Genomic DNA, 144179 nt, shown 5'->3' on the forward strand with positions numbered 1-144179 from the left:
CTGGGACTTCTTATTTGTGACACAGCAAATTTGATCCAGAATTAAATGAAAGACAGTAAATAAGATAATTCTTCCATTTCTTGTACTACATTGTCTAGCAGCTGTTCAGAGTGCAAATTGATTCAAAATCTTCTTAAAGCTTTCACCATAGTGATGCTCTTATGAGACATTTATATTTTATTACATCTGGAAATTCTTACCAAGGACTAGATCGCATTTTCCTAGGTGTTTTAGACTGGTCTTATGTGAAAGACCTGACAGTGTAAATGCACAAAGGAAGACAAGCAATGTATTCACAAAACAGTCCCAAGGATCACAAAGGAGCAGAGGAAAAATACAGTAAGAGAAACGGGCAATCTCACACCATGCCACCTGCAAATAAAGCAAGCTCTTGTTTTATATGCTAAAGTAAGCGCAGCCATTTCAGCATTACTAAGAGGTTTTCTTCTGATACAAGCAAAGGTCAGTAGCGACTGCTGTTCTGTCCATCACACACTTTCTGTCCCTGGGACTCCAAACTTGACTTTCACATAGTCAAAGGACAACACTGAGGGACTTGGGACAATTTTTTTCTAAGTAACTACTACCTTTCAGTGCAGCTAAAAAAGAAGCAATGTATTATTTACCATCTGTAAGAGTGCCACAAGCTGGCCCAAAACACTCAATGTGCAAGTAACCTTTACTCAAGCCACTGAATTGGTCAACTGAAATGGAATTTAAAATGGTATATCTTTTACCAGCACAGGACCAGCCAGCACATTGTGAAGGCTCATGAGAAACACCTAGCATCATCCTCTCCTTAGAAGCTTAACGATAAAGACTTCACCTGAGCAAGAGCTTCCTGCAAGGCAGAGCGAAGACCACCCTAGAGGCAGAGAGCAGGAAAGAAACTCTGATGCAGGGGTCTCTCCGTCATGCAGACGAAGGTGAGAACTCCTGGGCACTCCTGGCCCCACGCAGACATCCTCAGCTCCCCTGGGGCTGGAAGCATCAGCTCAGTCTTCCATGCAACTCCTCCTGCTTCAGGTTAGGCAGCTGCTGGAGAGCAAAGGACTCTCCAAAAGCTATGGCCTGCACTGCCCAACAGCAGGGAGGGGAAGGTCATTTTCTGAGGGGAAGGATAATTTACACCATCTCCTCATTTTCTCCCACATAACGGCACAACTGAGCCTTTTGCTGCAGCACATGTAATGAGATCTGTCCCCTTTTGCAGTGCCATGATCATTCCTTTGGCAGACATATATATGAAAAGATACTGTTCTGATTGATGGGGAAAAGCTTAATTAAATAAAGTCCTTTGGACTTTCACTCTCTGATTAAGCACTGTTCTTCTGATAGATTTATGTTTCTTTCACATTTATTCTGTGTCTACTTTTTTTCAACATAGTCTTTCCCTGTGCTGCTTGGATATAAATCTTGCTGTTTTTCCTTCACTAGACTTTCAGTTCTCACTTTTGCTATAACTTTTGTTGTGGTCCCATTTTAATGGGACTGAAGATTTGCTGATAAACTGGTGTATCTTATAGCAGCCACTATTCCATCTACTTATACACAGTCTTTTATGGCACTTGCTATAGTCAGCAAGACAGCAGACTGCACTAACACATATGTCTTCCTGGAACCGCAAATTGAAGTTGGCCATTCTTAGATAATATTCCAACTGGAAATTCCACAGAAAAATACTTTGTCTGAAAAATGAGCATCAAAAGACTTTCTGGATTTTTTTTTAATTCTTCTTCTCTCAAAGTTAGGAAGAACATATTAGTCTCAATGACAAATATCAAAGCATTTAATTGATATTCATCTCTTTTCTCTGTCAGGTGGAAGTCACTAGGTAAAGCTTAAATCTCTCTATCCAGCAAAGCCTGAGTTATCATCAACAGCTTTTCCATCAGGACTGCCTACAGTTTGAGTCCTGCTGTGCTTAGCTGAAGCTCTGGCTTTTTCTTGTTGCAGGTCTTACATTAAAAAAAAATACTATCTTTTACTTTTCTTGCACCAGAAGTCTTTTAAGCATTCTTTCCTTCCTTTAGTTTCTCTATTTAGAAACTCCTCATATCTTGTAGTACGAAGACAAACACAGAAGCTGTCACACTTTCAGCTACCCTGAGTTCACTCCTCAGCTTGTAATTTCCCTCTGCAATACAAGTTATCTTCAAAGAAATGAAAGCTTGATAGATGACATAAAGCAATCCACGGAAAATCCCATGACTACACCCACTATGATGGGTATGATGGGATATTTATACACTATTTATTGGGAGTAAGACTTGATCTTTGGCTTTGTGGAAAACGTCTTTTCAGTTATTGGGGCTCAGTATGTGCTGAGAAAATGTAAAATTATTTGTTACTTCAGTGGATTTAGGATTAAGTCCTAAAAGGAAAGAGATGTCCCGCTCATCAATGGGGAGCCTAACAGAGAGCATCTTATAGTGAATAACTTGCTGGTTTCTTCAGGACTTTGCTGGGTGATATGTTGTATGGCTGGTGCTAAAGTCTTGCACAAAAACCATAACTTTGAAATAACAAAGTAATGTTTAAATTCCATTGACTAATAAGATCATGGAGAGTTACAACACAGAGATAAACACGGAGACGAAATGGAGGCACAAAAAGGTGTTATGTCTTTAAAAAGACCCCGTAAGAAGCCAGTAGCGAGACTAAGAATGGAAACCAGGTATTCAGACTCCCAACCTTGGCCTCTAGGTACAAGAAATATTGTCTCTCTTCTAATAGGGTTCATTATCTTAGCATAAGACTGAAGTAACCACTGAGGGGACTACGTAAATCCAAGCATTAGCTACTTGTTTTTTCCAATAACGAAATGCCTAGACATTTTGACCTGCCTCTACTGTGGTGGCAAATAATCTTCTTCCCCAGAAAGCAGCACCAACATATGGTCGTGACACACACAACATCATTGCAAGGTATCAATAATACCAGGCAGTGTGCTTTGAAAATTTCATTGTGGACCATCACAATATCCGGCACACTCAGATGCATAGAACTTAGAAAGTAATAATAACAAAAGTAACAGCTGCTGAGTCACCCCGATAGGCTGGTTAGGCGGATAGGCTGATTTCCTGCAGAACTATTTTATTTGCAGCAGGTGTTTTTCCTCCAATTTCTGTTTAAAGACTAAAGGACATCTCCCTCATTATTTTCGCATATTATACAAGGTATTCCAACAGCTGCTGGAAGTGGAATACTGTGTTAACAATACGTAATTTTGTAAATACGTCCACTATTGACACTGAAGGAAAACCTGAGATTGCACAACTGTAGTGTGTTTTTATCATACTGTAAGTACAGTTTCAAAGATAATGAGATTTATTCATAGAATATTTACTCCACTGAAGTGAGCATAAATATGTAAATGTCTAAAGCTTAGACTGGGAATTGCCTACTGCTGCTTTCAAGTCATACAGCCCTCTTTGCGCTCTAAATGCAGGTTGACAGCAGAAAAGGCAGAACTGCACTTCCAAGGAAAGTATTACAGAAGGATCAAGCTTGCATATCATTACCTTCCCCCGAATCCTAATACAGACTGACAGTGGACACACAGTTGTAGCTTTCACACTACTTTAATGGAACAACTACATAGAGAGAGAGAGAGCAAACATTTCTGATTGGGGCAGCTCTCACTGGAGTACGATTTGAAGGAAGAAAGCCCCCTTTTAATAGAATATAAATATGAAGCAAAATAATTTTGTGTTGAAATATATATAATTAAAGGGAGTTGATTTGGTTTGCTAGCTGTCAGGAATGAACAGGGCAGCCAAGTGTCTGGCACCAGCACTCAGATAAAGGAAACTTTGCATGGGAATACATAAAGGTGAGGGATCATCTTACAGCTTTCTCTGAGGCAGAAAGCTCCAAGTAGCAAATAAATAAATACGAAGATGGAATAGAAAAATTGCTCACGAGGCAATTCCTGAAGGGTAGTTGGAGCAAGAGAGAATAATCCTAGCTTCACAGCTGGGATTTCAGGTCTAAGCAAATGTCTGAGTAATCGTCTTTAGCTATGTACACATTTTAATTCACACCTTTCCACTCACTTATTGCTTCTCAGCTAGATACATTTAAAAAAAAGTGAATCAATTGCCCATAAAAGGTGTCAGATTGTCAACACCGAAACGAAATCCCTTGGTCAATGAACAAACAGACCCTGCAGAGCACTACAAACTCCCACTCTGCTTCCACCGCCTGGCCAGTTCGCCTCCCACGTAACCTGGAAGACATCTCTCATTATAATTGGTACTTGGTCCTGGCTAGAATTCCTCCCTCCACTTCTAATACAATATGATCCCTTTAGACCTTGTTTTAGTGCCCATGTTCAAGCATGAAGAATTCAAGCTGGAACAGGTGCAGAGTAGGATGATTAATACAATCTGGGGAACAGGGAGTCTTTCACAAGCAGAGCTGCCAACACTATCAATTTATGTGGTAGACAACTGCTTTGGGCAGTGACCTACTGGATTTCCAGCTAACTGGCAGCTTAGGTTCTTGGATGCCTGAAAATTCAAGAGAATTTCACAGAGCTCATACAAAGCCACTTGACATGGAACGAGCAGTGAGTCTGATGCATCCCAGGTCCCTAGAGTGGTGCAGAGTCAATTTGTGTTTGTCACTTTGGATCTGCAAGGGCAGAAGCATACAAGAGGAACACTGCTTATGTACCATTGTAAAGGTTGGCTGCTGTCTGTGCTTATAGCGGGATGGGAAGAAAAAATGCTGTGAAGAAAGAAATGCCACTTATGTTAAAAGATAATGTCAGCACATAACAACAAACACGAGTGGATTGGCCAGGAATACATTTACACTGTGACCTGGAAGATCCCATCTAGATACTAGTATAAGGTTGTTGCAGAATAACCTTCCAGTGAGGGAGGTGAAAGTAACAACCCAGATACTTTTTAAAAGTTTGAACTTTTATGTAAGGATTGGATAAAAAACTGGCTGCAATATTAGGGATTAAATCTGGCAAGCCCAAAGACCACATCCTATTTTCAACCTTATGTTCCTCTCTCATATAAAGCATATTGTCTTCTCTCCTGTCCCCTCTGCCTTTCTCTGGAATACCCTCAATATTCTTTCCCCTAAACATTAGCAGTTGTATCACAAAACCGGTAAGGTTGGAAGGGACTTCTGGAGATCATCTAGTCCAACCCCCTGATGATTGATTCTGTGTTTCCCATTTTCTGTTATTACACTGTCAGCTCTTTGTATCAGCATTTTTAAAAAATGTTTTCTGCATATATGTCTTAAAATCACATAGTTAAAGGATCAGAGATCTTCAAATGGCATCTTTTAGCTTAGCTGACAATCTGATCCAATCATTGAAAGAACTGCCTTGAAATCAAAATATTGTATCCTCATTTTCTTGCATTGTGTAAGTATCCCCCCATCTTTTTAAACTTAGAACATAATCATAATCGTTGCACTCTGAAATCGTTAACAAATGAAACTCCTTTAAGGTCCTGGCATCTTGAAGTCACTGGAAATCTCTTGCAGATCAAACTCTAAATTTCCACCTGAGCTGAGAGCTGGTACTCTGCAAATAAAAACTATACAAATCTTATGAATTTCACCCAGTGACAGCCACTGGTAACAACTTTGTTGTTACAACCTCCCTTATAAAAGTCCATGAGAATCTTCAATACTAAGCTATGAAGTGCCAAAGGAAAAGACAACAACCTAGAACTTAAAAAATAAAGTCTTTTTAATTAACGATTTAAAAATAGAGGAAGGCACCTTATGTACCTTTTTCTTATCTCGCAGATAAAGACCTCTTGGGTAAGCTTGGTAAATCCTTATCTGCTAGATAAAGGACCCGCTATGATGGGTCTTATCGCTTAATTAAATCCTAGTACAGTGTACAATGAAGTCAATAATTTGTTATACAAGATAGCATTACAAACTGTGTCTGCTTTGGCTAACGCACCTCTATTGGTTCTCTGTACCTCAGCATGCTGCAACGGGTCATGTTCCATAACCCATTCCTGGGCAGGAAGGGACTCATTATAGAAAAGGTGCCCATCTTATGTGGCTAGCCTCTGATAAATACATCTGTTGGCTCGACTAGATAAACTAAGGTCCCAGAAAGAAACTGATTTGATATGTAGAGCCTTATTCTGTCAGCTTTCCTTGCAAGGAAATTAGTGGAATGCGAAAGATTTGTGCATTTTGGCCCAAATAACATACTGATGCTGTTGATCAGTGCAATGGAAAAATTCAGATAACCAAAACTAATGTTGAAAGATATTGTGAAATCAGTGGAAAAACACATGATGAGGTCTAAATCCAGACCATCCTTTTACTCATTAAGGTTCACATCACTCAATACCTGCACGTATCAGGGTAAAAAGACAGACTGGTCAATAGTAGCTATAGCACCAAATATAATACTAGGTCTCCTTGAATACTAAACCCAATCCAAATGATTCTCTTTTCCACACTGACAAATATATTTGCATAAAGAAGTCTAATACTTGCAATGCCTCATTCCACTAATTGGCTTATTGGTAATATGTTAGGGTGATCTATTCCTGAAATTCTACTGGCTGCAACAATTTTGTACATATGGATAATCCATAAAATCACGTGCATTGCATCTCTAAATCGCTGAAGGACTTCATTATAGCCTCAAACCATTTCCCATTAGGTCTAAAACTTGCTTCTTCCTTACTCAATACAGCAAGGATAAAAATGGCTTGATTTTGCAATATTCATGTCAGGAGTCTTTTCCTGCTAAATGAAGAAAAATTCAGAGCTGAGATTTGCTACTGCCTGTAGTTCTGTTCTGCCCTGTAAAAATATACTCTTCGGCTGGGATTTGTTTCCTTTCACTTTTATCAGTACAGATCTCCCATAGCTAAAATTCACCATTTTGCACACCTAAAGGGTGTAAACAGTGGAAGTTCAGACAGCTAGCTTAGATTAGGCACCTAACTTTTAGATAACTAGAGCTAGAGAATGTTTATCATTCCCTTAGAAGCTTCAGCAGTGCTACAACACAGATGCCTATCCATGAAGGATCGGACATCAAAATTCTTGGGTGCTCAGTATGACAAAAGATCTAGATATGGATCTTGTTTATACGATGATGATGACTGCTTTGTGTTATCTTTACTTACTTATGTCAATGATAAGTTCAGCTGCACATTGTTAATATTGAGCAGAGAAAACTCCTGTCTAGAAGTGACCTCAGTAGAGAAAGAATCAGATCCTACGCAGACATTTCATGGACCAGTGCAAAAATTGTGCAAACTAAACCACTTTCCGTCTTTCTGGATTGTGAGGCCCAAACTGGCCACTGAGACAGCTGACTACGGGGATAAGCTGCACTAGCCATAAAACTACTCTAGGTTATGCCAGCCAAACCCATCACTGTTGGTGCTGTTTTGTAAACTGAGTATCTCTGGACGTCTATATCCAGAGAGTCTGCTGCCATTACATCCTTTCTATCTCTCCACCATACTTTCTGCCAGGAACCACTGATATTGAGGCCAGCCTAGGCACACTCTGAGCTGCTAGAGTGGTATGTAATAGTTTTTGTATTTCACAGCTGGATACTTCCAGCAAATCATATTCCTTAAGGATATCCCTCTAAATGCATAGACCTAGTTCTTGCTTGCCTGGCAAAGCTTTTCTTGTATGCTTGCCAGGTTTTAAAGGGCAAAGAATCAACAGTTGATAATTTACGCCAGGAACGTACAATGATCCAAATTCATCCCCCGTGTAATTCCTGGTAAAGACAGTAGAGCTCCAGAGGAGAAGAAGTTGGCTTAGCAAAGTAAATTTTCACTGGCATTTGAGGAATACATAGTATCAATTAAAACAGAGCTAATTATTGCTACTATTATTTGCATTGCAGTAGTTCCCAGAGGCCTTTAACAGGATTACAGCCTTCTGGTACAAGGAGTTGTTAGGAACTTAAGTTCTGATCTGGAAGTTCATGTATGATAGCTAATATTTTGTTCCTGTGCAGAATGGGACTAAGTTCGACAGGGCTCCACAGAGCAGAAGGTTCTCTTCTCCTACATGGGCCACAAGAATCTGGGCCACAGAAGCTGCTTGTGATGCTCTGGGCTTTGCCTACAATTATCATATGTCTTCCAGCTTTTTACAGAGTGGAAGAGGTAAGATTGGCCAATGTCCAGAGAAAGAAAGCCCTTCCCAAAAATCAGCATTTGGGCCAATATTGCCTTACACTGGCTCCTCATTAGGAAATCTCTTCTCAGGAAACACTTCCAATATTTGCTTTTTCTGATATGTTCATCATGGGGCACATCTCCCTTTGTCTTAGAATACGGTATCTTACTTGGACACTTTCTTTAAGTTGTTCTTGAAAAGAGGGACTGCCTTATGTCTGCCAGCTTCACTCTGATTCACCTGCTGCCGCAGTCACCAGGTGGGTTTCCTGATGAAACAAAACAAAGACTTGTTCAGTAAGACTTCCAGCATCCAGACTGAAAAAAAAAAATCCCACAAAATTACAGATAAAATGCTGTTACATGTTTAACACCTGGATTCCTCTGTCATTTCTGTTTCTTCTCTAGATCCTTAAAACATACTGCAAACACTAGGGTAGAACACAATGTGCAATGTGTGTGCTGCCCTCCATTCACAACCCAAAACTATGGCTTAAATCTCCTTCCTGCAGCCACAGTTGCGCAGCTCCATCTTCCTCCTGGGCTCACAATGCATCAACCAAAGGATGCATATTACACAAATGCCAAGCTGGGCTAAGCCTACAGCTGCACTCTTTGGATATCTGGAGGCCAGTATTGCTCCAATCACCTTCAGCTTGCTTGCTGATTACTGCTATTCAAGATAAACTCCAATTTATATCCTGTAGCCTGGGTTGGGGCTGCTAATAATTTAAGTGATATTTTATACTAAACTTCCATAATTTATTCTGTTGAGATTCCATAATTCATTCTGTTGAGATTTTCATCTTTCTAGGGACGCCACATCTGAAGCATTAATAACACACTTGGCAGACACATTGCTTGCTTAGACCCCCTCTCAGGATACAAGGCTTCCTATTCTCCCACCCAAGCAGCTGTTACAGGGGTCCTTAGGTTACACTGATCTGAAGAAATTACAACTGAAATAAGATGCATCAAATGGATTGCAGACAAGAAGCTAGATACGCTGCAACAAGTGGATAAACAACTAACAAGAATAAGGGAGAAAAAATGCAAAGACGCATGCTCAGACTGAGTGGAATTAGAAAGACAGCTCATGAAGAAGTAACTGTAGTAAAAAGTAAGTCAGAAGCATATTTATTTAGTAAATTTGTTGACAACACTGTTCTTATTTCCTCCACATTAATTTTGACGTGTTCAATGGAAGTAAATTCAGAAGTTTGCTTAACCGTATTTCTGATTGCCAGCTTTTTAACCACTTGGAAGTGTGTGCAAAAAATAAATAATAATTTGAACAACAACAACAACGTAAGATTAAAAATGAGTCTGTTTCTTCCAAAACAAGCTACTAATTATTTTGGAAAACAATGTTAAAATCTAGAGCTAGAATAAATAAAACTGAGAATGAGTGTTGCAGTGGAAACTTATAGAATTTAGGACACAACAATTTTTATTGATATATATCAAATCTTTAGAAAAAAAAGATGTTAGTATTATGAGAATGCTAACTTCTGTTTACAAAGGGGAATCTGAAGCAGCCGATGCAAAGTAACCTGTTCAAGTAATGCAGTAAGCCAGTGCACAGCCAAATTTACATCACAGCTGTCTTGACTCCTGGCCCAGTTATTTAGTTAATCCCCTCGCAAGCTGTTGGATTCCCAATCACAGTTGACCTTGCATTGGAAGACACACTGACAAATACATTATTTATGCAGAATGTTCAGAAATAGTTAATAAATTGAACATGAGTTTATATAAAGTCATAATGTTCTTATATTTTTTTTTTCTGTAGAATCCAGAGTGACTATAGCCCCTGGAATCTGAACACTCACTGAAAGTCCTGATCAAAGGTGAGTAGAGTCACTATACTTGTATCTGTCATTGCAATTTAAATCTCTATCCCACACTTGCTAAGTTCAGAAAATTGGAAATGGACATTTGTTTACCAGAGCTGTGCAAAATGATTGAAGGTCCTGTATATTACCAAATGCAGTAATAGTGAACCTGTTATCCTGTTATTCCTTTTTAATAGTGAGTCAGTGTGTTAAGTAAATGCAAGGAAAAACACAGTTAACTTGATTTGCATTTGGATTGTCAGGCACCGAAAAGCCAATTCCCTATTAAAATGCATATAGAATATAAAATACCTATAAAATATACTCTTTTTCATATCTGTATGCCACTAAGATGCTCGCTGCAAATGCTCCTTAACACTTCATTTCTCATCCTCAAACAGAAAGGATATAAAGAATTATGAAAAGTAAGGAGAGCTGTGAATTGTACCAATTTGCTGCTAAGACTGGCTCATTCTCACCTCACACACTTCTCCATTCGCCATCCAGACTAGAGTCCAGCAAGCTCCCTCCCATGCCTGGAAACCCTTTTGTGGCGCTGGACAGCTACCCAAAAGAAAAGACTGCTACCCAGGTGTGATGGTTGAAATCCTGGGCCCACAGAAACCATGTTTTGTATCATTTTGTATCACCAGTCAATCCCCACTGATTTCAGTAGCATTCCCAGTTCACTTGCTACCTCCATGCCAGGCAATTAAAGCTGGACAGAGGGACTACTTACTGAATTACCAGCAAAGATAATTTGGACTGTCTTCTAAATTAAAAGTAAGAATTTTCCTGTGAGTTTGCAGAATATATACAGAGCAAATCTCAAGCTGTACAGTTGTGAATAAAAGCTAAAAAAAGAGACCAAATGCAATGCAGAGCTGCGTCTGCAGGGAGCCAGAAACAAAGTGACATGAGAACTTCCCTATTCTCCCAGTGAGGGTTTAATCAGATAACACTGATAATTTAAATACTAACATTGTTAATTATTTCCATGAGGACTTGTCCGCCTGGGAAAGTTTTGGCAGTTACTTGAACTACTCTTGTTACTCTAATGTGAAGCTCCGTTATTTCGTTTTAGCTCAGATTAGGCTTCTTCTCAAGTTGTGTAAACTAAGCGTGTTTTATATCAAGGCAGAGCTGTATGTTGTATTCAACCTGCTCTGGCGGCATGGAGCACCACAAGCCCTGCTCCCACCTTAACTTAAACAGAAAACTAACCATGCATTTCAGTGGATTAGGTTTTTGTGGGATCAGGGAGCTGAACCAATCTATGCCGCAGCCACGGCTGGTAGATTAGGATGGAGATTTCCAGCACTGGCCTCTAATGAAACTGGACTAAGGACAGTAAAAATCCATAAAATAAAATAAAATAAAATAAAATAAAATAAAATAAAACTTTAAAAATATACACACCAATGAGGTGTTAGCTGAGGGGAAGGAACAAACTACATGGACCGAGTTGCTTTAATTTAGCTTATCTAAGCATACATACACAGGTGGTAAAAGATGGAGGGCCACACATCGATGCAACATATTCCAACCTCTGTTTTGGGTCATTTTAATCCCATTACTCAGGCTTTTTTCACCCGAGAGAGAGCTGGACACCAGGATTCAGCTGCTTCCTCCATGCCCTGTCCCCCAGGCACTCGCCCCAGACGCTCCCCACGTCCCCGCGCTCCCCACGGCCTCGCCGAGCCGGGGCCGCACCACCCCCGCGCCGCCATGTCACGGCCCTAACGCCTCGCCCAGCGCGGGCTTCCCGCCCCTCCCGCCTTCTGCCCCTTGCGCGCATGCGCGTCCCCTCCCGCCGCGCACGCGTCCGGAGGGAACTCAGCCACACCCTCCGGCACATGCGCACTGCAACCGAGCCCGCCGGAGCGGCTCGGCCGGGAGCTGGCAGCTTTGCGCATGCGCAAGAGGCCCGGTTGCTGCCCGGCGCGGGTAGCGTCTCGGCTGCGACTAACCAACCAGCGGCGCGTGGTGTCCCCCCTCCCCGCGAGGGAGGGACCAGTCCTCCAGCGTCCCATGATGCAGCGCGGGGGCGGCGGCAGCGGCGACAGCGACGGTGGCGGCCGCCATGTTGTGGTAGTTTGTTGTTCTCCTGCGGTTGCTGCGCGCGGAGAGGCCGCGGGAGGGGACGCGGCCGCGCCGTGAATCCGGGCCCTTCCCCCGGCCCCGTCTGCCCGCCGGCCCAGAGGAGGACGCGGGGGCGCCGCCGGGAGCCTCCGCCGCCGGGGCAGGACGAAGAGCCATGGCTGCCGCCCTGGGAGGAGGAGCAGGTGGGTTCCTGCGGCGCGGCGCGGCGCTGGGCGCGGCGGGGCCGGTCGGCGCCCGGCGGCGGGCCGGGGCGCCGAGCGCCTGAAACTGACGCGGCCCTGGTCAGTTTCGGCGCCGGGCCGCGGCCGCCAGCTCTGCCCCCCGGGCAGCCGTGCGCGGCCCTTCGCCGGGGCCCCGCCGCCGAGGCGCAGCGCTTCTCGCCCGGCCGCAGGGCGCCGCACCGCGGGGTAGTCCGCTTCCAGCTCGGGGTTTATTTGGAGGCCTTCGTTCCCCTAGTTCTGATAGCCGTGGTGCGTGGCCTGTTTTAATAGCTTCTCTGTAGTCGAAGGAGTAATTGTAACTTATTTTGCAGGGTGCCCGGAAGCAGAGGGTTACACCTGGCAAGTGTAAAATGAAGATAGTGTCTGACCTCAGGACTCTCAGGCACACTACTGCTCTTCCTCTTGACTAGGGACCCTTTTACTGCAGCATGGAGTGTGACAAGTTGAATCTCCGTGCTGTTCTGATTGATATATTGAGCAAGCTTTAAAATGAAAGCTTTTGATTAGGTGATTAAAAAAAACAGACTTGTGGGGGATCACGTTGGGGCATTCAACAGAGACACAGTTAAGAGAACACAACTAGTTCTGGTGCCATGGGCCTCGCTTTCACTAGGAATAAAAGTTTTGTTTCAGTGTTGTTCCAAATTGTTAGCTAACTCACCTTTGTACAAAAGTGGTGGTGATTTTTGTCAGTGTTTCTCTTAACTAGCTGTCAGAGTGAAGAGTGTGGCTTGTCCTTGTGGTAACTCACCAGAATGATCAAGCTGTTCAGCATAGCTAGTTTAATTGGTAACAGAGCACATAAACACAATTAAATTTGCTGCTGAGGATAAACATTATAAAGAGATTCTCAAAAACAGGGTTTTAGGGGGAGGCTGGGAACAACAGCATGATAAAATAGTAAATAGTTGAATATTTTGGGTCTTGATTTAATGGTCTTAAATATATCGCAGTAAATAAGATGCATTACAAAAACATTTGTGCTAGTTGCTATGGTTCAGATAAGTTATATGTAATGCGGAAGAAAATTTTCAGGCATGTGTTTTGTGTCTGAAAGTGGTTTTATTTTTCCTAGTATTATGAGGACAGTACTTTAAAGAAGATTTCACTTTCTAAGCATTTTGATTCTTGGATTTAAAACTCTGCTGCATTCTTTCACGTACAGATGTGTGTGCAACAGACAGCCTCCGGAACTAAGTGATGAAATGCAATTTCCAGACTAGTTTTTGTTGTTGTGAGTACTGTTTAGGTCTAACCATGAATTAGAATCCTTTTGTACTAAGTGGGCGCATGCAGTTTTTTGTTCACAGTTAACACTGTGTTCATCAATAAACAATGGTTCATTAAATATGATCAATGCCCTGTATGAACAGCAGTTGTAGTTTTAATTTAAATGATCTCAATGCAATGCTTACCTAAATGTGAAAGCCTAGAGATGTCGCACATGCTTTTTATCTCAGTTTAGCTAGACAAGGAAAAGTCCTGGTTGAAACTGTTGAGCATACTTTCAAATGCTCTTAGTGGGTTTTACACAAATGAAATTACAACTCTTTTTGGAAACCAGCTGCTAGTAAAAGCCAGTAGTAGTAACAAATAGGGGGAAAAAAACATAAAAGGTGAGAAGACCAGGGCCTTTTGTTTTCTCAGCTTAGACATAGGACATTTTCGCTTAGATGAAGTTTTAGCTGTAGAAAGTAATGTTTTAGACTCAGTTCTTGAGTACTTTGGGGAAAGAAAGAAAAAGAAAAAGACTGCTTTAAAATATGGAGATAATAGCAACCAGATATTTTGGTTCAAATAGAAAAGGCCAATTAATGATTGTTAAAGAAACACAGAAGTTCTTGGAAAAATAATTGGAATTTTGAGTTGATATCATTGCAAGATGACAGTGGACAAGGTGAGAGCTTTGGCTTTGAAGATGCAGATTAAAGTTTAAACTTGGTGTGAGGGTGTGATGCAGAGCTTAAGTGAAATGTGGAGTGACTGTATGCTGAACATCTTAAGTACGTTGAATGGGATGGAAAGAAGATGATTTGTCTGGAGGCTCTACAGAAGAGCAGTGTTTATAGACTGATTGGTTATTTATAATCTTTTAGGCTCTTGAGAAATACCAGTTTGATCCATAAGATAACGTAGATACTGTTTCTGTGACCAGATCTTTGTGTAGGTGCAGCTGAACTTGTTAAGAAAGGGGATAAGACTCTTTCGGTAGCAGGATTCCCAAGCATGCACTGAAAGCTTTTCAATCTGAGGTCGTAGGAACTGGTTCACAACTTCATATGAATTCACAAACTCCTTTGCCATGCAGCTTGATTCAACTTGCTGCTTATCCTAAAATGGCTGTATTGAAATATGTACCTTCGGGATGCATGTGCTAGTGAGGATGAGGGACTTGGAGGGCTGATAGTCACTCATTAGTTTATTGATATGGTTAAGTAAAAAGTTCCCGAATTTTGAATCAAACTTGCATATAAAACCAGGACCAACATGTTCGATGTTGAAGTTAACATCAACTACTTGTAATGTAACATTGTATAATTGCTGAAATTTCTTCTTGGCATTCAAATTTTAGCTGTAAATTGACTGTAGTAATTTCATTCAAGGAGAGATGGATACGGAGAGGGCCAAACAACAAATGATCATTAAAATGTAGCAAGGAGCACTTCTTACTATGGTTGTCGGTGATTTAATACCAACTGTAACTGCTGAAGCATAAACTTCAGTAAGTGAAGGCTGCTGTAATTTTTCTTCCTTCCTGATTAATTCAGTTTTGATGAGCTTCAGTAGTTTAGATCTTGAATGCAGATATCCCTGGAGTGGGATTCATGAGCTTTGCCAGATCATGATATGGAATGAGGGGGAAGGAAGAGCTGAAGATATTCCCATCTAGACATTTACCCCATCTTCCTGCCTGAGTCCTGTACTGAGGGTAGCTGAATGAGTGTATCTTGACCCCTGAGGCTGTTGTGTTATTTCTCCATTTTGAATTTAAGATGAAATTAAACTGATGATGGCTTATGTGACGTGAGGGCTGCCGTAATACTCTCAGGAAATTTGATGATGTTGGGTGAAGTCGCTTCCATTCAGTTGCGGTCTTACATACTTACATCTTTCTAAACTGCTTCTGTCCTTGTGAACAGGGTAGGTCTGTTCCGAATCTGTTTAATATTATGTGCAAATTAAGTAGATTTTCACCTCCCAAAGCATTCTATGTTTTGAAAGGAAGATAATCTGGATTCACTGTGCTCCTCACCAGCATTGTTCCTCTGGTTTGAACTCAAGAAATAGCAAGAAGAGATGAACCCTCTGAGTATCATCCATGCAGAGCCTCTTTTTAAGACTGCTGCATTGTAGGACTTTAAAAGCCTGTTGTGTTGCTGTTCATAAACTGTGGTGGTGGTGGTGGGGAGTGCAGTGCTAGCTAGCAATGCAAGCACCTTTCTCTGTATTGCCAGTCACAGTCCAATTCAAAGATGTAATGGAGATTCTCCAGTCTGACGTAAGTGCATTTTGTCTTGCTTCAGCTTACTACACAGCAGCTTGCAGGATCTGGAAATCTGTTTTTATGCCTGGACTGAAATGGGTAGAGTGCTGGCCATGTTTTGGTCTCTATGGGCATTGCAGCCTGGTGCAGCTGGCCGCTGTAGCTTCTAGTTGCATCAGAGGGTGCATATGCTGAAACTTCTAAATGCCAAAGGCCTGTAGAGTTTATAGTTCACGAAATACAAATATGTGCTCATGGGCTATTGTACCAGCTATGGACTAGAGCCAAGAAGTGTTACAGAGTGAGCTTGTGGCAGGCAGATTTGCTTTTAAACATGACAGTTTAAAGTATTTTTTGCTTGTTTGAAAACTTCTTGCTAGAAATTGTATTCTTCTGAATACTGTTTTACTTCTGGTCATCAAAATTAACATGATCTTCATAGCAGTTTTTTACAGAAGATAAACTGTGCTTTATTCCATCAGATACTAAATCTCTGAGTTTAGATCTTGTAGGACTTCTTGTCCACAATCAGAAGTTCAGGGACAGCACCGACTCAACAAAAAAAAAAACCCTCTGAGCAACAAATGCTATTGGAACTGAGTTATGTTTTGCTGCAGTGCCAACTTTAGTTTTAACTACAGTCTGTGGTCGCAGTGAACGATACTGGAGAGTTGAAGTTTCTGATCAATGTCCAAAGCTGTTTGGGAACTGAGCTCATGTGGATTTCATTTAAACTCTTGGGATTTCACTGTTCACTGTGAGACATTGAGTTTAAAATGTTTTTTGAAAGCAAATGTATTTGCAAATCCAAAGCAGGCTTTGAGAACCTTTGGGGGTTCATTCATTCTCCTACGCTCCCTCCCTCCAAAAAAAAGAGGGAGAAGGAGATTCCTTGCCAGCAGTGATCAGAAGGAGAACTTCTCGGTGGCATACTGTATTTCATTCTGCTCCTGTATGTGGTTAGTGACTTGGTTTGCATCATGACAGACTCTCCAAAAAAGACAAAAAGAACTCATCTGCTCCAGAAGTTAATTTTTGTGCCTTTCTTGTAGAAAGCAAAATGCTATCCTGTGCAAGTAGTTCAGAACAAAAACTTGAAACACACTAGTGGAGCGACATGTTATGCAATCCTTACCTTGTTCTAAATACTTAGTCACTGGATTCTTGAGGATTGTATGAGTAATTGTTTACCAATATAAAGACTATATGTTATCTATCCCTGAAGAGATAAGCTATGCAGTTAATGTTTGTGTATAGAGTACTTTTGCACATTTTTTGTGTGCATAATAGAGTAGGAATGAAGATGATTTTCGTCATATGGATAGGGAGTTGGTTGTCTGTAATAAATGAGACAGTTCATAGTGTGCTTCATAACATGTTAAGTTTAAATCACAGTTTCAGGTTCTGGAGTTGTTTTCGACCTTTTGCTTTTTTGACTAAAAAACCCAAACAAAATACCCAAATCCCAACAACGCCCACCAGCAGGGAAGTTTTTATTCAACTAGCATTAATAGCACAGGTTTATTGCTGTCTTGTGTTTCAGGCTTGGCTGTTTCTCTTGAAACCTATTAGTCCTCCTCTGTATCCTATAGTAAGAGCTATGAAACTTCAGTTCAAAACTGAATAGGTCTGTTGTTTGTATACTCAGTTCTTGGAAACCCAGACTTTGATACCTATGTTTTGTGTAACTCTTTGCAATGAAATATGAGAATGTATTCTGTGCAGATGAACGAGTACATACAGATAAGTTAGTAGAAAGATGTTTTTAATCTGGAAATTTGTGTTTCAACATGATGACAGCATTTCAGAGTGTTTTGAATGTGATGCTGGGGAATGGGACGGATCATGATGGAATTGCTTATGTTCAGTGTTAAATCTAAGCAAAGATAAGTGCCATTTTTTCATGTGGTAGTTGACTTTTCTGGTTTTTTGTCTCTATACCCCTCCTTACCTGTTCTTCCCAGAAGCAGTGCAGCTTAGTTACTTTGTTAAAAGACCTGCTGGGTGCCCATTGAATTATACTTTTTTTAACCCATTGAACTCTTAGGTCCCTGTTGCGGGAAATGACTTTTCTCCACCTTGTTATGAATAAGGAAAAATCCTCATTTTTTTTGAGACCTAAAAATAACGGTATGTCTGCTATTCACAATGGTGCGATGTTGGAAGGAATTAAAACACAAAATTTTGAACTGTTAAGGATGTTTATGGGACAGCTTGGAACCAATGTTACAGAAAGTGTTCTGGTGTATTTGTAGGAAGAAGAATGATGCAGTTGTCAAATGTGTGTTTTTTGTTTTTGTTTTTTTTCCTTTATTTGGGAAGTCTTGGGCATTTCCCTGCAGGAAAATACTGTCTTAGCAACAGTTGCTATGTAGAACTCCCTTTTTAGGCTACATTGGTATTGTTGTAAGGCATATAAAAGCTCTGCTCTGCAGTTATCCAGCTGATTCACCTCCTACGCTTGTGAGACTTTAGTGAGAAGGATTGCTGTAGCGTAGGACTTCCATTTTATGCAGAAAAAGATTAGGGAAGATTTTATTGAAAAGATGCCTGGAGAATTGGAAGCTGCTATCAGTACAGCCAGAGAGGAAACATAGTTTGTGGTCTCTGGATTTCTAGCCTGGATGATCTGTTCTTAAACAGGAAAAAATGTAACAGTTCCTGGCATGTAACTTAAAAAAAAAAAAAAAAAAAAAAAAAAAAAAAAAAAAAAAAAAGCTGTAGAGCAGCTTACAGCACTGCAGTGCAAGGCTAGGATAAGCATAAAGCAAATAGAAATGTTGTTAGTGTAGGGAGCCAAGGATATTTGGCAGTCCTTAGGGTTTGCCTAGTTTGCAACTGCTCAGACCCTTGGGAAGCAGACACATCTAAGAAAACAGCCAGCCTTAGTCTGTGCATGTGCTGCGAATTTCTTAGCTCTGCAGTGATGAAGAGCCAAATTATGGATTACTTATTTTGTTTCTCCTACATAACTAGTCTTTCCTGCTGTCCAAATCAGTCAGTGCTGGTTTTAGTAGGTCTTTGGCTGTTGCTGTCATTATTTTTTGCTCTACTTGATGCTGAGTGTTTCCTTTTCTCTACAAGGTATGTTTTTTGGACACTTAACCGTGCCTGAGACAAGTGTTGGACTAGTACAAGTTTCTCAGTGAGAAGCACCCATACATACTACATCAAATGTTGTTTATTTCTGATATTTTCCGATATTATTGACCAGAACAGTAGATGAAAAATGAAAATATATATATATATATATTCAGAGATGAAAAATAAACTATACTTGGTTGAAGCTTGCTAGGCATCCTGAAGCTGGAAGTGCCTAGGATTCCTAGATACATGTCTGGTAACTTCCTTTCTTGAAGGAGAACTGCAGCCTCTTTTCGGGCTCTGACAATTAACATTAAAACCAGTTTTGATAGCACTGGTATAATTTGTAACAGTTGTTGTCAGTCTTGGCTGTCCCGGAGAAAACAAATGCAAAGCACAAAAATGAAAAACTTGCTTCCTCTGACTTGAAGGGTCTTACAGTATGTGATGAGAGAGGGCAAGCACAGAGTAGGAAAGTGGTGGGAACATGGGTAGTGGAGTAGTTCTTAAATGCTCTAGACACAGCCATTTTTGAGGCTTTTGTAGGCATCATGGCCGAGGGGCCTTGTGGAAGGCATTTTAAAGAAATCTGTTGCAATTTTGGATATTTATAGAAGATCCTCATAAATTTCCCCTATCCTCTTCCTTACTTATGAGGAGATTGGAAGAGATGGAGGGTAGAGGTTGGCGTTGCTGGTAGAGTGGCAGTCCAGTCCTACACTAGAAACTTCCCAGGAGTGGGACCCCCTCCTTTTGGTATTGTTTCTTTGCTAGCAGTAATACTAAGCTGAAACACTTTTATGGCAGTGAAAAGTATGTGTCTGGCCTGGGAAAGTACTCTGAATTATATTGAGGAGTGCTTTATACTGAAGAGAATTGTGTACAGATCAAGAGGGTTTAGCATGTAGCTGTTTTTTAGATTTAAACCTGGCCAAAGTAAAGATTCATCTGTGTAATAAATGTGTGCTAAATTCAAGTAATACAGAATCAAGATCTTCAAGCTGTATTGCTTTATAATCATACAGCTCTCTGTAGTCATTGTGGTAGTGCCCAGAATGCAAAAATATGATTTCTCGTAGGTGAGCAGGCACAGCTAAAAGGTCACTGCTTCCCTAACAGTGCTTACTGCCTGGAGTTATCTTAGTGTATATGAGAACACTCCTAATTTGGGTTGGTGCAAAACCAGTCCCATCACCTGAAACTACCTTTGGAGATGATTGCATCAAGTCAGTGGATTAATGTACTTCAGCTGCGAGAATAATGACACTGCAGGATATTTGTGCCCATTTGTTGCCAAATGGCTGTGTGGGAAAAGCATCCCTGCAGCACAGTTCTGAATGGCTGGAGGGACAGCAAGGTGGGGTTTGTTGTTGTTGTATGGGGTTTCTTCTATTAATTAATTTATTTATTTAAAGAGACCAGAAAAATGAATAAAGTTCAAGTTTCAAGTTACAATATAGTAAATACTTGGACATCCATCTGTCTATTCTCTCTTGGTGAAGCAAGGATTAGAATGGGGAGATTGCAATATATAGATGATATTTGAATGGAGAACTGCAAGATAACCATTGTTTCCATGGTGTTAGTATATATAAATTGATTAAAATGTGGATTGTTAGTATGTGGTCCCCTCTGATTAAAGGGAATGGCTATGTGCTGTTACCAAAGAGAAGAATTGCCATGCTTGACTTTTATTGCACCAAAATTCATAGTGAGCCATTTTTATTTTCATAGCTCTGTATGATCATATTTTCTAGTTTGAAATCTTTTGGTTTAGTGATGTTGCCAAAGCTGAATTTTCACTTTTTAATGCCTTCACCTGCTTTTGAATTTCTATCGGTCACTAAAAATGTGCATTTCAATTTTATGAAGGAAGAAGTGAATAGATTTGTCATCACACGTGGGAAATACTCACAAAGGGAAGTTAGACTGAGCTTGAACTGAAGACTTTTTTTTTCCCCAAGGCTTATAAAAACAAAACAAAACAAACAGTCAATTCTTAGCTTTGTACTCAAAGAATTAAGTGCAAATATGGTCAGGAGAATGTGTGTGTGTGTGTATATATATATATATATATATAAATATAAAAAATCTAATGTATGTATGGTATCTTCTTTGAAATGTCCCAGCTGAAAAAATCAGTGGTGTCTTATGCTTGACTTCCATGCCCCGATTTGGGCTGTTGCCACCTTTCCTGCCTTGCCCTGGAGTCAAGGTTGTGGTTTCAATGTGGGCTTGTGGGACTTCGGGGCAGGCAAATGAGCTGGTTCCACCCAGGCAGGCAGAGCTCTGGCTGCCTCCATCCCTTTGCCTCCCATGTACTTGAGCCTCACAGATTGCTTGGGATCACCTGCCTCTAGGAAAATTTTGCCAGTGGAGATCATCCAGTAACTTTTTTCCAGTGATTGTTTTCCTCATGTCTCACCTCAATAGTGCAAAGATAGAAAACTGTGCGCTTCATGACTTGTTTTTATTATTGAAGCAAATAATGGTAGGGACTGGTATTTATCTGCTTTTTTTCCTCATGTAAATTGGAAAGTGAAAAAAGGTATTTTAGCATCTGCTAAAAAAATCCCCCAAGCCACTGCTTCAGAAGCTTTCTTGAATTTCAATGAGAATTATTTAATATAGTCTTCTTCTTTACAGATGATGACTTTGATCAGTTTGATAAGCCTGGTGCGGAAAGGTCTTGGAGAAGAAGAGCTGGAGATGACGACTGGGACAGGTAGGTAGAATTTTTTCATGTTCAAGATCTGTATGCTGAATTGCATTGCTGTGTTTTCCAGTTCTGGTATTTTGTATTCTAACATTTTGGATGGCACACATATAGCTACTAATGAAGCTGTTGGTTGTTATGTATGTGTCAGCAGCTGCTGGATTGTGCCAGAGGTGTAGGCTTGCCTTGAGGAATTTAGACAGAGCTATGGAAAAAGTACCACTTAAAACTGGATGAATAAAAAGCATTTGTGGTATGTAATTAAGTTTGCATTTAATATCCTATTTTTTCCTGTAAATACTTAGATCTTTGTTTGGCTTTAATAGTCTTACTAGTACTTGAGTTTGCCTAACTTGAGACTTTTTTTTTAAATGGCTTTTTAAATTTTTATCCTAAAAATCCTCACTCAGTTGTACACTAGGGTGGGGAATGGAGTGGGTTTCTACTGAAAAATTTGACAGTTTTGTAATTTGATACACTCATCTACCTCCCCAAAATAAAGATTCGGAATTATGTATGTCCTTTTATACTAAGGCCCTGTAACTGGGATAGAATTGAGTCAAGCTGCAGGCTAGATTGGCTCATTCTTTTTGGTAGCATAGAGGCTTTTCCAAACCTTGCTTGTATTAAAAAAAAAAAAAAAAAAAAAAAAAAAAATTTCAAATCATCATTCACTTGAATGTAGTAAACACACTTCACTATAAGCAGTTTTCTGCTGAGCTAAGCCTCTAGAAGTGAATCAGCTACTCTAAGCTTACCCTCGTTCCAGAGGGATTAGTCTCCTCTGCTGTTCTTGCCTGCTAGGGCAAATGAGGAGTTGTCATTGCTGGAGTTGCTGCGTGAGCCTGAGCAGGGACCTTGGCCACCAACTCTGTGTAGAGCGTGCTCTGCTGCAGCGCTGGCCTGCCGCCCTGTTGTTGTGTTTGGGCTGCTCCGGGAACCGGATCAGGGAAGTGATCTGGTTTGTGAAGGCAATTAGTTAAAGTTATGTCACTTAATGGTGCAGCTGCCCGAGCCCTGGGCACTGTTGTCACGCGTAACGTAATGCAGCCCGGAAGTCCTGAAGCTGAGGTTACAGGCAAGCACTCTGTATTCCAGTGCGGTTATTGCCTTGGAAAACCTGGATGAGTTAAACACTGGTTGTAACGTGAGTCGTTATGAAGTGACTGCTGCTGGTAAACTCCACCTGGCAAAGCTATTTCTTCAGGACTTGGAAAAGTTATAAAGTATTTTACTTAGCTGGGACTTTGGAGTGGACAAAGGTTTGATTTGAGAAGAAAGATACGCTGTTTGTTTACGGTTAGCTACGTAGGACTTAAGGTGACTTTTGGTCATCTATCTTCGGTTCATTCCGTAGTGAAATTGTAAGGGAAGTGGCTTTAGGTGCAGGAGTGGAGACAACAGTGTTTCATCTTGTTGATCGGTTGTTTGATAAAGGGCTTTTCGCAGCTGTACATAATAGATTTTTTTTTATTTGCAGAGGTATGTTTTTTTTAAAGTATTTTTATTTTTAAGCTGTCTTTGAAAGTTTAAGTTCTGTGGTTGCCTGTACATCTAGATACTTTGCATGGGTGCATTGTTCCCCAGTGTAATTAACTGAATTCTTTGCAACTGCTGGCCTAATTCAGTACAGAATACAATTTTGTAAAGATAGAGGAAGAACCAAATGAACTCAGTGGATAGGTTTTTATCATGCTTGTTTTGCAACCTAAATCTCTGAATCTCTTTCCTTTGTCCTGTGTGGGGAGCTGCTAACTGTGAGCTGGAAGGCCCCTGTTCTAGAGTTCTGTCTGGAGTAGTGTTGTGCTGGGATAATTTTTCCTATTAGCTTTTTTTTTTTCTTTTTTTAACAAATGCTTTTCTGAAATGCTAATGCAAGGACAAGTGAAATTGGAGGCCAGAAGGGGCCCACTTAGCCTGACAGGTATATTGCAAGCTGTTAATTTATACATTTATTTCTATAAGTACTCCAGAGCTTGGATGTGAGGGAAGAAAAGAATGCCATTCTGGAGCTGTCCAGTGAGATAGCAGGGCTGATTTAATGGTGTGTTTTTTCTGAAATTCACTTGTTCTGACCCTTCTTCAGATGTTTTTTTTTTCTCTATACTGGCAGAAAACTTCTCACTTTCTGTTGTATTTTGGGGTACTTATTTATTTATTTCCTTTCCTGATTTGATGAGCTGAAGTTATCCAGTGAGGGGACTTCTGTGTATCAGGAGTTGAGGAAGGGGATGGAATTGGGCCCCTCTCCTCTGGCAAGAGTGAACTATTAGATTAGTTTAGTCCCAATTTCATAGAAAGGCAAGCTTGGAAAGACCTGTGTATCTTGATTTGAAGATGCAGAGCTATGCGGTCCACTGTTGGGACAGTCGGGAGGTTATTTTCCCTCAATATAGCCACAGATATGTGCTTGGATTTCAGTTCAATCTATGCACTGTGGTGGTGTGTAGTTACAGCTTCAAGCCATTAGTTTTTGGTCATGCTTTTCTCTGCCAATCTAAATTTGTCTAGGACCTGGGTCTTTTTTCTTTTCAAAAATAGTCAGATCTTGTGATTTTGATCACTCTTCTTCCTAATATATAACTCTGACTGCATTAAAAAAAGCTGGAGATGTGCCCAGCTACTCATTTCAAATAAATCTATTAACCTTTTTACTGTTACTTTGGTCATTCAAAAATTTATCAGCAGTGATTTTTTTTTCTTTTACATTATCAGTGAGAACGTTGAGTAGAATTGAGTGTAATAACAGTTTGAGGAACAGTCTGTGAAACGCTTTTGTTTCTACTAACAAAATGCCTGTTAGCTTAGTTCTTCGTTTCTGTGCTAATTTTTGGGCTGGCATATAATAAGTCAAAGCTTTTTAAAAATCTAGAATGTGTATACAATTACTTCTGTTGCCCAACTGTATAATCTCTTAAAAAAGGAAATTGGATAATTGGGTATCAGACACATTTTTAATACTATTAACACCTTTTAATAATGAATTCAATCTTTTTGCCTTTTTTTTCCTTTTTTTTTTTTTTTTTGGTCTCAGATTGTTAGACTGTCTCGCCAGCTTAACTTGTTTTCTGAATGCCAGTACAGCACACATACTCTTGCAGGCTTTTGGGATTTCTCTAACAGTTTTATTGAAAGTAGTCAGTAGTGGGCCACAGTGCTGGGAAATATTTTCAAAATTTATGGTGTATTTATCTAGTTACTGGCAGTCGGTCCTACGCTGAAGAGATTAGTGACTCTCTTCTGTTTTGGCTCCAAGTTCTTCCGAAACCATTTCTGTTACACAGCATTTTCTGCCTCTGAAATAAAGGGCATATACTGCAATAATGTCACTCTTTGGGATGTGTGACATGTCTTGTGTGTCCCAATTCTTTGTTTAATATTACAGTGAATGCAAAGCAATTACTGTTTGTTAATGTTCAGTCATTCCTGGAACTGTTTGAGTTTGGCAAGTACGAACAAATACTGTGTGCTGATGATAACAGCCTAGTCACTGCTGACTTGGAATATCTTCTGCTGCCTTCCAGAAGTGCTCAAGATCCCCCCCCCACCCCCAAGCATTATCTGTACATTAACCAGCTCTGAAAGAGATTTATCCATTTGCACAATTTTTAGCATCGATCTCTGTCTTGGAATTGGCTTCCGTATTTGCAAGCATTTCCTTTGTAGTCCTAAGTCCTAACTCCAACGTCCAGTAACTGCAAGGAGAATTTGGGCTTTTTAGCCGCTTTAGAAAAACAGTAGGTATGCGTTTTCCCGTGGGATGGTGAAACTTGGCTTCAATTCCCAAAGTGACTTTGCGCTATATGAATAGCAAGACTTATTTAACTTTGTGTACATTATCTAAGGCCTGGCACTCTTGAATTCTTGAATTATAGTTCATATTTCTAATCATTGTCATCTTATGTTAGGACGTACAGTTTCTAATGTAAATATTCATCAGTACCAAGTGTTTTCTGAAGAAGGGGCTCGGTTTATTCCTGTCATTACAGTCCTTTTGCTGAAGGAAGAATGACATTAAGCAGTTGTCCGAAAGCTTAGATAACTCAAAACGCACTTTGTTGAGTTACTTACTATTTCTGGGGGAGATCCGACGTGATGGAGGGAGTGTTGTGAGCAGGATATTTTTTGTTTCCTGAGCTCTTAACTGCTCTCAGAAAAAGTGTTGAGACATGCACTTGATTCCCTTGCTCGTACAGGTGCAGGTTTGACTCGTACTTTCTTTCCTCGTCCTCATGCTGGGGAGGGTTGCAAGAGCCCCGGGCCTGCACGGCTACCAAGGCAGCTGGCCACCGAGAGCTGCCTTGGCGCGGCGCGGCGGCCCGCGGGCTTGGCCTCGCCAGGGGACGCGGCCGGCCGATGTGCTCTGTCCTCGGGGCGGTGGGCGAGAGCTTTGTGGGCAACACACGCAAGCGGCCCCGAAGGGAGGCTCTAGGGCGGCCCTCTGCGAACCGCGTTTCCGCGGCCTGGGCGGTGTCCGGGGCCGTGCGCCGCGTCGTGCCTGGAAGGCCGTGCCAAGGAGAGTGTGGAGCAATGAAACGGCTGCGCAGCAGCAGTCGTACTTTATGGGCTATAATTGCATTTAAAATGCAAATCTGTTTTTTGAACTTGCTAAAGAGTTTTGCTAAAAGAAAAGCCTTGTGGGGAGTCAGCGACAGTTCTCAAGTTAATTTTCCAAGGAGAAATACCCTTAGGCTACCCAGTGTTTTGTTTCTGTTTTTCTAAGGTTCAGGTTTTAAAATCTCTTTAATATTTTCCAGCGAGCTTGATGACGACTTGCTCGGAGAGGATCTGCTACCCGGCAAAAAGGTGAGAAAGATGCGCCCTGAAGCCGAAGTGAGTTGTTGTAAATCCAGCGCGAGGATGCCGTCCGTCTCGCGCGCGGCGGTGGTTGGCCCTGACCCGCTCCGCGCGTGGGACGAGGGCGGCCGAGCCCGGCGCTCGGGAGGCTCCCGGCATCTGCGGTCAGCCCCGCTGAGCTGTGCTTTGCGCCCAGACCTCGGCTGCCTTCTGTGAGGCTTTTTTTTGAGGGGGGGGGGTGGGGTTTGTTTTCAGTGAAGTGTAAAAGATGATCTTTCCTGAGATAGAATTTCGTGCTGTAACGCCTGGTTCCAAGAGGAGATGGTTTTCTGAACCACTTTCTCTGTGGCTCATATTGACTTGAAGTGTCTAAAATAAATATATAAATAATAATTGTGCTTCCTCAAGGCTGGCCACCATGCCTGGGCATTCGTTTCAGCTGCCTGTTCCCTGGCTATTCAAAGCTTCTCCTCAAAATACCAGAAGGTATACCAGGCAGAGGGTTTCCTTCCCTGCCCTAAGGAAGGGATGTGGCAGCAGCAGGTGATGGAGAACCCCCTCGTGCCTGACGTAGACCCTCGCTCCAAAATACCTATTGCCAAAACTGTTCTGCAAGAGAGAACTAAACGGGATTTTGGATTTGCCTGGGATCTGCAGGAGAAGATAGGGCTTCTGGTTGGGGAATCAAAACTGGGCGGTCGCTTTTTTTCTCCACTTTATCGGCTAAATAAATTCTTTTAGAGATAGTTTGTAAAATGTGGTCATGGTTGGAGGTGGATAGGCTTACGCTGGAGAAACCCCGGTCTGGTAAAAGTGGGTTTTAATTGACGTGGCTTTGCATAGTCCCACTCTGAATATTAGAAGTTGACTTCTGGAGATTATTCTGTAGGTACTCTCAGTAATGTTAGGAAACCCCTTCTTCCAGTGCACTGGGAGAAAAAACGTTTTCCAGAAGGGTAGGAACTGCAGTTTTGTGTGTCAAGCAATTATCTAAAATGTAAGCAGTTAACAACAGATATGCCTTTGTAATTGAAACGTGAGATTCTTCCTTGTTTTATATATAAATTATAAATATATATAATATATAATTATATATTTTGTTTTATATATAAAGATATTATATATTTTATTTCTGCTGTATGTAATAGATCTACAAAATGGTATATTATATAAAATACATCCTTATTTTGTAATGATTATTGTTCATACAGATAATCAGTATCAAGATTTGTCTGCTATGTAACATGTTTTTGTGCTTTCTCTATTCTTATTTCAAGTTTTCCATGTTACAGGGCTCTTGCCAGTATTTGTGGGTATAGACTCCTATGAGTAATAATAGTAATAATAGATTTATCAGGAAGTTTTCCCTGAGCTATTAGGCCTAAACTTGTTCTACTTAATCTCATCCCAGTACTTCTAGATAAATCTACCCTTGTGTCTACCCTTTCTGCCCCTATTACTTTAGGGGATGGAAATAATGCTGCTGAGCAGAACTGTGCAGTTATCTCTTCCTAGTGGGTAATTATTAAAGGGGAGGAGGGGAAGAAAGTAAAGATAAATGAAACAACTGAAGCTATGGTTGACAAATTAGGAGGAGTTTGTCAATGTTTTTACTTTCATGATACCCTTTCCTCCAATCTCCTAAGTATCTCTGCCCTCTAGAAACTGCAGTAATGTGGTGTTTTGTCTTGACCGTCATCTAATGCCTCAAGGTCACAAGACAGTTAAATAAAATAGCGCTAATGCTAACCTTTCTCATATCCTTGTATTTCTTCTAAGCAAGTCACCAGTTTTTGTTGTATCTGGGAATGGGACAGTGAGATGGTTGAAAACTAGGCAAATTTGAATTTTGCTGACTTCCATCAGACTATCAAATATTTCTTTTCAGATTTCTTGTCATATGTAGTGTATCTTTTACCATCCAATTAGGTAATTTCACTGAAAATGTGGTTTTAGTTTGAGATTTGTTCATAAGAAAAAATACTACTGTTTACAGCTTTTAGTAGTTTAGTAGTTAGTTAATAGCTTGTATCTTTTTATGTTCATGATTGACTTCTATTAAAACCTAGAATCAGTCAGACTTATCTGATGAAGAACTGAATGATGATCTTCTGCAAAGTGACAACGAAGAGGAACCAGATTTTGGGTATCTCTTTTATAAATCTTATATTTTGGATAATTTCTAAAAACTGTTTACTACTACAATTACTTTTACTACAAACTACTAAAATGTAATGATTTATTTATTTTTTTTACTGTGGTTGTTTTTCTAGATTACTGGGTTTTGTGAACACTGTACATTTATTAAAACTTTCTATGCAAAACAGGACCAAAACCAGTTTTCCAAACTGAAGTTGTTGATAGATACTTAAAACTGTTTTGCTTTTAACCTAGCCAGCTATATAATGATGTGTGCTATATAATGTGTTCAGTAGCATAGTTAATGTTTCAGTAAAATGATTTTTCGTTTATTTGACTCTAATAAAGTGAACGTAACTAGAAGCTATAAAATGCATATAAAGAAGAAATTACAGCATCTCCTGTGCTTATTAGAATGATTTATAAATACTTGCAGAGCTCTTGCTGTGTTCATGCTTCACATTATTGTAGGCTTTATTTGCTTCTAGAGTCCTTTTGCTGCTGTCTTGCCCTAGAAGATGTATCTTATCCTCTGAGACTTTGAACTCCATGATTTATAAAGTCTGAGTTGTGACTTCAGTATTTGTGTGCACTGCACAACAGCACAGCTCCTCCAGAGCCTGTAGGGTTGAGTGGATATTTCCACTGCAATTTGGAAATCGAGCCTTGTGAGTGCTCTGGGGTGATATGAATGCTGAATTATGGGCCTCATAAGCAGAAATAAGTGTCTTGACATTTTTTTAGGTTTCAGGCTGGACTGAAGGGGGAAAACGGTTGTGACACAGGAGCAATGCAGTGCTGCCTCTGCTTTTAACTAATTGTCCACGTGTTTTGCCTGCCTTTCCTTGACTTTTTACATGTTACCCAAGAGTTTGGTCCAAAGAGATGTATTTGTGGTGCTTTAAGGCTTTCTCGTCATCTTTAGTCCAGATTTAGAAGTGGAAATGCCTTCCTGTGTTGAAGAGCTTAGAGTGGGGTGAAATTACCAGTAAGAATGAGGGCAGGACTGATCCCTTCAAAATGGGGAATCCTAGTTCCAGTCTTTGCCATGATAATGTTACTCAGTGGAAACCAATCCTTGCATTTTTTAGCAGCTTTGTTCCTAGGGCTTGAGAGCCTTGCTCCTTTCCCTTTCCATGTCCCCTGTTCCCTCTTCCCATTGAGTCTGTTTGTGCTTTGTGTATCCTGCATGATATCTTCTTTTTCCTGTTAATTCTTTCTATGTGGTAGATGCAAATTGTTCAGAGCTGCCTGGATCAACAAATTCTGAATTTTACTTTGCCTGGAAATGGTTGTCTTTCAAGTTTTTAAACTTGTTTGCCTTTTTAAGGTCTATGCTTGCTTGTTATAAGTCTTACACATTTAAATAATAGTTCTTGCCTATCTACGTTTTACATTATTTTAAGTAGGATGTTAAATCTTAAAAACGTAAGCTTGAATTCAAGGTAATCAAGAAGAGTAATTATTAACGTATTTATTTTAAAAAAGCTTATTTTGAGAGATTGGGGAAACAGATGCAGTTATAGTAATTTTGTGTATTTTTGTTAGTCTTGGAATCAAAATTTACTGTGGTTTGCTTTGGTTACCAAGCAGGACCTTTGCCAGTCTGGCCTGTTAGACCATCTGGTTGGTTAGTTTGATCCTCCTGGTCAAATAGCCTGCAGCTGGTGATAAGCTGTGGTACAGTATCCATTATGAGTATATGGCATGGAGTCAGATATCATGCAAGGTATAATTTTGTCCACCAACTTAGGGAATATGCATTTGACTCTGTTTTGTTCAATCTTTTTAAGTACTCTTGATCATTATGCTTCAACCTTTGAATCTTTTTCCCCTGTGCTATAGTTCTCAAGGTGTCACAGTCAGCCTCAACGCCACGTCTGGCATGCTTACATCCTACGAACTTTCTGAGACCATCAATGATCAATCCATCGAACATGAGTCTGAATATGACCAAGGGGAAGATGAAATAGTTTATGGCAAATCAGAAGCACCTGAAGTCTATGGTTCAGAATATGCAGAGGAGGGACATTATGAAGGCAACGATCCTGAACTGACAGAAGACCAAATAGAATATGGGGAAGAGCCTGGAGAAGAAGATGAAGTGCTAGACCTTGAAATCAATGAACCTCTAGATGAATTTCCAGTGAGCTTCCTTCTATTGTATCTTCAAAGATAACATTGCTTCACATGCATAGGGTTTTAGACTGATTTGAAGTCTGTTTACCTCCCTAGGGAGGAGGGGAAATTAGACCTATTATCACTGTCTGCCAGTTTCTTTATCTAGGCTGTGACAAAGTTTGTGTTGACAGCTTGTTTGGCGGTAGGTAATGCTCCTTTGTCATGCTGGGAGGCAGTTGAGAATCATGACCTTGAGGATTGTATCCTTAAGGAAGAAAACAGCTTTGTGTGGTGGAGATACACTGCCAATTGTTAGAAGTACTTAATGCAAAAGCTTTTATCCAGGCTTTAGACAAGATCTGATAAAGTCCTTCGAAGGTGAAAAGATTATTGACCTGCTAAAGACATCTTTAAGGTGCTAATATTCCAAAGTGATTGATGTCCTGCTCATTCATCCTTTTTGTAACTGAGAACTGTCTAAACCTGAATAAAGAGATTGGAGGTTAGTTCAGAAAATGTCACATGCATAATTTGATATAATTTAAGCAATGTATTAAAGAACATATACTGGCTTTAATTGCTAGCTAAGTGATTTAATCTCAGTTGAAACTGTATGTATTCAGTGAGTTGTTTGCAAAATAAGTTTGCTGATATTTTAAAAGTTTTTGCTCTACATGTTTATTCAGTTGTATGGAATCTAACTTATTCATATATAACTAACTGCAGAATGTGTTAGAATATTTATATTTTTTAAGAGGTAAAACTTGATGTTAATATGTAATGTTCTGTATGCACATGCTCCTTTCAGTGAGCAGTTACTGCAGTCTCTGATTCAATGAATCTGTGATCAAAGGATGCAGAGCTGCAGAAATAGGTGGGACTTTTATGATTGCGTTGCTGGAGCCTAGATGAAAACTGTTTTGGTTATGTTTTTAATAACAATGAAATTACTGTGAGTAGGTGAAAACTCTGTTAATTAAATCTTGTGTGATCTGTCACTTATAATTGACAGTTCTGATGGATACAGTACTTTCTGGTAAGGACAGCAATGGTGTGAATGCATGCGGAGCCTCACTCTTAGCAAGTGTATGTTTTCTCTAAAGCTTGCGTATGTCTTTTTACCTTCTTGTGTCCTTATTTTAGGATGAAGATTACATGCAGTCATATAATGAGCAAACAATGGAAGAACAAGAAGAATATCCAGCTGATGAGGAACTGGAAGATTCCCAGCCAATAACAAATGAATCGGAAGAGGTATGTTGTGAGTTTAATGGAAACTTCAAATCCTGAAAAAAAATGATTATTTTAAGTTATGGAGTTATCCGTGTTGCTAGGTAAGAACTGATGCTGCTTTATAACTTTACCAATTGAGTTATTGGTGGTGTTACTCTTTGTATTAGATGAATGAGTTAGTATCTATATTTGTCAGTTATAACTGTAGAAACTTCAGAATCTCTTTTGGGTAGAAGAATGATAGTAATCCTGTATGATGTCTGGGTTGTCATGTTGAATCTCTAATAGCTGGAATCTGACACTTTCCAGATAGGTAATTTGTTGGTGTTAATATTGTAGATACAGTTCTCAAGTGGGTCAGAATCACGTTTTGTTAAACAGTGTGAACACTAAAGCTTTGGTGTGTCAGAAAGATGAAGATCAGGTGGTTTTGAAAGAAATTGTGTTGGAATGGACATTTCTGTGAAGTTTATTTCCATCCTTTGGTTAGGAAGGAAGATGAGTTCCTTCATTCACAAGCAGAAAGCTCGTGCTAAAAACTAACGAGGATGTGTTCCCTAGTTGTAGCATGGAACAATGCTCTTGTGTATTCTTAATTTGCAACAAATTCTTGATGTGAAAGGTAAAGGGATTTTTTTTGTGTGTGTGTCCCCACCAGGAATCTACTTTAATATCACTTTTATTCCATTTCTTAATTAAATAGGATTGAGTAGAATACCTGCTGAGAAGCGTAGGCAGATTCAGTTCTTTGGAGCCTTAACTCATCAGGAAATTAATTCCCCAAAGACACAGCAGCATTCTTCTATAAAGTTCCAACAAATGGGTGTGCTATGATACTCTTCAATTGTGTCAAGCGTTATAGTAAAACAATGTTCTTCGGTAGATTAACAGGAACACATCAAAGAGGGCCACCCGCACTGTCCAGTCCTTTGCTGTTGCAAGCATGCAATCCTGTACCACATATATCTTAAATTTCCTACTTCCTAAGTGTTAAATCTACGTTTCAAAAAAAAAAAAAAAAAAAAAAAAGAAAAAAGAAAAAAATGAAACACTTAAATGAAAGAAATACATAAATGCTTCTTAGTCATTCACTAAATTATAAGCATTTACCTTCTGGTGTTTTAAAAGCAGTTTGAAGCAGCTGGGCTATCTACAACCATAGTCTCTAGAAGATGATGAAAGCAAGGACAGCATCTGAATTGTACAAAGCTAGGTATCATTTCCAATTTACTGCTTCAAAAAAAGCTAATTTAATTTTTAGAGAATAACCTAATCTGAATTCTGTAACCAACATTCTAAATTTGTCTTGCAGTTCAGAATTAAATTCCTTTCATTCAAAAGACTACATGAATGCAATTTTTTATTTTTAATTTGACTTTAAGAAAACTGTTAGAGGAGCTGCTCGTCATGTAATGTGAATGCTTGACCACATATTTATTCAGTTATTCTATATTCTGGCTTTGTTCTGATGACTTGGAGATTGCTGCAGGTTTCTTGCTTCTGAAATAGCAGCATCCTTTGACTCCAAGTGCATGCTTCATTTGTTTCAGATATATCCTATTTAAATTTGTTTGCAGACTCTCAATTTGTCTCACCCAAAGAGGCTTCCACTAGGAGAGATACTCTTTGTAGAGTATGCACTTGTGTATATTGTGTAGGTGCATGCCTCCAATTCCAAATATAGTTTTTATTCAAATGGTAGCAGGCCTTCCTCGGTTGAATTTCATTACCCTTGTTCACATACACTGAATGTTATTGTTGGTGTTGCAGCATTCAAATTACGACGCACGAATGGAGCTGCAATAGATTTGGTACAAAAATAGTATTATCTATTGGTTGAAATCAAGCAATTTCTACATTAAACAAACAAAGCAACACAACCTCTTACATTATTGCATGAAGAAATTCTCTAAACCCAGAGAAAAGGTTCTCTGGAAGCTTGAAGAAAAGCTGTAGTAGTGCTTTTGTCTTCATAATGTACAAAATTCAGTAGGCAGAAGCTTCAACAGCAGATAGGTGTGGTAGAACTACCAGTTACATGAATATGCAATGTCCTAAATAGTTTTAAAATGAAAATATCACTAATTATTTCTTCGAAGTGCTCCTAAGAATGAGACCTCCTAAAATTAGAATTCATGCTTTCTTTGTTAGTTTAATATCAGAACTATTTTTCTGTGAAGTCTCTAGTTTCTTTTCTTGAACAATGGGAGTTTCTCATTGCATTAATTTCTACCCTGCCTTGGGTTAAGCTGATAAGGAACAGAGAACTGTAATCAAGAAAATACTTTCATGTGCTACATACATAATGGCTTTTTTTCTAAGTCTGTATTCTCTCAAAGAAAACAAGTATGCTTGTTGTGAGATTGTTCCAGCTGTGCTTACCTAAAACATGAAGTTTAGTTTTCTTCAATACTGAAGAACCTTTCCTGTAAGCTGGAAGAAAATGATGAAAAGAATATGAATCAGAACAGTTAGGTTTTAAGTATATTTAGAAAAATACTTGGAAACTTTAAGTTTGATCTTTACCCTTATTTTTCATCCATTAAGTGCAGATGCCTTTGGAATAGATGTAACATCCTTTTATCAGCTCTCTGCTATTTCTTGATCCCTTGGGATTGAGCAGTTGCTGCTGCCTTGATGTTAACTGAAGGTAGAAGCCTCCATTGCTTATTCCCTAGACAGTTAATAAAATGTCTTTGTGTCTCCTTCTTGATGTCTTACGTGGAAGGGATCTGTTTAGCCTTTGCAAAACTTACCTGCCTAGTACATCTTAGCACACTCTGCCAAAAAGCCCTCCAGAACACTTGAAACACTTGAAAATACCATGTTTAGGATCCTATGCTGGGATCACCATTTTCTGTGCTGGCTAGTATTTCCTCATGATGTCCTTGTTCTTTTTCTGGCTGTTACCCATCTTAAAATTGTGTGGGAAGGTCTTTGGGGCAGGAACACTCACTCATGCTCTGCAGCAGACTGTAACCCCATGTGGGGCGTTCTGGTCCATGACTGGGATTAAACTGTGGTCAGTATTTTTCTTCATAATGAAAAATCGGCCAAGCTCCTCAGAAGCTTTGTACAAGGTGTCGTAATGAGAAACGTTAAGCTTTGTTTAAGGAGAGCTGGTAAGAAGCCTTGCCCGATGAGTCGAGTGACCTCAAGTGACTGTTCGAGGGTTGTTTATGTGTATGCAGTTATTCATGATTAGCAGGTATTAAACAGAATCCTCTAAGTACTATTATCTATTAATTTTCTGTCTTTACTCGTGTCCTTTCCTGTGTAATTTTCTTACCTTCTGAAAAGTGGAACCCATTCATATGCTGTAATCTTGGCCAAGCAGTTCATCCTGTTGTAGTGCAAGTTTGCAAGACTTCTTTAGATCATCTTTACAAAAAGTTTTAAACAAATTGGGGGGAAGAGTGTGTGCTCCTTCCCAGCTCAGATAACCTTTCCTGGAGCTATATGCAGAGAACATATAGTTGACTGTAAGATGTGTTTGCATTTCCATTGCAACTGATACAAATTCCTCAATCATACATATAGTCAGAGTCGGACATGGGTCAGTTAGTGTTCTGGAGCATTACCTTGCCTTGGTGACTGCTTTTTCATTAGCTCCTTTCAGTTTTTTCTTCATCTTTGATATTTAGTGTTTGTACAGCTGCTTTTTAATAGGTGACATGAGCATTATGTTGATGAATAATGTGAATTAGATACCAAAAACAACAGAATTAATATAAGTGGCTAAGAAGGATAGAACAGATTGTGTGTAGAAAAGCTTTTTATTGGTAGTTGTCTTGTAGCCCATCCTAATTTTTATAACTTGCATTTTCTTCTTTTCTGGAAGAAGCATTTAGTTTGTTTAATAATTGAAAGACCTCAATTTTTCCACAGATATTTTCTGTTACGTTTTCATTAAAACATTGCAATGTTTTTCAGGACAATTCAGACCACATTAATTATTCTACTCCTAATTCTGTAGTCTGCCATATTTTCACATGCAGGGCCTTGAACAAGGTTTTTCCCTCAGAGATGAGATTGTGTGACCTAAATATGGCTTTGATGAATAAAAATGGGAATCTCAGCATAGCTTGGGAGAGATAGGGAAAGGTTGTGTCGAGTGTTTGTGCACTAAAGAAAAGCAGAAGGCTTAATGCAGTGAGAGAGCATCTCTTGCAAGGCAGCCACTCCAGTTGGGACTTACAAATCCTGATCCTGAGCACTGGAACAGCAGAACTGTGGGTTTTATTGTGGGTGTTCAAAAACGTGGATTTGATAGAGATATTGCTATTCCTTTGGGAGTCCCTCTTTTGGAAGTAGGGGTTTTTTTTTTGTTTGTTTGTTTGTTTTTAACACAGGTTAGCACTTCTTCCCTTGCTAACATCCCTTCTCTACTCCACAAGTTCCAACTGCCTTTCCTCTGAGCTACTTTGACTTTACATGAATGTTAACCAGACCAGTTGTTCTCAATTTGGATTTGGTTTTGAAATTTGCATTTCTTTCAGACTTGATAGCTTTTTTTGCCTACTATCCTGTGATTATTTTCTTTTGTTTGTGTTTTTTTTTAAGCTGTATTGTTTGATATGGTAAAGCCTGTGCATAGAAACGAACACCTTAAAAATACAAGCCTTAAAGCTTTTTAAAAAAACTTCAGCTATGTTGTTAGCTATAGCTTAAAGCATTTTTAACAGGTGTGGTTGTACAGTGCTTAAATGAATGCTTGCATTGGATAAAATGCATCCTGAGATAAGGAGGAGATATTAAATTGAAAATGACCTGGGATCAGCAGCCCATTGAAGCATGATAGCTAAGTAGAGAGCACTTTTTTCACAGACCAAAGCTATCTGTTGTTATCCTTTTGTTTTTAAGGGACCAACTTGAGCTTCACTTCTTATGCTGCTCTTGAAGTAGAAGTTATCTTGCCAGATCCTGTTTCTAATCTTGGTTCCTATATTTCTTTTTGGTTTTGGATGAAGTTGGCATCTTAGATGAAATTTGCAGTCTCTAGCACCATCCTGCCATTAAATCGTCTTCATGTTTGACTTTAGTATCTGTCCATCTGATTGACACACTTTGCAGTGCCTTTTTTTGTATAAATTACTGCATCAATCTGGTTAATTAGAAGATGAAACCATTTTTTTGCGTGTTATATTTCTCTCATGTTTTTTTCTTTCTGTCAAGCAGCATTTAAGTATTTAATGACTTTGCAAAGAATTAAAATGCATGTGTAGTCTCTAAGAGATCAGCAGATAGACTTCCTGTACATCTTAAAGTGGAGTGAAAGAAAATCTAAATCTACAGTAACCAAATATTTCATGGAAAATTGTACTACCTTAGAAATTTTCTAATTTTCAACTCCAGCAATCAAATATAACCTGTGTAACATTCTGAACATTAATTTTATCATGCCAGTGCAGGAAAATGAAATTAATTTTTTTTTGTTTAATTTGAAGAAGAGGAATCCATTTTCATTTGGGACATTTTCATCTAAATAATTTGTCTCTGCCGTAGAGGGAACTGGAATGTAAATGAGGATAAGGGAGCAGCATTCCAATATACACATTTAGTATATTCATATTTTATGCAATCCAGTTCCACAATCTCTTCATCAAGTGCTGAATTAAAACCAGGAAATATTTAAGCAGCAGAAAAAGAGAAGTACACTTACGCATACCTAAGGGAATATAATTGAGAAACATGAGGTTATCTGTATTTTTTCACAACATGGTGCTGACAATTGTTATCAAATCATTAATTTATTTTTAAGTATTTGGTTACTTGAATCTGCTAATATTCAATAGCCTAATATCTTAGTCAACCCTGAAATGTTGATATGTGTCCAAAAGTAGTTGCTAATTAGATAGTGACTTTAACAAAAGATTCCATATCCCCTTAAATATTGCAGCAAAACATGTTTTCCTGGTAGATATTCAAAATTTATTCTATATATGTTTAAAACATCCCTAAACCCCTAACATTCATTGGCCTTTGCTTTCAAAGGTGTGCAGGAGAATGACAGGTAGTGCTAGAAAAACTTGTGCAAGGGGACCTTAAAAGAAAGCTTCATCTTTTAAGGGTTACTGTTGATTAAAAAAAAAAGTAGACTTTTCAGTATGCATGTTTGCTTTATTTTGTGTTCCAGGCAGCTATTGAATCTCTGGAGCTTCAGGAAGAAACAAAAGAAGAATCTGATGAAGAGGAGGATGAAGATGAAGAGTCTGGACGACTACGTTTCAAAACTGAGCGGAAAGAAGGAACGATAATTAGGCTATCGGATGTGACAAGAGAAAGGAGAAACATTCCAGAAACTTTGGGTGAGATTCTGTGGCAGTGGACTGTTTTGAAGAGCTGTAATAAAAGGAAACGAAAGGCACGCTTGCCAAAACTTTTTGCTGTTAAACATTTTTCTAAAGCTACTATAGCTGTCTTTTGATTTAAACTGACCTGTGCCCGATGCCATCTTTAATCTGGTCTAGTATCTGTAGTATCCATCTACTTGGATGACATTTAATTATATAATGTTTTGAAAACCAGGGCAATGTTTGTTCATTGAAACTTTTCTGCTCTTCTGCAAATGTATCTGATGGGGTTTTAGAAAAGTATGGAAAAATCTCTCTTCTGGATTCAGCTTTTTGAACATGGAACAGTCTAGATATCCCAAACTGATTCTTTTGGACAGTATCTAAGAGGATAAATTTTCATCATGTCTTAGTGGCAGAGTGTGGGTGTGCTTGATTTCTAGGGACACTGCTCCATTAAAGACACTGCATTAAAGATGTTGTTAGTTCCAGCAGAAGCAGTAGGTTTGCAACTTTCTTACATCTGCCTTGGTTTAGTTTGTAAATAAAAATCATCTTGCCTGTTGTTTTTGAGAGTTAATTTCAAGACTACCCCTTCTGTGTCCTGCATACTCAACTATCTAATACAGGATTCTTTTAAATTCTTTGGAGTGTACCAACCCCAGTGTGGATAGCTGTATTGCCTATGTTACATATATTGTGCATGTTGAGTTTACAGTGGTGGTAATGCTTATGGTACCACAAGCAATAGCAGCCTGTGATGCTGTGATGAGGATAGTTGTGCTGACTGAGAGTAATACAGAGCATTAAAAAAAAAAAAAAGGTATGATATTGGAAAAAATTAAGATACTGGTGAGGATATTAAAGTTTACTTTCAGAAAGGCATACTATTCTCCTAGTTTTTTACTTAACTGAAATAACAAGTCAAACCATGGAGAAAAAGGTCAGATTTTTTTGAAGACTCAAGATATGCAAGAGGTAGGTGAATTGGTAGTGAAGGCAACTTTTCAGATACTGTTAGCTAATTGCTGGATGCCACCGGGAGAAGGAAATATCTTTTGATGATATTGATAGGTTTTGCCATGCTGTAGGAATGTGAATTCTTGATGCAGGATTGCTGCAAGATAGAAGCCTCTCTTCAAGCAGGAAATGCTCCGAGGTGGAAATTTAAGTGTCTGTGTAGCCTGAACTTGGTAGCTGGGTGCTTCTGCCTTCTTTCCAGAAAATAGTGTCTTTTGGACAGCAGGACATTTTGAAATTACATTCCCAGAGCAGCTTGCTTGGTTGCCAGAACTCATCCTGATGAAATTTTCTTCTTACCTTAAATGCTTTGCCTTGCCGTGCTAAAGATGTTACTTCTGAGGAATCTTCTCTGAGTTGCATATCCAAATAATTCTTTAGGATTTAACTTCAAGGAGTTTGAGGTTTTATTATGCATGAAAAACCGAGAAGCCTCAGTTCTAGAGTAAAGGTGCTGTGGCTATGAGGACCTGCTGGTAAGCAGCAGGGATCAGCTGCTGAGACTGGGCTGATCTTTTCCGATAGTATTTATGTCAAATAGCCCCCGTCATGCTGTGAGTGAGACAACCTCAGTGCCTGATTTTTGGGTCAAGAGCTTTCTCATCCGTTGTCTGTATTTAGCAAATAGCTTTTCTTGCAGTTTCAGGCGAAGTGTATGTTAAAGGCCTTTTATAACGTTGTTTTCAATAATTAGGAATTGATCCTGGTTTGAATGAAACTGGAGGAACCCTCTGGAGGCCTCAGACAAAGTAATCTATATGGGCTAGGAATATTTTGGCTGAGAATGTGAAAACACATTCTGAAAGTGTTTTCCACCATAAAACCATATTGGTACGCATCCCTGACTTACATATACAAAAAGATACTAATGGCTTTACAGAACAATATCCTTTAAAAATCAGAGTGCACTGGAATAAATAAATCCTTGCATGTAACTGCAAGGTAAATGGCATTTGCATGCATTTTCATATATCTAGATTTACACTGTAGTTTTATGTAAAACAAGGTCATCCAATGAAGAGAGAACCTGTGGTGGAGCTTGACTGTTAAGGCAGTAATGATTAGAATTAGACTTACTTTTATGGGTGACTTGTGATGTAGCTGTGAGATGTAAGTAAAGTGAGATGTAAATATGGGTGAATTTATAGACTAACAGCTTTTTTTTTTTTTTTAACCTTTGGCAAAAGAACAAACTTGCTCTTGTGAAATGCTTTCTGTTCCTGCTGCTTCTGTGTGTTAATTTGTTGATAAAGAGACCAAATAACTGATTACCTGGTGGGAAGTTAAACAGCGAAAAGATATGAATAACTCGCCTGTAAGTGTCTGCTTGCTTTTGAGCTTATAGAGCAAATTTTAAAACCGAATGGAACTGGTTTAAAAATGAAAGTTCATTGCAGAGCTACATCTCCTGACTTTAAAATCTGAACATAGTTGCAAAAACACTTAAAGAGGAATTAACATTTCAGTTGAAGTTACAAACGTAATTTCTATCCTGTCACATTTTGGTGACCTTTTGTGACAGCTTGTCTCTATTGGAGGAGTGCAGTCTTTCTTGCTGATTAAAGATGTCATTTGAAACCATTTTATTACCAGGGGTAGTGAAATTAGTCTTGACACTTAGAGACACTAGAAAAATAATTGCTGATTCACTGTATTAACTCTGCGTGTGTGTGTGTGTGTGTGTGTGCACACGCGCAGTGCAGTTGAGATTAGGATGAATGTATGCTCCTAAAAATGTGGAGTATTCTCGTGACTATAGCTGAGACCTTTGCTAAGCATTTACTTATCCAAGATGACATAGTAGCTCTGAAATTTAAAGGAGAGGTATTGTGGGAAGACTGTGCAGTTGATTTCTAGAGATAGGAAATTATCATCTTTGTGAAATATGTAATCTTTTTCATTATACTTCATTGAACTCTTCGTTGAGTTTGAATTGTGGATGTGTTTACCTGTTAAGGAGCCTAAAGAAGAAAAATGACTTTGCTTGACATACTTACAGAGAGAATATTTTAGTTTGAATGATCAAAGAAAAATGCACTTACAAAAAGCTGCTTGCAAAGTGATGAGTGATTATTACATGCAGTAGTACTTTTGGAACATTACTATTTGCTGTGATAACTAGCAGCTGAGACTTTAGGCAAAACTAGAAAATTAAAATGAATGTTTTGCTGCTACCCTGTTGTACTTCGTGCAGAAGTGCGTAGTACAATCAGATTACAAGTCTGGGAGAGAGAAAAAAAAACCCATCATTTGCTGTCGCATTCAATTAGGCTGCATACATATGTGTTCATATATATAATTCTGTAATTTTTTTTTTAATATGACAGTTCTGGAATGTGGACTGTTTAAACTGCAAATCTGTGCGTTTTCCAGGATAATAAGGCCTCCAGGATTCTCAAACCTGGGAGCTGAGGTGCCCATGCCCTGGGGGAGCCTCCTGAGGCAGAGGCAGCCGCACAGACCTGCGCTGGGGCTGGGGTAGGTCTGCGGTGGCCCAGCACTGCCTCCCAGCGCGCCTCGGCCAGGAGGGCACGGCCACATCCAGCCTGGCTCAGCCGGCTTCTGGCATAGGGCACCCAAGCTCGTAACCAGGGAGAAGTGGTGGGATTTACCACGTGAATCTCCTGAGTTACTCATAGTTTTTATGTATACAGAGGAAGCAATGTTAAGTGTTTTTGGTATTCATAGGGAATGAGTTTGGTTTACCGTGTGAGTCTTTATTTTTCACCCTGTCTCTAAGGGTCTGAACTTGCAGTTTTCTGTTTAAGTATAATTCTTCACAGGTAGGACCTCATTGCCTTCGGTGATGGGGAAGTAGGCTTGATGTGTTAACATAATATTGCATTCCTTATTTTCTTTTTGAAAATAATCTGATATTTTTAATGTACTTCTGTGGTCACAGGCACTCTATGTCTGTAATGATGCTTGCTATAATGAATACACGAGGAATTTCTTTTGGATGTTTTTTCGAAAACCAAAGTTGGGTACTACTTTACTGTTTTGGCTGAAAATCTGAATCTGTGTGCTGTACCTATAACACAGCCTTTAAAGGTTTGAGAATTTTTGTGAGGAGCAGGAAAGCAATTTATTACCTTTCATTTAAAGGGAGTGAAATGTGCCTAACATTTCAAAGATCCTTAGAAAGGACTTCAACCAGGATGTTTTTATCCCTTTGCCAAGCTTAATCAGTGTAGCTCTATGAAATCATTTCGTTTGGTGCAGCCCCTTCTTCTAGAGTCACTTCTACTTGATGTCCTTCAAATGCACTAAAGACGTTGAGACTTAGACATCATCATGCCTTGTAGGAGGCCTAGCTCTATTCCCAGATTATTAACAATTGCTTTCTTCCCCCATGACTTCTAATCCATTTAGAAGGAGGTAGCATCTTACCCTCTTGAATCTGTGGTAGGTACTTGATGCCATGAGTGAACTTTACTTTCCAACATTCCTTGCTGAGTTCAGGATTGTAGTGTGGAAGATGGCAGAGAATATGCCCTGTCTGTCCTATTCTGGAAAAAACTTTCCAACTAGCATTAGGCTCAGAATTAGATTTTGAAAGAATTTGGAAACCCTCTGGTTAAATGTGGTTTCTAGTTTGCAACATAATGATAAGTGTGCAAGGCAGGGAGAGACCCTGCTCCCTCAGTGAGTGGGAGCTAGTAGTCGTTCCCTTTCTGAAAGACCGACTAAAAGCCTGCAGTAGCCTCTTCACGCTTACGAGCTTGTGATGAAGAAGCTGAAGTTGCTTGAGGTGAGGACAGGATTGAAGTCAGAGCTTTAAATTAAACCAGCTTTTTACCCTGAGAGATAAAGGTGGGAAAAGGTAGTTGTTTTAGTGACCTTTCTTTCTTTTGATTACTTTGCATGTGAGAACATTTATCTTAATTTTCCTCGGAAATCCAGGGCGTGCACTTGTAGTAGTGCTCTAAGACTTTGGGGAGTGCAATTCCTTGCTGTTTCTTGACCTTTCCTTGTGTAGCCTGACTGTCTTGGGCTCTGCAGATCTCCCCAGGCACGTGCTCAGGCAAAGGTAGTGTTTCATAAGAATATCTGACGTGATCGTAAATTAAAGTTTGATGCCACTAAATTCCAGTGTTGGAGAGGAGAGAGAAAAGGAGGTAGGGAAACCTGGGTTTTTATCACTAGCCTACAGAAATATGGCAAGTCATTAGGTTTTAGGCCATCTAGGGTAGTCGAGAGGTTCTAAACTTTTTTCACTCAAAAAGCCTCTGACTTCTGCAGGCATTGATAACATCTGATAACTGGCACACGCAAATCTGCCATCTTTGCAGCCCAAGCCCATCATGCAGACAGCACCTACAGCCAAGCAAGAGCAGCTGCTGGCATGGGAATCTGCTCTTCTCACCCTTGTGGGTACTTCAGGCAGCTCTCAACTTCAAAAATTAATTGAGTTTACCGAAAAAGATATTTAAAGTGATGGTTTAAATATTTGGCTATTATGCTCCCAGCGAAGTCTTACGATTTTCTGATTGCTTCAGATGGGTATTCTTGATGGAGGACATGTAGCTAGGTGGAGACATTGTATCAATGTCTCAAGCTGCCTGAAGAATGTGGTGAGATACAAAGTACTTTTAGCCATTACTTGTATTATTAGCAGTAAAACTGATTTGTCCTGAGAAGTGGTCTGTGCATCCAGTATCCTTTCACACTAACACTTTTCTTAATGAACACATGAAATTCTTGTGCCAAATACCATTTATGTGCATTCAGAGTGTATGTATATGTTTTTTTTTTTGTAGACGAATTTTGTCTACAGTTAACGCAACGTTTGGTTTCAGAAATAACAGCGGCTATGTCTTTGTGCACAGCCAGGTGCTTGGTTGCGTGTGTGGATTAAAGTTTATCCCCTTTAAATAGTTGAAACCTGGTCAGTGTCACTGCTGGTACTGCCACTTTTTATTTCCTGTAGGTTTTTTTGTAGGCTTTATCTCTATTCACAGGTAATTTGATTACCTGGATCACCTACTGTATAATTATTTTTTTATATGTTATCAGAACTGTCGCAGTTTTTAACCAAATTGGGCAGTTGTTGTTGAGGATTGTGAAAGGAGCCTCAGTCTCACCCACAGCAAGTGTAAGGGAACTTTCGATAGCAGAAATAGCCCTTTTTGTTCACGTTTGTTTCATTCAGCTGCCACCTTTTGCCCGTGCAACAGACACAAATATCAGTATGTTTTTCCCTTTTGTAGGTGTCTAATGAAATGGTAACATGCCACCTAAAGGAGGTCAAAGCGCATGCAAATATTTATGTTAGTTGCAGTGATGCTTCTGTAGTTCTAGTGATGCCTTTCGTGGTCTTTTTTTGTGTCTTTGAACGTGAAGCTAAAATATCTCCTCCTTCTCTCTGTTTTTACCAGAACTCTCTGCAGAAGCCAAAGCAGCATTACTTGAATTTGAAGAAAGAGAAAGGCAACTTAAGCAGGGGCGATACGGCTCGAGGAGAGGAGGGCGAAGAGGGGGCTCGGTGATGTGCCATGGGATGGGCGAACAAAGGCGAGACAACAACGAGAGGGGACGAATGAAGGATCACAGGCCTGCGCTGCTGCCCAGCCAGCCGGCCTCCATGGTACCTTTTCATCCTCTTCTTTGTTTGAGGGTACTTTCAGGAAATCGGGGAAAAATGCTTTCCGAGTTGTGAATCTTTAAGAATCTTCTCCCTTGCCTCTGTTAAGAATTGAAATCAGTTGTGGGGGGGAACCTCTCAACTGTGAAGATTGGAAGAAATTCCAGTATAAATTTCTTGTGCTTTCAGGGCAAGGGGGGGGGGCTCTGTGGAACATGGTGATTGAAAAAAAAACTGTGATTAGTCTTGTTAGCGACCTCGACTTGAGGAATCTCAAAGTATACAGATGAAAAGTGGATTTTGATTCGTATGCATAATCAGGCATATTGCTGCTTTGCATCAGCATGGAGCAGTAGGTTAATTCCTCTGTTGAAGTCCTCTACGTGTGACATGTAGACATGTTTGTCCCCCGTTACTAATAGTAATTTAGTTGAAAGAAATGTGATTCTGCAGAACGATTTTTTTTATCAAACTAAAATTTTTGCCAATACTGTTTTTCTAGCGTACTACTCTGGAGGCAGATAAAAACGGAGGGAAATAACCACCACTAGATAAATCAGTTTCTGCTCTAGCCATGCTAGATTTCAGATGAAATGCATCTTTGCTCCTTCTCCCATGCCAAATCCCTCATTTGTGTCACAAACTTTAAGTTATTTTTTTCTGAAAAATAAACCCAGTAGGTGTTTGATCAAGAGGTAGCCCACTTTTTGTTTGTTTGGTTTACTATCTATCTTAATGTAGCACAGCTGGAACGGTAGCACAAAGCTCATGTATGTCTTTGCAGGACAAGGTCATTGGTGTTAAACAAAAGGGATTTTTTCAACAGCAGTAACTTTAGGTGCCAGTTGATAGCAGGAATCAATGGACTGCTCCCTGCTTGAGAGCTGTGCAGCAGATTATTTCCTGCTTTTAAAGGTGAAGGTGGAATCACATTTTTTTTCCTTGTATCCATACAATCTTTGCTATTTATTTTGGTTTAAAGTGCTGTTGAAACCATGTCTGTGCTCATCACAGTGTTGTCTTGTTCATACTTTGTAGCTGCCTAGCTTTCATGCACTTGGCTGCTGAAAAAACAGGCCGCATCTTAGTTGCTAAAAGGTTGCCTGCTTCGGACTCTTCTTGCATTAACATTGGAGAGTAGCAGGACTAGGGTTCAAGACTGATCTTTAGTATCAGTGAGTGCAGAAGCAGAGGAGTGTCTCTGAAGAGAAATCTGAGGCCTCTTTTATTTCTAGTGGGTTTTGGCTAGTTATGTTTAGGAAAGTTATTTAAGAAGAGACTTCCTTTTGTGTTTTGAAAAATAGCTTTGAAAGTATCTTTTAAGTAGCTTAATGCTCCTCCCTCCCTTCCAGCAGTATGGCTAAGTGGGCTGCACAAATCTCATCTGAAGAATCTAGATTCATCTGTGAATATATGTGTATACGACTTTTCATGCTACTGTTGCCTCAGAGAGGCTCCTCTATACATGAGGGAAAAGCTAGCGGACTTTTGCTGGTATTGAGGGCTGATCTTCCTCGTGTTCAGCGTGAATGCCTTATTGCAGTTGATGGCAGTCTGCAGTGACACGTACTGAGGGCTTTGGAGATGTTCAGTTCAGGCATCCTACGTGCTGCTGCTGGCTGGTAGCAGGTTCTGCCTCTTCCTTGCTCTTTGCCTCCCTCTCCCTCACATTAATGCCTTCAATTACTCCTTTGCTGCTTGTGCTGATTGTTCTTAACAATTCTAATGGATTTGATGATAGGGAAAAGACATTTTTCTGTTAAAATTTGGTCCTAATTGTTTTTCAAAGGTGGCTTGTTTTTGTGCCACTTTATTTATTGGTACATTTGAACTGTAAAGCATATTGACTTTATTCTTTTGTCTGACTTTAGACTCATTCACAGAGGTTAATTCCACCACACCAGCAACCTGTTAGGAGTCTGTTCCAGCAGCAGCAGCCGCAACAACAGCAACAACAACAACAGCAGCAGCAGCAGCAGCAGCAACAGCAGCAACAGTTACAATCTCTGCTTCCTTTACAGCATCAGCATCATTCTTCCCCTCCTCCAGGGCTACATATGCCCCCTCAGATAGAAACCCCTAGAATAATGATGACTCCACCGCCAGTGACACCTCAGCAACCGAAGAACATACACATAAACCCACATTTCAAGGGGACAGTAGTGACGCCTGTACAAGGTGAGCTTTCTGAATGCCTTCCCAGTCATTGGAGTGTGACTCATCTCTTTCTGTGCCAAGGATGCAGCAATTTTTATTTATCACTTAATGGGCTTGCGATTCAGGCTGATATTCTTTTCCTTAAAACAAATATTTTGCTCCAAGTAAGACATGATGTAGTTAGACTGTGGCCAGCAGAAATAGGATAAGCCTTTTCCACTTTATCATCTTGATTACTCTAATGTAAAACCTGCAAAAAGCAATAGAAGAGGAAATTGAAAAAAGGAATGTATTTTAAAAGCAGCAGATGTCAGTTTTCAAAACTGGGTAAGAACTGCAGTTAATTATTTCCCACATCGTTCTAGATTCTGCCAAGTATTCACAGAATGATCACCCACATATTTGTGTGAATATGCTAAAACAGTCTTTGAACTGCAATAGCTGTGTGCAAGGTACAAGCTGCTATCCTTGTTTGACAAGATACATGCCTTCAACTCTCCTTTCAACACCACAGTTACGATTATTTGATTCAGAAACTGAGAAGTATGCGCTTTTTCTGTGACTTACTTAATGAACCGCCCTTTGAGGTACACTTTTTAGGATAGCTGCCAGCAGAGCTGTTAACATTACTACTTACTTGTGAAGTGTGCGCTTCCTAAGAGGATAAAAAAAAAAAGATGTCTGTATAGGTCTGATTTGTGATTTTGTTTGGGACTAGATAAAGCAAAAAAAAGTATATGTATATATGTGTGGGAGGGGGTGTATAGAGGTACACATATATAGATAAATATTTACATGTGGGTGTTACATATTTTTTTCCCCTCAGATTAGCAGAACTCTAAGCCAGTGCTGTCTTTGCTTCGTTTATTTGCCCAATGAAAGGTGGGAATTTGGCAGAGTAGTCGATTGCCAGTTGAGACAGATCTGTTAGGCTTCTCACAGATGGCTTCACAGTAGCTGTTTCCTGGAGATTATTTCCCTTTTTCCTGTCTAATAAAATCAGTGCTTCCCACCAAATTATGCATCAGGACAGATTATCTGGAAGCACTCCAGAAGCTCCTTTACTCTTGGATATATGCCTTCTGTGCATTTTTCTAACACTTTCAAAGCAACAGTTCTGGGTACTTGTGAAAAACAAAAATTAATTTTAAAATTTTTTAGATGCCTCTCCTCCTGTTGATGTAGTCAACAAATCTCCTGCATCTAGGTGAACAAGTTGTCTCCTAATACTAGTAATGGTTGCTGGAGACTTCTGCTTTTGCCCAGTTTCGGAAATATACTAGTGTATCTTTTCTCTTTTGTATCACTGTTGTTTCTTCATCATGTCATCAAGTGTCTGCATACTTGTCTTGGTCTTGCCACAGCATCTCTGCTATGTTGAGCATGCCAAGGGCTTCTCTATTCCCAGCATAATCTTTTTACTGTCTTGATTCGCTGATGCTCCTTTTAACAGGGTTATTTACCTCTACATGGTAGAATATCTTCAGTAAAGATTTGTAATCTGTTTTTCAAAACCTCTATCTGCTGAGTTTGTGACCATTCACAGAAAATCACAGAATGGGTGGATTGGCAGGGATCTCTGCAGATCATCTAGTTCAGCTCCCCTGGTTACCTACAGCAGGCTGCCCTGGACTGTGCCCGGATGGCCTTTGAATATATCTCCAAGGATGGGGACTCCACAACCTCTCTGGGCAACCTCTGCCAGTGTTCAGTCACCTTCACAGTAAATTTTTTTCTATAGATTTGGACAGCACTTCCTGTGTTTCAGTTTGTGTTTCAGTTTGTGCTTGTTGCCTCTTGTCCTGGTACTGCGCATCACGGAAGAGAGTCTGAATCCATCTGCTTTCCACCCTCCTTTGAGATATTTGTGCACATTGATAAGATCTCCCCTCAGGCTTCTCTTCCCCAGGCTAAACAATCCCAGCTTTCTCAGCCTTTTCTCTTATGTGAGAGATGCTCTAGTCCCTTAATTACCTTAATGGCCATTCACTGGACTTGTTCTAGTAGCTCCATGTCTCTCTCATACAGGGAGCTGAAAATTAGATACAGCACTCCAGGTGTAGCCTCACTAGGTCTGAGTAGAGGGGAAGGATCATTCCTCTTGACCTGCAGGCGATGCTCTTCCTAATGCAGCCGAGGAGATCGTTGGTTGCCTTGGCCACAAGGACACGTTGGTGGCTCATGGTCAGCTTGGCTGCATTGCTACATCGGAGATAAACCTCCTGCTCAGTTTAATGCCTCTGCTTGAGGCAGAAACTGGCAGTTGACAACTATGTTTGACTTGCAGCAGCAGTTATTTCAGGGTAAGAGGAAGTATGAAAAAGGTTGGACAGACCTCGTGTTTTTGATGATGTTCTACTCCTTGGATGAGTCTATTTCCAGGCATATAAGGTGAATACAGACAGATAAGCGCCAAGTTCAGTGGGATTCTGTTGTTTGAAATGTGATGCCTAGAAGCTAAAATGCCATGTCTGGAAATGCACGATGTGCACACTTAGCTTCTGTTAATTTTAATGAAGTGCTGTCGTGTTTCCATGTAGGCTGACTGGGGCTTACTCCCCCCCCTATAATTCTATGGTAGATTGAACCCACATATTTTTTATTGTCTACATCAAGAACACTTGTTCTGACTCCAAATCCTGGAAATTTACTTTCTTAACATCCTTTGATTTGAGTTCACTTTTGATTGGATATCAATATCTCCTAAAATAATCTCGAATCTCCTGTAAATTGTCATGAAACTATCATTTGAATAAAGTAGTATGTTTAAGACTGCTGGCAACAATCTATTTTAGCCTCAAAGTGAGTTTGAAGTAGTCTTGAACGAGCTAATAATAGGATTGTTCATTTCTATCAGACGGATCTCTTCTCTTGGCCACTATCTCTTGTTTAGCCTTGAATTTTGGTTAAATAAAATTGGAGAGTTGCTTTCTGTCAAGTTGTCTTTATTTCAAATTTCCACACAAGTTTTTTTCAGTTTTCTGAAGTTTCTTAAATGAATAATAGACTCAATCCATCAAAGCCTCAGAAGTGGTTTTGTGAGCCTCTGTTCATTCCTCCTTCAGATAGTAGTTGGTGTTCAGTTGTTAGCCTCTTGCAGCATTTGAATCCCATGTCTTTTAAATTCTTGTTTGTCATACGGTTTTCTTTTGTGTTCCTTTCTGTGAATTAATTTTGAATTATAAATAATTTGGGGCTCAACACATGTCCAAATTGGAGTATGATGAATTTACAAATACAGTAGGACTGTACATAGGTGTACTATGATATACTAATTCACCAATTGTTTTAGGTATTGAGGGTTTTTCCCCCCCCCCTTAATATTTGTACCACAGATGACTATTTCAAGAATGTTTTAGATGCTGCCAGAATCGACATGAATTACCAGTGAACAGTTTGTGGCAGCTCAGTAGATTAGTGCACTATTTACCTTTTAAAAACTATTGAGTGTCTTGGGAAAAATTACATTACAGTTCTTCTAAATCATCAGTATGGGAATTGCTGCTTCATCTCTTCAAAGCCATGGTATTTACAGCCCAAAGCAATTTAATCCTCCTAAAATAGTGTCTATCAACATGCTGTGTATTATTTTTGAAACATACCTTTCAAAACTGGGGAAGATTTGACATCAGGAAGGTGAATGCCTCTCTGAGGCTTTTTTGCTGCTTTAGTAAGAGAGCCCAAGAATTGGAGGGAGGTTGAGTTTGCACTACCATCTTTCATGAGTATTAAATTCATTTGTCTAAAATATATATACATATATATATATAATATAAAAAATACGTGTGGATATATAGGCCACTGCCAGAGGCAGGATTCCAAAATAGACACACATGGGTTCTGTTCAGCTGACATTTCTCCACTTTCCACCTCATGCGATTTTTCTCAGTGCCTCTCTGACCTGCAATATCTGAACTATTTTAGTCCTAGCTATGTCAAGAGCACACTGTCAATTTTTCCAAGTGGTCATGGCTGTATGGTACTGGCAGACGTTTGTCAGAGGCTAAAATGAGGCCATTTGACTATTTTTTTTCATGTAAGCTGATGCAGAGTTTGTGTGCAGTCCTTGCAAGGCACAAGGTTGGTGCACTTTAGTTTACCACGTCAATCCATGAACCAGTAAACCACAAGCACTTTAAAAAAAGTGAATAGAAGCCACTTTGAAAATAAGTACTAATACATTAGTTCTTGTGCCTTAGTTGTCAAGGAAAAAAGGGATGTTTGAGAAATCTTAAACTCTGTGTTGGGGAGTGCGGCTCAGTAGATTAGATTGAAGGGAGTTCTTGGGCACATTTCTTAACGCCTTCCTGCTGTGAAATGTAATGCAGTAGCTGTTATATGAAAACTTAATATTAGACCCTGTGCAGGAAACAGGTTTCCTGTCACTTTCAGAAATACTCAAAATAAATTGGAGAAAAATATCCTAAGTAAAAGTGTTTTAGATAATGAAGAAACACATTTGATCCTGTTTAATTGAAATGCTTCACTTCATCTTTTCCAGCCCTTTCTTTTATGTTTTAACATTAAAGCATTTGTTAGAGTGTATCTTACACTTTTAATTATTTAGACAAAGAGAAGGAAAAAGCTTGCACTAAAGAATAGGAGCTCTGTCTTTACGCTTTGTCATATTGGGACTTCAAAAAAAGAAACTTTTGTCTCCAAGGAGATCCACCAGTGGCTACTTTGGGGAGGAGGGGGATGTTTTTCGTTTTTTGTAACGAGCCTCCTGGTATACAGTTATATTCATAAGTCGTCCATTCTGTTCCCTCTGAAATCTCAATTTTGGACAAGCTATTTTCACAAAGACCTGCTATCTCTAACTTTTCATGCTGTCTCTTTATGAAATAGCCATCTTTTATCTGAGACCAGCAGCTCTGTGATTACCTGCGGGGGTTGCAGTTACACATATCGTTGCAGTGGCATGGCCAGATTAAGAAGTTTATTTTCTTTTATTTGCCACTGCCTGCCTCATTTTGCCTTCCTATGGACCGTAATTTATACCAGATAGATCCTTTGGTGCCTGTGCCTGCCATGGAAAGTTAGTGGTGAGACTGGGGGATGCCTGGGAGAAGTTGAGGCACGAAGGTGAGAGGGCTCGTTAATCATGCACCTTTCAATGTGAGTGTGAGATTATCATTAGAATCTCTGCCAGCTTTGCCTAAGAGAAGTCTGTGGCCGAATGCATATTCGGCTTAGCCTTCCTGAAACAAGAAGCAATCTAATTCTGGAAAATGCAGAATTCAATTGTGGAAATGGCCTTAGAGAATCCAGACTGCCCTGTTGCATGCTGGAGGTGGTGGTGGGGAAATAGCTGCTTGCATTGTAGGAACTGTGCCATGTGAGAGTAAACGTAGCAGATTTTAATCACAGCTTCATATGCAACTTCTTTTGGAAATAACAGCAATGACCATTAGGTAAAACAAATGGTGTTAAAAGGTGCTTCTTGTTTCAGTGCCCTTGCTGCCAGTTCCAGCCCAGCCAAGACCTGCCGTAGGACCCCAGAGATTTCCCGTGAGTAGCAGCTGTTTCTTCTTCTCTGATATGGATAAGCATACATTTGCAAAGAAATATTAATACAGCAAATAAAAGCCGTTCTAGTGAAATATAATTTTAAGGATTTGTAAATATTGACAATACACTCTGCAGTTGAAAATGTTTGTTAAAAGCTTAAGGTCAATGGATTTTTGAGGGTAGAATTAATTCTGTTTAACTGTAAAATTGTTGAACCAATCTCTCCGGTGGGAGAAGTAGGAATGCATTTTGTCTTAAAGAATATGGGCTTCATTTTATTACTAGAATCTTTCTGTATAAATAGAATCTTTATTTTATTTGATATAATAAAAGGCTATTTGAAAAAATCCCTCAGCTTAAAAAGCAGTATGTGTCTTTTATTGTAAAAATCAGTAGAATTTCATATTCCATTACTTCAGGTGTTTAAATGCCTTCATGTTTTTAATATCAAAAATGGGAATGGCATTGTATGACCTTGCTTTCTCGTACATCTCTAACTTCCAAAACAAACAAAGCACGTAGCTGTTTCACGAGGCTGCTTTCACTTAATGTTTGCAGTGTTGAAAGGGGAAAGTAGATGTTTGTGAACATCTGTGTGGAATCACACAATAAATTACTTGTATAGAGATCAGATGTATTGGAAAGAAGCAGATTTTGGAAACCTGCTGTGACTTTTGATTGCCATGTGCATATCTGATTGTTTTTGATGCACACTGTTTTTCTCACAAGCCATCTAGCTAAGGAATTGTGATGTCCATAATTCATACAGTAGCTGAGTTTTTAAATTGCCACCGTATTTCTTCTATGAAGTATAAAAAAGTTAATAAAAGTGCAGTTCCATTAAGTAACTTCGTGTTATCCAATTTCATCTATGTTTTTAACTGGATGTTTTTGTACTAAACTTTATTGTAATTTTTAGAGGAAATAATTTTCTGCACTAGTCTTTAGTATTAAGTAGAAACAAAATTTTTTTAATGAAAACATACATCTTTCATCTGTTTGACACTGAGTTCCATTGCCAGTAAACACAGTTTACGGATTTGAAAAGAAATTGGAGGACAAGGAATTATCTGTAAATCTGTTGTAATTGACATCTTTGAAGTGTGTTTACATCAGTGTAGAAAAATTAGAAAATAATTTCTTTAAGTGGACTGTGAAATTAGATTTTAATTCCGTTCACTTTTGTTTTTGCAACTGTTGAAGTACTTCAGACATAACTAAAAATTAAATCTTGTATGAAGCAATTTTTTAAACAGAGTAAAACATAAAACATTCAATATTTTTGGTAAGAATCTTACTCCTCTTGCCTAGAGAAAAATGTTGACTATTTGCTGCCTTTTTCTGTAACCAAGGTTCTGGCAAAGAGCCAATGCAATTCTCCTTTTATTATTTTTTTTTCCCTCTTCCCATAAAGGGAAGGAAGGATATCTTAAAATGAGAGGCTCCAGTACTAAGATTTGACTGTCCTGGGAGGTTTTTCTTTTCCCCACTTCAGCTAGTAACCTACAGTCTGGCCCTGAGAATGTTACTTAATCTTTCTATAACTGAATGATTTGTAAAATGAGTATAATAGGGACTTGCCTTATGAAGTTCTTTATCAATTTAATGTAGGTTATCAGTCATACTAGGATTAGGAATTAAGTGTCACTGTGTACATATCTCATGTTTGTTTTATTAGATGTAGTATACTTAGCTCTTGAGCTGAAGTCAAATTTACTTTTTAACTTGAAGGTTTGATCTTGCAGAACTACCTTTTTACTCTATTACACATCAGATATCTATGTGCAGTTATAATTCATTTGTTTATGTGTAAATATTGACTTACAGGAATAAAACAATGACTAGACACCTTTGCTGACAAGCCATTTGAAAAAGATCAAAGTGTTGCAGATTTTGTTCATTCATCCCCTTTCTCATTACAAAGGGATCTCTGGATAAATAATAATAACTTGGATTTACTCTTGTTTTTAGGATCACCTAGTGAAAGAGTAGAAGTCTAGTAATTTTCTAGTTGCTTTTGTTTCTAGATTGTGGAGTTAGATCCTTTTAGTCTGCTTTCCCATTTAATACATAAACCCAAGGGTTTATTTTGACTGACTATCACAGAGGTGGAAACATAAAAGACCTGCATGTGCCTGGTGCTCCAACTCAAGGAAAAATTGCTTCTGAGTTCGTACCTTACCTGACAGAGAAACCTCTCAGCATGGAGAGCCCTTATGTACTCCAATCATAGGAAAAGCTTCAATCAGAGCTATTCAATTGCAAGTCATAAATCCATTGGAAACCAGATTTTATTTATTTATGATTAATGAAGTGACTTGTAACCATGTAATGGTTAATTCTTATGACCTTTTGCAGAAGGATGTAATAGAAGAGTTGAGCAAAGTTGTAATGAGCATGTGAGCATGTTGGTTTGAATTCTAAATTATGAGAAATGTCGGACTAAATCAGTGCGGTGTTGATCAGGACTGAATCTGTTTGGAGCTGGGATTGATTAAATGCACTTAACACCCTTGAATCTAAATTTTGATGTTTCAAGGAGGGGCTTATTGTTGAATTACCTGTCATTTTAAAGCTTAATCTCTTAAATGTGCAGAAAGGAAGTATTAGGACATAATGGAATTAATCTATTTGTGTTCCCTACTTAAAGTTATTTTAATATGTAGGGTAATTTTGAATCAAGCAATAAAGTCATCTATCTCTTACTGCGTAAGCACTCAAGGTGACTTAGTGCAAATGCTATTTGAGAGTCATATTCAACTAACTAGGACTGAAGAAAAGGTGGTGCTGAGGCATAGTATGAGAAATGTGGTGAACTTGCACTGAGTTGGAAGGCTTCTGTGCTCCGCTGAATTGCGAAGAGCTGTAACTGGTAGTAACCCAAATCTTTAACCAGAGTGGCTGCTGATATTTTGTAGGTTTTTTGAATTAACCTGACACTGTGCAAGAGCCACCTGAGCGTTTCCTTTAAGCTGTTCAAAGGACAGATTAGGGTAACGTTTTCCACCGAGCCTTATGGAAGGTCTTGTTCTGTGTCTCGTCCGCCTTTGATTTACAGAGGCGAATATTCCCTCCTCTGAGTTGCTGTCTCAGTGTCACAACTGGCATTTCACAAATAAACATCAGCCTTGGGGATGGATCCATTTCCAGGAACGTGCTTGAAGGCTCTACTCACAGAGCAGTTGGCCGGCATTTCTGAATTTGTCACGCCTCTTCTGAGCACGTTGTTGGCTCTTGCAGGCGCCTCGGTCCACGTTTGTAAGCTGCAGCCTCAGGAACCATGGTCCGTGCCTCGCGGTTCCTGCTCTCTGGGCTAATCTCGCCTTCAATCGCTCCGTTTTTGTGAAGAAGGGTGGGATAAAATGAGAGAAATGGAGGAGATGTTTCTAAACGCATCCTTTGTATCTAAGCTACTATTAACTGACTATTATACAGCCCAGGCTAGATCCTTTCTTAATATGCAACTGGCAAAATTACTGGCGTTCAGCTGGTAATTTTCATAAGTGAAGCTGATGATCCTGATTTTTGTCTTTTTAATCTCATATTTGATTCCTGCAGCACGTTCTGTGTCCTAAATGTTTTGGTGTTTGCCTAAGGAAAAACTTATAATGATTTTTTTGCTTTAAAAATTATTCCAATTTAATGAATGATGCATTAATTTTCAGATGTGGCACATTCACATGCAGTTTTTTAAGGATGAATGAAAGTAGAGCAAGTGTTGCACACATCTGGGGATAGAATATGGCAGATTTTTGTTGTCAGAATTCCTCCCACAGAAATTGTTGGGGATCCTCAGCATCCAATTTGGGGGACGGAATGGGAAATTTGGAGCTAGGGGGAAGCTGTGGAGAACCTGCCTTATCTTGCTAAAGGCAGCTGGGCAGTTGTCCATCACACAACTGAATTTTACTATATTCTATGCCATATGTCTTTTCAGTTTCTAGGGGTTTTGTGTGATTTGTTTCTGGAGCTTGCTTCTCTCTCCCATTTCCTTGCAGTATGATCTTTCTCTCAAAAGGATACTTGTTCTGAAGTTGTTACCTGTGCCCCTTAGAAGCATGTTGTAAGAGAATATAAAATACTTACTATTTGATCCTCAGGACATCAGCTGTTGCCTTAAACTGTTGCTGGGAAAGGGGTTTGAGATTTAATTCTAGTTTTGAACCATTTCTGAAAGTTTGAATTTGACAAATTTGACCTTTCAAGTATCACTTGAAGTGTTTTGTAACATTCGTGTGTGTTTTCATCCATGAGAGGTTTCTAAGTAGCTGCCCAATTGTTGCTGTGAATTCCTGGGTAAGCAGTCACTCGTGAACCATTAACCTTCCTTCCTTCCTTCTCTGCCATCCTTCATTTGTCACTTCCTTGAAAGAGATTTTTAGGCAAACACTGTAATCATGCTACAGAAATTATAAAATGCATATTGGAAGGCTATCCCACCCCCAATTTGTCTCGAATGTGGTGCTTGGGCTGACTTGGCTCAGTTTAAAACAAAGTTTTAGCAAACTTGATCAAGACTGTATTTTAAAGTGAACCTGTGGGTATGTGTAGAACACTGCAGTGCTTTTGGGAACAAAACTTCTTGGAAGAGGGTTTTGTTTTCATTGTGGAAAATGCAAACGGGGAGTTTGAAGTTTTCCATCACTTCCAATTTGGCCATGAGTTGCCCTAGCTAAAGAAGGGTTTTAGCAACTACTGCTCGGGTCTGACATTTATTCTCCATTGCTTACAGTAAGGACAATTTTAAACAGTCCTGCATCTACATACAGTCACTCATTTTAAACTGCTCTTTAGTAAGTAACAATCATTAACTATTACAAGTTTGCAACAGTATGTGTATAGAAAACAAACTGTTACTTTAGATGAAAAGCTGTTTGTGAAAATGATTCTCCTGCTTCCTCACAATTATTCTGTTTTAGCCATGGCTTTACTATAATGAGTAACAGTAAATGAAATTTTCATCTATTACTGTGTAGCAGTAGCAGATCACAGGTAGTGTAGAAAGCATTTTGTTTTCGTTTAACAAGATACATGGTATCAGGTGGTGTTGATTGACATTTCTTGGATAGTGCCTTTTACAGCATTTCATGCAAATCATGTTCGAATGAGACTGCTGCATCCAATTACACTTCTTTCAGATTATAGTCCTTGCAGATGTGAGAGCGGGCTTGTTTGGCAGCTCCAAAAAGCTTTCGTTGTGAACACTTCCTGTTTGCACAACTTGTCTGCAAAGCTCTGTAATTACAGCACTTAAGATAGTGTAGGAGTGACGGGCACTTTCTCTTATCAGATCTATAAGTAGTAGCAAGCAGATGCAGCATGAGATCTCTCCAGCTGTCAAATATTGTCAGGCTGGCATAGAGGGAATGCAGTTTAAAATGCAGGTGACATAATACCCAACATCCTCCATTTGCTAGTGGGCTTCTGATTAATCACGATTACCATACATTATCATACCATCAAATTTAATCATATCAATGAATTCCCATCTGCAAGAGCAGCAGCAGCAGCAGCTAAACATGATGGTAACAGCTATTAAAGAAAAGAGAAATAGATGGTTTCTAAATGCAGTAGTAACCCTTTAGTTTGTCGTGCTAGTTCCACTTTGCATGTGCTCTGTAGATTCTAAAATCAAACAGAAAACTTGTGTGTTTACATTTCACAGTTTTTTGACATTTACCTTTATGTTTAGTAATTTCTGTTTAGGACTGCCAAAGAAATTTGAGTTGCAGAATAAAAAAAAAAAAAAAATCTGCATTAATGACATCAGATTTTCTCAAATTCAGTCTCGCCTTTATTACCTGCTAATTGATTTTGATGAATTTAGATGAATGTAGTTAAAATGATTTTTTTTTCAAAGCATTATGAGCAAAGCATAAATTTTCATCAAGACTCATAGGAAAATATATTAATCATGCAGCTATATAGCCATTAATTGGACGCCATTAGAAGATTTCTAGCAAAAGTCAGGACTCCTCTTCTAAAAAATCCATTAAAATATTATACAATTGATTTTTCACTACAATGCAGTAAGACTAAACTAGTGCTTAAATACTGAATGTAGAACTGAAATGTGTGTTATAACATAGAGTTCTAGATGATAGTATAATTGTCTTAAGTGGTTTTTAACTGAGCCGAAAAACATCATTTAAAAGACAATTCAGTCCATTTGTACTATCACAGGGAAAATCAGATTTTCCGTTATCTATCAACTGATACATATTAATCTTCTGCACCCTCAGTTCTTGCCATTTACCTTTAAATGTAGAGTGAAAAATGTTTGGCTCACTATTGACTACTAGAGTTTACTCTAAACTGAGCTAATTTAGAGGAATACTATAGCTTAATTGTAGGATACCCAAAAAAAGAAAAGTTTAGGCCTTAATACTTGACACAGAAGTAGTCATTGGGAGCCCTGGGGGTGTAATGTGCTTGCATTCGAGTGACCTTGCAAACAAGGGCAGGGATATGTACAACATCTGCAAAATGAAATTTCCTTTCAGAATTATGAATTAGGAATGATATAATTTAACTACTAAATAGGTCTGAAATAGCATTTTCTAATACAAATCGAGGTCCAGATTAGCCGCGGTTTTAATAGTCTTCTATAAAGTTGATTTTTTTGCTTGACATTTTTTTTTGTGGCAATCTGAGCATTTTTAATCGGAGGGAGAAGCATCATCACCAAGTCACATGTTTTTATTTTGGGGTTTTCTGGTTGCTTTTAAACTAACTGTAACTGAGCTATCAAGCTTGGAGTATAATAGAGAAATCCTGAATTTGATATTCATGATCCAGATTAGTTGTGGCCTCTCTGAAATCTCTTTCTAGTCAACAGTGATTTGCAGATCACTGAGATGCACAAGATCAATATATATTGTCTTAATATTTCCATGCAGTAGTCTCAGCTCTAAGCATAAGGTATAGCTTTTATAGGAGTTTTATCTCAATAGTTCTGAAAGCAGAAGATGTCTCTCTCTCTCTCTTTTTTTTTTTTTTTTTTTTAAGGGGGGGGGACCCTAATTATTTATACATTGCTAATTAGGCTGTCATTTTTCAGTACAAACATGCTCAGAAAGATTTTATTGTCTTTCAAATGATTATGAAATTCTCTGCTCTTGAGAAGAGAGCTCATGCATCTGGCTCTCTGATGTCTGCTCTGCCAGTTCTCCAGTTTCTGTTCTGTGGTATTTCTTGGTCTTTCTGTATTGTATTAACCTTAAAAAGTGAGGGTGGAGGGAAGAGAGAGGGAGAATACCAGACAGGAATGATCCCCCTCTCTTCCACGTCAGGTCCCCAAAGACCACCACAGCCCTAGCGAGGTTTACAAACCAGGGTCAAACCGAAGCTGCCCAGCATATGAGTGTGAAACACCTGCTTAAGAAATTGCTTAGGTTTGTACTCTCATGTAAGAAGTTTGGGTTTATTCTTTCTTCAAATAGTGGAGGCACCTGTGACATTTTTGTAATGGGCCGTCGCTTCTCGCTGTAGATGGCTCTTCCTCCAGCAGCACCAGGCAGGCTGGCGAGAGCTGTTGTGCTCAGTCGTACCGCTGTGATTCAGAGCTGCGGTTGGGATTTAATGTTCCTTTCCTATATTGATGTGTCATGTAGGAGCCTTTTCGGAGCGTTGCTCTTGAGTGGAACCGTTTGCCCTGCGGATTTCTCCTCTCTACCTTCTGTACTTCAATGATGGAGCAAAGGCCCAGGAAATCTATCTGTCGAGAGATGTTTTTGTGTAGCAGCGGTTGCTTCTGGGCTGTTTTGCCTTGTTGCTTCTCCTGGGCTTTCTAAGGTTCCTTTAGAAATGCACTGAAGTTGTGAGAATTTTTGTCTGTTTTTGCAACATCACTATGGCTGTGCTTCATGTACCAGAGGGATGCGCTGAAACTTTGGGGAAAAGGACACTGCCTTACAGACAGTGAATCTATTTTTTTTTTTTTATCTTCAGTCTCCTGAACTGCTTGGTATGGTCTTAGTATGGCTAAAAGCCAGTTAGTTATCTTCCTTTTTCAGTATTGGCCATATCCATTTTTTAGGATGGATATTTTATATTACCATGTTCTTATTGGTTTTCCATGATGACTGAATTATATTTTGGGGCTTAAAAAGAAATCGGACATCAGTGTTTTTTCTTACAGGTACTCTGGTTTTGTACCTAAACATCCCAGCATGCTTTATTTACTAGAATTGCATAGTGTCAAAGAGAAGCTGGTCCTGGTTATGTGGTACATCTTTAGTGTTAAAAATTACTTTAGACTTGGTTTAGGGAAATATCAATGTGTTCTCCCAAACTGAATCTGTCTGTAATGCTAGGATCTGTGCTGTCCACTTACTTGAACCAGCAGTTGCTCTCTCCTTGTATTTTCATCTCAGCAACTGTATCCCAGGAACTTTGAAAAGACACATTTGGATGGCATGTATTCATTGTCTTGAGTTTTATGATACTGATGATGTCTTACTCTAATTTTTGTTCTTGATAAAAAATATTTAAAGAGTAGTGTATATATATATATATATATATATATATATATATATATATATATATAGGATCTCCTTAAAATCCTAATTCTTTCAGGAAAATCATCAGTTTTCTTTCACCTCGTTGAAATAATGTGGCTTGTTGTAGATACCACAGGGAGACTACTGGGCCATTGAGACCTCATACTCATATCAGAATATGTTATGCTGTAAAATTTCAGGGAATCATTATCTTTCTATATGCTGCGTGCAGTAAATGAGAACACTACAAAATTCGTGTGAAATGAACTTCAGTATGTCCAGCAGGTTGCATACATTTGTACTTGAAACTTTTTTGAACCATATTCACCATATGTGAAAGCAGGCAGCTTACGCAAGAGGATGACGAGTCAGTTCTTTGCTCTGGAAGGTGGGCATTTTAGGGAAGCTTTTCAAAAAGTCTGGTGGCTGCTGAAATAAGAGGATTAACATCTTGTGACAGATGGCTATAGTTTTAATTGTCATAGGTTACAGTGGTCATTATTCTTTGCATTTAAACCATATAAGAAGAATTAACTGAGTGGCCCTGCTTAACTGTCAATGGGGTTCTCCTAGCTCTTTGCATTTTAAGTGAGATTAATAAATGAAAACATGTTGTAGAGGCAGGGTGTAATTTATTGAAAGATTCATGAAGTTTCAATGACATTGTTAAGGTATTTAATTAGTCTCATGGAAAAAAAAAAGTAGAGTGACCCTTTCAGAGAAGCTGATAAGTCATATAATAGCTGTTAGATCCTCTTTATTCCTTGCTTTATAAGATTAACTTTGTGCTAAGCAATTTATGCTAAGTTTTCCCTTTTATTGGTAACCAAAGTTATCTGTGCTTCATGAATAGATTATTGGAGATAACATCATGTAATTAACAAGAGATGCAGAAAAGTAAAAGTACAATTTCTGTAAGAATTGTATGAGCGAGAATGTTAATTTCTTAACTAGGAGGATATTTGAAGGGATAAAAGGAAGGCAAAATAGTGCAGTCCTTTGAAAGGATTAAAGTAACCTTATCTCATGTTCTTTCAGAAGGTGGGATTGCTTGAGTGTGTGAAAGTCATGTTCAATGAGCTATTCACAACTCTAATGAATTGTAGACACAAGTTTGCATTGCATGTTTTTCTTTTTCTCCAAAGTGATTGATAACATGTAAGTTTATGCCTTATTGAATAATGAACATTAGTAAAAAGGGAAATTGCATAAGTGGCAGGCATGTGGAACTGTATAACAGTGTCAGTCCGAGAGGCTATAATTTGTAGTGTGTGGAAGAGTAGGAGGGGGTGCTTTTTTTTGAGGGGGGGGGGGGGGGGAAGAGGTCAGAGTACACTTTGCAAAATTAAAGGTTTGAGACAATAAAATACTTGTCAGCAGCACTTCAGTGTGCAGGTATGTTTAACTTCTAAGTAGTTGTAAAAAGTTCATGACTGTGATCTCTTATCCCCTCATAACCCTATTTCCAAAGCACCTTCTTTCTAGACCTAAGTCCCTGCATTTGAAAAGATGAAACAAATGTTAAACATTTCAAAGTAAAGTTATGCTAGGATAAATTAAGTGGTAGAGTTAAGCAGTTACATTTCTTAAAATCATGTGGATTTTTAATGATTTAAGAAAAATCTTAAATGTTCGGTAGCTTGCTTTCAGTGTACAGGGAGTGAAATAGCGTTTGATTTTGACAAAAGGCACGAATGGGACCGGCCAGAGCTGGGTCCCCTCTCAGCCCACCCATCCGTAGCGAGAGGCACTGAGCCCTGGTTGAGGTGTACATGACCCCTCAAGCTTTCAAAAATCTTTCTTGGGCCCTTTGAAATACTTTTCAACACCAGGGCTTCACCTGCTGGTGTCAAGAGAATTATACAGTGCTGAAGTAGTTGCAGAATGCTTTAATTTTTGAGAACAGAGATGTGTAGATTATTTTAAGAATTTTTTTATTATTGTATATGTATTTTTTTTCTCAGCCCTGTCTGAGATGTGGTGAGTAAGTTTGATTCAGGACTTGTTTTCTGTTTCTCTATGATCTTTTTGCAACTAGCTCTAAATATAGCTAGAAGTTCCATTTTGGACTTCTTTCCTTCCTTGCTATTTGCTGTGCTCTTACTAAATAATCAGTGCGATAACAGGGAGGCAGAGAACACTGTCTACTCTCTACTGTGTTTGTCCCATATGGAAGTCTGGCAACTCCAGAATCTCTGGAAACATCTGCATTAATCTGATCCAGATTTATAAGGTCTCACTGCAAAGTTGCAGCAGTATATTTGTCCTTTTCTCCAGTGTTAAAGTTGGCCCCAATCTTGGGTGGAAAGTTTAGAACTTGACTAATTACATGAACTTGCAAGAGTCCCATTCATTTAGCTGGAATTTCTTAACTTAAATGTATTTTGAAGTCCATAAGATTTATTAAGTATTACTAGAATTCCTACAAGGAGTAGTAATGGCAAAGTGATAGTTAAATTATTTTTTGTTAGGAGCCTTACTTAGTGTGTATTGAATAGTTGGTTGTAACTTGAAACTGTCTGGATAGCGAAACCATGAAAAATGGAAGTAACTACTGTGCACATAGAGATTTATTATGGAGCTGTGTTACAGTATGCTTATTCTATCAAAAATAGACCATTATGAAAACTGTCTTTTGCACCTGCTCTTCATTAGTTTTTGAAGTTAAATAACTGTGAGTAGTCTTTCCTACAAAACACCAGAATGCAGTTGGGGGTTATTAGAAGCAAAGACTTGCTGAATGTGGAGTGTGACACCTAATGATAAAAATAATCCACTCCTAGAAGTTTAGCTTAACTGCAGTTAAAGGTTTTGAATTCTTTTTAAATTTATGGGGTTTTTTTGCTATCTTTGAGACAATTACAATGTTTTAATTAGAAGCTGAAGTTGTGATATTAGTGTTGTCCTAGAAATTGGAAAAAACTAACAACATAAATGTAGTGGTATTTCAGGTAATAAACAAGTGCCTCATAACTTAAATTCAGCAAATTTTGCGTATTTCCTGAAAAACTAAATTCATTTATATCTGGAAGTGATAGCTCTGGTTGAAACGTATAGAATTAAGTTTTATATATAGTGTGTGGAATATGTCCATCACACACATTTCTGTTGGAACTGTCTTGAAATTTAATTTGAAAGGAGGACCTTGACACTGTAAAATTTTGAAAGTACAAGCCCTTTCCCACCCATATTACTGTGATTTAGGGACAAAATTTTATTTCATGTTTTAGGACTAGCAGAAGCAATGCTAGTTTAAAAAAATATTGGAGGTCAGTCTTTTTCACTGATGTTAGAAGGAAAAGAATCAGACTCCTGATTTCTTTTTAGGAGCAAATATTTGTAATTCATTTTTTCTGCAAATGACAGATGTCTCTGTAATTGACTTTGCCTGATTGTCCTTTAGTTACCAGCCAAGAAATGTGATTATTCATAATATTTTATTAGTTTTTCAGAATGCCATATACATAAAGTTAAATTTCGTAAGTGACAAAACATAAGTGGACATTTCTCAATGGCATTTAACTGCATGTGGACTGTGCTGTTTTACTGTGGTATGATTTTATATCAGCCAAATTTTATGTAGTTTTCCCCCTTTTGAAACTTTTAGAATAAAAGAAAAAAAAATTCTATTGTGCATAGAGTAGCTCTGCTGATGGGGAAGGGGCATTGCTTTAGTAACCGGATTTGACACTTTGGTATTAATGAATCCTGACAGTGAGAGACAACTCATGATCATGTAGGATGTAAAAAGGATCTTTGTGTTATTTTACCTGCAAAATGGAAAAGTAGGGTTGGCTTTAAGACTGGAAAATGTTTGCAATCTCTAAAAACTTAATACCTTTGAAGGTTAACTGTATCTCAAAGCATTAACCAAAAAGCAGAGCTCATAATTATAAGGAGTTGAAAAAAGAAGTGAATAAGAAGAGCTATGGATTTAAAATACTTTATTCTCCCTCTGGTGTTCTGTTGGACTGTTGTGGAGTTATTTTGACTCAAGCTTGTATTGTAGGACATACTTGTATAAAATATAACACTAACAAAACTAGAGTAGAAAACTCTTAATGCATCTTGGGGAGAATTTGTTATTTTTGCAATTTTAATGCATTTTAAACCATTTTGAATGCAGCTTTAGGAGATGAGAGAAGAAAAAAACAAAAATGTAAAATTAAGTATCAAAGAAAACTGCATTTATACTCAAAGAAATGCAAAATTAAGTATCCAGCATTATAGTTTGCAAAATCTGGCTGATTTCAGGTGCACTTTGTTTGTAATTTAAGAATAACAACTAGCTTATACTTTAAAAAATGCTTTCCAATCATGTAATTGTTATTTTTGCTCAAAATATGTTAGGTGGTTGAGGGGATAGTCAAAATTGCATCTTAAATTAAGCCAGATGGCCACCTTTGGTACTGAAGGGATCTCCAAATCAATATTGCTTATTTTTTTCATACAGTAAAGTATCTTACTGATTGTTAGTTTCTATGATATTTTTATAAATAATCAATCTCATTTTAGTAAGAGTGACCTTTCTTAGATCTAAACTAACTGCATGTTATTCACTTTTAAAACATAGCAAAGCTGCTTTCATAAAGGTTTAAAGCTTCCTTACGATGGGAAGTGTAAGGCTGCTCTTGGGGTGTGTAATATTACCATACTGGGGTGGTTTGAGGCAAAATGGTCTGTGCTGCTCATCTGCCTCTATTTAAATTGTTTTGGATGAATTTTTCCAAATAGTTTTCTTCTGAGACTAAAGCTGCAGGAAAAAAAAATACTGTTTTGCCCAAGTGAGTTATTTAGAAATCGTGTTTTGCATATTTTATAGCTATTCAATTTTTCAAGGAAAAAAACTGTTTGACTGCACTGAGGATGTTTCAGTATATAAGATCTCAAACTGCGTGAAACTCAGCAGGACTTTCCGTTCATTTGCAATTCAGGGCTGCTTTGGGAAGAGGTAGATCCTGGGCATAATAATAAGGGGATAGGGTGGCAAGGAGAGAGGGGAAGCTGTTATGAGAAACAGTGTATTTTTTTTCTTTTTCTTTTTTTAAGTAGAGAATCTTTTTTTTATTTTTTTTCTTTTTCTTTTTTTAAGTAGAGAATCTTTTTTTTTTTTTTTTTTTTTTTTTTTTTTTTTTTTCTTTTTTCCATTAGCTCCTCCTTTGCTCACGAGAAAAAGAGGAAATTGCCTGCACTAACTATTCAGGCAAGAGAGGCTGGATACAAGTTAGAACTTGATTGTGGCTAAAAAAATTGGAGATAAGAGAATGCAAGTGTAAAACAGTCTCTAACCTGAGCCAAGGCATGAGGCAAGTGGGAGTTTACAACTGGTGGCCACAAGACAGGATGGCCAGTTGGGAAACTGGATCCACGCTGGGATTGGGGACCAGTGGGCAGAGCGGAGGAAGTGGTAGGGATGAGAGGATATCACTGAAGAGCAAGCGGGATCGAAAGAGAACTAACATTAATTGAGCAAGGAACTGATAGTAGAGTAGTGAGGGGAGAGACTGGTGAGGTTTTGACTGGGGCAGAATATGTTGACTTTGAAAAAAGCAAGTAGAGGGGATTATTGGTCACTATAATGCCATTTGCTTGAAATCAAGCATAGACGGATTACTGCTGCTCTTCAGCCTAGGTGGTAAACTTGTGGTTCTCATGCTTTCTTCACCCAGCTTTTCATTAGGTTTCCAGGCAATTTGTTTTTCCACTTGCTGCTTTAGAAATAACTAAGACATCTTATATGTAGGCATATGTTGTGACAAGAGAGACCTACTATAAGAACTTCAGAGTTTCAAAGTGAAGCACTCTGAAAATAGGAAACACCAGGCTGCCCGTCCAGGCGTCTTTCTCTCGCCATGTGTGATACGCTCATGTGGCTAAGGGCTGCAAATGAGCTGTAAGATTAAAAAAAAAAAAAAAAAAGTCTCATATGAAAACTGCCCTAGTGAATGAGTCTCTCTCCCTGCCTCAGCTGCAATGACCTTTTGCATTATATAGTGATAAAGTTAGAGCTGAGTATGAGTTGCTTTTGTGGGTACTTCACTGGAGATTAGGTGACTTGCAGAAGTGCTGTGTGTTCCCTGATGTGACCGAAGGCTGAGCGCACTATGCTTTGATAAATCTGCTTTTATCACCAAGGTTTCCAGGATGAGGGGATGCATTTAACCTTAGTTTGAAAGCAGCTCTGGCAGCTCCTCCGTGCGGTGATGGTCCTGTTGCATCGTGGCAGCGAAGGGTCAGGATCCTCAAGGTTTGTGTGCATTGCTGTTTTGGCAGGCGGCCAAGGCTGTCCTGTTCAACGCAAGAGAAGGGCAATGCAGCTGAACAGCCGAGTTCAGCTAAACCGAAGTAGATTTTGATGGGACAAATAAATGTCACTTTCCTCCATCCCAAATGACTCCCTCTTCCTCCGGCTGCTATTGTTTGCAGACAGCTTTAGAAATTCAAAGGTTTTAGTCTTTTCTGAGGTGGCAAGAATATTTTGTGCAGGGGGGTGTTAGCCTACAGAAGCGTAGCAGATTCTCCTATAAATAGTATGTATGTTATGAGGACTGTCAGGCTTGACTGTAAAATGATGTCTTTCCACTAAATAGCTGTAGGAGATGGGATGGCTAGGGACACTGGTGAATATAGATCCTTGAATGTCTAGGAATGATAAAGTATTTACAGTTGATGGCTCTTTAGTGACACAGAATAAGTAGTCTTAGTTTTGCTTTGAAATCGGAGGTGTTAGTATCTCAAATTATCTCCATTCAGGCATTTTCAAGGAGGCCAGAGATTTAATAGATGTAGATCTTCAGCAGCACTGTCTTCTGTTTGCTTGGTCCTTGCAAACCGTGGCTGGAGCGTGCTGATAGAAGGATGTGGAGCAGCTTTGACTTCTGCTACTTTGGCAGTGAATAGAAGATTTCAGTTTCCCAGACAAATGCTGTTGCTGTGTGAGGAAGTTCTTTTGCTAAAATACTAATATCTTTGCATTAAAAATATTTATGGATCATAACATACAAGACTTACTTGGATATTGGAGGTCTTCCCTTCGTTATGTGGACATACAGTATAAGCTTCAGTGCTGGTGGTACTAATGATTTCAGTTTAAGATAGTTATGTTTTTTCATTTCAGGGTATTTCCTGTTCTTATTTTTCTTGTTTACTTGTTTATTTTTAATTAATAATCTCTTATGCCTAAGTTAAGTGCATTTAGTTTTGTGCATTAGCGTTGCATTGCTGCGTGGGGCAGGCGCTCATCAAGAACGAACATGCCCATGGAACAAACATCACCCTGAAATGTTCCACTTCCTAATTTTGTCATGCCGCTTCAGCCCTTTGTTAAGTGTCTGAAACACGGGTAAATGATCTGATGTCATCATTAAGTGACTGTAACTTACTGTTGAAATGCATCATATCTGGTGTATGCTTTTAGTTTGCTCAGTTGTGAGGGACACCTGCACGGAAGCTGTAAGCCCGGGCACTCTGCCTCGCGGTTGGGATAGGGTGAGACTATACACGCTCTTGGTTAGGGCAGCTCAATAAATAAATGTTAACTGTTAACTCAGTTTGATCCTTTGCCCAATGGCCATATTTCAGTAGAGCAAGGAGTGTTTGTTCTTAAATCTGTTTCAAAAAGCTTGTTTTTAGCAAGGGCAAGTTCTAAGCAGCAGGTGGGTGTTAGATGTAGACAGAACGGATGCCACCACTGATTTCAAAATTCACATAAGATAGGAAATGAGATATTCTTAGATTATGTTGATTATTTGTTTGATTTACTTGCACATCGTAGGGCAAAGTTTGTGAACGTAATGATTTGTGACGCATAGTTTCTTTCAGTTAGCAGACGGTGCTAAAATACATTATCAGCTTTTGATATAAAAGAAAAATGGTAATAGCATGAGTTACTGAATTAATCATGTCTTTTGCATACTTCTGCTTTTGAATTAAGATACTGCTGTCCTGCAATATATAAAGGGACATATTTATTTTAACTGAGAGGATGAAGATGATCTTTTAACCTTTCATCATTCTTGCAATGCTTCATATGCTTAAGTTATGAATTACGGAAGTGCTCTCCTGTACGATCTTGAAAGATTTTTTTTTTAGTTTTCTGGATGCCGTAATTTTTTGTTCTCCTTTTTAAGTAAAGCTGCTTCATTTCTGTAGCTTATGTTGTACTAAATGGATGAGAAAGAATAGCACTGTTTAAGAAGATAAATGTCAGGAATGTTTTCTAAAGTAGACATTCAGATTTTTTTGGATTAATGGGAAAGAAGGTCAATAATTGCACGGATTTCAGTAAGCTTGAGAAGAAATGGCATTCCTGTGGTGCCAGTGATTATTAAAACATTGAGAATTCATCTCAAAATACTGTTTTCCATACTTAATATCTCCTCCATTGCAAAAGAATGACTCGGTAAGGACTGCCAATTTGTATAGATTTTAGGGGGTAACTCATAAAAGCAACTGTACTTTTCAAATTATATATATGTATATGTATATATATGTTTATATATAATCTCAGATATCAAATTTCTAGTGGTCCTAGTCTCAATTTTGTCCTATTAAACAGGGCCCTCCAGACTTCCAGCAGCATACTCCTGGACCTGTTCCTACCAACTTCTCCCAAGCCCCGAGGCTGCCCATGCAGGACCAGTGGAGAGGCCCGCCGCCCCCTCCGCCACCACTCCCTCCGCCACCGCCTCAGGAAAGAGACTCTTTCTTCTTAGGAGGTAAGGATTTTTATTGCACTTAACATATAAAATGTACTTTCTGTACAGTGAACATGTAGTTTATGTATAATGTGAAGCATCCCCAGGAACTTGAAGACAAGGTACTATAAGTGGTGTTAAAGAGTACTATGTGGACTCCATTAAAGTTAGCTAAAACGGTACAGCATAAGAAACAAAATGGATAGTAAGTGTGTGTGTGTACATGAGTCTGTATGCATACACATAACCCCTCTCTCTATATACATATATATAAAGGGATGTGTGTATATACATACATACATATATATATATGCATGTATACACATATATACATATATATATGTATGTATAAAATGTAAAAAGCTGCTGAACCTCCATGGCAGCAAAGTTTTAGGAGTTCCTGTATGTCTTGAACTCTAATCCCTGTAATCTTTCATTGGTTTCATTCGAGTTTTTAAGTTATTCCTAATTCCCATTTATTAACAGTTGTGCTTTCAAGCAGCAGTTCCTTTTATACACAGGAGGTACAAGCGACAGAAATGTAAGGTTGGGGATAGCTGTAAATGACTCATGTATTTTTCAAATGTCAAGTTTACTCCCCTGAAGGAAGGGGAAGCCGCGTGTTTGGAGAGGGTGCCTGTTTCCCAAGGCGGCCGCCACCGAGTTACCTCTCTGCTTCGCAGATCCCCGGTTTCCCGGCCATCCCCTGTTCGAGCAGCGGAGCCCCCCGCCGCCGCCGCCCCCGCCGCTCCTTAACAGCGCGCACCCCGTCCCCACGCAAAACCCGATGCCCTTCAGCCAGCCGGGGCCGGCGTTCAACCAGCAGGGGCAGCAGCCCGTCTTCCCCCGGGAGAGGCCCGTGCGGCCCAACATGCAGCCGCAGGGTCCCGTGGGGATGCTGCACTTCAACCAGCCGGGCTCCGCCAGCCCGCGCCCTTTCATGCCGCCGCGGCAGCAGTTCCTGCAGGCGCCGGCGCAGCCCTTCCTGGCCACGCACACGCAGCCCAGCATGCAGGTACCGCGTGGGCGGGGCGGGCGCGCGTGGGCGGGCGGGCGCGCGCGGGCGGCGCTGCAGCGCCCTCTGCCGCCCGCCGGGGAGGCGGCGCTGCGCGCCGGCTGCTCTCCGGCGTTGGCGGGGGGAAGCGCCGGTGTCTGGAAATGCAGGGATAAAACCAGCCGGTTAAGCCCTTCGAAGAAGGGGGACGGGGAGGGAACTCTTTCATCCGCCTTTTTCCATTTCTGCTCGTGGGTTGCACAAGTTTGGGTATGGAGCCAAATCGCTTGGTTTAACCTGTTCCGTAGCTGCTTAAAGATATTTTGAGATCAGGGGAGGCTGGGTGCTACTTCTCCAGGGTTTATTATCGCAGCGCTAACACCAAATAACTTTCTCTTCCTGCAAAGGGTCCGTTGCATCCACCACTGCAGCCCCAGCCCCAGCCTCAGCCCCAGCAGCACCATCACCAGCCGCAGCAGCAGCACCATCACCAGCAGCAGCAGCAGCAGCACCATCACCACTTGCAGGGCCCCCCGCAGCCCTTGATGCCCATGAACCAGCCCCAGTTCCGGCCCCACATGCCGGCCACTCAGCAGCAGCCCAATAACAACCGGATGCAGTGCCAGCAGCGACAGCCCATGAAGCCCAGGCATGTGAGTACTGCTGGCATCTGGGTCCCATCTCAGGCACATGTAACAGGCATGTAAGCACAGGTTTCGAAACCCACGAGTGAATTTGCTCCGGTGCAGTGTGTTCTGTTGCTTGGTAGGTTGGGGTGATGCAACAGTTCCTATGGAGCAGCATCTGTAGCTGTTCCGTATGATTGCAGATCAGAACAACTGCTTTGCTTAGGAAAATAAATCACTTGGTGAAAGGCACATCTGAGAAGGATGTAAACGAGTGAGATTAGATTTTGCTAAAAATAAAGCTGTTGTTAGAATGTTCTCATTTCTGTAACTTACCTTAAAAATAGGGTTGCTATTTAAGAAGACTTTTTGCCAAACTTGGAAGCCTAACTTAATCGTGAAAAATCTGAAAGAGGAAACACTTTAATCTTGCTTGTTGTGGAAGTCTTTGCATTTTTTTTCTGCTTTTCAGAACACACCCTCCCAGAATATTGTCAAGCGTTCCAATCAGCAGCTACAAACAACTGCTCCAAGAAACAGCAACTTGCGTGAGTTGCCAATAGCTCCGTCACATGTGATGGAAGTGAGCAACAACAGGCGAACTTCTACTCCAGCTGCTCAGGTCAAACCCATTACCAGCACTATGTCTGCCACCAAGCCTGTAGCTGGTATTGGAAACTCACAGGGAAGGCCTGAGATGAAAGCTAAAACAATCACACCAATGGGCCAAACAAAATCAGAAGTAAAATCTGAACCAGAGGTAAAGTTTGGTTTTGTTGTTTTTCTGTTATTTGTGTTTTTTGGTGCTGCTAGAGGCCTCTCTGCTGAATAATATTTTCCTGTTTAATAAGATGGCAAGAACAGTCTCCACTAACAAAAAAGGTCTGGAAGGTTGGCAAGGCTGTGGGGAATCTGTTTTGCAGGAGGAGGGTCGTTTCTACTGTGACAAGGCAGAGGTTGAGGAAAGGCCCTCAACAGATACCAGCCTCTGAAATACCACTGAGTCTATATTTATCTTGCAGCAATTCTGACCAGTATTTTTTCAGCTCAGCGTTTCCTCCCAAATCAGAAAACCTCTTTGCTTCCATTTCCTGTGATATTTTATATCTCAGAAAAATGGTCTATTTAGATAGCTGTTTTCCTAATGCTGTTTTCCTTTAGACTGTCCAGTCATCTCTAGGGTCTTGAGCACTCTTGTAGGAAGTTGCTTCTGCATTGTCTAGGGAGTTCCTTCTTGTTGAAGAAGGAAATGCCTCGTTTACATAACATTTTGGCCTCATCTCTAATCTAGGAAAAATCAGAAATGCTCTAAATTTTTGGTTTTGGAAAAAAAATGCCTTTTGTTCTGCTAATACTCTGCACAATTGAAAAAGAGATGCCTGGGTCAGGTGCTGTGAACAAGTGACCACTTCCCTGCACTGCTGCTCTTGGATGCTAGAAGAAGAGACTCTATGTGCACTGTTAATGTGAGAGTGGGGGGATAGGATTGTGCTGGTGGTGCTGTTTATACTGAACATCAGGAGATGCTAGAGAAACACGATGGTTAAATGAAGAAAATTTAATCTCAGATGGTTTCTGAATATTGGATTATTCTGAACAGAACTGTAAATCTTTATAGTTCAGTTGACCCTGAATTTTGTCTCAAGGACCAAATCTTTTTCAACAACTGTTGAAAGCTTTAGTTGTGATAATACTTTCTTCCCTTTAAGCTGCTGGTTATTAGCTTCACATTTTGTTCTTGAATTCGCTATGACCATCCCTAATTTCCACAAGTGAAGCACAAAAGTAATCCATAGCTAGCAGTGTTTGACCTGTGCACTTACTTTTCAACAGGAATATAAAAAAACCCACCATACTTCAGCTTTTCAGATTTAATTTTGATCTTTTTTTTGCAAAAATGACTTAAGTAATCCCCTCCTCCTCAATTCGGTGTCTCGGAATAATCTAAATCATGGAAAATATAGTAACTCTAGGAAAGTCTCTGTCTTTCAGGCAGTTACTACAGGTAAGTTTTGTAAGCCTATACAAAGCAGATATAGGCCTCACCATCTAAGACATTTTATAGTTCTTTTATAATATGGTCATACGAAATTTAAAGCATTAGCCCTGAAATATCTCTGCCAATGTTTAGAAAAATGTACTGATATTTTTCACTCTTAAATCAATTTAAAAAGACAGCAGTCATCTTGTTCTCTCCATTTTAAATTTTGAATACATCCTAACCTAAATATACCCTAACCAGCCTTAAATTAGCTAATTATATTCATGTGAATTCTTAGTTTTACAAAATTAAGCTTCCTTTTTATGGTAAGGCTATCTTTGGAAACAAGTTGTAATATCTATTTCACATAGATTTTTGTAAAAGAGGTGGAAAAATATTTCCCTGAAAGAATGGATGTGTCTCCTAGTGCTTCGTAATATTAACCGTGACAGTAAAGCCTATGTAGGTACACTTGGCAATTACTGGAAGTGTGTCAGTGTGTGTATGCACACAGGGAACACTTCTTGTTTTGACGGGAACTTGAAAGAGAGCCACATGCTTCTAACAAGAGCGTAGTAGCAGTTGTTCCGTTTCAGCTGCGCTGCTGTGGCAGTCCAGTTCATTGGTGCCACTTATTGGTGCTTTTACAAACTGGTGATTGCAGTACTATAACTTTTGAGTATTTAATCTTTTCTTTATTTTTCACTATTGTAATGTAGGTTATGACACTTCTGTCCTTAAGGCAGACTTTAATGTTTTACAGTCTTTTTTACTTGCTTGTTTTCTTTTTTTTTTTTTTGTTTGTTTGTTTTTTTTCCATTAACTAACTTTGTCCTATTCTTTTTCTCTCTAAAAAGATGAGAAATAGTTATGTTCTGTCACTTTTCTAGCTCTGTTGCTCATAACTGACTTAGGCAGGTCATTTTGCAAGTGTCTTCAACTGGAAAATTAAGACTAATTTTTTTTCATCCTTTTTCCTGAGGAGCTGTGACCGTATTTATGAATGCCGTAGCATTCAGGAACCACAGAGAATAGCAATATTGGCTATTAGAGGTTTTTTCTCACCTTCAGAATTCCAATATTTTAGAAGATTGCAACCTGAGTGACTAGAAGATAAAAACTATAGTTCAGCTTCCCTAATAGCATGCCTGTGTTCCAATTCCTTGGAGAATGCAAAACACTAATTCTTAAATGTCTATGTTTAGAATAGCTGTTATTTTTAAGGATTTCATTTTGTCAATGAAATTGGGAAAGACGGGTGGTGGCTGTTAGCCTAATTCTGTTCATGTTGAGGCTAGTTTAGGATGAGAAGAACTAAGCCATTATTAAGCATTTGTGTGTGTGGGTTTTTTTTCTTTTTTTTTTTTTAAAAAAGGCATAGAAGGATGATGTGAAGTTCTTTGCAAGAAATGAGATATTGGAACTTGGAATAGGAGGGAAATTTTAGAGCACTCATCCGTGTGCTCTAGGCCAAGATGTACTAATATTGCCGCTTATTGCAATGAATACCATTAATATGTTTACAGACAACCTTTATATTTCATTCTCCCAAGTGCAGTAAATGTTGAAGTTGCATTGTTGAGTTTAATGTTGGTGCAGTTTATTTTACAGGACTTACAGTACATAAAATAGGTACTGTGTTAGGTTGAATAGGTTTATTTTCCAAATTGTAATAATGGTGCCTTACTGTCTTGTGTTTAGAGAATTCATCTTACCACAGTCTTTTTCCAGTTTGCAAGAGGGCAGTGTGCTTCTCAAGGTCACTTGTAACCTCATTCTTGACTCTTTTCCTGTTTGTCTAAGAAGTACAGCACCTATGTTTTGTAGGATGACTCACATACCCTGTTACGGATGTAGGAGCTTTGTCATCATGTGTAATGTGTGTTTAGATGGTTTTTATTTAGGGTAATTTGTGGTTTCAAACACAAGCAGCAAAATGATACAATTTGGGTCTGTATTTTTTACAAAGACTCATCAGGAATTTTTGGACAAATGGTTCTAGCCTCTTGTTTCTAAAATTGCAACTGAAAAACTGCAAATATGTTGAAGACATGGGTTCATGTGTATATGCCACAGACCAAACTTTTGACTGCCGGTGTCCATTGGAAGTATCCCTTCTGTTCTTAGATTCATTCTGCTGAGGGACCCAAGTCGCTTTGGCTGCACAATTCCTTTTTTGTTCCTTGGAAGCAAGGCAGAATAGGTACACTCTGCAAATTGTGTGGCTCTGCATTTAATTTTGTTAACTAGTAATAAAACTTGCAGACCTCTAAAAAGGTCTTTTCTTTTGTGTGTGGTTTTTTTTTTTTTTTTTTTTTTTTTTTTTTTTTTTTTTTAAGTTACTATATGAGAGGCAAGTTTAGTACTTGAAGCTACTGGTACTAGGCCTTAAGTTACAGCAGAAGCTTAATCTCTTGTTTTAGGGCATGCTAAAACATAGAGTATGATCTAGAACTATTACTGCTCTTCCTGCTGCTCTTTAACTGGACTCAGAAAAATAGCTTGTAACATTTTCTTTTGGCACTTTCCATAAAGTCTCTTTGGACTTTAGCCAGAAGTTTTTCTTCTATCTTGAAGTTTGGCCTTCCCTCCAAACCACAATGAAATGTTTTGTGTTTAATCAAAGACAGACGAGGATCTCCACTTTGCATCCACAGGCCTTGTACGCTGTAGCCTTTCCAAAAAAAGGAGCCATCTACAACATGCTATTTCTTTGTGCTGTGGAGTTCCTCAGGAAAAGAAAAAAAGAGTGGAGCATCAAGAGCTTATCTAGGAAGAAGCCTGCTCCAAGTTATATTGCATCTCTGTTGTTACTTTTGTCAGCACACTTCCAAAGTTGTGAACTTTATGGCGTCTTTGAAGGATGTCTGCTTTCTGCTTGTCAAAAATACTGCTTTTTTTTTTTGGCAAAATACTGCTTTTGGAGAAATCTGTCCTGAGTTCATTAAAGTAAAGGGATGAAAACAGTTAGCAGTAGGTATTGTATACAACTTCCATCCTCATCCAGTCTGCTGTCTTGTCTTCCCTGTCCTTTATCTGATGAAGCTCCTAATAGCATAGAAGAGGTGCTCTTAAAGCTGATGAGCTTTAATTACCACTATTTTTGTCTTAGTAAAGAGTTTGCCACCCATTATGAATCTTTATTATTGGGACGTTGCACAACTAGTTCCAGTCAAATCTGACTGCTAATGCAAATATTTTGTTAATGAGCAAAAGGTTCTTTATCCTCTTTGGTGTTCCTGTAGTGGCAAGGGTATTTACTGAGGACTTAGCAGTAGTAGCAACTTGCTTATGGAGATGAAGGATTTAGGTCTGCTTATCCTATTAATGGGCTGATCTGCAGTAACCTCATAAGATGGGCAACTTAGTTTGAATGGCTTCAGAGCTCTTTGCTCTTGATTTCAAAGCTAACTCTTTAAGAGAGGATTGAGTTCATAGTATCCATATTAATCTACAAAACACTGAGTTAATACTTCTTCTGAAAGAAAAATTTCAAATGATATTTGAGATCAAATTGCCTGAAGATTCTCCTAAGAGCATTCATCTAACTTCCTGTGCAGTGGCAATGCAGTTTGTCAGTCCTCTGTGTTTAATGCTAGTGCGGTTGATCAGTGTAGATTAGCTAGATCCAAGATGGGCTGTGCGGTCATGTTGGTCACAGTCCCTTAGGATGTTCATTCCTGGTCTGCTGGAAACCCCCTCCCCCCCCTTTTTTTTTGGTGTGCCTCAAAATATGCGTCTTTGTACTGCTATTATGAAGCCTTTGAGTTAGTGTTTTGTAGCAGATCATGAACTACATCTTCCAAGGCTTTCAGAACATGTTAGGTAATGATATAAGCAGACAATTTTGTGATGATGAAGGACAGCTGGTAGAAGAGCTGACCTTGTGCAGACTCTTGCAAATTGACACCCTTCAATTGACTGTAAGGGGAAAAAAATATTGCTGGCTCCTGAGGTAAATTTGGTGCTGACTCACTGACATTCATCGAACCCATTTAGATAAAATACAGAGTAATCTGATATAAAACAAAGCAGGTGAATACACTGATTTATTAAGTTAAATGGAACAGGTTTTCTATTTGGACCATTTGAATAATTTTGTGATATTTACTGTCTTTGAAAATGACTGAAATTTTTATTCATGGCATATGAATAAAAATAATAATAACAGCATGTCATCCTCCAGTCTGGAGGTTACCTATATTTGCTTGTCCCGTGCTAGCCATATTTAATGCATTCTGGATGCTTGGATTCTTCTTATACTCCAATCCAGAATCTTTGATTTTCACTATAAGGTTAAATTCTTCAGTGTCCTCTGTCCCTCACCCTTCCTCCTGCCCCCACAAACACACCCTACCCTTTTTAGTTTGTAGAAGTGTGTTCCTATTACCGTTTATCAAAGACCCATAATCTAGTCCTTTTAGTCATTAATCACCATAATTCTAGTCTGAAAACTATAGAGAAAGCTCAGAACCTTTTGGAATATGAAACATTTTCCTAAAAAGCACAGATCTCATTCCAGAACTGTATCCCATATTACCAAAATATATCTATATAATTTTGTTGAATTTATATTTTAGCTATTGCTTAGATTAGACTTCTAGTATGAGACATGCAGCTATTGCTTAGTCACCATGGGAGTAATCCCTGTGGATAGGTACTCAGAGAAGAGTTGCATCAGGAGGAGACAAATGTTCAAGACTTATGCGTCTGTATTCCACAAATACAAACTACTATTCTTATTGGGCTGATATATCTGTGAACCAATGATACGGTTGGATTTGATCTGCTCTTCTTCCCCTTGGTTGGGGAGGATTCTGGGAGATATTAGGGATAAAAGACACTTGAACAACAAAATGTGTTCCCGCACATTTGGGTCAGATGCATGCAAAAGATGACAAGAGTTTGCACCCCAGTTACTACAAGGTAAATAACTGCTTGTCACTGAGTTAGTTTTTGAGAAACATTTTAGTGTTATTTATGCTGTAATTTACCAAAATGCAAAGTTACTTTGAGAGCCTATTCTTATTTAGAGGCAATCAATCTATCTTACTTAAAAGTGGCATATTCAGCTGTTGAAATTTTAACTAGAGAATTGTAGAGACTGCTAAAAAATCTTTAACTGTACAAAATAAAAACAAAATTTATGAAACATATGCTTTATAATAAAAAAAAGTTTCTGATTGTATCACCAGAGCAATTTGATTTCTTTTCCAGGATGGCAATAATTTGCATTTCCTTGACTCTGTCCATTTCACACCACTTTCATAAGAGCCCATTCGGCCAAAGTTGAAGAAGCTTTAAAAAGGTTATTTGATAGCATATAATACTTTCAGAACGGCCTAGGGCTGGAATATTAAAGGCATTCTCTGTATACTATTAATATTCCAGCACTGCGTTTGGCAACATTTTGATTCTGAAGAGAGTGCATGAGTTCAAGGTCAGAGAGATTGACTTGTGCTGTTCATTATAACCAATTATTGTGTGACAAATGAGTTTGAGATCAGGCTGAAAATTCTGTGAGAAAAATCAATAGTTCTAATCAGGGCCTTTCAGGTCATTTACCACCCTACCTTTTGTTACTTTGTCAGAAAAGAGCAAGATAAAACCTGTGTGACAGTGGGTTGCCTCTGTATTGTTATTTTCCATTTGAAACATATTTTGATATCTTGAATTATATTAATAGTTTAATTGGTTTCAGAAACTTCTAAATGAGTTCCAATTTTTGACTTTTTTTAAAAAGTATTCTGATAAGATTTCTCAGCTGGTATTATAGCTTCTTTTTTTTCTGCCTAGGAAGTAGTATAGCTAAGTCTCCAACCCTATTTGAGCTGTTTGTCTCTAATGAATAGCAAATAAACCTTGCTAGCAGATTTGTGCCACTAATAACTGGGGCTTTGCGTCAGGGGGAATTTCGAAAGCTCTTTAGAGTTGTGCCATTATGACAACTTCTGAAACAAGAAGTTAATGTTATTTTGACCAAGCTGGGCATATGCTGAGAATTTGACAGCTGCATTTGTATTCTCCTTTGCAGTATCCAGATGAAGATGAAGAAACTAGATTGTATCGTTTGAAGATAGAGGAGCAGAAGCGTCTCAGAGAAGAAATCCTGAAGCAGAAGGAGCTGCGACGGCAGCAGCAGGCTGGCGCTAGGAAGAGAGAACTGCTCGAAAGGCTCGCGCAGCAGCAGCAGCAGCAGCCTGCCACGCAGCCGTCCTACATGCAGCAGGAAGAGGAGTCCTGCGAGTTCCCCACCAACGGCAACCCTTACATACCCCACTCGGGCTTACAGACCAGGCCAAATGTGAAAAACAGACTCCTTGTTAAAAAGCAAGATATGGTAGTTCCACACATGCAACCCAAACCCACGGATTTCCCGCAGGTTGGGGCTAATATGCAGTATCAAGGACACCAAATGAAGCCGGTGAAACAGCTGAGGCCAACCAGAACGATACCTCCAAGTCAGCCTCAGGCATCGCCAAAGGTATTGCAGCCGAAGCCCGCCGCCGCGGCGCTGCCTGCAACGCAGACTGCTAGAGTGACTACAGTACCAGCCCGGTCCCAGGAGCTGAAGCCCGGTGTGAAAAGGACTGTCATGCAGCGCACAAACAGCGCTGGCGGAGACGGGCCCCATGTCGGCAGCAAAGTCAGGGTGATTAAGTTGTCAGGAGGGGTAAGTTTCCAAGGCTCGTCTCGTGTGTGTGTGTTGTTATGGTTGGTTTTGGTGTGGTTCAGTCGGTGTAATCCCAAAATAAAAAATGGGCCTAAACTGAAAAGGGAAGTAGTAGGCTTAGGAGGCGTAATAATCTGTATTTTAGATTTTCAGAACTGCAAGTTATTAATGGCTATTCAGAAATGAAAGTTTGCTGTAATGCTTTACTGCCAGGCCGTTATCACTAAACTCGCATTGCCTTTTCTGAAACCATACTCCCTGCGTTTAAGATCCTTGCAACCCGAGTCTGAAAGACTCCTCAGCTGGGATCATTTTGTTTAAGATTGATATCTCTGATAATATATGGGGGGGGAGAGAGAGAGAGAGAGACTCCTATGGCTGGGCAGTTTTTAAGGTTCAGTTAAAAAGCCAAGCTCGGCTTATTTGATCGTTGAAGCCAGATAATCTGGTTGTGTGCAAGTGCTGGAGTTAGTGTGTTCTCTAAGGCAGTACTCATGGGAAGATTTGTTTTTATTTTCTTGAGATGCCTGTCACAAAATGAATTTAAGCAGTATATTGCAGGGGATGTTTTCTGTTAGTCTGTGTTGAAAACATTACCATTTCACTTCTGCATCTAAATGAGATTTCCTTATCTTTTGATGAGGGGTCTATTATCTGCAGAGTGTCCCTTGAGCACTGGTGTCATGGAGGTGGAGGTCTCTCATTGCTGATCTTGATGGCAGGGTGCCTACTTAAGATTTTGGGGGTTTAGTTATAAAATATCTTGATTAAATTTCTTCTGTCGTAATGAAAGGACAACTTAATTTGTTAGGGCTCTGAAGCAACTGAGATGAGTGGGCCTAGCAAGATGGTGTTGCTAGTGTGAAATCTGTCCTGGGGCTCGTGCAAGGCAGAAGGAAGGATGCGGTGTGCTTAAGTGCTGGGGTGCCTTGGGACTGGGTTTTTGGAAGAGCGCTGTTTAAACTTTTAAGACCGTTAATTAGGGAAACTTGCAGAACTGCTGTTAAGTCGTAACAAAGTGAACACAGGAAAGTGTTAACAGGAGCTGAGCAAGGCCTTGCAGTTGAGCTTTACCCTCTAGAAGTGAGGGGAGAATTGAAATGCCAAAGCCCACTACTTTTTTATAAGCGTTTTTCTGCTGCTCTTCACAATTTTAAGGTTATTTAAGTTTTGATTATATAATGACCATGTGGTCTTTCACAATATTAACGTAAAGGATCTTACTGACTAAATAGAGCTGACAACCAGACCAGAGTTGGAGGATGTCTAATCCCCCAGGCGCAGTAACTTAAGTACAGAAGAAGAAGAAAGTACAAGAAGTTGAAAGAAATTCTTTCTGTTGGACTGAAAAAAATTATAAATACAATTGCAGGAATTGCAGTGGCCTGCAAGAAGTGTGACTGGGTTTGTTATTCATGAAGAATCGAATAAAGCACTCGTGCATGACTTCTGTTGTAACGCAGTAAAACAGAGCAGTGCCAGTCACCACTAGAGCTCTTCACAGCAAATGATTGAGTGCCCAAACTAGCATTTACTTGGAAAAAAAAAAAGAAAGAAAAAAAAACATAATGCTCTTTCAGGAAACCATGAATGATTTGTTTCAGATAAGTCTGTTGGTAAGCAATAGTGATTAGTTTCATTAAATACATGTGTAACCCCTCTTTCACTGTACAATCAGGCTTGTTCTGTCTCTCAGCTTTGAGATAATGATTCTTTTTCAAGGTAAAGCAGATTTTTTGCGTATATCATATATAGTTTTTCTCTTATTGCCATGGCAATTTTCAGTTTTCCAACCATGGAAGACTAAAAACAAAACATTGCCATTAGCTGTTTAACTCTGATCAAGATAGTTGATTAATATTCTTAGTCATTTAGTGACAAGTTGAATCTATGTGACTTTGACCGCACAAAGAAAATGGAAGCATTGAGCAACCAGGGGGCAATCTTGTCTATTTTGACAGTATTTTAAAAAAGAATTGAAAGCTACTTGGAGTCTGAACCATAAAGATCATAATTTGCACTTAGTTTCTAGTTCTGATTTTTAGCATTCTTACATATTTGCTACTTTCTACACCTTTTGCCTCAACCCTAAATTAAAAACAAAAGCCAAATCTCATTTTCCTGCACCCAAATCTCATTTTCCTGCACCCTTCTTCTCAGCCTAAACTTTTCCTATAATTCGCTGCCTTTGTCCAAAAGGATGTTTAGCATCTCTTACCTACGCGCGATGACTAGATCCTGTGGGTAAAGCAGCCTGGCAGCTGCGCTCAAATCTCATCACTTGTACCCTTTCTCCTGGTTTTAGCGCCCCTGTAGCAATGAGATGGTTTGTGATTAGACACAGTACAGGTTCCTTTTTGAAGCTCTCTTGGTTCGTGTAGGTAAGGACTTGGAAAGCCCCTTCCCTTTCGGCCAGCACAGAACACTAGCAGAGCTGTCTGCCGAGGAACCAGGGGAGACCAGGCCCGTGCTCGCTCTATCAAAACTGGATTCACCTAAAACTGGAGCAGGTAGCCCAGGCTCTTCCAGCCTTAGTGGGACTGTCCGGAGAGTAGGATCTGTGTCGATTTGCCAGCAATGGTTTTGGTTTTACTGTTAAGGGGACACATAGTATACTGGTATTATGTACAGGTACCGTCAGAAGAGAGTGTCGTCTTCTCTCGAGGACAGATCTTCTCCAATCTCAGCTTCTAACTATTTATTCTCATTACTGGGCACTGCAGTACCAGCGAGGATCTCTGACCTTCAGACAGAAATAGTTGTTGTTACTTAATAAGGTAAAAGAGCCAGCCATACAGTTCGACAGTGTTCTCTCATAAGATGATTTTGCTTTTCAAGTTTTTCTTTAAAGGGAATTTAAGAATTACTAATTAAATGAAATCCCAAGAACCTGTTTGTTTTTTCCAGTTTATCTGGTGTATCAGATGCCTGCCTTCATTGTTGTTAACCTTCAAGAGAAAGAAAATGGTGAATGATTCAGCATTTCCTATACACGAGACTAAACCTGCATGTCAGAGTGACAGAGTGAATTAATTATGTTAGGTACCATTTTTAATGATTTTTGTCTGTTGATGCTCTTTTCCTCCCAAAATACCAGTACTGCCATCCTTTTCTAATACTGCTGTAATTTATGCAGGAATAGCAGTACAGTGGATAGTTTTCCATTTTAATGATTCCTTTTAAACTTTATGCTCCTGGAAATGAGACAATGCGAAGTTTTTAGCAGGTGATTTTTATTTTTTTTCCCTTCAAATTTCCAAGTGTCTTTTCATAGCTCTTACCTGGTTTATTGTTTCTTTGCAGCATGTCTTCAGATCAGTCCTTTCCAGATATAGGTGCCAGGGAATATTCTCTGAGGATTCATGTTAGCCTATTTTATTATGGAAAAGTCTGGCTCAGTAAATCCAAGATCTGAGTGAGAAAAGACACAATGAGGTTGTAGAATGGTGTTTGTTGGGAAGAAACACCCTAATAAATCATTTGTAAGCATGATCATAAAATTACAGAAAATAGGGGTGACAGCACCATAGAAATAATTTGTTCTGTCTTGAAGGGAGAATTAACTGTTTATCATTCATGGCAGATGACCAGGCTTTTCCATAGATCTCATTAACAATGTTTCCTTTGGTCATCCACTCTAGTGTCTAAATATCTGTGTATTAAGGAGGTTTTTTCTTACTGACCAAACTATACTTTTTGGCTGCGATTAGGACTGACTTCCCTCTTTGTGGTCATCTGTCATTTTAAAGGTCTCTTAACTGTTTTTGCGCAGTCATATCCCTCAGCCTCTTCTGATAAGTCATGTTTTCTAACTCCTTGAGTGTTCGCGGTGGTCTCCGTTGGGCTCCCTGCTATCGGTCTGTTGGCAAATAGGTATAGTACCAAGTGCAACTGAATTCTTTCAGTAAATACATTAGAAGTGTCGCTAGTCCTAGAAGAACAGGTTTGTACCGAATGCAACCTTAAATATCTTAAGGTTGTATGAAACGTGCTGTGCTTGTTTTTCAGTTAATTGGAGGTTATGTGGGAAGTGATAATATCTTAAAAATCTCTGTATCATTCAGCTATCTTATATTGTTATTGGGTGATTTCTCCCTAGCCAGAAACTGGTCTGCCTTGCTCAAAGTGATATATGTCTGTCCCAAAGACCTGAAATGCTGATTCTAATGCTGCGCCAAGAACACACCGCTCGGTCTCTGGAAAGCTGCACAATGAGTTTTTTTCATATGTATGTAAAATAAATTTCAATGTATCACATTGGATTAAAAGCAACATCTTATTAGTGATCGTAACTTCTGAAAACCTGGGATGCTTCACCTGAAAAAGCTTGAAGAAAGAATAGAATTGAAGAGTTGTTTTATCTGGAAAGCCTGTCACAAAAAAAAAAAAAAAATCCTTGTATTGTAAAAAGAAAAAGAGAATTCAAATGGGAGATAGACAGCCTTATTTTTGTTTAGAGAAATTGAGAAGTGAGAGAGGTGAATATAGAGTTAAAAGTATGGGAAAAAATGGGAGAAAAATATATTGATTTAAATGGTTCTTGCTTGATAATGTAACCTTATCCACCAACTTTGCTTAATGTTTGTATTTGGTGTTGCTTGCATATGTATGTTCAAGTTTAACTAATTAAAAATATTTGACTTGAAAGCTCTATAGCGCCTTTCATCCAAATATGTCAGGAATTACAAACATTAAGATTTCTAGCGTTTGCACAAGAAGTTCTCAAGGGAGCTCTGCCCAGCTCTGAAATGCCACCAGCCCCAAGAAGCAGAACAGAGGTGCTCTCACCCCACATGTTACTGTGACTTTTTCAGTAGCAGCAGAATTGCACTGCAGTTGCTTCATATGCCACTATTTGAAGGAGCAACAGGTGCAGAAAATTACCATATTTTATCAGAAGTGACTTGAAAGAGCATCAGAAGCCATTATATCATAATGCCCTCGTGTCATATTTGTCATTTATAGAGTATCAAAAGGGGCAAGACCTTTGGAGTAGTGTTAATGCTATGGGAAAAAGGACTCTGCCTGCCATGATCTGTAAAATTTCACTCTAGAAATATTTCACAAATAGATGTGATATTTCTGTTATGAAAAAGGTATAACTCTGCACAAAGTATTTAAAAACTAGTGACAAATCCTTGTTTCCTCCAATGGTTCCTATAGAGAGAGAGTATTTTGACTTACAGTAGTTTTTTGGCAGAGGCAAGTGAGCCATCCTGGGCTATCTGGGATGTGTTCAATGAAAGAGAAACATAAGGTCACATGTGGGCACTCTTAACAAGTAGGACGTAAAGTGACAGCAGGACCAGGTGCACATAGCATTTTTATGGGTTTGCAATAAAAACCTCAAAAGGGGGAAGATGTACCTACCTAAACTGAATTTAGCTTTGATGTGGATAACTGGGAAACAAAGTGAAATAAAGTATTTCCCATCATAGACTGGAGAGCAGGTTTCTCCTTTTCCTCAAGAGACTGTTAAATTGTATATTGAAGTATCAAGAGCTGCCTTCTGAATACCCTGAAAGCAAGAATTTGGTATTGCTTACACTTTTGCTAAATCTCAAGGGAGAGTTCTTCTGCTGTTATAAGTGCTGTAGTGTGAAATTCGTATTGATGTGATTTTGGTGTCACGCACTATCTAGTAGCTCAGTTTCTTGATGGGAAATGTCTGAAGAAACCATAACAGCATTAAAAAAATGTTACCAAGAGAGAGGGAGCTAGTTTTCAAGTGAAAATTAGCTGAATGCAATCACCGAATTAGGAAAAAAAAATGCACATTTATTAAATTTAATAGTTTGAGGAGTCACAAATGCCTTTGAATTGCATTTTAAGTTGAACTATTTAGAATAGCCCTCCAGGACAGGGATGGTTGTGAGTAAGGAGAATTTTGACGCTGAGTAGCTGGAGGTGGAGGTATATGGAGAATTTTGGTACTAGGTAGCTGGAGTTGGAGGTAATGTGGTTTGTATCTGTGTTTCTAGCAGTGTTATCAAGGACTGTACAAGAAGCTTAAGACAACATAGCAGAAGTGTCCAACTCAGCCATTAGTTTTAAGGGAATATGAACTAGAAAAAACAAGAAGTGATACAGTAGATAGGGAAACTCCAGTTACCTTGATTTCAGTCCGTCATGTCTGTAACCAGCAGTCAGCAAGTGCATACCTGGTTTTCTTGTTAACTACAATACAAAATACAAGATTTTGATTCTAGTCTTGGTTCTAATTTAAGGTGGGTATTATTTTTTTAGGCAGGCATGGCTGATGCCACTACCATACTACCATAGCAGTAAGGATGATGTCAAAATATATAGAGGAGGCTAATGTCATGCAGTGACTTACTCTCAGCTATGTAAGAGACTGCACAGGCTTTGAAGATGCCTTAATGCTGCTTAACTGGCTATTCTTTTTTGTTTGGTTGGGTGTTCTTTGGTTTTGGGGTTTCTTTGTTCATGAATGGAAGAGGGTGAGAAACAGGTGGTCTTGTGTTTAATGTTTTCAGATATAATGACAGAATTTGCAGGTTTTGAGTTGGTTTTTATCTGACTCGGCGACAGTCAGCTGAAGTAAGAGCAACATGCGGTTTTCTGGCAGCCCGTGCTGGTTTTTTCTGACATGCCTGGTGCCCAGCTGGAAAGTGCTCCCAGGAGCTTTGGGCAGCCAGCAGAGCTTGGAATCAGTGATGTTTGCAAACAGGAATCCTTACACTCAGCAATTTTGTGTGTCCATAACTCACTAGAATTCTCTGTACGAGAAATGTCTTGGATCCTGACAACTGAACCCGGGAAGCTTTGACATCTACATTAGGGTGATATATTTTGTGGAAAGGAACATGCAAGAATCAAGATATTTCTGACAACAAAATACGTGCCAAGTCCAGAATTTAGATTTTACTGTAGCTTTGACATTGAATTTGGATGAACTACATGTTCCAAGTCTGTAGCTGTGTGAAGTAGAAAAGCATATAGTCATGGTTCAATTTGATCAACTGTGTTTCTGTTGTTTCTGATGAAATTTCAGAGTAGCCTAGATATGACTGGGGTTCTTTAATGGCTTTTGACCAGATCTTTGCCACACACCTTAGTTATTCTCTCAGGTGTATGAGGAAATACTTAAAGGTAAGAAGTCTGTTAGTACATGGGATTCAGTGGAATTAGTGTGTTTGGGTTTTTTTAGATATTTTCTTCTGCTCTTCTAAATTCTTATATATTATTAGGCACAGTAGAAAAGATGTCCTCAAATTATGGCTCACTAAATGCCTTTCTGTAGTTCAGCAGGGTATCTCTCTCTCTCTCTTCTTCTTCTTCTTTTTTTTTTTTGTTTGTTTCTTGGGAAAAATACATATATATTTATGTATACATACATATGTACATGTATAGGGTTTGCCCCACACATAAGTTTTAGGCTGGGAAAAATAACTCACTGGTTAGCATGGAAAGTGTCATTTCTGTGTGTGAAATGGGGACTGCGTTGGTGGTTGAACCAGGTCTGTAGCATCTTTGTGTGTGTACTCTGACTTGAAACTGCACTGCTAGTAGGTTTTAAATAGGTTGTCACTAATGAGTTGTCTGGAGTAGTGTATTCCAGCCTGGCTAGAGAGCAGTCGTGTGTTTGTTTGTTTGTTTTCTTCTAAATATTGCCACTCCTGAATTTAAAAAGCCTTTAAAAGTCCTTAGAAGGCCTTTAAGAGTGAGTCTCCGGGTGTTTTTCGTTGGCCGCTGACAGACTGAAGACAGCTCTTCAGTTGTCCCAAGCGGGTGCTTGGTGTTTGTGGGATTAGGCTTCCGCTGCCCGTGCATGTCCCAGGCTGACAGCTGGCCATAGCGAGACATTTGGAGCACCAACTGAAGAGGGATGAGTAAGTTCTGGGGCTTTTGCCTTTCATATGTATTTCTGGTAATCATCGAAAAGAATCCTGTCTATTAGAGGGAAGGTTTTCGTGCTCTACACGGTTTTTGCTTTGACTTTGCTGTTTTCATTTCTTGCCTCTGTTGTATGGGGATCATGGCTGGCTGTGCAGATGTCTGTCTTGTTGTACTGTAATCAATTATAGTACTAGTAAAAAAAAATTACATATGGAAATCTATATGGCTGATGGAAGAATACAATAATTAGCTTTTGCCCTTGAAGTGAATATGAGTTTAGTAGCCTAATGGATGTTTGTTTGAGTTGGGTTTTTTTCTCCCCTTAACAACTGTGATACTTCAGAGGTACTCATTTCTAGAAGTATTGACTATAACTAGTAGAAGATGAGATGTTCCTTAAAGGAAATCAATTATAGGACATTTTGAGATTGCGACTTTCCTGTAAGATTTAAACCTTCATCTTGTAATAGGCTGTTTGATTTACAGTGCATCTAAACACAGATGAAAATAAGGTGGGCACACTAAAGCATTTGTTTTTCCGTGTTACTTTTTACATAAATCAATCAATTTTTACATAATCATAGAGCTTATTTCCTTTAAGCGCTTTATCCGGCATGCACATCCTCTTACTGTTGGGTGATTTTTTTGAATTAGCTTTATAAAGATTACATGGATAGACACAGCATTGTCGTAGTTAATAGAAACCTGTGCAGTGAGGTCTATGGGCTGCAAGATCACTAACAGTGCCACTGACAGTGAAGTATGGCCTTATCGAAAGGCGAATTCATAAGAGGCTGCCCTGGGACACTGCGCCACTGTCCTTCTGTGTACCCTGACAATGTTATCTGTCCGCTCAGTACCGAGTATCAAATGTCTGTCACGAGTACAGAAATTAATTTAATGTCACCTGAAGACATGCAATTAATCTTTTAGAGGTTTTCATAATACCTTTACAGAAAGAGTTGCCAGTTTGGCGGATTTGGATTTTGGGGTTTAGCGGAAGATAAGGAAAATTAATTTTTCATCAGGGTTAATACAAGCTAGCAGGGCCACAAAGGCTGAGAAAAATGGTTTGGGAATTTGTCAAGTGTTGTCACTCTAGAATAATGCTGCTTAACGTCTGATAGGTGTAATCAAGAGTTGAGATTTCTATAGAGGGGGATTAATCAATTTGCTCACTACAGAATGCAAGGTGGTGATACCATTCCTTCATGGGGTTTAAGAATGAAAATAAGATTTGATCTGTCAAATTGCAAGAAGCTCTGACAGTATCAATAGGCATTTTTATCAGTACATTTTAAAGCATTTGTTATAAATAAATTTGTCCTGCTAATGTTGGTGGCAAATAAACTTCATCTTCATTGTAAAACTGTCATAATGATTATGATAGAGTACAGAGCTGTAGCTTACTAAATTCAGACAATCCTTCATAAAACTGTATTTTAAGAGTTTGTAATTTTGTATTTGACAGAATGATCTTTGTGTTTCTCAGGGCACAACACTAAGGAAAAAAATACATATAGAGAGAGTCAGTATTGAAGTACAGCCTTGACTGGTATCAGGGAATCTCTTCTAAAATGTGTCCTTTGAATTGCATAGTGTTTTTTTTTTTTTTTTTTTTTTTTTTTTTTTTTTTTTTTTGAGGGGGGTGTTAGTCTGCAGATCAAGCTGTGCATAGCAGAAGTTTTAAAAATGTCCACCATATAGCTCAAATCCTTTTCCTTATCTGTAGACTTTTGGGTTTTTTAATTCTGCACGATACTTGAAATGAACTTGTGTCATCACTGCTAGTGATCTTTCATTATTTGGCATTTGAAAGACAGTTTTTGTGCTTTCACACAAACAGAACTCCTGCCATTTGCAGAAGGCATTTTTATTACTCCTGAAGTAACCAAGTAATTGCAAGCGTCATCCAAGAGAACGCTTTCCTTGCTATATGGTCATTCATGAAAGCAAACCTTCTGTAAAACTTGGAGATTCAAAGCTTGAAGGTCATAGTGGTTTGTGATATAGAAATTAAGCAGTAGACAGTAACAGAAGCAAACTTTTACTTTATTAATTTGCAGACAAAGAATGAAATTTACTCTTTTGTAGAGGAAAACAGAGGAATTTGCATCATAAAATCAAAGCTTAAATCAGTCCATTTCAGGTCTCAGTATAGGACTAACATGGACTCGGATGTATTCTACTTGCTTTCAGCACTTCATGTGTCAAATTGTATGAAGCAAGCCATATTGATGAGTACATACATTTCTGAAACATTGCCTGTATGTCCCAAAATGTTATAGAAAAATCAGCTAAGAATATAATTTGACAAGAGAAGTCTTGAAACCAAATACCTCATTTCCTTCCTACCTATTTAAATTGGGAGATACGTAATGTAAGCTAATGAAAAATCAGAAATACAGAAATCAAGTTGTTAGGAAAGGAAAAAATTTGATTTAAAGTGAGCAAGAACTGAGACAACTAGCAATCTCTAAGTAGAGGAGAGACTAGCAGTTTAGCTTCCGTGATTTAGACCTCATTTGGGGAAGGTTTCTGCAATACAGCTTTCCTTCACTTACCTACTTACCTGTCACTCTACCATGTGTTTTGTGTTTTCTTCTGGTTGCCCACTTGTTTACCCCATGAGCAAACATTAGGAGTCGGCGGGTATATACAATTTTCTTTACAATCGTACAGTTTTTCCTCCAAAATGTTAATTTGAGCCTGTGACCTATAAGTAGTATGTTGAGGTCTACCTGTTAAAACTCTTTATAGATGCTTTACTTGAGATTTGGTTCTTGATTTTCATGTCTGAGGAAGCCAATAATTGGCTTGCATATAAGAAATTTAAAGGATGATGGAGATGGAAAGTCCGGTGTCACTAAATACTGCTACAGACATTTTTGGACTCAAACAATACTTGTAATTGCATAGTCACATCTTTAACCAGTTGAAAAAAGCTGATGGTAAAATTTGTCATTTAAGACTTTTGCTGTCTTGCTTGTAGGCATATAGTGACCTAGGAGCAGTATTTGTTTTTCATTTCTTTGAGAAAAACACCAAATGGTGTGTTCAGCTGAAGGGAAGTCGAGCTGTAAAATGAAACAACGTACTGCTGACTTGAAAGGAGCAAGGAGCACCATCAGTCCTTTAGCACTAAATAACTTCAATGCGCAATGCAAATAACTTTGCATGCCTCTCTTTGGAGAGGCGATACTATAGAGTCACCTGTGCCTCCCTGTTTGCCTCTTCAAATCATCTCGCAGAGCAGAAGATGTCCAGAGCAGTATTATGCCATAGGGTTTTGATCTAAATGTTCTTTTTCTTGTTGGAGGAACCAACAGGCCTTTCTTGTTTCCTTTATTTTTATGCTATGGACTTTCCTTATTCCTTTGTTTAGATTTTCATGTTTCTGGAATGAATGAACTGAGGAAAGGTCTGGAGATGCTTGCACCATTTTGGACGAGATTGTCGTCCCAAGGAGTTTTGCAAGAACGCTGTGCTGGCAGTTTCAAACCTAAAGGATGCCAGCTGGGAATGCACCTCATGAAGTTGTTCAGCCTCTGCATGTTTGGGCCTTTGACTCTCTTACAGCTTTTTTGCAATTTGTGCATTTCCTGGTTGACTTTCAACAGTTCTGTTTTGTGGTGTTTGGGCTTGCTAATAAAGACGGGTTGTTGCTGGCTAACTAACCTCTGGCTGTTGAAGTATCAGTAATTAGCATGTTCAGTGTGTCTTGTACCTAAGGGCTTTGCTGAGATGCTGCTCCTGTGTACTGGGATCATCTTTTGATTTGGGAAAAAAATGATTGAAAATATTTATGGTTATTTTTTCACAGCAAGCAGTTAACATAGATTAGATTTTAACTCCCAGTTCTCGCATTTGAACTGCTCCTAGGGTTTTTTGTTCCTTTTAGTTTCATAATCTTCCAGCTGCTGTAAGGTTGAATAAAAGAAATTATCTGTTGAAAGCATAAGGCCCATATCCCAGTGAGACTTATGTTGAAGCTGATATTAATACTAGAAACAGGATTTAATGCAGGTTTTCATCTAAGGTTTTGTTTGTGTGTGTATGTTTGGATTTTTGGAGTAAGCTAAAAACTTACTTGAATAGAAGTGGAAAAAGCAGGTGTAATTTTCTGTTGTTTCCTCACTTTGGCTGTTGTGGAAGAAAGCTCTTGAGTAGGAGGAACATTGATTTTCTGCTTTGGATAGATGCACTCTGCAATGGAGTGATGAAGCTGGTTTGGGACTGGGGTTGTTCAGGATTGAAAGAGTTGAGTTCTTGAGAAGCTGTTGCTTGCACGTAGTAGCAATACAGAAAACTTGATTTAAGGATGTGAATTTTGTGAACTTGAAAACATTGCTCGATCTTTTGGAACAACATACTCGATATCATTTTTACCTGTGTATTTCTCCTCAAATGACAGTGAGGAGACTGGGTAACGAGCAATCTTCAGTGGGGTGTTTCTCTTGGTTTTGTGTAATCCCAATAGAGACATAATGGTTTTATACTTTCAGTCAAGATAATGTTACTTCTAGACCATAAACCTATTTCTTGTGCAGCCCATTAGTTTGTCTCCTTATCCTCAGGAAACCTGCCTGTTAATGTGAAACCCACTGGTTAGTGACATCTGTTACAGATGCAAAAGGGGTTTTGACTTGCAAATCTTTAAGAAAGCGAAAGAAACTATGTGAAGGAAGATGCTTTCGCAATTTTTTTTTTCTTCCCTTGAGATATGCCTTTTATCTGAGCCCTTTTACAGCTTACCTGATGCTTGCCCCAGGCTTAGGTGAAACCTTCTGCCCCACAGTCTTGTGCATATTTATTCAGCCTGACACTCGGGTGTTAAACTGGTGTGATGGTTTAGGAGAGCTGATGAAGTTCTCCTTTCATCACCAGGTCCTTTTTGGGACTCAGATGTTCAGATGCTTCCTTGGCTTCCCTGAACAGTTGGTGTTATGGGTCTCCTGCCACCTTGCAGCTGGGGTTTCTGGTCAGTGGTGGGGTGTCCAGACCAAGGATGTTCCTCATTACAGCTTATAATGCAGGGAGCATCAGTAGTCCTTGAGCGCATAAATAATAATAGTATAATAATAATAATCACTAATATTAACAGATTTGAATTCTGAAGTTGAAGTCTAGTTAAGGTATAAATTGTGCTGTTGAAACCTTGCAGAAAGCCTGCAGCTATTTGATGTATTTCGTAGAAGCAAAAATACCAAATGTTTTGTCAGGCTCAAATAAGGGAGCATTTCCACTGTCTTTTGCTGCACGGGATGTTTTTCAGTTGACTGGTCTGATCTGAAAAGCGGACAGAAATTAAGGAACCATCCTGCTGGTTTTAGAAGTAGTTCAGCTGTGTGGAAGAAGTGGTGGAAGGGAATCATTTAGCTCTTTTCAGTGCTTTCAACTTGCATTTGTACTGTGCTTATGTTGCACGGAGAGATGTGGCAGGAAGGGTGAGGGGTTCTGATGCTTCTCCTTATAAGCTAATTGAATGAGAGAGGATCGAGGTGTTGTTTCTTCGTGCTTTGAGCATTAAATGTCTGTAACAGGAGTTTGATAAACAAAAAAAAAAAAAAAACCCTTGGAGAATAACTTTTCTAATCCTGGACAGTGTTTGGGGAAGGAGACCACTTAAAAGGTGGCTGGTTTAGAAGCAGGCAGCATAAATACAGACTTTCTAATAAATACCAGTTTTCAAGTAAGCAGAGATTTTGAGTTTTAAAGATGAGCAGAGTTTTCAATTGGTTCTTTCTGCCTTCATAATTCTGTGCTCCTCCTTCTGGGTTGCATGCATCTCCTTTTTTTTATTTTATTTTTTTTTTTTTGATTACTGATTACTTTATGGTCAGCACAGTGCTCTGTGGGAAATGCATGTGTCTCAAAATAGCTGCCACAAGGGGTGGTATCTGACGTTTTTCTGGCTTTAAAAGCCAGGAGAACAGTAGTTGTGCTTAAGCTTTTATTCTGGCTGTTTCCTGACTATGTAGGAGTACATGGAAGCTGTTTCAGGATGGTCTTTGGCAGCACGGAGGGTCAGTTCTCAGAGCTGGTATTGCTCAAAATAGCATGTGATGGTGTCACTAGATTCTCGCACTCATCATTGACTGGGAGGCAACAGAGCGTAACCAGGGGAGACTGGCGTTCACGTTCTGTTGTGCTTCAAACTTGGATGCTCCAAAAAAATAACTAGAACTTTGGCTTTTAAGGTGTTTAATAGTTTTGAACTATTAGCCATAATCTTTTTGCTTTGTGAAAGGATAAAAATTGCTTGTTCACATCCAGAGAGGTGTAATGTTGTTACTCTCAGTAGGCCTTCCAAGGAGACCCCCTTCCTCCCCCCAAGAGAAATGGCAATGCTTGTGGAGCATTGACTCGATTGCAGCGTTTGTCGCTGTTTCATTGGTAATGTTTCCATCTCCAACTTTTCAACCTTTAATTTGCAAGAGTGACGACACGTTTCCTGCTCCAGCGGACCTGGTGGTGCCAGATTTACAGCATACGGGGAAAAAAAGACATCTGACAAATTGTCTTAGGGTTGCTTACTATATGCAAGTATTTCATCCTCATACTAGTTGGTAATTGTAGAGCCTAGAGGCAGAAGAGAGCGTGAGCGTTTCTTTGACCAGACTCAGCATAGTGGAGCTGAGCACATGCGCACTAATGTATTTGGTGTCAAAAACTAGACTGTGTGTACGTATTTGGGTCTTACGGGCTCTGTTGTTTGTTGATTGGTGCTAAAAGCTGACGTTGACCTACAATGCCATTTAGATCTTGCTATACTTCTAGAAGAGGTTTGTTTAAGCAGTTGATGAATATGTTAATATGCAGCTTTTAGAATTAGCAAGCAGTAACAAGCTGGTTTAAATCAGCACCTACTTTAATAGAGTCTAAGTAAACCACTAACTTTTGTATTATCTGTCAAGTGTAGTTAGCAGAAGCACTAGGTTAGCAAATCAAAATACTGTTACTTTTGTTGTTGGCAGGTCATTATGCATGGGAGAGGCAGAGGAGTAGCAGGCCAGATGGGCCGAGGACGCTTGATGCCAAATAAACAGAACCTGCGAGTGGTGGAGTGCAAACCTCAGCCCTGTATTGTGTCAGTTGAAGGGCTTTCTTCATCAACTACTGATGTCCAACTGAAAAACCTGCTGATGTCAGTGGGACCCATTCAGGTAGGTCAACCTTGGCTTATAATTTTTGTGCCAAAAGTCTTTCATTCCAGAAAGCTCAATTAATTCCCTGACACTAAATACAATGTGTGTTTATTGGTAATTTATGTTTAAAGGCCCCCCCACCCCCAAAATGCACACGCACTCTACACCTGAGAGCAAAGGCAAATATGTGATAATACTGCAGTGTAGGAGGTATAAGAGAATTTTGCTAGCCATCACATTCTTGCTGCAAAAGATTCTCCTTCATGTTGGACTTCTTGTTATCTCTGTTATGTTTACGTATAATACAAACATGGCCATTCTGTGAGGTTTTGTTACTGCAGATTAGCGTATCAAAACAAATACATTTTGGGTTGCTGTCCTTGTCTTTATTGTCGGCTTGCACTTTTTCAAATGCATCAGTTCCTGTCATTGCAGTCCTGGGGTGACAGCATTTAGTGAACGCTCCCCATTTGAGATTTCCTGTCATGTAACACTGCCCTTTTAACTGAAAGTGGTCTCTTTTCAAAGTATTTTTTACTTTGTTTTAGAAGGATCTTTTTAGGAGGGGCTTGTAAGCAGTGTTGACACACACATATCAGTATATCTACAGTGACACTTCAGTTCATACGTTGCCTCCTGAAACTGATACGTCAGTTAAACTGACTTTCACTACAACAAGAGGATTTCAAAACACTGAAGGGCTTAGGAGGCCATGTCTGAATTTCTATTACATTTGAAAATCAGTCAACAGATAATGAGACCTACAGATGGTAAGAATTTTTTTGTCCAGTTTTTCAGTTTTGGCTGCCTTTTGACAGGATCAACATTTTCAGACAAATGCAATGCATTAATTGGAGCTATTGTGTGGCTTTGAGACTTCTTTAAGAATAGTATTATCTCTGTGTTGTAGAGCACAGTGCTCTCCTGAAGAGGTACTCTGCCTCATTTTCCCAATTTAGTGAATGAAATAATACCGAAATATTTATGTCATCAGTTCAAAGAGCTTTCATTTGTTTGTGAAAGCAAAAATACTTTCACAAAATACTTGGTCCCTTCAAGTCCTGTACCACTTTGTATGAAATTATTCATACAGCTCAATTGGTTAGAGCATGGTGCTCATAATGCCAAGGTTGTGGGTTCAATCCCCGTATGGGCCACTCATTTGAAGGTTGGACTAGAAGATCTCCAGAGGTCCCTTCCAACCTTACCAATTCTGTGATACTCTATGATGATCCCATTTTGAAGTGGGTTCAATTCTGAAGCACATTTATTCCATGTTTACTTTCTGAATCTTGCATGAGAATATTAAAGGAGATTAATAGAAACAGTGTTAGGAAATACTCATGGTTAAAGCAAGTTTCTGAGAATGAGCTAAAAGATTTATTTAGGACTTGCTGTTTCTTATCAGACTTCAAACTCCAGTTTCTTAATGCAGTGTCATAGACCAGTCTAGCAGATGACGTCTCTTCCTTATAGGGAGAAATTTATAACTAGTTTTCCGGTGGGATTTGGTATATCCCTGTCTCTTACAGAGCTTGTATGCTTGGAATAGTCAGCTATACATTTGTTGGAAAGAGTGATTTTTTTTTTTTAATCATTATCTGCTTTCTCCTTAGAAGAAATCTAAAAGTGATGCCTGAAAGTGATGGTAGAATTTAACTAATGATGCAGAAGGCTTCTGTGCTAATTCTGTACTTGAATTTCAAAAATGCTTTTTGGAAGACTAGAAATTTCCTGGCTTGTTTGAAACTGAATGATGTTTCAAAAGTGTGGATAGGGAAATGTGTACAAGGGAGAAGTGAGTCTTTTAAAGGAAGAATGTGAGATTTGGACCGCTCTGTGATAAGTAGCTCATTTTTATTTTTTATGATACTATGATGTGCTGGAGGGTTATTGACACTCCAAAGGAGGAGGAAGTAGCAGCAGTTGTAAGAGCCTTATAATGCAAGAACTAGAACAGAAACATATGAAAATCTATTTTGTTTCCCCTTTCCACAGCAGTAACTTGCATAGTATTGGTGCTGGATTTTGAAAGAGGTCAAAATCCCGAAGTGAATGAGTGGGTTTTCTACAGCTATAAATTAATGTTTTTATTAGTGTCTGTGCTGAATGCTGTATGAAATTTCCTGCAACTGCACATGATCAAGAGGCTTTGAGAGTGGAGAGAGGTCTTCTATTTCATTATTTCCTCACTCCTTAAAAATGCATTTAATGAGAAGACTGAGGGGGGATCTTATCAATGTCTATAAGTATCTGAAGGGAGGGTGTCAAGGGGTTGGGGACAAACTCTTTTCAGTTGTCCCGTGTGACAGGACAAGAGGCAATGGGCAAAAACTGAATGACAGGAAGTTCTACCTGAACGTGAGGGGGAATTTCTTCCCTGTGAGAGTGATGGAGCACTGGACCAGGTTGCCCAGAGAGGTTGTGGAGTCTCCTTCCCTGGAGACATTCAAGGCCTGCCTGGATGCAACCCTGTCTAACCTGCTGTAGGTGACCCTATTTGAGCAGGGGAGTTGGACTAGATGATCTCCAGAGGTCCCTTCCAACCTTACTGATTCTATGATTCTGTGAACATACCTCATTTGCAATGAGGAGCAAGGAAGTGGGCCATTAGGAATCTGAATAGCGAAGGGTATCTTGCCATGTGGGGTTTAGAGTTTCTATGCATCTGGCTAGTGTGTGAGGCAAGTACAGGGTAAGGCCAATGACTAGAGCAGAGAGAGAGATGGTAGCAAAACAAATCTTGGGCAGTGCCAAACTCCAGCCTCCGAAGATAAAGTTGAGGTGTGGAAGTTTGATGATCTGAGATGGGAGGATTCAAGAAGGTGACTAAAAAGGGGTAAAGTGAGAAGAAGAGGAAAGTCTAGGAAGTTGTAGCTGACTCCATTTTTAAGATGTAGACTGTCTTGGCTTCAGACATTGACTATAATCAGCTAAACTTCCCTTGATGAGCCAAACTCTGGAATTTAATTTACTCCTAGATGGGGCTAATGTTCATTTCTAACAGTTGTAAAAGAGGGTTCAAAATCAGAATCAGAACTTCAGGAGTGTTCTCCTCTCCCTGCCTGCACTGAGTCTTGAAATGGCAAATGCAGACTGTCCAACACCCAAATCCCTTTATATATATATATGCTTGTGTGTGTGTATATATGTATATAAAAGTACGTATATGCACACATATATATGTGATATATATCACATACGCATACATACACATATATATACATACAACTCTATTGAAAAGCAATCTTCTTTTTTCAAAATGGTATGCAAGTGTAGCTTGTAAATCTGAATTTTGCCTCTTGCATGAAATTTTGCTGCTCTCAAGACATGTGAACATTGAAATGGCTGTGCTAGGGCATAGCCCCCGGATAAGGGGAAGAATCCTTCACAATGTCTTCCCTGCTCTTTGGCAGCAAGATTATCTAACCTAATGTCAAAGATCTACTTAATGCATGCCTTCCGTATTGGTTTATCTGTATAGCAATTAAACCCATGCCAGCTTTTATTTTCAAATCTATAGCTTAGCTTCTGATTTTGTTGGAGTTTGCATATCCTGTATATGTTTTCTGTCTTGCAAATAGGATCTTCACTAGCAGCACAACAGAAAGTCTTATGCATCTAGGGAAGAAAGTCATGAATTTACTAGTGAGGTGAATGGGGAGAGAGAGATTACTCAGTTTTGCCAAGCACACAAGGTTTGGTGGATTTTTTGACATTTACCTTTTGCATACCATTGTCATTATCCAAATACAACTACCTTGCACAAAGCTATCTTGGGAAGCAAAGTTGCAAACGGAATCTGCAGTGCTTAGTGCTTCCAGTTTTAGAGGTACTAGATTCTAGAGATACTGGGTGGAAGGAAATCTTTGGGACTCCAGGGACAGCCCCTTAGTCATAGTTGCATTTTACAACTCAAACATGATTAAATTAGCAGGCAGAATTCTTTCTTATGTGGTTTGCTGTCATACTCTGAAGTTAGGCTTTCATATATAAATACAGAACTGAAGTAAAATCTGAGTGATGAATCTAACATAATTATAAACTGTAAATATAATCACGCATTCTAAAGTGTTTGAAAGTATAGAAGATTTCAGAGCACATCACCAAAGTAGAGCCTCCTGGGCCTGCACTGAAGCAGTGACATTCAGTACACATCCATCCAGAACCACCTGCTAAAGTAGATTTTAATAAGTTGTAAAGGGCATGAAAAGCTTATCACTTTTTTTTTTGTTTTGTCCTCTTGAACCCAGGTTTAATGCTATTCTGTCTCAAAGAGATATCTAGTCTTATATTAAAAAAAAAAAAAAAAGAAAGAAAGAAAAGAAAAAAACTTCAGCTAATTATTGCCAGCTTCATTTGTTTTTCAGAGTGGTGGCAGGTACCAGGGTTCATGTTGTAGCACTTCAGATAACTTGGACTCATTCCGTAATTACCGTTAACCATATTTTTTTAATCACGTGTTTCCAAACATAAAGCTTCAGGGCAGTTCCCACTACTACATTGCAAAGATTTGAGATCACAAATTCTCTGACCTAAAAATGGTATTTTTCTGTTTTATATCGGAGCTGATTAGAATGCTGCACCTGTAGCTGTATTTGGAGTAGTTTGACGAATATCTCGGTTTTACTCTGATAATGTAGTCATTTCTTTTCCAGTCTCAGAAGGGAAAAACAATTGCCTTGTTAATGCATTTCTCTGGGCGTTCTTAGAGTGATAGTGCTACCTAGTGCTCAGCTGGAGCAAAGACAGGTACGTGCACTAGCCCAGGATTTTAAAATGATTCATTTTTAGTTTCAAAGCTTCTCAGTGAGAATGACAAGCAAATGTAGATGAATGATCCCAGAACGTGAGCGCTGGGCCAGGAACAGCGGAGTTGCTCTCGGCATGACGTGACGCACGAGGCGCGCAGTCCTGGCTTGGTGATCTGTTCGTTCTTCCTGCCTGCAAAAACATTTTCAGCTCTTTGAGATGAGGACCTCTGCCAGCTCTGTGGCCTGTGGGAGAAGACCTTGGGGCTCAGTGGGGAGAACAACTGTGTAACAGAGTTATTCAGTTCAGCTGTGCTGCGGCATCATATGTGAGCCTGGAGAAGCTGATCTAAGTCATAGGGCAGTATCCTTTCTTCTCTTGTGGCATACAGGGATTGAAGCTTGAGCGTTTTTAAAGGGGGATAATCGAAAGACAAAGATGGCAGAAAAGGGAAAGCAAGGACAGAAAGGGGAAGAGGTCAGATGCAACACCTGAAGGAAAACTTAATACCTTCTGGTCCAGATTCTGGGTTTGTACGTAACAGGTACGGGAGTGCTGTCTCCAGGAAAGATGGTTCAGGTGTCAGGGAGCTGTGTGAATAACAAAAATGGGTCTGCATTGCTTGATGGGAGGGAAGAGCAAATTGAATCTGATCTATTCTCAGCCAGTGCCTGCTGTGCAGCCGTTCAACCTATCACTTAGGAGTTTAGATCGCACAACGGCAGCGTTGTTAGTTAAAGTTTTGCACTTTGTTATTGAACAGACCCTTTCCTTAGCAGCTTTATATGAACTGTTACTCCCAAATTCACCAGTGAACTGAGTGTACAGTCTATTAGATAGTCCATTTGCTTCAATGGAAAAAAATTAAGTGAAGAAGGAAACTTATTTCCCATGTGTCTGCTATAATTGAAATGAGCGCTGGCTCCAGTCTCACTCCCTGCCTGCTTGTTTTCCGTTTCCCAGTGCTCCATTAGCTCCCTTTTAACTTCTTCCTCTCTGTGTAACCTCCGAGAGCTTTGGTGTTGTTGAAGATGTTGGTTTTCTGCAGGAGCTTTCTTGCTTGCTGCTCCTGGATCTCTTGCTGCTTCTCTCAAGCCTCTGTCTTTGTTTTGCAGCAAAGCTTGCTAGAGACCGTTGTGCTGCTATTACCGTACAGGCTATTTCAATATTCTTTTTTTTTGATTCTAACAAATTGTAGATTTAAGGAGCAAGAATGTGGAAAGGAGTAATCTGAGGCCCGCAAACACTCTGCAGACTTGATAGTCTGCAGATTTGATGAAAGGGCTGTAGGGGGAATAATGTTTACGCCATAGTCACTGGCACTGTTTTAGTTGCAGAGAAAGTTGTAGCTTGTGACTTTCTTTTAATTGTCTAATTAAATAGTAGATTTTAAAACAGTTATAGGCAAACTCGCAATCAAGAAGCATTAGTGATCATGAAATAACTGCAAGAATGAGCCACCATGATTGTTTCTAACTCCATTGCATTTTCCATTCTACACAAGACCTGAATCTTTGTATGCTAAATTCCAAAGAAATGGAAAAAGAAGATAATGAAGATCCTTATCAGTTCTGTGCTACCTAAACCCTTCCTGTATAAAATAATCCTTCTCAGCCTAAAACAGGGTTTTTAAATGCTGAGGGTGTTCCAGACCTTAATGTCTCTTCTCTTACTCCAAGATTGAATGGGAAAATACATAAAATACTCCTGAAATGATCTCATGTGGTCAGTAAAAAATCCTGTATGGTAGATTTGTACACTATAATCTGTAAAGTCTTTGAAATCCCCCAGAAGTTAGTGTATTGTCAATCCTGTAGACCTAGTGGATCCAGGGAGGGGTTTTCATCTTCTAGTATCTGTCCAACTAGGTCAAGTTAAAGAGAAAATGTGAAGGAAGTTGTTTTTCTCAGAACTGTGATATTTGGAAGGATTGTGATATTTCAGTTTAGCAATTGATAATAAAAGTTGTTGTGGGGCACAGTGTGGCAACATGTAAATCTTAGGCAGAGGAAACTTGAGTGTCACCGTGTTACGTGGGAAGAGGAGGCCGTAGATCCAGTCGTCTCCAAAGGAGGTGCTGTCCACTTGGCTGCTCCTTGGCTTCACCTCCTTGTTCTTTGGTATCCTGCAAAATCAACAGGTAACAGAGATGTACAATTTTTGGATCAAATTATTGGTGAAGTATGATGCTTGGAAAAAGCAGACTCGTATCCTTATCTTTATAGTGGAGAGCATAAGACTAAAGATTATTTTGGTATTATATGTTCTTTGAAACTGAACGAGCCAATGTAATTAGTAGCATATGAAGACCGATCTGATGTTCTTAGCTTCTTGTCGATGCTCCCTCAGACCTTAAGCCACCATACTGAACCTTTTGTTTCAAGAACGCTGTTAATCTGTGGTGCAGTGGCTGAACACTGTTGAAGGAAGTGTTTATTGTAGATTTGAATGTGTTTATCTCGAAGTAACATGTAGTACATGTATAATAGGATGTTACTCAAGCATTAGGGTATAAACTGAAAGTCATCTAGAGCTTGTAAGGAAAAAATCCTGTTGCTAATAGTATGCAATACGTTTGTATTTGTGCACTTAAATATGTCGGGCATAGTAGCAGCTGTTAAGAACTTGAACCTGGGAGGAAATAGGATCAGGAAAACACTGACCTGTTTCACTGTAGCAAATCTTAGTATGTTCTTGGAAATGTGTTACAGCAGGGCTAGCACTTGTCATGAGAGACAATTTTTTTGCCTTTTTTTTTTATTTTTGTATTAACAAAATATGTTAGACAGTGGTACTGAGAATTCGGGGAACTTGTTAATGCACTCTTTACAAGTAAGCCAACTAACACAGTGGATGGTCTGATTGATGAAAGTGGATAATTAAAAATAACAGCTTTCTAGGAGATTATTTCAAGATCACTTTGTAGTGAATATGTGAGCACTCGAGCTATCCTGAGAATGTTACAGGCACTAGTAATATTAAATTTTATCACTGGAAATAGTATTTGCCAAATTCTTTTAAAAAGGTGAAAAAATTAAGGGTATTAAACTAAAGAGGAAGTATGATTATGACATGCAGCAATAATTAAATTTGAATGTGTTTTCCCAGTACATGTATTTGGAATCCAAAAAGCAGACGCTAGTAAAGTAAATCTTCAGGATTGAACAAAATTTTAAGCTACTAAAAATCTATAGGTTACACCCCAATACCCTAAGACTTGATGTTGAATTCCTTATATGCATGAAAAGTCTGCTTTCTTCAGAATATTGCTGTTAGCATCATGAAGTGCAGGATCCGTTCTAAACTGCATGTTATCCAGCATTCAGAGAGACAGAAATAATACCAAAGAATGAATATGCAGGTATTTTATTTCAGATTTTCACTGAAGTGGAACACTTGTTGTATTCCCAACTGATAACCCATCTGTTCAGTCTCTGGGTGGCAACCAGGGCAAGACCTAGGCACACCGGCAAAACTGTGCTTGCTTGTTCTGTGCCTGACAGCTAATGTTGCTAGTCACTTGACTGTATAAGCTTATACTCACAGCTTAAGTCTTAATATCATACTACTTGTATACTATACTTAAATATAATTATTTAATAATGTAAGTATATATTGTGCCAAAATCAGAACATAAATTTTCAAGAGAATTTTGTTAACTAGATGAATAATGTCAGTATCTGTAAATTATGATAGATTAACATCTTTTTAAAGAGACAATATAGATCATACTTCTTACTGAGATATTAAAAATCTTTGTCTGGAAGGGTGTTTATGGTGGCATTTCAAGCAATGGTGTTCATACAGTCAAAGTACTTGCTTAATCACTGTTGTCTTTTGTTCTTGGTAAAACAAAATCAGAAGGATTTTTTTTTTATGCTAAATAAGGCAAAAGTGTTTCAGCATCATTTTCACTATCACAGTTTGAGTGCAGCAAATGTTGAGAATTAGTTTTAAAACTATTTGAATTAGGATTTTTATGATAGTTTCCAAGTGGAGAAGTATCATTCGTTTTGCAGTCCCCCATACGCTCTCTGCTTAAAGCCTGGGCGCAGGTAAGAGCACAAGTCAAGAGCCCTCCGACGCTCAAAGCCACTGCCCTGTGACTGCACCACGGGAATGAACCGCGGGTTGTTCGTCTGTTCAGTGAAGGATCAGATGGGTTGGCTTAAATGGCAGTGAGTTACCCTCGACGTTGCACTGAAGAAGAGGGTGCACCCATCAGCAGCTGTGTAGTAACTAATGCCTCTGCAACGCTTCTGAGCGTAACTGCTTCTCTAACCTCAACCCGTGTCTTCGGGTTGTAATTCAAGTCTTCACTTAAGCCATGGGTTGCGTGCGTGTTAGTTGGTTTTCTTTTCGTATTATACAAATGGAAAATGTCAGCTCCGCTTACTAGTACTTTATGATAATATGCTAACACTCCGAGGGACAAACTCAGAGCTAGCACCTTGCTGGACACAAGGCTGTCTTTGCCTGATGGCCTTAGCTAGTCTGCACGGCTTGTGTAGCCGCTCCGAACCGTAATTTTCAGTTTTGATATTTTGTTCCATTGAGAATAAGTAGTGCTTTTATAGCTAGGATGAATTCTAGTTGTTATAATTTAAATTATAAGTTTTAATTTAAACTACTGTCAGGATGAGCTTTCAGAATTTCTACCAGAAATTGTGAAGTTGGAAGTAAACTCGGAGTATAGGTGGCTGCTTCTTCCATTGCAATTCTTCAGACAGTACTTTTGTTTCTATTGTCCATATTAACAAGTGACATTGAATATTGTAAAGATGCTTTTCAGTAGACTTATCCAAGAATAATGCTTTGCTGCTAAAGCAATTGAGTATTAAAATTGGCTTGTATTTAGAAGTGTTCTGACTGTGTTTATTTGCCTTGGGAAATATAACGATAATGCAGCATAAAGATGAACAGGCTGTGACATATTATCCAGACAAGTCAATCAGTAAACTTTAATTTGTGTGAAAGTACGGATATATTGTTTATAAGAAGATTTAGATACTTTGCTTTTCTAATTTCACTGATCAGCCTACGCTACACCACAATGTCTTCCTTCAGATTTTTTCCCCATATGCTAATTACTGAGGCAGCTTCTGAATAAATGTGACACGGAAACTGCAAAATCAAATTCTGATTTTGTACATCTCAAGAATAGGATTGTAATAATAATTCAGTGGTTGGGAAAAAGTCACTAAATGCAGCTTCTCTTTTCTTTGACTGATCACAACGGGTGGCTGGAGTGTAGAGCGTTGGGAGAATGTCCTGCAGTGCTGGTAGGAGGCTCAGTTGTTAACAAGAAGGAATGAGGAACGTTCAGGAAAGGGGAGAGAGAAGTGAGGAGCAGGGCTTCGCAGCGTGCAGCTGAGGGGAGATATCCCCATGTTCTTTTTCCAACTCCTGGTATCTGACTGTGCTCTGAAATAGCCATCCTTTTGGTGATTCAAATGGCTTGCCTCATTAAAAGTTCCGTATGCTTTGAGAAATGATATAGAAAACAAATTTGCTTCTCATACATCATCTTTTTTTATTGTGGTTCAGATATTCTTTGTAATTCTCATAAATCTCGTATTAATTGAAAATCTTGCTATTTAATGGCTGTGATCAGTTCTTGGACAGTTGGTCTTAATCTGGCCGGAAGAGCAGGGTCAATAGAACGTGCATTAGATACTGTTCTACAGATGGTAATAGTGACATTTGTACAGGAGGGGAACACAGACTTCAACTCCTTCATTTGCTCCAGCAGATAAGTTATAGGAAAAATGAGCTTTTTTTCCACATTTTTTCATAGATATTCTGGGCTGCTCAGCAGTGTTCCTGTTGGTAAAAGGATCTTTCTGATTTAAGAAAAAAGCTCAACAATTATATCTGCCAAGTTTGTTCAGGTTTTGTTGTTGGGCAGATGTCTGTTAAATGGTTTCCAGTTCCTAGAAGGAACTGGAATTAACGACCTAAGCCATCTCATCAAGTGTCTGTCAAAAGCTAGCCACGTGTTTTTGTTAAAATAGCGTGGGGATATACAGTTTAGAGATCAAAACACAAAGTAGGAGAATTCACCTTTTTTCCTGTTTCTGTCCTTTTAAACCTGTGGAGTGTCATGATCCTTTGATGTTAGTCAGATGAGTGAGTCCAAGGGTTTGTGTATGAAGCTGAGCTGGCTTCAGCAAGTGGCTACAGGGAAACACCGCTGGCCACTAGAATGCTGCTTCCTGAGTTGCTGGGAGTCTGAATAGGCCTTATAGGTCAGTCAGAGACCTTGCTTAACCAATCTGTGTTTTCTCGTTAGCACAGTTGCTTAATATACCAGCTCAAATGTCTTCAACTGCGTCACTGGTCAGAGGCTGCAGGGAGTTGCACAAGGGATTTGAGTTTTCTGTCTGATCTCAGAATCTATGCTAGATCTGATGCTCTTCCCTGAATGCTGATAAGTGTTTCTGACAGAAGAAATTTGACAAAATTTCAATGATTTTGGTGCAAAATAATGTTTTTAAATGGAAATTTTAGGTGACTGTTCAAAAAATGTTTTATTTTTTGTGTCTGCAGAGTTTACAGATGCTTCCTCAACAACGGAAAGCCATAGCAAAATTTAAGGAGCCAGCACACGCTTTAGCATTTCAACAGAAATTCCACAGGTAAGTAGTTAATCACTGTTACTGCCTTCAGTTCATTTCCTTCCTTAACAAAATGAAATTTAGTCTTCTCTAATCAATGTTTTTCTTAATCCAGTCAAGTATCTATTTTTTAGTGACCTTCACAGGTCCTTGATTTCTGTTCACTCCGTCTAGAATAAATTTGAGTACTAGGCTTAAACTTCCTTCATCTTTTTCACAGGCACATGATAGATCTGTCCCACATAAATGTGGCACTGATAGTTGAGTGATGTCTGCTGAGAGAGGTCCTTACACTAATAGGAGCGTACTGTGGCGTTACACGAGACGCAGTGGCGAGACCATCAGGTTCTGAAACCTTTCATCTTGCAGTCTTTAATTGCTATGTTGAACTACAGAAAGCGACAAGATATCCTCAAGGAGAGCTGAACTTGAGAGGATCTACAAAGGTGGAATTTCTGTTCCGTTTGTTCACGTTCTGTTGTAACCACATGGAACTACAGATTTTTTTCAAAATGCTTACAGTGCATATAGACACTGTTCTTCAAGATGCTACTGTGTGACCACAGTGACTTGAGAGAGAACGTTTACATCGAAAGATCTAAAAACTTTCTTCATAGCAAAGAATATTTGATAATGGTTGCTCTTATCTTCAGTGTGAGGTATTTAAATGAAAACTCACCTTTTCTAAACAAAACACCTTAGTTATATTGTATATGTGAGCCTATAGAAGGTATCCTTACATAAACATGGTCTACTTCACTGAGTAACAGTATGCTAAGAAGCTTTGGAGGTGACACTGGAAAACTGTAGTTTCTATCTCTGTAAATATTCTAAGTCTGTCTTTGCATTTTCTATTCCAACACAGACTTCCATCTTCTCCTTCCATCTTCACTTATTCCATAACACGCTGTGTAGGAATAATATTGCTGTATTTTCCCTTGGCTTTTAAAAACAAAGATCTTTGCCCTCCAGTAGCATCGTGGGGTAGTTGACTCCAAGTTGTAACTAAGTTGTTTTAAATGACATTGCCAGAAATAAGGAAAAAGAAATATTTAGTGGCTCACTTTAAAAATGTTACACAGGAAGAGTGGTGCATTCCTAATAGTTCTTTTGGGCTAGTGCTTCATAATTGCCATACACTTTATTTTGATTAGCTTTTTTTCTTTGAGATTTATTTTGTGACTAATGCTGAACCATATGAAACCCATAACTGCAAGGATTTAGTTTGATATGTTGTTCCCGATAAAAACAGGACGATAAGAACTTTGTGACTCTGCAGTTCCAAAAATTATGTGCAAACTTTAAGGAGCTCTATTTTATTCAAAGCAAAATCCATAGCATTTCCTTTTGGTTAGAACCATTTAGATGGTATTGCCAAAGGAACAACTTTTTTTCCAGTTATTTTTGAATAAACTTATTAAAATGTCATCTTTATATTGGATTGCAGTTTTTATGAACATTTCTTTAGTTTTTAGACTGTGAGCTTTTGCTTGATCCTTTATTTTAGGAATACTCTTAAGCACTCCACCTGCTATATGAATGGAAGAACTTGCAGAAGCTTTGTAGGCTTGTTACCTGAGCAACCCCAGAACACCACTGTTGGTATGTAACGGAACAGCTGTGACTGGGGTCCAAAATAGGTGCGCTAAGCGGAGAAGGACGAGCTAAGCAAGTTCATAGGAGCATAGGAGCATTTCTGCTTTTGCAAAGATCTACCAGTAGCCAAGTCACAAGGACCACCTTACTGACTTTCCTACAGTTTTGGTCCAGATGTTCAATTAAGTAGAAATTATTAAAAATAATGATTGATACATAAAAACCGTCAAAAGTCTTCTAGAGAAAACTGCTTTTTCACTGAAATAATACAGAATAATTTAGTACTTTGAAACTGCTATACTGGCAAAAAATATTTTAAGGGTTTTTATAAGCCCGTTTACAGCTTAGCAAAGGGACAGAGTAACATCACGAGCATTTTCATGTGGAAGTGAGTTTTATATCTGTCTGCCTAGTTCCACATTTATGCATAATACTTAATATTCTTCAGCACGATTGCTATGTCCTGTTCAGGTTAGCCCTAAGCCCAGAGTAGCGAAGGAGCCGCAGGTAGGGAGTGCCTGGTGGAAGCCGATCTTGAAGACTTGACATGAGCTGATCCCAGTGGCTGGTGCCGCCAAGCGTGGTGTAATTCCTCACGTCCAGGAGCACCAGCCCTCTGTGCTTCTGCCTCAGGTTCTGTAATTTTTATTTTTAAAAAATAAATGCTTATTTTTAAAACGAGTCATTAAACAGTTATTCATCCCACTGTTACAGCACAGCTTCTCTGTAACGAGAAGGATGGGAAAATGCCTAGGAGTGGAGCAGCAGTAGTGTGTGTCTGGAAATCTGTGCTAGCAGCAGCTGCCGAAACAGGCCAGCAGCTGAGTTCAGCAGTAGGAACATCTGCAGTTGATCAGCTGTCCTGTCGTAAGCAAACGTAATTGGGGTTAGAAGGTTTCCTGGAGCCTCAGAGTATGGGCTTGATTCAAAAGTCAAAGAAGTTTGTAGAAACGCTCCTGCTTTGGGTTTTGAATCCATCCCAAAGAGCCTGAAGTTGAGCCAACTTAAACAAGTTTTAAAAATTTTTATTCAGTTGCTTTTTAACAAAAAACAAAAAAAAGAGAGAGAGAGAGAGACAAAAATGGGTGGCTTTGGAAGACATGAAATAGCCTCAGATCTATTTAAATATAGGAGACAATGTAAGCAATGTCTGTTTAATGACCAGATTGATCCTCTTTAAAAGCGGTTGCAGTAGATTTTTGCTTGTGCCTAGCTAGAGTGCAGGCAGACTTGCTTGCTGGTGATCTTAGCTGCTTTTTGCAGTAGCTGGATATTGGACTATACATAAACATACTATATGTATGTATGTCTATATGCATTTTATTATACACATACATACATACAATGTATTATCACCGTATCTTTATAATATCTTAAGATTCGGTAGCAAAAGTAGCGATTAGGTGAGTCACTTGTTAAAATGTTTCTTAAGCGTCTTGTTAGTTCTCAAATCCTAACTGAAAACTGGATCTGTTGGCAATGACCAATTTGAATGAGAACATAACTTTTAGTTCCATTTATTATGTCTCCTCCCAAAAATCACAGAGCAAGTAGAGGTAAAAGTAGACGGATGTGTTATTTCCATGTTCTCTTTCAGCACATAGTTAAAACTGAACATCTTAAGTAACTTTCTTGGAAGATCTGTTGCAACCATTATCTTGTTCTTTCTTTATCATGCATTCAAAATACAATGCAAAATACAAAAAAAAATTTAATGTAGTATGTAAATATTAAACTTTTAAAATTAAAATGTTATTCAAAGTGCTTACAGTCAACCACATCTTAGCTATTTGTTAGTTTTTTTGTGTTGTCTTATCTAAGTTTAATGGATACAGTTCCATAAACGTTGATGTGTTTTTTTTGTGTATATCTTCAAATTTTTATAAAGATGCTAGTAAGTCAATACATATATCCTGATCTGTGTATTATTTGTTCACAATTTTTATTAGGATAATTTTATAATGATTCTATTAGGCAATTCCGTAGGTGATTATATGGAGCCAACTTTTTTTTTTTTTTGAATTATTTTGTTTCCATCTTGTAGCACTGGAGAATTCACTTTATAACTAATCATATATTGCCTTGACTAAAAGATTGGTTTGGCCATATATCTGTGGTATTTTAGTAGAATGTTTTACATTTTTAAAAGAGCTCTGTCCTTTAACTTTTAAGAGTATTTACACTGTGAGACCAAGGTATGGGGCTGTAGGTTTGTGTGATTTTGTTGTACAAGTACAGAGAGGTCTGCCTTGTAATACTGTTCTTAAAAGTTTGGGATATTTTTGTTTTACCCATGATTCAAGTCGGTCGTGTTGACACTTTATTTCATCAAAATGTTAGCGATTGATGTGGCACGCACTGTGTGACGAGACAATTTGCAGCCTCGGAGAAGCTCAGTAAAATTGCCGCTAGGTACAAGAAGGACACGTCTATAGCATCTTCGTAGCTGAAGGAGCTGCCTTGCAAATGTTCTTCTATAAAGTAGTGGTAGAGAATGAATTTAGACAGGGCAGTTGTTCTTGGTCCTGCTATCTCCAGTATGATTCCGCAAGAGGAGAGTGAATACTGATGCCCTGTTCGCAAAGTATCTTCAGATACGTAGTTCGTTCCCCAGTTTAGTTCTGAAAATTCACTTTAGAATTCCAAATTTCTGTGAAAAGTCCCTCTAGCCATTAAAACACCAAATGCACAGAGCATTCGAATTCTTTCACGTTAGGTTGCCACTGCAAGGATTTAACTGAGATATATTTTTTACAAAACCGTAGGTTATTTCCGAATACCTATGCCTTGAGGGTCCTCCCAGTTTTTCCATAACATAGTCTAACAACTTGGAATAAGGAGGAGCCTTTTATTTGCTACTGGATATTTTTTTCCCTAGTTTTAAAATAGTATTTTCTGTCTGTTGAGCTTTAAATTGTGCGGTGTCCAAGAAGCTGCTATATGCCCTTTTCCATAGTCGCTGTGTGTATGTATGTGTGCGTGGCTGTGTTGCTCTCCTGGCGTTCGGGGGAGAGGGTGGGAGGGAGGATGCGGGCTTGCGTTCCGTGGGGGTTTTGCCTTTTTGCCTTACTCTGGAGATTTCCTGGATTTGCTCTCTGGCACAGTGTGATGTTGTTCTGTCCTTCCCGTAGTATTATTATTATTGTTGTATGGGCGACGATATTCAAAGGTGAAACTGGCTTCTCACGTTTGCTGTCAAAAAGGCATTTTTTTGGTTATATTGCCGCAAGTCTTTTTTTTAATTATTTTTGATGCTTTTTAATTTTTTTTTAGCAGCACATTGGATGAGAAATAAATGTGAAAGAAAGAGATACTGAACAGACTGCAGAAAGTTAGCCAGCTTATAAAGTATATAAATCATTTGGGGTAACATAGGGTGTTTGTTTCAATGTTACCTTAAATCATGCCTTAAATACTAAGTATTTCATAAGCATTAATACTAGAAGTATTTTCTCTTAAATCAGTACTAAATCTTAAGGATTTTCTGTAAGGTTTTTTGTAACCTAGTTTCTAATCATGAAGATGACTTACTGTGCACATGAGCACAGGGCCTTGTGTGCGAAAACACAGATTCATATTGAATCCCTGCGTATACCCTCTTCCGGTATAATATGGTTGGGAAGGATCATTTTGTTCCTTTTAACACTACTTTTTGCAGAGTTGGGTTTTTATTTTATCTTTTTTTTTTTTTTTTTTTTTTTTTTTTTGATCTCTGTTTTCTATTTCTGTGCTTGTTTTGGTAGAAAGTAGAATCCCTGCTGCACTATCTAAAAGCTCAAGGGGAAAGTTACTCGCTGGGTTTTTTAGGTGCTCATTTTGCTTTCTCACTTCTTGGTTGGACACGCTTAATTTTCTAACTAACTGGAAATGGGCCTTGTATATACTCAGTTTTTCAAAAGGTTACATTCCTTTTTTTTTTTTTTTTTTTTTTAATGTAACAGCACTCAGGTTAACTGATTTTTTTACCAGGTGAATCATTTTAAACATGATTACAGATTAAGCATATTTTTGTAAAGGAACCTATGTACAGTGAAATGTAGCTGTATTGCAATGTGATGTTTACTTATTTGGAAGATCACAATTTAAACAAAACACTGCTGTATTAATGTTCATTCAGTGGTTCAGGATTTCTTTGTATACATCTAATGGTTTTTAATGTGCATTGCATTTTTTCCTACTATTTCAAAGGCTACCTTTGAAACCTTGTCGTTTTGTTTCTATTTATATAATAACAAAAAAGTTTTTTGCAGGATTTCTTTTTCAGGAGGTGAAACTTCTTTCAACAGGTTAACTTCAAATTAATATACATTTTCCGCTTACAGATGCAGCAAAGACAAGATGCTAACTCTGATTTATTCACAGCTGGTCTTCTGCATACAGTTTTTATTGATACCAAGTACCCCTAGAGCAAGTCAACTGTACTTTTTTTGGTTTTTTAAAATTTTTTTCTCTTCCCCTGTGGTGACCTTTTTTTCCTCTGTGCTTTTCTCTATGCTTTATGACATCTTCATCTCATTTGCCCTCATTTTTTTCATTTCCAACAAGGATATTTGTATCCTTGCTGTGTTCTTGCTCTTTTGACTCTATATTCATGTTGTATTTTCTGTTGTTTTCACTCATGGGTGTTTTGAGGATATCTGAAGCCTAGATCTCCCATGCCAAAAGTATAATATACTATTTTTTTTCTTCTCAGATTTTATTGTAGTATATAAAGCTGAGGTCCTTTTTACAGGTATCACACCGTAGGAGATGCTGCACTTCCCAGAATCCTGGAGAAATACCACTTAACCATTTTGCTTTGCAGTTTTATCCATGCTGGAGATTTACAGCATTTTCCATACGTGCTCTAGCGTTTGTGGCAAGCCAGGAGAAACAGGATTAACAAATGTTTTATCCTCTCTACTTTTTCAGGAGTTCTGTTCTTGAATTCAGTGATAGTAATAGCACTTTTTTTTATTGTCACTTAGAAATACAAGCACTGTCAACACACTTCTACCTCTATTACTATTACTGAATGTGATCCTTCCTAACCTGTAAAGTCTTAAATGCTGTATATATTTGGGTATTTTGAGAATCACTTAAAATGTATTGCTCTACTCTGGATTACAGAGTTTGTTTGCTAGCAGTTCAGAATATAAATTCAAGAGCCGACTGTATCATACTGACTCCATTGGTGGCTCACCTGCCTCGTGTTTTCTACAGCGTCGTCTGCACGAGTTGTTTACCTCTCGTTTCTTGAGTGTAATACTATTCCAAATCCTTCCACTTGCATACGAGATCTTTCTGTAGTACCTATTTAAGTGAATGTAAAAATGGAATCACAAAAAATAATCTCATGTACAAGGTTTTTTACATGTAATTCCATGTTTAAAATGTCGATATGTAAATAAATGTACTTACTGTAACTAAAATATGTCAATAAAACTTTTTCTTATGTTTCTTTGTTGTCTTTTGAGATGCTTGTTAAAAAAAACAACAACAAAACCACCCTCTGTATTCCTCTGTATTCTGCGGTTGTGCAGTGGTAGTTTCTGGGGGCCCCTAATTTTACATCAGCATCAGTATAGGGATCTCGCAGGTCAGCAGAACGAGGAGAATCTCTGCTCCAGGGAGGTGATGGTTTGGAGCTGTGCTAAGGTGCCCCAAGGGAAAAACACATGAATAAGCCTTATATTTATGTAAAAAAATTTCAAGGGTCTTGAGACTGACCAGTATCATATAATGTGAGTATAGGAGAAAAGCTTGCAAGTGTAAAAGCTTTTCTGTATTTTTTTTTTCTCTAATGACATGTCTAATAAAAGATTCCTCTACTTTCAAGCGTTGCCTATCCTAATTTAGGACATAAAATAGAGCTCTTGGCGCACTCGGTATGGTTGTAGCAATCATATTCTGAACACAAATATATCAACAGAAATAGAAGGTCAATCCATGGCATATTATGGAGAGCAGGAGAGGAGTTCAGAATTACCCTCCTTGCACTTTGTAGTCCTTTTTTTAATAATTTGTTATAACTATCCATGAAATCAAATATAATAAAATCCCACTAACAGCCTGGTTAGTTTAGCAAATGAAAATCAGCTTTTGAAATTGAGCTGACAGCCTAGGATCTGGCTTACACGTTCCTGGTGACGTGCTGGTAGCGCTTTGCGATGCTCCCGGAGTTGGATCTCAAGGGAATGTCCATCACCTCAGGAGAGACAGGTGATACCCCCAAGCTGGTCATTCCTGCTTGCACCCAGGTGGGCCACAGTAATGACCAGCAATGTGTCAGCCTCAGAAATCTCATCAACATTACAAGCAAAGCCTGAGATTTGTGAATTTTATATTGAGTGGCGTACAAATAATCATGTTTATTCCAAAATTTTTCAAATTAATCGAGGAAAAAATCACAAGTTGAAAACTTGGCAGTAGGAGCACGCTGTAAATACCCATCCAGCTGCATCTTCTTCCAACACAAATTCTTTACAAAAAAAAAATTTTTTTAAAGTGTATGTAAGCCTCACCAAAACCTTTTAACAACCAAAGTTTCTGAGGAGTTATATCTGCTTGCTTCTTTGTACCTTCTCTGCCTCTGTCAGTCTACAGTCGTTGGGGGATGAGTTGTGCTTTCGTTAGGTTTGTGCGCTATTGTGGCACTCTTGTAATACTGCTAAACAAGTTAATGCAGTACAGGGGAAACAACCACCCTGAGAACACAGATTAGGGTCAGGCATCCTACTGTGTGTGGTTTTAGAAGTCAAAATTACCATTAAGGAAATTGTTATTTTTTTTTTTAACTGTATATAGTATTCATGCAGTAGTGAGTTTCAAGAATTTAAAAAAAAAAAAAAATCGTGAGGCTGCAAAAGGCAGAGTAGTGGAGGAAGTCAGTGGGGCTAAAACCCAGTCATTTAAAGGATGGAAATAAAGTAGTGACCGGGGAGGTATGAGTAAACCTTCAAAATAAAATTATGAGTTGCTTAATGGAGTGCTTCAAAGATTGGTCTTCACTGACCCTGGTTGGTTGGTAATGATTTGGGCATGAAAAGTTGGAGCGTGCTCAGCAAGCATTTGGGAGATGCATGAGGGAGGGGGAGGAGGAGGAGGGCCAGAATGTCTGGAGAATTAGAATAATAGAAGTGAGATTAAATTTAATCTTGCAAAGAGCTAGAGCATGTACTTGGATACTAATAACCAAGAATTTTTGTTCTAAACTGACAATTACTGAGAAGAAAGAAGAGGAAGGAACAGTGAATTAATTGCAGCTGGCTGACCTTACAGATGTGATGAACCATGAAAAAAGATTGCTATTTTAGAAGGGGAAGGGACAGGCCCTTCCCAAATTGAAATATTAGTATGCGTAGTAAGTTAGTGCTGGCCTTCACGTAGAGAACAACCAAATCAGCTACCTCCTCGCCCCCAAAGGAAGCCTTGTGAGTTTCAGGGAGCTTTTTTGAATGGTTTGGTTGTTAGGTTTTTTCCTGCTTCTGCTCTACACGCTCTGCCTTTTGAAGGCTAGGGCTTAAGCAACAAAAAACACCATCGGGCTGGCTGCCACTTCTTGGTTTCTGTTAACGGCTGCATATACATTAAATATTCCCCCCATCCGTGTTCGCTGTTTTGCAAAAGCATGAGGGAGGTCATGCCTTCAAGTGGCTTCTGTAAAGACGCTGACCTAGGAAAACCTTTCCACTGAGGTGTGGTCCACGTTCCGGACGCTTTGGAGAGGACAAGAGCGCCGAGCATTTCTGGTTCTCCTGAGTCTTAGTTCTGCTTTCTAATGGCAGAGAGCTCGGGGGAGTTTGGGCGCTTTCCTACTCCTCAAGTGTCCGTTCAGCACCGCACAGAGCAGCGCAGCCCCGGCAGAGGTGCACGTGTGTGCCGGACGCTCTCTGCCTAGTGCTTATGCCTGCAGGGGTGGCTGGCGTCAACTATTTTGCACGCAGGCAAAATCTAGTCTACTTACAGCGATATCTAATTGTTATTTTTTTTTAATGCTATCTTTCTGAAATGATCACATTAAGAAAATTTGGTAGAAAAGCCGAATACAAGTAACGCCTACTCTCTGCGATCGCCATCTGAATCCCTGCCACTTGTGCCTGTAGAGGTCTATAAGAAAACAGAGTCTGCTTTGAATTTGCTCTAGGATGAACTGAATATTTCTCTGCAGATATTCAGTGGTACCTATATCTGCCTATTCCTTGTCACTTCCTAATATTTGTTTTTCCTTTTACTGTTATTACTATTGTTATCGGAATTGGGGCTTCTGCAACAGTCGCTGGATACAAACTGTTAGCCCCAGGGAAGTAGCTGGGACTTGGTGCACGGAGCCCAGGGTGCTATTTTGGAGACAGTGTGTTGTAAAATACATTCATTATTTGCTTTTTTTCAGCCACTAGCAAATGTGACTTCAGCTTGGATTTTCACCTAACCCCCAAAAATAAATAAATACATAAATCTGCAAACCAGATCCTGTTTAGCTGAATGAGGTGATAATTTCTTTGCATCTTCTCCTGCTCAAAGATTGCCACAAACCGGCTAGTCTGCCAAGTGATACCTACCCAGTTCCTATTGCTCTAAATCTTTCAGCTTGTATAAAGGTGCTAGTTTATTGGAAGGGGCCCGTTTTTGTTCGTGAAGATCAGGAAAATTCATGGAGTAAATCAAAACATGAAAGATGCAGTTTTGTCCCAGAGCTTCCCTGCATAGCTGATAATCAGCCTTACCCAGAGGGACGATGCACTTCTCCTTTAATCGCAGTGAGGAGTGAGAGAAATGTAATCATCCCTCATCAGCTAGACCCTCAATCACTGCTCTTGAAACAGCTGGTGGTACGTAAGCTCATCTTGATTTTAAAATTTTAGTACCTTTTCTCTTAGCCATCTCCGTTTCATGCCTTCCCACCCCCCCCCCGCATAAATTTTTATGATTTTTTTTAAAGAGAATTTATGGGGGAAATGGTAAGCAAACGTGCAAAACGTGTAGCAGATAAAAGGCTATCGTGATGGTAAATGAGGAGGCTAAATGGTTAGGTACCACCAGCTGTTTATAGTTCAGTGATTGAGTCTAGCTGACAAGAAATGATCACCTCCGCTCGGAGAGCTGAAGGGGGTCCTCGCGCTGTGGATGCTGCTGATGAAGGCGCTGCGTGGGCGGGAGGGAGGGTCGTTTGGAGCAGCCTTCTGCCTACCTCTTGGTTTCTTAAAATCCTCGTAAAACAGCTTGCATTACCGTTTTTCTCTTACACGGTGATGCCCCTTGGTGACTCGGCAGATCTCTCTGGCTCACAGGGAGGCTCGACACCTCAGAGCCCAGGGCCAAAAGTACTTCTCGTCTTAATTAAAACTGGCGAGTGTCCCTTAGTCCTTTTGGTTTCAAAGCGTGAGCGTTTGTTATTGCAGACATGTGTGTTAGGATCTGAACCACTTTTTTTTCTCTCTGTTTTTTTCTGTTCACTGCTGATTGCAGTGAACAAATACGGTGAGTGCCTTCGCTGGCAGAGTGGAGGTGAGGAATACCTCCGCTTCCATCCGCGAAGGAAAGGACTTGCAGTGCTCCACTGCCAAGCACATATCCTTGTAGACCAAAACCAGATTCTTTAAAAAAATACAAAACAAAAACAAAAAAAAACCCCTAAATATTTCAAGCAGGTAGAAAACATGAAATGAAACACAAAATAAAAAATAGTGGCTTAAACACTGCTGTGTTTCCAGTAGGGAACAGCTGCGAGCATCTCTGCTCTGTCCCATGCCTCCCTTACCCATGGGAACAGCGGAGCATGGAGACCTCCTGCCTCCTGCATGGTGAGCTTAAGCTAACGCTGAAGTCAGAGAGGAAAAGCAAAATGCTGATGCCAACGGCATGTTAGTTGCTCCGAAGCATTAGCCAACAGCCAGCAAATTTAAGGGGCGGTAGTCCTGGCCCCTTTTGTTTTGCTGTACAAGCTGCAAGGCTCTTGTTTTCTCCTCCCAGGCTTGCTTCTGGATTTTCTCCCATATTCCCTCCCTGATGTTTCTCTATCTGTGTTAGCCATGTTATGGTACTGATGAGGATGCCAGCACTTTGAAGAAAATGAAAACCACGACTAAATTACGGCTGTGTAAGGCTCTACTCAGAGCTGTGCTGCATGCCATCCAGACGAGAACAGAGGCACCATCCCAAGTCAATCCAGGAAGGGGAGAAGATGCTGTTTGTGTTTCCCTGGTTGTGGCTGTGGCCTGGTAGTGCTCTGTATAATTAGCCATTTACTTTCTCTTGTGGGTGACGGCCACAGTTGCCAGACAGTTGCCACGAGCACCACGGACCATGTAGGGTTTGCAGTAACCTCAGCAGCAAAGTAACACCCCAAAAGTTCCCTGCATCAGTCTCTATTTCATTATTCCTCTTTAAAGCTGCTGCATCTGATGGCACTATAAACTTTGAGATAGGATTTCACCTGTGACTATCCCAGTAAAATTGCTGAGCTCTCATAGGTTTTTATAGGCCATTTAGGGCTTTATGGAGAATTACTGGCACTTTACCACTATTCACAGTGAACCTTGTGGTTTGTGTGCCAGACAAAACGTGTTAGACATTACTAGTATGACCTAGCATGGATATCAGCTGCTGTCCTTTTAGTTTCTCTCCATTTGTTTAGTCTCAGAAGGAAATGAGGTGAGCACAGGTCATGTGGCAAAGTGCTAGAGACCATTCCCCTGCCTGAGAAGAAGAAATCCTTGTGGCCACCACACAGTGACAAGAGTGTCACAACCTTGTGGGCAAGCCACACTCTGAAACACTTTGCTGGTATGCAAAGAACCACAGTTCTCAAAAACAAGAGCTGTTGGCTTTGACAGATTTCCCTGCTGCTCCTCATAGTCAGAAAGAACCATTTCCATGGCTGGTACCAGAGGTCTTCATAGGAGGTGCATCTTCTCCAAGCCTGGAGAGAGCAGCAGCTGCAACAGCATCCTTATCACAGTAAAAACGTTTCTACGGAGAAGGATCCATTCATTTTTCTGTACTGGGAAATGGAAGAGTCAGAAAAGAGAAAATTAGCTGGGAGTTCTCAGACCTCAGACCCTGCCATTTCCCTCTCCCCCAGTGGGAATGGGGAAATGAAGTAGGGTAATTTATTGAGTACAGAAATATTCATTTTATCAAAAGTGTGTTCTCTTAAAAAAAAATGCACAAAAACAACCAAATAAAAAACCCAGCAAGGAACACAAGAGTTCTTTGTTTCCATACCCCAAGAGTGAGGTGTGTCGATTCCCTGTGAGCACATGGTCCTGGTCATCAGGAGCCCATCTGCAGCTCTCCCAGCTTCACGTGTATGTTAAAAAATAATGTTTGAGAAGACTGATCTGAACCAGGATTATCAGCTAAGGAGGCAGGGAAAGGATGGAGGCCAAGGTGACATTCACCCCAAGGATGAAGAGAAGACTCAAGGAAGATGAAGAAAACTTTTTAGTTCTGGAAGCACAATTGAGGTGATAAAATGCTTGAACTGTCCAGAAAGTGCCCTGGAGGCACAGGAGTGTCCCTGGAGAGACCTCTACAAACACTGTTCATGCTGCAGGCCACAGGGAGAAACCTGTATGAGGTCTTTTTTGGCTTAGGGGAACTTACGTTTAAGGCAGTTTCTGCAAACCTTGCAGAAAGTCATGCTGCATCCTCAGTCAGTGCTAGATGTCCAGATGAAATTGGGGCAACCAAATAGCTTGGGATCTTCATCAGCATGAGCTGATGGAGCCTCCTGTGGTGAGGCACAGCTCCAACGTCTGATTTCACCAGAAGGCTCTCCGGGTTCTTTGGTTGCTTCACTCTGGCAGAGCACTTGGCAGTGCAACATGAGGTCTGCACCCATGCGGGCATTGGGGACTCGCTGCAGGAGCATCGGGCTCTGCTGGGGCCTCACTCAAAGGGCACAGGCACTTTGGGAGGTGTCACTGCCACACCAGCAATGTCTGCAGTGGGGATGCGCTGTCCCCCGTTCTTGCCATACTGCATGTGTTTTCTTTAATCCTTTCCAGAATCATGTTGCTGAAATCAGACTTTCCATCAAAGGTTCTTGTCCATGGGGTCAAAATGCTGAAAGTGAGAAATTTGAAAAATCACAAATCTGAAAGCATGTGAAAAAATCCTGATAGACTCTTTCAAATCCCATGGGTTTTTAAAAGTTCGGAGCTGGCAGCAGAAAGGCTGGAAACACACCCCTATGGGCTCTCTAAGGAGAGGGCATTTCATTCAGGTCTCCTGAGCAAAGGTGTGAGCTTTTACCCAGGGTAAAAGCTCAAAAAAACAAAAGAGCCAAAGTTCACAAAACTTTTCAGACTTTTTCAGGTTGTGTTATGTCAGTGAGTCCATCTTAAAGAGGTGTGCACTCGTACAAGAGACAAAGCTAATGACTGCTGCCAGCTCTCTGAGAGGTATTAACAGAGGTGATTTTGGCCCCAGTTGCAAGAGGTCATGCTAGATGTGATGGTACAAGGGCTTTTCCTCTTCCTTAAGTTCACAAAGTTAAATAATTGAGTCTCATAGATGTCCTGCATCTATGTGGTGTCCCACAACCACTCCTCTGCCCACACCCAGGCCAGCAATTACAGATGCAGTTCCCAGAGATGCAGAGAGAAGTCCTGCTTTGAAATGGCCAGGGCTCCCCTCCCACTGGCCATACCGTCACTGCTCAGCTCCTCTCCACTCCCACAGGCAGACAGAGCCCACCTCTAACCTTTTTCTTTTTTAAAAAATACCTACACTGGCTTTTCCTCCCACTTCTGTATAATATAATGAAAGGGTGTAAGTATTTTCCTGGTGTTTTTGGCAATGGTATCAATGGGCTTTGGTCTGCCTACTTGGGCCACCAATCCTTGCCTCTTGCTGGTGCAGCCAGACTGGTTTCAGCAGAGGGATCCAGGAGAGAGTGCAGAGTTGCCCACATGAACCCATACAGGGTGACCTGAGGTGGGAAGACGTGACACTGGGCAGCCAGAAGGGATACCCTGGGCACTGAGATGCTAAAGGTGGAGCTCAGCTTCCAGTTTTGCCCGCTCACATGAGACTGAGAGACACAAGGAAAGAGGTCTCAAGAGGGGTGGATTTGCAAAGAAGTGCTGGGCAGCTTGATGCGACGAATAAACTGCTGAGGGCTCTCCCGTGCCAGGAGCAAGGGAGCGACTCTGGGGAGCTGCCCATAGGCTTGGAGGCTGCAGCAGGCAGGGAAAGAGAGCCCACATGCCCTAGAGGAGTATGGTCTTTGTGCCACTATTTAGAAAGGCATTAAAAGAACAAAGAAGTTGTAGGAGCTTTAGAGCAGATTGGTTTCTACAAAATGCCCTAGAATATTCTGAGATAACCAGTCTTAACACGTGATTTTGGAAAGTGCATAAAAAACTTAGTTCAGCCTGCCCAAGCCAGAGATGTAACCAGGCTTGAAATGCTCTTGCCAGGACCGATTTGGAGAGCTTTGCTCTCTGCGCTCTCTTTGCATAGGTAACCCAGCAATGTCTTTAGACAGATGTGTGATGAAAAAGTCCTCACCAGACCAGGACCTCAGCTCAACCAGACAGCTTTGGGAAGACCTTGCTAGAGCGCAAGGTGGAGGCAGGGCCAGCGCTGGGAGCGTCAAGCTCCAGACAAAAGGAATAATAACTTGAAGGTGGATTTATTAAACTCAATCGCCCTTGTGGTGGCACCAGCGATGGATGTGGCACCAGGCTTTGGCTCTTCTGTCACTGTCCTTGCTGTGGACCCACTAGGACCAAAGGAGCAAGATCCTTGCTCATTTGGTCCTTATTGACCTGTAATAATGACTTTGCTGCTACCACTCACTGGAGGAAAATGCTAAGGGCTTGCGCGCTCCTTGCACTGGTTTTATGAAGATGAATGGCGTGTGAACCCCTGTTATAAAGTCCAGGTCACGCTTTGTTTTTAAATCATCTAAGCTTTTATCCGACTTAAAGTAGAGAATTGGTTCTGCATTCGAGGGACATTTCTAATCGATTTCAGTAGTGGCACAGTTGGGGCCATGATGGATGGTGTCCGAGAGCAAAGGTCTGGGGTGGGAAAAAAAATCTTCTCTTTGCCCAGCTGATCTGGTGGGAAGGCAGGGGGAGGCAGGGGAGGGGAGAAGAAACCCTTTCCAGGGTACGAAGAGGAAACCAAAGATGCAGGCTTGCAGCTGAAAACAGGCACAAAACAGTAGTTTAACTCGTTTTACCCGAAGGTGGACGCCAAACCCCCGAGTAAGAGCCTGTTTTGCTCAGCGTTTTGCAGGGCTGAGCACTGGGATGCTTTTAGGGAACGTGTCGGCAGGTGGTGCTCGGAGCACGGGAAGGCGGCGCAGGACCGCAGGCTGCGCAGCATCCTCGGGCAGCCGGCCGCATCCAGGGCAGGCAAAGCGGGGCCCAGCGCGCACGCAGAGGTCTAACCTGGAGAAAAGTTGTGTGGCTGGTAGTGGGAAAGAGGCACAAAGCCTTCAGTATAATCTCCATCCTTCTAGCTGGGTTCTAAATTAGCTTCATTATACACGTAATTAAAGGGAGAGATTTGAACACTGTTTAGCAGTATTTTAGGGGTATTAATTTCAAGACTAAGGGCACCTGGAGATTAAATGAATTAACTCACAGCTGAATCAGGTTAATTGTCATTTGCTTAGCCCTGAGTGAAGCTGAAAAGGGAAGGTTTTGATTCAGTAACACCAGTGTATATAAAAAATAAAACCAAATTCTATTTAGGTCCAGGAAGAAACCGATCCAGACAGCTTACTCGTGGTTTGAGAGCCAGGTTTTTTGCTTTAGGTCCAGCCTTTGCAGCGGTGCCCCGTGCTCGCCGTCCTCGCAGGGTGACCCGTGCAGCTTTGCCAGCTCCTGCTCGCCCCCCGCCCCACGGCGGGCGTTGGGCGCTGCCCAGGGGGGCTCTCGCTGGACGACCCAAGCAAGAAGGAGCCCGCGCCAAGGGCGTGCTGCAACCGGCAGAAGGAGCCTCGTGCAGAGCCTTAGCGCGAGGGGGGCTGCCGCAGGGACCCTCGGCGGCGGCGGCGGCGCTCCTCGGCCCGCTGCTGCAGGAGCGCTCGCCGTGCCCGGAGGCGCTCGGGGCACGGCGCGGAGCGAGCGAGGCGGCGACGCGGCTGCGCCCGTGGGTTCGTCTCGCCAGTCCTGAAAACTCACCCGGACGCGTAGGTGGAAGTTAAACGCTGGTTGAAACAACAAGTAGTTAGCTGTGGAGGTATCTCTCCTCCTCTTTGTAAAGCCTGATGGAATTCCTAGAGAGACATAGTTTACTGCAGAGTGCTTATTTTTCCTTTTCTGGTGTGACTGGCTGGTGCTGACACACGCCAAGGCAAGGAGTCCTTCGCAGAGGACACGTCTCCAAACGCTCGTTTCACAGAGCCCAGCTCCCCCGGGGCTCCTGTCTGCTCCTCCGTCGTCGCCAGGTTCCTGCTCACCCCGAGCAGGAGAACCAAGAAGCTTTGCCTTAGAAACGACCTTCCGGTGCGCGTGTGCCGTTTCCCAAAGCTTTTCCCCTAACTCTGTTGGAAATACTTCACCTGATGCGTTCTGGCATCCCGTTAGCTCTTCGCGTGGTCACATCACGCTCGCAGCGTTTAGCTGGCGGTTGGCTAATGCGTGTAGGACTCTTTCCTCCTCTATTACCTACAGCTTTTAAAAATAGCAGTTTTTAATCCTTGCGGGCACAACGAACATTTTTTTTTTACTATTCATTTTCACACTGTTCCTGCTATTTTGGTCTTCAAGGTCATCTCGTTCTTACTGGCTAGCGCATGGGCCGTCTCCTTTATTGACAACAGCAAATCCCTTCATGTCACCCATGTCAGTGCGCTCCTAAAGTTTCTGCCAGAGGTATTAAAATAGATCAGTGCAAAGATCAATGCTTGAGGAAATCTATTTGTCTGCTCCATCCATTTTCATAGTTAGACCTTCACAACAGGTTGTGCAGCCTTTTAGCCCCTTAGCTACTGAGTTTGCAGTTCTCGCACTTGTTTCCATCTTCTTCGGCTTAGGTAACACATACTTAGGTAACATCCTTTCAAATACTTCTGCGATCAATTGTTCTATCTAAAAATAAAATAAAACCACTTACTGTATCAAAGAACTATCCTACATTAACGTGACCCAATCAATCTGGTACGATATATCCCATTTTCCATTTGGCTCTCTCTCTTTGATCATCCAGAAGGAAACCGATAGAAAGAAAGAAAACTTGTTCTATTATGTTGGGTGATACTGGGATCAAGGCGTTTGCACTACTGTTCTTCAGGTCCTTTCCTCCATACTGCAAATTAGAGTTTCTATCTTTGCAGTTCTCTGGTCATATGCCAACATAGCCAATTTGATGGATATATTTAAAATCCTCCTTCCTGGACATGTAATTTTGTACGCCAATGCCCCCTGAGCTCATGGGTGGAGATTAGCAAGGCTTCTTGTTTTGAATGCATTAAACACCATATTTTGCTTGCATGAGGGATGCAATAGCCCCTGTTACCTTTCACTTCTCTTCTTTTTCTCCCATGTTCAAGATCAGCATCCTGCAGAAAACCACGACAAGGTGCTCACCTACTTTTTAAGCCCTATCTCAGCTACTCTGACTCCCTCCTCAGTGCAGAATGAACAAACTTATTCCTGTAGTGCTTCATCTTTGTGTAGATGGATCAAGAACCTTTTGCTTTTTGTTTTAATTTCCTATACAAAGCCTGGCTACCAAACCTGACTTTTGGCAATTTTCCCTTAGCCCTTTACAAATTTTTTTTTAAAGAAAGAAAGAAAGAAAGAAAGAAAGAGGTTTCTTTGCTGCTCTGTAGCTTGCCAGCTTGTTTCCAGGAGTGAGATCTGCCTGCAGTTATGTTAGTGTCTGTTCTTCCTTTTTGCAAGAGTGCCTGAAGAAGAGAAAGATAAAGGAAAGACTATAAATGCATTTTCAATACTTTATTGATATCACAAAATTGGCTCAGACACAGGGACAACACATGAAGGTACAGAGGGAACAGTCATTTGTTTCACTGCTTCTTACAGCCTTTCAGAGGCATTTGGGCAACGCATCAGGACGTTATCGTTTCAGCTGACACAAAGCTTTGTTTGCATTTTTTTTTTTTTTTTTTACTTTAGGCCCAAAAATATGTTTGGCAGATTGCACAGCCCTGTTGGAGCCAGGGAGCCATGTGCTGTTATCATTTTGTTACTTGCTTTTTTGGGGGGTGTGTTACTGTCTGGTATGGGAGTCAAGGGAGTTCACTCTGCTTGGAAACCCCCGTGGCAAAAGATGGGGACGTGGCAGTGGAGGGGACCTCCTAGCCCAACGCCAACCTCGCTCGACCCCTCCTCGGGCCGTCCTAAATCAGCTCTTGGCACTCCACAGCCAGAAAAACAAAACTCCATGGAAAGCTGGGAAGGCTCTGTAGGAGCGTATTATTCACTGTTCATTTCTCCGAGCTATCTGAATAATTTCTTTTTTTTTCTGTTTTCCACTCTTTTTTTTTTTTTTTTTTTTTTTTTTTTCATTCCCAACAAATCTGATGGGACCTTTTTTTTAAGGAACAGGTTGTCAAATCTACATTCTTTAGGAAATTTTTTCTCCAGACAGCAGTGAAAGTTTTGTGAAATATGTAAAACCACCACATTTCACTTCCTTCAAAAGACTGTCCGTAGAGGATCAAGTTAACCTATTATCTTGTAGCTGGATTAAACCGTGTTGGCTGTTTTCCAGATGGCTGTTTTATATTTTTCTATAGCTTCAAGCATCACAGAATTTAAATGTCCCACTGTGCTACTTTTGACTTGTGCCATGATGCCAGCGTTAACTATTCAAGCTTAACCATGAAATAAATACAAAATCACTCTGAAATGAAATTTTGGTTTATTTTATTTTTTTTAATATCTGGCCATTTGCCTCCAACTTTTCAAGATTTCTAGTTCACCTCTTTACATCTTTTCTGCAAACAATGAAGACTGGAAGCTAACTTGAAAATAAACAATATAATCTGAAATTTTCATGCATTCACATGACTCCAGGAATCAGAAATTTTAAAATACCTCTAAGTTTTAGGATATTCAAAATAAAAATGAAATTTGGTAAAAATGCTCTAAAAAGTCCAAGCATTATGCATCGATGCAATCTAACAAGTTCTATTGTCAAGACTGTATTTCAGTAGCTCTAGACAGATGAGATTTCTAAAGGGGATTTTTAATTTGTATTTGTTTTTAATCTGGGGTTTGGATCACAGAAACAATTTGTTTTGTTGTGTATTTATGGCTCCACATGTTTAAAATGGTAAATCTGCACTGACCTATTAGACCACAAAAGTGAAACCAGCTTCTGTATTCTCGTTCCTTAACTGGAAAAATAAAGCCACAACATACACGTATAAAATAAAATATATTTTTACAGCTTTCAGGTTTATGACTCAAGGTTGTGCAATTATTTCAGATTATTACAGCTCTGGCTTTAAAAATAAGGAAATGTTTCTTTACCAGAAAGTGGTAAAGAAATATTTTGTCTTTCAAGACAAAATGTTTTTTCCACCTATTGCCTTTCATTAAAATTATATAATTTTAAAAAATAAGAATAAGATGAATAAGGAGCTCGATAAAATGTACAAGAGTCTTTCTGTGTGAAAGAAAAGATCCAAAATACAGAAAAGCAACGTTTGGATTTAACACTAATAAAGCTATCTGACTATAAAAGAGAATTTAAATCCTGGATAATTCTGCATTGAGGAGCCCGCTTTTTCTTCACTACCTGTTTTTTCAGATTTGCTTCTAGTGATGACGCATTTTTCTCTTTAGGTGGTAAATCTGAAAAGCAAACATAGGTCACGTAATATTTAATTTAACACAGAAGTGTGAGGAGGACCTGAGGACCTGTTGCTTGCCCTCAGCAGCAGCAGCTCTGAAGAGGGGTTACTGGGTAGGGCAGAAAGCGTGGGCTGCACCTCTCTTTGGTAGCTGGGACCATTAAATGCACGTTTTCTGCCTTATTTCTAAGCCCTGGACAAACACACATGCAGTTTTACTCGCTCAAGTTTCTTCATGTCACCTGATGGAGAAGGTTCAGTTTGGAAGATGTTCCTCGGCGTTGTAAGGTTGGCAGTTAGTGACAGGCTGGTGCCCGGGTTGGACCCAGGGGGTCCACCCGGGGGTGTGCAGGATGGAGAACCGTGGGAGTCAGCAGCGAGGCACGGTTTCCCCTGGGAGCATCCTGTCACCTCCAGAGGTCCTGGCCAACCCACCAGGTCCAACGCCCCGAGTCCCACAAGCCTTGTTTCATGAGAAACTATTCCAGACTTATCTTAGGCACGTCCTAACTAATGCTTGCTGGTAGGAGTGGAAGGTGCTGACAAATCCTGGCAAAAAGGGAGCTTTATTGCAAGCAGGTGATGAAAGTGGTGCTGACCACAACAAACCCGAGTTTCGTCACGACGGCTGCAGCAGTGCCCGCACGCAAATTACAGGGAAGGCTGGAGGAGCCCGGGAAAACACTCCACCAGCAAGTTGCTCCACGTGTGGCTGTCGTGGAGAGCTGGTCAAACGGGAGGCAAGCAAGAGGCCTGAAATGGTCTCGTCCTCCTTTCTGCCTCTCGATTCGGATACCAGAGACAAAATCCCATGGTCTTTAATGTAAAGGGCTGCGGAGAAGGAGAGCAATACAATCAAAGAGAAGGTTGGAGAGGCTCTTTATCAAAACACATGTAAAACAAAAAAGTGTCCTGTTTTTCACCCGTTTCTCGTTCAAAGATTGACACATCAAACCTTTGGAGTAAATATCTAAAATAATAATAATAAAAAAATCTGCATTCTGAGCCGCAGCACAGCTGAGCATCTTCTTCATGCTCATCCCTTCCTCCTGTGCTGAAGGAATCGATAATTTCTGCTGCCCACTCGAATGCCGAAATATCCCTGGGGGATGTTAGGCCAGAGCACACGATCATCTCGCTGCTGGCCGAGGGTCCCTCTCTGCCGGCTGAGTGATTGTGTGCCAGGGAGTGACCTGAGCGATATCCCGTTTCCACCCCCCGCTTCTATTGATTTTCACGGTAAACACATAATTTGGCTGGTATATTTTTAGTTTTCCACACTGCTGATTAATTGTAACATCCTTTCATTTTACTCTCTTATTTTTTAGCTTGATTATTTGAAAAAAAAAAAAAAATTGTAATGGTAAAAATCTCCTTCCTTTTGTCCAGCCTAATTGAAGCTCACTGAAGGCGAGGGCTTAACCCTCCAGGAGCACTCCATGTTGCGCTGCCTAACAACTGGTAATAATTTTGTGATCAGTCTGTGACCGTTCCAAAAACCAGGAAGAAATGAATTAAATCACATAGCTAATGTGCTTCCTATCCTGCTTATTCCCAAAGAATCGCACGGCAGCAGTGCCAGAAGACACATGGACGATAAATTTCTAATAAGTTCATTGTGTTGCTTATTTTTAATGGTCTAATAAAAACAATCCACTTCTTTTCACAGTGTCAGACTTGTATGAAAAGAAACAGTAAATTTGAGGAAAATATTTTATGCTTGAATTGTAGAAATGATCCTTGTAACAGTCATTAATTGCTATAATTTATCTTTGCTCAAATATTGATCATGTTTAAACCAGATGAGATACCAGCCTACCACTGCACCAATAGCACTCTGTGCTTTGCAGCTGCTGAGCTGCACAGTTAGCAGGGAATCACTAGAGGTCACTTTGATTCCACCAAAAGGAGACAGTTCTAAAGGATTTGGGGTTTTGTTTCTGTTTTTTCTTCTTTTTCTAAGGGATATTTTTTAGAAGCAAGCTTTCTTCGTACCTGTCTATAATGCTTATCTGTATAAACTACTTGGGTTGAATTTTACTTTGGTGTAAAGGGTGAAACTTTGAGGAAGTTTAGAAAGCTGTGCCTATATTCATCAAGAGGAAATTTGGCCCTGCGTTTCTTTTTTAATATGAAACAGCTTCCACTGGGTTTGATATTCATCATAACAGATGTAATTATTTAACTCTCAATAAATAGTTTTGCTCTGTCAGAGTTCCTATAAATAGGAAAAGAATAGTTCTGATGTATAAATTTACAAGTAAATTTTCTAATTTTACTGCCTATTCTGTTATACACAAAGATGAAATAATATTTATATTCTCAGTTTGATTCTCGGTATCTGTTGATAACTGATGTGCAGATATTTCCTTGATGAGGATAAAAACACCTAAAACTAAACTCCTTATCATGTGAAAAGTTCCCCTGCTGTACATCATCACTGGAGACAGTAAATACAATGGAAAACCAAACTCGAGCTTTTTTAAAATTGTAAAGTGACAGTTTGTGTTGTTGGAATCGTGTGATCCAGTAGTGTGAAACCGAAATTTTTATTCCCCTTTGGACATCTGAGGTCCTTTGAGGCCCTATCCTGCAAGTTCCTCTTAATTCCGGGACACAGTGGAAATGCCCAAGCCAGCAACTAATACAGCAATTTACTTTCAAATAATGTTGCCATTGATTAGCTGCCAATATGCCAGGGCCAGGAGGTTGTACTGTGATGTTGCCTCTTGTTCTGATGACCATCAACATCCTACCCATTACTAAGTGCAGCCAAGTTAATCACATTTTGCTTTGCCACTGCTTGTGTAGGTTCCTCACAGACCCTGTTGCACCTCCAGGATCTTGTCTAAGCAAATGGAAACCCCTTGGCTTCGCTTAGGTCCTTTCTCATAACATTATGTTGGCTTCTCCTTCTAATGACTTCTCTGCATGGCCAGGGCCCTCACCGGTAAGGTCTCACCAGGCTACACCCTTTCTTCTGCACCCAGTAGTGTTCAACATCTGCTGGAAGCCACCAGGAGAACTGGCGACCCAGGGTGGTCCCAAGGTACTGAGTTATGGTTCCTTGCATGGCTGCATCCCCGTCTCTGTGCCAAGCTGCTCAGCAGCTGACAAAAGCTAAATGCTGGCTAACCTGAGCTGATACGAAATGAGAAGCGCTTTGAAGAGTTTGTCTCCTGTCCTGCATTCCCTGTGGAGGACATCTGCCCTGGAGCTTGGGACTGGTGTCTAGCACTAGTGCTTCTCCCACGGAGGAGGAAAATAACCTTGCATGTTACAGCGCTGAGAACACAGACCAGCACATTTGCTTTCCCTGAACAAGCCTTTTTTGCATCCATACACTGCAAAATAAAGACTAGAGCAACTTCCTGATCTCTCCACGAGTAATTGGGTCCTGCTGGCTCATGAGGAGCAGTGCACGGGAGAGCTCTAGGCAGTTCTTGTTCTGCTTCTGAAGCCTGGGAAGGCTCCCAGGACCAGAGCTGAGTCATTGAGACTGAGCCATCAGCAAGCACGCCAGTGTACAAATCCAGCAATGTCCTGCAAATGTCTCACTGTCTGTGACTCCTCTTTATCATTTCTCTCAATTTGTCCAAGAGCTAGATGTCTGGAGAACAGAAGGATCCCAAAATCCCAAAGGTCCATGAAGGAAACACAAGGCAGGTGTCAGTGGCAGACCTCCATGTCTTCTCACTTTGGAAAGTGCACGATCTCTGTTTTCTAGCTCTTCCAGAAACACATCACTTCTTTGCTTGACAGTACAAGTACATGACAAGGGAAGTTTCCTTCCAGAGACAGCTCTCCATAGTGCTCTCTCAGGCCTTTGCAGCTTTTTTCTCCACCACATTTTGTGCCTCCCTCCAGATAACATTAAGCAATGCGAATAACACCTCTCCCATGTGGTTCTATCTTTTCTCCCTTCATTCCCCCTTGGGGGAAATGGAGAGGGAATAGTTTTAATTAACTACACTGTACGTGCACTGTGTTTATACTGACGAAGGCAAGGCTGAACAAGTGTGCATGAACGCTTGGCATGAAAGTTGCTGAGGTTTGTGGCGCTTCTGAAGTCCTGCATAGCTCATCCCACAGCAGAAGGCTGGTTCCTGAGAAAACTCTCTCTTCTGACTATGCCAGGTTTACCCTGGTTGTGGACACGGGTGGATTTGTCAACACTCGGCCTCTTTGTGTAGCTACAAAAAATCTTTTATGCACCCTGTGCTGGGACCACTGGATGAATCACAGAGGTCTTTATCATGATCCAGCATCGCATGGAAGCCTCCACAGAAAACAGAGGGTTGAAGTGACGTTTCAGGCAGAATTCAGCTCCATGTTAGGACACCTACCTTTAGACTCCAAATGCAGGTGTTTACACAGCCTCTTGGTGTCTCGGCTCCTTTTATAGGCTACAGACCTTGTGTCAGCCTAGATCCCTACAGTTAGCCAGTACATACCTACTTCCGGGCAAAACAAATAGCTCTCCAGGCCCTATTGCTTTACTAAGAGGCACATGGAGATACATTTGAAAGCCTAGCATGCTTATATTATGTATAAAGACACCTAGTGCTGAAAACTGTGAGATATTTAAAAATTTCATGCAGTTTTAATTTTTTAACCATCATAGAAATAAGAGGGCTTTCAAATAAGCTATATATGTGCTATATTAATGTACATCTATGCATGACAGTTCTGAATCTTCCTTGGGCTTTAAAATATATAAGCAGAAGGGATTCCTCTCAGTGACACAGAAGTCTATAGATGATAATCTGCGTCACTGCGTTTCTAGTCCTGTAGACCACATAGATCCTGGAAAACTATCCTCAGAGTGCTCTGCACATCTCTCGGGAAAGCAGAACGAGATCAAGCTACAAGATCAGAAAAAATCTGTGAAAGAGGCAAGAACTGAACTGAGGTTCACTTAAAGCATAGCATCATTCTGGCAACATGAAATTTGTATGTACTGAGTGATTTTTACTGCTTTCTTCTTCACCTAACATTCTTACGGTATTTACAATTTGCTTTGACCAGTGCTTAATATTTTCAAAATAGTCTAGCATGTGATCACCTGCACAGGAGATGATATGACTGACTCGCCTGCTCTGCCTCAAAAAACGTTAGCCACAGTATTCAGCATCTCTCTGCAAGGCGCTCTGGGGAACTCTTGGTGGATGGCAGAGAAGGTGACACACTGGCTGGGGAAGAAGCTCTTGCTGAGGCCACCATGCTCCACAAGGTTGTGAATGAGCTTGCAGAGCTGCTGGGTTCTCCTTGAGATATTGTACACTGATTTCACAGAATTATTTTTGTCTAGTGAATATAAGCCATGAAGCAGCTTCATGAGTTAATACCTGAGTTAAACTTACATTGCTGCACTCTAGATCAAAGACTAATATTTCATGCCTTCTCCTACACTGGGACAAAGTTCCTGGTGACTTAAGTGGGAGGGAGACTGCGTCCTGGGAGACAAACTTAATTGAGTGTAATACCACAGGGCACGTAAAGTAGGACAACACAACCTGACCTCATTTTGCCCATACATAACCCTACTGACATCAGTGGGAGCTGCACACATGCAGTCAAGAAATGACATTTGCCCACTGTTGACTGCTGTAGGAAATTCTTGCTCACCTGATAAATGCTATTATTTAATCATGCGGTATGAAAGTGAGGGGTACACCTAGTAAAGCTGAGCAAACACAGCTCAACTCCATTCCCATTTGAAGTTGCAGAAAGAGTCCTTTTGACACTGGTGGTTGTTGGATTGGGCCCATAGTACACAGTGATCCATAGTTATTTTCCTTAATGAAAGCAACTAGATTGGTTTGTTATTATTGGTGGGATCATGTGATTCATTATTTGCAAATATTTGAACGCCTATTGGACTTTCTGATGCCTGTGAACCCCATAGGTTCCACCGCTGTTAGCACAAACGGTTACTCACACAAATACAGTGCCAGAACAGATTTGTTCCATACTGCACATTTATAACGTTACTGTTTCTAAAAAAAAAAAAAATATATGTGGAGTAGAAAGAGCATCATTTGGAGGAACCAACAGAGCTTGCACCAACATTGGTGACTATTCCAAGAGAGTTGTTCATGAGCAATTCTGAGACTACTATTTATTTGCATTCATCACAGTCTTATAATTAAAAGCAGTGCTTACTGTTGTAGAAAAGAGGATGGGACTCACAGGGTAAAAGGCTAGCTGAGTGAGTAATGACACCCTCAGCAAAGGCTGCTGTTGTCTCTGTAAGGAACGAATTGCAGCAGCAGCAGCAGAGCTTAGCAGGCCTCGGAAAGTCCTGAATTTTGAAGTTATGATTTCTTAAATATTATATATTTTTTTAATTCTGGGGATTCTCTTTCCCCACCTCAAAAGAAAAGGAAATATAAAGAAAATATAAAGGGAGATTTGTAGTAGGTAGAATATAATATGTCAACAATATTTAGACAAAATATTAGCCTATTTAATAAGATTAGTTGCCCAGAAAGATTGTGAAGCTCCATTCTTGAAGATGCTCGGAGCTCAGCAGGAGAAGGCCCCATTGCTTCCTCCCACCAAGAGAAACCTCGCGCCAGGCGTGTGACAGCGTGTCTAGGTGTGGGTGAGAGAAAAAGGATGCTGTTGTCGTTACACACAGCTTTATCATTCATCTCCTAACAGTCAAGACCATGGGAAGACTGGAGACTTAAAATGTTACCTGGAACATTTTCCAGGGGACTTTTACAGAGAGCAAAATCCCCTTTTAAAGGAGACCCGTGGTGTCCTGAAGAGCTGGTCAAGAACAACTGCAGAGATGCAGCAGCTCTCTGCCCCATGGTGATTTTATTTCCAAATTGCACCCAGATTTGTCTGAACATTAGGCTTGAGCTCACTTAAAAATGGGGGGGGGGGGAGAGTTGATTAAGGGTCATAGATTGCACTTTAAGGTGATAGAAAACTCCAGAATAACTCCATGTGCATCTGAATCAGCCCTGAAAGCTGCATTTGATCTTACTAGAACCAGCACTGGCTTATTGAACTCAGATTTCCTGGATTTTCTCACTTCTTTTTGTCAATTTGTCCTGAAAATCAAAAGCACTTAAGTGCTTAAGACTAAACACCCCAAATACAAGATATGAAAAGTGGAATTTAACATTTTCAGCATAAATAATGTCTGTAGTCTTCATCCTGCTCCCATCAGAATCTGAGAAAATCCCATTGTTTTTAAAGGTTCACTTTTTAAAAAGTATTTTCTTTCCATTTGCAGCCTGCATAGACCAAAGGGCACATTAATTCTGCTCCGTTGGAAACTAGAAAATGTTCTGTGGAAAACTGAGCCTTTTGGGGGGTGAAGTTTATACTAGTTATAAGGCAGAAACTGCTGAAGAGAGAATTTCAAAAGCTTCAGAAGCTTAGGAAATCTAATGTTCCCTTATGGCTTGCAGTAATGAGTAAAATAAAATGCTCGTTCTGATTTCCTTCCCACCGTAAATGAAATGTATGTCATACTGGAGCTGCAAAACTGCTGTCCAATTATCACCAAACTCAGCTGATTTAAATCAGCCTGTTCAACTTTAGCATGATGTGAAATGTTCGGGAGGGCCTGTGTAAACACATTTATAGGCCTGTAGGCTCCACTAAGCCCTTAATATGTAGGCAGCAATATTATGCATATGCGTATATATACATGTATACACGTTTATATTGTATATACATATATATGCATATATACAGATATACACATATAGAAGAAAATATAGCTATGCATACTTTTATCTATGACAACATGAAGGGCTGTCAGCTGTGGCCCTGCACGGTTACCTGGAGCTGAAATAACTGGTTTGATTTAGTGCTTGGCTTGGATTTAAGCTGCACTACAGATGTGACCCTCTTTTATTGGCAAAGCCAAACTTCCCTTCAGCTGCTTGCTCTGACATATAAGAATTTTGGGTTGGGTACTGTGTGAACAACCAGTTTGATTAGCTAAAAATAAGCATTAAAGAAGCCCCGGACTCACTAGAGTCACTTCTCACTTTGGCTCTGACGGGGGAGGCTGCGGAGCGCGTCCGACATCCAGCACCCAGGGCATCTCTTTCTCTCCAGAAACCGCTGACAAATCAGTTTTCTTTGCACATCCACACAGTATTTCACACGTAAATAATAATACTCTGCCTGCACGACCTCAGGCGGGAGCCGAAGAGGCTCCCCCCAGCACCCAGCGCGCCCCGTGCAGCGTTCCTGCCCTGCTTGCCAGAGGCGCCCGCCGGCTTGCGCCTCCCGAGCGAACTCGCGCGGCTCCGAGGGCAGAGCGAGGCAGCGCGTGAGCTCGCCAAATCCCGTTTCAAACACCGGCGCGGGGGGGAAAACACTAAAGAGCTGAAAGCATGTGATAGGAACGCTGCCACATAACAGACATTTCAGCAAGTCTCTGTAATTTCTTTAATTATTCAGACAACAGAGCACAAGGATAATAGCTTCAAGTACATTCTTATACATTATTTTAACAGTAATAGATATGTATTTAGTCATAAACTATTCTGTAGCCACCACTATGTGTACATTTTATACAAACTATTGCCGTACTTGGACCCTGAAAATGGACTGTGACATTGCCTAGACTTCTTGCACAAGGTTATGACAGTAGATCCTTCATACGAGAGCTGTAACTATAGTTGTATCGGTCCAGCTAACAAAGCACTTCTAACGCCTACGATGGAGGGGTGGTCCAGACGGGACGCGCTGAAGGTATCAGCAAGAGATGTAATAAATATACGGTGAGAGGGAGACATATAGTCATCAGAAACACGTGCAATGAGAGACACAGCACAGCATTTCTTTACTTGGCGAAACAGGTTGATGCTAACACAAGACAGCATCTTAGCTCCTCTCACGCTGCAAAGCTCTGAGCTCGTCTTGGCCTTTGGGTTGCGGTAAATGCAGCAGTGCCTGGTAGGCTGGGTTCTCTACTGGCGAATACATCCTGCCTTTCAAAAGCATGGGCTCTGACCTAATAGCTCTTTCTCATCTCAGTTACGATTGAGATTGAGGCCCCCTGAAATGAGGTCTTAAGTTCAACTGCTGACATCTCTAAACATGGAGGAGATAAGCTTTGACATGGTCGTTTTCTGATGCTAAAGGCCTTATAAAACACCAACTGCTGTTCAGAGATACGGGTAAGAGAGCTTAGATGCCCAGACATCGCCATATTAAGGACAAACTCTTAAAAACGCAGAGACTCATTGGTTCAGAGATCACATTTTCACATGCCCTGGAAACATCCACTTTCGGCGTTGCGGACGTTCACAATCCCCGCCGCGTTCGCACACGACCCTACGCGCGCGGCCGCGTGGCCCCACGGGCCGTCGCTCTGCGAGGCCGCCCCGTCCGCAGGAGTCTGGCGTGGACGCGCGTGCCACCGGGGCTGCGGTCCCTCACTGCTCCGGCAGCTCCCGGGCTTCGAGGAGCGAAGGCGACGCCGGGCCCTCGGCGGAGCCGGCGCCGGCCCGCGGCCCCGCGGCGAGACGTCACGGCGGACGGCCTCGGCGCCGCGGAGCTGCCTGCCGGCGCCGGGGCCGAGCCGAGCAGCCGAACGGGCCGGCGTCCTGAACGGGCGGACGGCGGGGGCCGAGGAGAACGTCAGAAGACACTCAAGAAAAGCTCCCTTCCTTCCATCGCGGTCCTGTCTGAGACGTGCGCGCACAATGTTTTGCAAACTTTTTTTTCTTTCTTTTTTTTTTTTTTTCTGAAAAAGAAGGGGAAAAGCCCCGTCGGGGCGGAGGAGGGGGTGTTTCACAGAGCACAGCAGAACCTCACTGACGAGCACCCACAACCGGCAGAGGCGGCCGGCCCCCGGCATGCCGCCGGGTCCTCCACGGGGGCTGGTGAGCCCCCTTCGGCCAGGAGCCCACGGAGCCAACCAGGTCTTCCAAAACACGTCTCCACTACATGCCTTAATCGGTGTCTTGGCATGGATTCTGGTGCGTTATAACTCGGCGACGTCTCTCGGAATAAACGAACAAACTCCGTCGCCCTTTTCTGCAAAGCACTATGCTTTTTTATGCCTTCTTATTTTTTTTTAAGGGTGTTGCATTCTTTTCTTCACTGATTCCAAAAAGGCCCCAAACTCTGCGCCTTTGCTCAGGCAAAACAGCCAGCGAAATCCGCTCGCCGGATTATTTTTCTTCCAGCGCCAGCGGCACGAACTCGCCAAATTCAGTGCCGTTTCACCAGATTTGCATCGCCGGGAGCTAAGCAGAAAATTACCGAGACGCTGCGGCGGGAACGCAGCCGTCGGCGCCGTCCGCTTCAAAGGGCAACCTCGACTTCAGGCCGGTGGGAGTCAGCGAGGAGACTTCTGCGGCCGCTGGCGCGGACCTTGCGGTGGACCCAGAAGCCGGAGCTGAAACTGGGCGCAGCGCCTGAGCAAGGACGGTGAGGATGGGTCCCAGCCCTGGGGGTGCAAACCGCTTCTCCCGGTTGTTAGTGCAGGTAAGTGAGGTTCTACTGTTAGTACAACAGATTTAAGGTTAAAAGCGGATGCGACGAATTCGCTTACTCACTGAACGTATCAAAATTAAAAGTCATAAAGCAACACATCTAAAGAAAATTACGGGCACTCCTTTAGGCATTATGTTTCCTAAACCAATAAGCAAAAAGGAAAAAAGAAAAGAAAAAAATGGGATGCACCAGGAACTCTTAATTATTATATACTAACCAGACTGTGCATGGCACATTTTATTTCTATAAAACTATTAAAACTATTACAAAATATTCAAAAATACATTTTAGTAAATTTACAGCAGTTATTTCTCAATTTATTAATGCAAAACATCCTTTTCTCCCCTCTGTACAAACTACCATCTCCATCGTCACAGAATTGCCGCCATGTGCGCTTTTTAAAAAATATTATTTTCTAATAAATTTTTTGAAGTTAAAAATAACAAAGTTTCTTACGGTTTTGCAAATAAAAAGTTTGTGTAACAGTCTTGACTTCCATGAACGTGGCCAAATGGTGTTTTTACAAAGCAAAATATTTAAGAGACATGGAAAACAATACAGGAAATGACGTTACATTTGAAACTATTTAAATTAAAATAATATATTCTCATATTTTACACTATTTCAAAAAACGAAATGTGATTCAGTTAAGTATTGATCTCTCAAAAAAATCTAATTTACAATTCTGTGTATAAAAATATAATTTACGGACCCCCATGAAGTTTGTCTATTTTGTTTGCTTGTTTTTTAGACTTGCTGAAATGAAGGAGCAATGTAATGGAGAGATGGGAAAGTACAGAATTTTGCTTTCTGAAAGTCAGGACACACGTGACATGTAGAAAAATAGACTCTGCGCAGTTTTGCTTGGCCTCACAAAATAATTTTTTTTTCCCCTGTGAGTACAGTTCACATGATAATAAATTATCAAAGAAACTATTTAAGGCTCTTGAAGGTCCGGTTCATATCATTTAAAACATCTATTCAAAATACCAAAGAAATAAATATCCAGGAGAGGAGGAAAAAAAAAAAAAAACAATAAAGCAACGAACAAAACGACAAAAAACAAAAGAACAAATAAAAATATATATATATTTATAAACTAAACGGAACAGAACTTCCCGGGGTCTTTGTCTCCCTTAAAGTCTACTTTGGACTGTCCTACTTTATTATTATTATTTATTATTATCATCTTTAAGTCTCAAGCCGCGCTCTCTCTCTCTCGCTCTCTCTCGCTCTCTTTTCTTTTTTCTGAAAAATAGGGTTTTTGCTTTTGCGTCCGCTCTGCGCGCGCGGGGCGGCGGCGGGGGTCTCAGCTGGCCGGCACCGCCATGCCCAGCGGGTGCAGGGAGTCGCTCTCCAGCACCCAGCTGCCGATGCGGTAGAGGAGGCGCGAGTACCAGTGGAGGCCGGCGGCGGGCTGGGGCGGCGCGGGGCCGAGCGCGCCGCCGCCGCCGCCGCCGCCGCCGCCGCCGCCGCCGGGGCCCAGGGCGGCCAGCAGCCCGTGCGCCAGGCGGAAAGGGGCGAAGGCCCAGTGCGCCCAGCCGTGCTCCTCGATGACGGCGTAGCAGGAGGCCAGCACGCGGTCGATGAGGATGGTGCCCTGGGCGGTGAGCGGGGCGTACGCCCCCGAGGCCTCCTCCTGCAGCCAGACGCGGTGCACGGCCGCCGGCAGCAGCTGCCGCCCGCCCTCGCCCAACACGTAGACCCGCTGGCCCGGCCGCACGCGGCTGGCGAAGAGCGCCCGGCTCCGGGCCGCCTCCGCCTGCGACTGGTTGTGCTGGGGGGCCACGAAGAGCAGGTGGGCGGCCGTGAGCAGCAGCCGGGCCGGGGGCTGCCGCGTCTCGATGGCGTAGAAGATCTTGGGCGAGCCGTCCTCGCGGTCCAGGAAGGCGAGGAAGTCGCTGTAGAGCAGCCGGCCCTGCGCGTCGGCCGCCAGCACGCGGTCCCCGGGGCTCAGGTCCTTCACCAGCTTGGTGCCGCCTTGCTCCAGGTGCACCGTGGCCGAGCCGGGGAAGCAGCCCCCCGACTTGGCCGCCACCGAGTTCTCTGTGCAAGGAGAGAGGCACACGGGGGTTAGCGCCGGGCTGCCCGCCTGGCCCGGGCGCGGGCCGCTTCCCAGGCCGTCCCTACCTCGGGAGAGGTGCAGGGAGAGAGCGTCTCCTTGCCTTCCCTCAGCTATTCCAGAGCTAAAAAGGCTATTCCAGGATCATCCATTTCTTGGATCCTGTTTGCCCTGCATCTGGCACACGGTGCCAGATCAATTCATAGACTTCCAAAGCAGAAAACTCTTGCTGGACCAAGGTTTCTCTTCCTCTCAGGCAGCGGCTGTGCCAGCAGCAGCTCTAGAGTTGCGCGTTCTGATCAACAGCCCTACGCAACCCTGCCAAAGGAGGGTCTCTCTTCAGCATAGAAACCACCAAAGGGCAGGAGAAGGAGACTTTGCACCAAGATGCAGGCTCACTTGCGTGTCACCCCCCTGGAAGCCATCAGCAAGAAACGCCAGGTTTCCCGAGTCTCCAGCCGACAGCCTGCCTGTTAGACCATGCTGCTCCTCCAACCCACACCATCTTCCCTTTCCGTATGAAAGCATCTCCCATGCTTTTCCCACCCAGCTAGAAGCAGGTGCCTCTGCTTGCTGCCCTCCGTCCCAGGGCATCCTCATGCCTGCGTCAGACCTGAGCATCCTTCCTTTAGGCACCACAAGGACGTAGTTGATGGAGCTCCTCAGGCTTCTGATGCTAACTACCGTAGCCTCTACTGGCTTACAAGGCCTGCCAGGACGAGCGGTAGCATGTAAACAAACCAGAAGTAGCCACAGGACTTCAGCAATCTAAAGCCTCTCTTCCACCTTCTCCATGAAAATGAAGCCAGCTCACGTGTGTAACGATTAGAAAAGGCCATTGCCTTTTGCTACACCGGCCTCTGATTTGCCCTAGTGACTCCTGCCTGTTCCTAAAAGCTCTCTTTTTCTGCCTGTTGGGTTATAGCCCATGCCCATGCCCTTTGCAGCAGCAAGTGTCTTTGCCACAGTTACTCGCATTCCCAGTTCTTCCCTTGCCTTCCCTTGGACTCTCCCAGTTACTCGGCATGCCAGTGTAGGGCCCTAGCAATTTATCTCCTCAAGGTGGTCGGATTTTACATTTTGTGTGGCTGATTCTGAAGCTATTATGATTTAAGTAAACACTTGGAGTGTCTCCTAACGACTTTCTCAGGAAGGACAGGAAGGGCGAAAATTAGAATGTTATTGATTTGCTAACGACTTTATCACTTCTGCAGAAATGAAGCAGCAAGATCTCCCAGGCCTCTTCAGGGAGGACATGGCAACAAACAAGCTATGTGCTTTATGTGGAGCCCTTTGCTAGCAAACTACACCTTAGTACAAGCCCGAAGTAAAGGTCTGGCTTGAGCTTTGTTTGCATATTCAGGGACTTGATGAATAGATCTAGTAGTGTAGCAGCTCTACAAACATGCCAGTGAATTGGCAGAGGTGTGAAAATCTGCTTCTTTGAGCCGTGCTTGTTTGGGTTCTCTAATTAAAATCCAATAAAGGATCAGCATTGTCATTCTGATTCATGTAATAAATGCAGACACTCTTGGAAGAGAGGACACTTCCATTTTTTTCCCAGCTTCTTTGCCCCCCTTTTCTCCCCCTCCCTATTTGTTCAGGTGCAGAAACCCTATGTGCCAATTCACACACATACTCTCCAAAAAACCCAGGACCTTCCAAGCACTATTTGCACAGCAGAGCCACTTTTCCAAAGCACTCAAGATGTGTATTTGAATTTTAAATGTAGAAGCTTGCACTAAATACTTGCTGTAGCGCATTATCAATGTCCCTTTTACCACCCCTGCCTCTCCCTCCTCTGTCCCGATGACAATAATTCAGGCCTTGGGGGAACTCTTCTTTGCATTCCAGTCTCCGGGATCATACTTTTTGCAAACAGAGATCTAGATAAAGAATCTTCCTGCCTGGAATTATAGGGTTTAATCTTCTCATAAGATGCTCTGTCATGAAACGAGGTTTGGCCAATTTGAAATCAGGCTGAGCCGAGGGAATTCGAGCCCGCTCTCTCGAAACCCGCCTAGTACAGTCACACGACCCTGCCTGACATGCACTAAATATTACCCCCAAAGTCCGTGTGTGCGGAATTTCAATGAGTAGATTGGAATCGTTCCTCTCCTATGCAATATACATGGAGCTGGCTTATGTTGTTCACCCGCAATAAGGTTATTGTGCATCACGATCAGACACCTTGAGCTAAAGCCTGTCTTCCCTATTGAAAGGGACGTTTCGTATCACTGCAAGTCCGACAGTTTTGCAGAGCCTCCTTTGGGCTAGAAAGGACGGGGGAGATTAGCAAGAGCAGCGTCAGGGGCTCAGGATAAAGCCAGCATGGGCCAGGAGAAGTACCACTTTGGAAGAGCCCTGGGAAGCTCCAGGCCAGGCCCAGGGCAGGCGGGGGGAAATTGTGTCCCAGTTGCAGACAGGCAGGATGAGGCCCTGCGACTGGTTTCACTGCTGTGCGGCTACTGGTTTTGAGGTAAACGGATATATTTAGAGAGAGCCCATTATTTTCTTTTGCAGCCAGGTGTTTCTTGACACTTCTAGCGCACTACTTGGCTAAAAGATGCTATTAAAATAGGATTTAGCTGCCATGCAGCAAGCACGCAGGAGGTGGGGAAGCCCGGCTGGCACCCGCCAAGCGTTTTGCTTAAAAAAAAAAAAAAAAAAAAAAAAAAAAAAAGCGTCGACCTGTGAGCGGAAAATGAACTCTGCGAGTTGGCGATTTCTTGCGAGTGAGCTGTTCCCGGGTTGAGACAGCGTGTGGCGTTGTAAGCACAGAGGAGGGGAGGGGAAAAAATCTATCTATCTATCTTTATCTGGGAATTTCCCAGCGGCTGCAAGGGAGGCAGGGGACCACGTTATTTATTTATTTTCCTGGCCGGCTCTCACTCCTAGATTAGCAATCGCGAGTAAGGCGTGCAGCCAACGGGGCGGCTGGAGCCGGACACTAGTATTTGTGTTGAACACGCTCTTTGGATAGAGAAAGCAGAAAATCCCACGGTGGGAGGAGACGGGTGTGCGGCTGCCGCGCAGCGCTCGTGGGAAGGCTGGGCAAACAAACAAGCGACATAAAACGCTGTCAAAAAGTGCTGCAGCTGGCCGGGCTTTCTTCTCTCTCTCTCTCTTTTTTCCCTTTCTCCTCTCTTTTCTTTCCCTGTCCTTCCGCTCACCGCGGTCCCCAGGAGGCGGCGGGGAGGCAGGGCGCGCCCCGACGGGGCGGGCAGGGCCGGGGGGCGGCGGCAGGAGGGGGGGGAGCTGCGGGGGTGCAGGGTTGCGGGCTCGCCTTACCTGCTTTCACCGAGCAGTGAATGTGGGCCTTGGACTCGTAGTAGACCCAGTCGAAGCCGGCCTCGACGGCGAGGCGGGCCAGCATGCCGTACTTGCTGCGGTCGCGGTCCGACGTGGTGATGTCCACGGCCCGGCCCTCGTAGTGCAGCGACTCCTCGGAGTGGTGGCCGTCCTCGTCCCAGCCCTCGGTCACCCGCAGCTTCACCCCCGGCCACTGGTTCATCACCGAGATCGCCAGCGCGTTGAGCTTGTCCTTGCAGCGCTGCAGGGACACGCAGGGAAAGGGCGTCGCGGGGGGGCTGCGGCGGCCGCCGGCCACCCCCACCCCGACCCCCGGCACGCCGCTCCCGCCGGGGAACCCCAGCACGGGGGCTACACCCTGCCCTCCGCCCCCCTCTCCCTAGCACCGCCGGGACCCCCCCCCCCCCCCCCCCCCCGCGGCGGCGCTGAGCATCTTCTCCCACGTGTCTGCAGAGGGAAAGGGAAGCAGGTGAGGAGGAGGAGGGTGAAGCTGGGGTGCGAGGGGGCGAAACACAGCACCCCCCCCCCGAGAGGGGCAGAGAGGTCCCCCCCACACACACCCCACAACTGGCTGCGGGGTGGCAGCGCGCACTCCCAAAGCCATCGGCAAACCCCGGCCGCCGAGCGCCCCGTCCCTGCGCGGGGGAGCGGAGCCCAGCGAGCGCACCGCGAGTCACCGCTGCTCCCCGGAATGCCTCTCTGCGCCCTTTCAGCTTAATTCCGTGTTGAAAGGGGTCTCAATACATGTTAACAGCCTTTATATGCTGGCAGGAGAGGTGGCTTTATTTTTTTTCCTCCCCCCTTGGTGGATCACTCATTAGAGCCCTCAAAGCAGCAGGAGCGAGGAGCATTCATCCCGCTTTAAACGTAGATACACGCTCTCGTCTACAAAGCAGAGCAAATCCACACGATAATATAGCTCTTTGTGGGAAGCGGAAAAGCAAGGGAAGACCCAGTAGCCACGCTAATCAGCGCGGGGATACTATGCGGGCTTGGAGGCTCTTTGTAGGGAGTGAAACGTTTCCAGCTCCATGGAGAGGCACTACAGGGTTTTCCTTCTTTCTCTAACCACTGACCTGTTCCTCAGCTTTCCTTAGAACTGGAATGTGCCTTGCACCAGCATGCCGTCTGTTGGGTGAAAAGCTTTCAGAGGGTTTGGGTAAATTAAGGATGCAAGTGTGTGTGTGTGTTGGGGGTGGGCAGAAAAAAGGGAGGCCATGGTGAGTGAAGAGCTCTAAATAAAATCCAGAAACTTTGGGGCAATTCGTGTCTTAGCGTAGGGGAGCGGAAGAGATCAGCTCTCCCTGGGGACACACCAGTCACAGGGAGAAAAGGATCCACCACTCAGCGCCATCCAGAAATAGGAAAATCAGCACCGAACGCATTGCGAAGCGTTTGTCTAGAGGTACAGAGCTAGAAAAATACACGTTCTCAACTCCCCCCACCCTTCTAAGAGGAACATAACTCACGGATATACACGATATAGCTCATTCGATGCCCCTAACAATACAGAGTAAAGCTAAAGCAAGACGCAGCAAGCCACTATTCCCTACCCTCTGGCTAGGCTGTTTGGCCTTCTGCAGGACAAGTCTCCCCAACATGTTGCCACTGTGTCGAGCCACGCACCACAAAGGCCCTTTTCACAGCTCCCAGAAGGGCAAA

The 144179-nt window shown here is 40.6% G+C and overlaps 2 protein-coding genes across 7 annotated transcripts in view; one reads left to right on the forward strand and one right to left on the reverse strand.

Moving 5' to 3' along the window:
• Positions 1–11964: 11964 nt before the first annotated feature.
• On the forward strand, positions 11965–109725 carry RBM33 (RNA binding motif protein 33). Of its 5 annotated transcripts, none has more exons than XM_062568823.1 (18): positions 11965–12273; positions 21527–21605; positions 26354–26402; positions 28463–28539; positions 30378–30678; positions 31797–31907; positions 38023–38194; positions 44578–44786; positions 46655–46961; positions 52393–52451; positions 69510–69669; positions 70332–70663; positions 71050–71295; positions 71741–72028; positions 79284–79922; positions 94760–94948; positions 106232–106320; positions 106520–109725. In XM_062568823.1, exons 1-18 carry the CDS (start codon positions 12246–12248, stop codon positions 106566–106568), a joined length of 3384 nt encoding a protein of 1127 aa, XP_062424807.1. In that variant the 5' UTR covers positions 11965–12245; the 3' UTR covers positions 106569–109725. The 5 variants fall into 5 exon arrangements, with proteins under 5 accessions (XP_062424807.1, XP_062424808.1, XP_062424809.1 ...); XM_062568824.1 differs by having other exon boundaries at positions 46667–46961; XM_062568825.1 differs by having other exon boundaries at positions 46805–46961; positions 106520–109724.
• Positions 109726–137805: 28080 nt separating this feature from the next.
• SHH (sonic hedgehog signaling molecule) overlaps positions 137806–144179 on the reverse strand; it is a 9817-nt gene continuing 3443 nt past the window's right edge. For both annotated transcript variants that reach the window (XM_062567666.1, XM_062567667.1), the window contains exons 2-3: positions 142497–142758; positions 137806–139189 (exon numbers count right to left, since the gene is read on the reverse strand). In XM_062567666.1, the coding sequence (XP_062423650.1) occupies positions 138453–139189; positions 142497–142758 (999 nt within the window). In that variant the 3' untranslated portion in view covers positions 137806–138452. The remainder of the gene's footprint in view (positions 139190–142496; positions 142759–144179) is intronic.

The sequence above is a fragment of the Rhea pennata genome, chromosome 2 (assembly GCF_028389875.1).
Source record: "Rhea pennata isolate bPtePen1 chromosome 2, bPtePen1.pri, whole genome shotgun sequence".
Taxonomy (NCBI): domain Eukaryota; kingdom Metazoa; phylum Chordata; class Aves; order Rheiformes; family Rheidae; genus Rhea; species Rhea pennata.

Excerpts from the sequence above, each read along its gene's own strand:
- RBM33 (XM_062568823.1), top strand. The coding sequence starts at position 12,246 with ATGGCTGCCGCCCTGGGAGGAGGAGCAG. Across the intron at positions 21,606-26,353 it reads GGAGATGACGACTGGGACAG|CGAGCTTGATGACGACTTGC; the intron begins GTAGGTAGAATT and ends AATATTTTCCAG. Across the intron at positions 94,949-106,231 it reads TGTCAGTGGGACCCATTCAG|AGTTTACAGATGCTTCCTCA; the intron begins GTAGGTCAACCT and ends TTGTGTCTGCAG.